Source organism: Gambusia affinis, linkage group LG10 (assembly GCF_019740435.1).
Source record: "Gambusia affinis linkage group LG10, SWU_Gaff_1.0, whole genome shotgun sequence".
In the NCBI taxonomy this organism is placed as follows: Eukaryota; Metazoa; Chordata; class Actinopteri; order Cyprinodontiformes; family Poeciliidae; genus Gambusia; species Gambusia affinis.
This window is the reverse complement of record NC_057877.1, coordinates 3,841,075-3,982,105: the sequence shown is the minus strand read 5'-3', so window position 1 is coordinate 3,982,105 and position 141,031 is coordinate 3,841,075. Positions and strand designations below refer to the sequence as shown.

Here is a 141,031-nt window from a genome sequence, read left to right as displayed (position 1 = left end):
CATTTTTCCTATCACAACTTTCTCTAATGTGTCTTTGGTCTATATTCTGCTAGAGAGAATAATTCTGAACATGTAATATTTGCTTTTTTTTTTTTTTTTAAAGGTGTATAATTTAAGATTTATCTGATCCACTAACAAGGTTAGTTATTTGTTAATGTAAAAAAAATAATTATTTCACATTGTGACAGATGTAAACACAGCTCTGGAGCTTTTTGCTTCTCATCGTGTTAAAATCTTTACTTTATTCAGATAATTTTTAATGCCGACAGTTCCTGCGTTTATCATAGTAAAGATGCATCGAAAAGGGTCAAACTCTCACTGTGGGCACTCTTTAGATCAGGGGTCACCAACCTTTGTGAGACTGAGAGCTACTTCACGGGTACAGAGCAACATGAAGGGCTGCTTATTTGATACAGCCAGATGTAAACATTCTTGGCTCGGCCTTTATAATAATTCATATATGTAAATATGATTACATGCTGCCTGATCATATTAATGTTAGTAATCAGTAAGGACAGCTATGGTTAGTTCCTATTATGTGATCCGACGTTCTTAGTTCAGAGTTTTAAGTTGGTGAGGTGGGGCACGCCAAAGCCTAAATCTGATTGGTCAGTTTGATTTTGTTTATTTCACGGGTTGGCATTTTTCTGTAAGCTAAACATGAACGAGTGGAGTTTGAACCTCCTGTAGTTCTAAGAGCCCGCCTGAGCTTTTTACAGTGTGTGGTTCTGGCGGGTCGCCGAGACACAACTGAAAACCTGACAAACACAGAGAGGCGCTACATGTAGGTGCAATGATGAGGCACAATTCAACACCAGGGAGGGTCACACAGCCAGTTTGGTTCAGGGTAATCCTCTCTACTTTTTCTACTGAGGCTGAAGGTTTAGTCTTTTTTTTAAATCTGTGGTAATGCAAGTTAACTCATGCAGACAGAATAATAAACTTTTTTTTGTGCCGTGGTTCTGTTTTGGACATGCAATGCTCTGTGACTTACTGCAGTGCGTAAGCTGCATGAGCAGTTTAAGAGAAGTTCAAACAAAAACAAAAACATCGTAAAGTACAGTAATTTCCAGGTTCAGCCAAAGTGCAGTGATGCTATATATCAGGCATTATCTGTTTTGCAGCTTTAGTAGACATTTTGCTCTTCAAAGGTGATTTTTGTGTGCTTAAGGTCTCTAGCTACACATACCTGTCATCCTGCAGGGGCTTGACATAACCAGCAGATAAGATGTTAAGTGAGAGTATGTTTGGGTCGATGACGGTCTCGTCGGCTTCCAGAGTGTTGCGTAAACGCCCTGACAAAGCACAAATGTATTTGTGAGAACGGTTCCTCCACATTCTTGATGAACTGCTTAAGGTTAAAGAAACCTGGAAGCTAAACTTACCCACAACTAGCTCTCGGACGTCGTTCCACTCTATGTCTCCAACAGACTCGTGCACGATGGTGACAGCTATTCTCCTCTGGAGGCCCTGGAGTAAAGCACAGAACGAAGGGATTCATGGTTTTGTTCAACAGGCCTTTGTTTCCTTTGAATATATGCAAGTATTTCTATTTTCTCGCGGTGCGACCACACCTGGTGCAGTAGGAATGTACCCTGGCATGGCAAGCCTCCTCTGTGGTCTACAACTGCAGGGATGTAACTTGGATAAACCAAAATTATAAACAAGAATTAGTGGACAATAAATCCTAGCCAAATATTTCTATTCCAAATATCTGCCAGACTCACTCTCCATTGGCCTCAAGCTCGCAGATCTCAAAGAACACCATCAGATCGTATCTACAGTGGCGGGGACCCGCCTGGGGACGCGCCATCGCCTTCAGCTTGGTGGCAGGCACTAAGTCGAAACATGTTTCAAAATGTTAAGTGAGAAAAAGCATGGTGAAGTGAGAACACACAGCTATAAGCTAGCCTACGAAGGAGAGAGAACGGGCAGATGAAAGGAAATACGGTGCAGCAAGAAAGTACAGTTTTAGAGCGAGAGAGAGCACCTTTTCTAGAAAAATATTCAGAAGCAACTTTATAGCTTTTACTTATAGCTCAATGCTAATAAATCCACTTGTAATAATGCTCTTTGGTCATTCCCAATGTGTTAAAGGCAAAGGGAATTAATTGGACCTTTCCCTTAACTTTTACCAAAAGAGCTGAATATTCAGACCGATTGGAAACGGACTGCGTCTCTCTAACTTAGTTAAACCTGAAAAACTCACTCAAAATAAGTTCACATGCACAAGTGTGTGCATTTATGTTCACATCACTTCACCCAAAAGTAAAATCCAGAGGAACCAGTTGCCATCAAAATTCAACTAATCAGGTGTAATCAGGAGGAAGCCAACACGTCTGTATTTTCAACAATTTCACATTGCTGTGAGATTTGAAATTCCACAGAGGAACTCCAGTTCTACTTTATATCTGAAAAGCAGAATATGCAATATCATAACCATGCCTCTACATAGTAAAGTGACAGTACTCTTAAGGGTAAAAGGCAGTACGATGAGGTTGAAGAGAAGCTTACATAAGGAAGTGCAAGGGTTCACCAAAGAGGCTAACAAACACACAGCACCAGAGAGCCAATCCAAATGCAGAATCCTAAAACAGGAACACTTTTAATATTTCAATTTACCAAAAATATTTATGTAATAGCAGAATTTATACAAACAATTAAATGTCATTAGAAAAAAAAACTATTACTGTAAAATTATTCCTGTTAATATGAGGGGGAAAAAAAAAAAAAAAAAAAAAAAAGGTTCCAGTTGCAGGATTCTGTTGGATCCGACAGCATGAACCAACCGGGTTTTTGAGCTTTAATAACTGAACAGATAGAGACGGGCGGGGCTGGCAGCTGAGCTCGCTCGTTTGCTTCCAGCAAGAAGGAAGCGGCCAAGCCAGCAGCGGACAGGGCGTGGCCCGACAGCGAGTCCACCAGTGCCCCATTGAACACTTCAGGGACCAGGTATCGGATCAGGTCCAGGGACTTCTCCCGATTGGACGAGTCGTCAGAGTCCACTGCTCACACCCAACAACATGAAGCTAAGATGACACGACTTGCAAACGAACGACATACAACAGATGCAAAAGCAACATAATATAACAAACAACTGACTAGCAACAACAGCTGGGAGTTTCGTACCTGGTTTGGAAAGAGGCATCACTTGTGGAAACTGCCTTTTGCATGCGTGAAGCGGACTGGATGGAACAATAAAGTCGCATGTAAATAGAAAATCAGACTCGCATTTTCTATACATCTGTATTTTCAAGGCAAGTTTTCAAACTTTTCCACCATTGCATTTGGAGATAAAACAACAAAAATGCACTAACAAATCAAGTTTCAATTCATTATATGACATCATTTATTACAGTTAGTAATAGTCTTGTTAGAGTATTCTAGGTAAACTAAAATAGAGAAAAATTTTAGGATTTGAAATGTCTCTCTCACACAACCTATCCACCTGACTGGTTCGAGGACAAAACACTGATTTCACAAAACAAATCCCACAATATAAATAATGTTTAATTAACATCTAAAATATAAGCCAACCTTTATTTCATCACACAGATCAGTAATGTCAATGTGCCATTAGAAATAAACAATACTCATAACATTGAAGAAACAATCCAAACAAATCATGTTCAGGGAAATGAATTCCCTGCTCAAATGAAATGCTTAAACAGAATATATAAATAATGTCACAAAAAAATCTCTAAAAAAAAATGTTGTCACTGCATTCTCTGGCATTTAACAAGTAGAATTAATTTGAATAATTCTAACTAATCTAAAACAAGAAAAGTTTGGTCGGATTCAACATTAGATGGTGATTTAAAAATATGTTTGCATCTTCGTATTTGGTGTTTAAAAATATCAAGCTTAAACTGCAAGTAATGTTTTTTGGATTTTATCTTCATTAAAAGTTAGATTGCACTTTATTACAAAACTGTGCAGTTTGAAGACCAAGCATTTTCAAGAACTTTGCCCAGAAAAGAAGCTCTTTCCAAGCACCTGTATGAACTCTGTGTGTACAACTTATTGGCCAGGCGTCTCACCTGATGACATCTTTACACAGAGGAAGGAAAGGTTGTCTCTGGTAGTGTCCAAACACCTCAAAGACGATCGGTTGAGTCTTTATGTAGTCCACAAAGGACTTGGTCACTTCAACAGCAATCTACACAAAACAAAAAACAAGCAATGTGCCATATGTGATTGTAATAAAACCAGAAAATAGTGTTAGTTCATGATTTGTCCCTTACATTCTGCACGTGGTAGAAGCCAAGAGGAGGCCCGTGGCCGGTGTTTTTCAGCGGCTCTGTAGAGAAGGCCTCATCGTGCCGATGGATGAAACTGAAAGAAAGATGGAAACAAGTGAAAAAGAAACAAAGGAGGAATAAAGACTAATTAGGGTATTTACTTTGGATGGACACTGACTTACTTAAACTGACAGAAGACGTCGGCATATTCAGCAGAAATGCTGGAGGCCTGCAGGACGGTCACCCTGAAGGTAAAAATGTTTCCGATTTTCAGGTGCTCCAAAGTCGCATCTAAAGCTGCATCCGGACCCGCCTTCGCTGGGTTCTCCAACTCGTCTGCTCCAGCTGATGTGAATAGAAAAAAAAATAAAAAATGGACATCGGCTTAAATTAAACTCTTTAGGTTTAGTTTAGATCCTCTGAAAGCTTTGGAAACAGCGGCTCCAGTATTCCTCTCATAAGCAAAGGAAAACATCACTCACAAGCACCCAGAGGAATGAGCTATCCATTCACTCATAAGACATGGTTACCCGCACATGTGTTGTTGTTGACCTCATCTGCTGACGGGCTCGTTTCAGCATTTTGGCCTTCCCCTTCCACGATCCGAAGCTCTTCCTGAGAAACCCCTGTGCGGCTCAGTCCAACTCCGACAGAGCACGACTCTGACTGGAACTGAACATGCGAGGTCCAAGACACAGCAGTCAGTGAGGACACAGCTTTTAAAAAGCATCACTGCTCTTTGTTCAAATGTCCCAATATTACTCATGTGAAGAGTAATAACTGGTTGTTCAACTGGTTGATTTTGTTTCTATTTAGGGTATTACAATAAAAGAGGGGTAAACACAAAGGCAGATTGTACTTTTTGGGGGGGAATACTGTGAAAGTCACGTATTGCTTTCCTTTCACTTCACCATTAGACATTAGTTTGTGTTGCTCTGTCACATGAAATCCCATTTACAGACATGCATCTGCAGCAGCAACAAGTGAATAAGGTCAAGGTTTGTGAATACTTATACAAGTCATTGAAATGTATCTAGGGCTGAAATTATTTATTTGATTCATCATGATTAGTCACTTATTGAAATAATTGTCAACTAATTTAGTATTCAATTAATCATTAACAAGAGTATACGATCTAAAAATTAAGCCAAAACTGTTCAAAAAACAAACATTTTGCATTTACGATCAAGAAATTCGTCTTTGTCTCTAAATATGTTCGACCCCAAATTCCTCAAGTTGCATAGTTTAAGCTTCACCTGGTTCAGATTCTATACAAAAAAAAAGGATTTGGGCTTTCTAATCGGTTAATCCAAAAAATAATTAACAGATATGTATTGCCAAGTCCAACAGAAAAAGCTTCATGAGTTTCTATTTAGTTTCCTTACACAGAAACTTTTCAGTCTCCTTTGAATAATTCATTGAGCATACTTCACCATTTGGCAAGTAGGATCAATTGGAATGCATGAGTGACTGAAATGAAGTTATTTTTTGTAAAGTGCCTTTAGAAGGCATTTGTTTTAAACTTGTGCTACATAAGTGAACTGAATTAAACTTTTCACATGTTGAGTTTAAAAGTACTTTTAGCTGCATATGCATTATTTGTTACAATTATGCATCTGCATCATTGTAGCAGATGCAAACAGAAAAATTTTTCTTATTTAAAAAAAATATATTTTAATGTATTTAATATGGATATTATGAAAAATATCTGATTAATCAATTAACCAGCAGAATAATTGTTACGTTAGCTAAACAATGGCATCATACATTGGATTTATTTCCTCCCTTACCTTCTCATACTGCTGATCCTCAAAAGAGATTTTGGCCGTGCCAGACTGTCTCACGCCGGAGCCGTAGTCGGGAGCTTCCTCATCGGCTGGAGGGAAACAGAGAGCACCTTCACTTCATTCCCTCCAGAAGTCGCACCCAGCGTGTCTTTTCAGCCGCTTCACGCCGACAGACGCGAGCGACGGCAACCCGGCGGGTCTGGGCCTTACCTGATATGGCCTGAACGGCCACGCGCAGGAAGCCCTTCACCTCTCCTTTCTCGCTGACGATGGCCACGCGGTGCACCAGAGGAACCGGGTACAGCAGGTTGCTCAGATAGACGAAAGCCCTGCGCAGTTAAAAGAAAAAAAAGGGGGGAAAAAAACAGGCAAAACATTAAAAACACAAGCAGACGTTTGATAGGAGAAAGAGACGGTTGACATTTAGTACATTTCCACCGGGCAGGACAACAGAACACAGAGCTGCGAAGCAACCAAACAGAAGCTGGGACTGCTCTTGCGATGGCCATGGTTGCCCTTTACTATTGCTGCATTAAGGGCGTTTCTTCCTTTATTAATAAGCCAATATGTTAAGACGGTTATGGCTTGCATGCAGTATTCCTGTTGCTTTTAATACGAATGAAGCCTTGGTGAGGCTTAGGAGCACGTTTGCAAGAGTAACTTTAGATTTGTAAATATATAGCAAATTTATGATCAGGAGTTTTGCACTCACTGCAGAAAGCAAGGGCTTCCCCTTGCTTTTTCTACAATTTTAGATTTAATTTTGTATATTTAAGAGAAGTCAAATGTAATCACAAAGCTAATTTATGATTTAAAATAAGATTTAAATACTCAGAGTTGACACTTAAGTCACTCTGCATTACAGTACCTTGATAAAAGTATTGATATCTTTGAACATTTTTATGTATTTTTGGGGGAATTTTATTGTGATAGGAAATTGTTGTGTTTAAAATTACATTGGTAAACAAAAAAACAAAAACATTTCCTTCCAGTTTACTATTAGTTCTGTCACATTAAATCTACTTAAACACAATTTGATTTCATTTTCTTTTTAGTTAGCTAAATAAAATGTGAAAAGGTTCAAGAGGTATGAATACTTTTGAAAGGCACCGCATGTCAAATAATTTACGGGTCAAATTCCTCAAGAGTATAAATGTTTTTAAAGGTTGTTTCAAAGTACAATATCAGATCTATGAGTTAAAGGTCAGATTTTCCACAAGCCAGAGGTTTGGGGGGTGCAGGGGTGGGTAGACACTTAGGGGTGGAGACTCATGACAAGATTGGTGAGGTGCAAATAAGGCATGCTCAGGACAAAAATAAATAAATAAACAAAAATGCTTTCCAGGTGTCGACTCAAAGGAATCAAAAGCAAATGGAACAGAACGCAACATGACTTGGCTTGAATAAAAACTGCCAACAGCTTGATAAATAATTTGCTACACCCAAAAAAACAAAAAAAAACAACGAATGACATCCAAAATCAAAGTGCACCTGGGCAAAAGTAAAAGTGGTGTTTTGTACAAAATATGAGTTCATCGTTCGATGTGTTCAAGTTAAAGTTGCCGAAAAGAAAAGGTCAAACTAAAAACGTGTGCTCTGGCATGCCTAAAAGAGACAGCTGCAGTAGAAACCAGCTCTTTCATCTTGAAATTTTGGAGTGTTTCTTGCTCATATAACGTGGCTCGCTCAAATTAATCACTTCCAACAGGAACAGAACAATTCGCTGTAGATCCCTTTGTAATGCTAATCAGATCAGTCCTTAATAATCCCCATGACTCAGCTTCTTCGGTAAGTCATTCACATTCATGCTTCTGGCACAAACCTCAGTGTTTTATTTAGCAGCACAGTGCTTCAAGGCGTCTGCTGGTTTTTACGCTTTTCACTCCAAAAATACAAAATCTTACCAAGTACATTTGGTCTCGTTTCTAGTGCAAATATCTTAGTACACTTGAAATAAGAAATATAATACCATCAGTTATTATAGAACTTCTTGCTGAATACTAAAATACTTCAGCAAGATAGAGGAGCTCATTTTAAGTCAATAATTCCTCAATATTGATGAAAATGTACTACTTCCACTGGGAGATTATTTTTCTTATAACATTGGAAAATGTCTTGCTATACGTGACTTTTTTCACATAACAGCTTGTAAGATGAACACACTTCAATTAGTCATTTGACAATATTCCCTCAACTAAAGTAACCTTGGTTTTAGTTTAAAAACCTGTTTCCAGAAGTATTAAAATATTTTATTTCACAAAGAAGCAACAAAGCAAAAAAAAAAAAAAGAAGATAATAAGAGCATAAAAATGTAGATGCATATAAAATATTGAAACCAGAAACTGTCTATTCAGGAGTAGCTTCATATGTTCAGTGTGAAGAGAGATTTGCAAATATTTCTGGTTCCAATTTCAGAAAGACTAGAACAATTAAAACTAAGACCAGAACATAATAATAATAACATAAAAAATATATTCAAAAGCTTGTTTACCTGTGAACGGTAAACAATCAGGAGGTGTTAAAAAAAGTGAGCAAAGAAAAACACCAGTCATGAAGCACTGAACTGCAAAAGCATAAAATCTTACCAAAATTTGCGGTCTAGTTTCTAGAGAAAAAGTCTTATTACACTTGAAATAAGACAAAAGTAATTTAAACGCCACTTTTCAGCAAGCTATAGTAGCTTGTTTAGAGTCAATAATTCCTTAGCATTGATGAAAAAGATTCTTGCTCTCAGAGTTCACTTATAACATAGGAAAATGTCTTGTTCAAATTAAATAATCTGCATATGAAACTAAAACGTTTTCATCAATTTTAAGAGCTTATGTACCAAGAATAAGCTCCTATAACTTACTCAAAAGTTATTAATAAGTTAGTTTTGTATTATTTCAAATACATTATAATATTTTAACTAGAAACAAAACAAAAATACTTGGTAAAATTTTGTGTTTTTGCAGTGTGATTGTTTTAAATGAGTCACCTCTATGTTGACATCAAAGATGCAGCTTGCCTCTCATACCTGGGGAGCGAAATTACAGCAAAATATGCAGACTAAGAGAAATTCAGATTGATGATTTGATGCTCCAATGTAAAACGCAAACTACCCATTAAACATCCTTATTGTGGATAAAGCTTTCTTAAATGTGCGCTTCATTTCTCACAATGCAAATCGGAGGAACAAAACCCAGTGTCTCAGTGTGAAAGAGCTAGTTTCCTCCGCCAGCATGCTCCTGAAACCTCACCAACCTTCCCACTACACTGAATAATGGAGAGCGGTCGTAAAAGGGGTCCAGGCCTTCGCTGGAGCCTCGGCAGAGCCCTCCAACATCATCATCATCATCATCATCATCCTCCTCTGGCCCGAGCTCGGAGCACGGGTCGTCCAAAAAGATATCATCATCCAGGTCGTCCAACTCCTCCAATTCCTCCTCCTCTCCTCGACCCTCCCTCTGCGAGTCAGCCAGCTCAGTAATTTCAGAGGTGGAAAGGGTCGGGGATGGAGTGGGGTCACTCATGCGCTCGCTCATGCACGTGTTGAAAATGGGATTTCTGGTGCAGCCAGAAACATGGGAACTAGGTTAGTAGAGTTAGATAGAAAGCACACATTGGAATACATATGGACAGGAGGGAACCTTTCCCAGATTGAGACTAAATGCTGAGACATAGAAGAGACATGGGAAAAGAGTTTCCCAGCAGTAAACTAAATAGGGGGCAAAGGACGTGTGTGTCTGCGTAGTAAGATTTTCTTGGGTTAGACCTTTTTTTTGTTTTCAAAGTGAAGGCCACGGTGAAGTTGCCCCGCCCCAGCCACACCCCCTTCATCAAATCAAACAAATTTGGTGTTAATCAGCTGTGCTACATTTTTACTGGTCTGTGCTTTTTTATTTTGAAAGTTTAAATGTTAAAAGTTCAACCAGCCACTCAACATTACCCAAATCAAATTGGTGTTCAATGTTAGTGGCATGTTTGAGGAGGAAAATTTTAGCAGCCCAAACATAACAAACGTAACATAATTGACTGCCACCAAATTTGCTTGATTTCAGAAATGTGGGAGGGGCTGGTTGACCTTCTATGATCTCCAGAAACTTTTATTAGCATCTTAAAACTGATACCAGCACGACAAAAATTTTTGCTGCACAAAAGGCAGCAAAAATATTTGACAGCAATTTTGTTTGGGCACGGAGGTGGGTTAATCTGGTTTTCAATCATTTATACAAAATCTAACATAATAGATTGAAATGTTATTTGTAGTGCTCATCTTTCTGATTGGCTGCCAGTCAGATTTACCAAGATGCTTTGCTCCACAAGCTAGCAAAGCAAGCGGAAAATGGAAACATTTCTGACAAGAAACCCTGAAGGAAGTGTCCAGCAGCCCTGCTGCGCAGAACAACTGCTGCAAAAAATGCTCAAGAAAACTCAGGGCCAACTAGAATCAGAAGGTATAAGACAGCATTTATGTAAGCAAATCAATAAAAGTGAGGGGGTGGGGGGAAACAATTCTAGACCATGATTTTACTTCAGGTATTTTGCAGTATTGTCTGCTGGTTTGAACCCAAAAGTTAACACTGCCTAGGAGGCCATGGCATGAAAAGGTCTTGAAACCCCCCTGTTAGACCATGAGCAAGAGATACAACTCAAAAATGCCATGTGGTACTCAAAATTAATTCCCGTTTATTACTTCATTGTTATTAATGACCAATAAAACATAAAAAATAAACGATACTGGTCAACTCAAACAGTAGACAGAATGACAGAAGCCATCCTTGTTCAGTGGTCTTAGTAAACAAACGTGGCCAACAATTGTTGCAACAAGATAATGAGAAACCCTGTCCTGTATCTCTTCCAGTATGAAGTGGATGATGTTTGGCGTTTACCTGCCAACCAAGCGGAACCATGGGAAGCGATCGTAGAAAGGGTCGCCTCTTGTCATGACACTTTCACTCTCCTCTGTGGTATTATTGGGTACATCAGCAGCACGGTCATACATCTCTCGCATGAGGTCAAGCCTTTGCCTGCAGGAAGAGGAAACGCAGAGTAAGGATGTTTTCACAGCTGATAGTCCGGTGGACTCAGTTCCATTGCGGATGAAACCTGCAACATTTGCAACAATTTCACTGTATTGTGTCAAATGAACCAATCCCTTTGAAAAGAAAAAAAAACTAGTTCCCCTCCTTGCCTGCGGTGGCGCTGCACCAAGAACCACTGAAGAAAATGACACAAAAACCTCTGAAGAACACACCGAGCACAACTTCCTTCTTAGCAAAATGTAAACAAAAATCGAGTGTTGTCAGATTTTAGTGGCACCCCACTAAAATCTTGTCTTTTGTTTTTGGTAGAAGACCACGAGCCATTTTTGCCTTCTAGTGCTATACCGGAATGTTTGTTTTTATCCAGTATGCCTTGCACTTTAGACTGCATCCACATATACATTCGAACCGCAAAGAGACCTGGGGTTTTTAGGTGGACCAAAGTTCACTTTTTTGGTTCGTGTCAGAGTTTGGTTGCGCATTCACACCTACGAATATAAACTGGACTTTCTAGGCAAACAAACTACAGTTCAACTAAAGTGAACAAATTAGGGCTGGTGTGAATGCACCCTAAGAAATAGATACTGAATAGATATTGAAGAGTAAAAAGTATGAAATTAATTTTACTACCTTTCATCAGTGGTGTAAGATAGTGTTTAGCCAGTGGCCGTTTTTTGTCATGTTGTGTTAATGTTGAAGTGGGTGAGGGAGTGGAGCAAGAAGTGAGAGGAAGAGAGACATAAGAACTGGGAGAGTGAATGCTTAAACAAAGGACCTGGGCTGGTTAGTAAATGGAGGTGAGAGAGAGAGTGGCAGCAAGGGGGGAGGAAGAGTACATCAAAAACTGGGAAAGGAATCCAACACTAAACAATAACATAAGAAACCTAATTAAACTAGAGTAACTAGGAAAGAACTGAACCAAAGAAAAACAGGAACATGATGATCTAATCAAAAATAAAAACAGAAATCAAATCAGAACTTAAGAACCCATGAGAAATTAAAAAAAAACCCAATACACTGGCAGGTTCATTTAGACAAAGACAGCCTACCTTAATTTTTCTAATGTCCAGAAGTGAGTTGCTCCATTCTTCTGATCTTGCACTTCCACAGCCACAATAGTACGAGGAAAATGTCTACTTTCTCTGTCTTCAGTCGCCTCTGGGGGCAACAGGTCAGGAGGAAGTGGGGAGTAGAGAGTGTCTGTGAGCAACACAAACTGGAACTGGACCTGCAGGGGAACAAGAAGCAGCCGTTAGGCAACAGACAGCATAGAGGTTATATCAGGGGTGTCAAGCTCCAGTCCTCAAGGGCCGCTGTCCTGCAGTTTTTAGATGTGCCACAGGTACAAAACACTGGAATGAAATGGCTTAATTACCTCCTCCTTGTGTAGACCAGTTCTCCAAAGCCTTGCTAATGACCTAATTATTCTATTCAGGTGTGGTGCAGCGGAGGCACATCTAAAAGTTGCAGGACAGCGGCCCTCGAGGACTGCAGTTTGACACCCCTGGGTTATATATTTAATGAGTCAAATTAACATGCTGCACCTTCTTTTTGAGTTCTACACTGATGGCATTGGCTTCTTTAAGAAAGATGGCATTTCCCCACAGCAGGTCACGCAGCGAGGTGAACTGGTAGCACCTCCACTTCCTGAAGCCCCACACAGCCAGCTCTCTCTCCTTCTCCGTCCACTGAACTGTTAATTCAGAAAAGAAAAAATAAAAGGGAACTCATGTGGTCAAGATGCATTAACGACAGAGAGACAACATTTGAACCCAGACATCATCTTCACCTTCCTCTTCTGGTTCCTCCTCTTCTTCAGGGGCTTCTGGGTAACAACGGTCCACCTGCTTCTGTAAAGCCTCAAGTTTGCTCTCATAATCCTACACAAAAAAATGATAATCAGTAAATTAAAGGACTAAAACAGATTGCAATGCATTAGCTCCAATACCTGACATCTTTGTGTAGTTATTGGTGTAGCCCTTTGTACAAACTATCAGTAGGAAACTAGAAAGTCCTCTGAACAAACTCTTGTAAAACTACAAAATGTGCCAGTTTCCCTACCAGTCTTTGCTGCTCTAGAAGATTGTTGACTTCTTCTCTTTCTTTGCGGTACTGATCCTCCAGCTCCTGAAGCCTGAGGACAGAAATAGATGCAGTCAAAACAGGTTGGATGGAGGCGACACACCAAACCAAACCGATGAAGCCTTCTATTTTTATACCAGTGCGTTAAAAAAAAAGAGGATGCAGTCATCTGTAATTAATCTGTAATCTGTAATAGTATTTTAAGCTTAGCAGCCCAAAAACTTATCACAAAGAAATAGCTATGCAAATAAGTTCCATCCCTTTATGACTGGCATCAGATTATGGTCTATACAGGATGAAAAGAATTAGTTTTTCAGGTAAATTCCCGTTTGCAAGATTTGAAAAGATCTGGGATAAAGAGAAAAATTAATTGAGGTAAAATGTCCAGAATTTTTGAGACTCTCTAGACAAGTTTTACTGTAATTTGAGTTATTTACAAGTCTTATATGTACACCACACCTTCTACTTTTCTATTTTTTCATGTTCAGTTATATTAAGAAAAGCTTGGAAAAAACAAAATAAGCTCATCAGCTCTAATACTTCAGTTTCCACCTTAGTGTTGTGAAAAAGTATCGATACTCATTGATGGTTTGATCACTTTACAACTGAAAAGCTCTATTTTAGAGAGATTTAATGTGACAAAACAAAGTATTGCATGATTGTGAAGTGGAAGGAGAATGATACATGGTTTTCATATTTGTTTGGAGACAATTATTCAGAGAAGCAGCCAAGAGGAACATGGTACTCTAGAGATCTACAGACTCTTCCGACAGGATAATTAAAGCAAAATGTGGTTTTACAAAAAACCATTTTGTTGAACCAGTTTTCAAATTTGTGATTGTGAATGGCTTAAAGAAACATTTTTTTCCCCTTTTAGGTCATAATCATGCACTACTCTGTGTTAGTCTATCACAAAGTAAGGTGAGAAAATCAGCAAAAGGTTCAATTTAAATAGGCGTATTTTCCATCCAAGCTGAGGTTTTTGGGGTTTTTTTTATACCTCTGTTCCATTTCTTGTTTCATGTCAATGCCCTGCTTCTCCAACAGCTCTCTCTGGGCAAAAGCCCAGTCAACAGGCTCTGCAGGGGTCTCAGCGCAGGGGGTCCGCTCCCTTTCAGCTCTAGCCTGCTCAGGGTGGTTGAACCGGAACACGTGGCTTTTCCCCAGGATGATGCGATTTCCTTTAAGGAACGGAAGCTCGTATCAGAAAAACCAAGTAAAATGACTCATGTTTGCACAAAGATGACATTAGGCGACTTGGTATTCTGACCTGACTTCAGAACTGTTGCTTCTGTCACTCTCTTTCCATTGACGTAAGTCTCGGCTCCTTCGCAGGGCTCTAGGACGACTGCTGCTTAGTAACAGAGAGAGATTTGATATTACAGCAGTAGTGATGATGGTTGAGCCCATTGCGCTAGAACCATCTGCTCACTTTCCCCTGATGGGCCAGCGCATCTCGTAAAGGTGCAGTGCTCATCCTGGATAAAATGGCCGCTGAGGACGATGTCTTGACGGCTGCTGGCGTCCAAACGGCCCACCCTAGAAAGCAACAGGATATATTCCAACTTCAACTTTTCAATACAATATAACACTTCCAGATGGGGAAAAAATATATACATTTGTGATCATCTGACCTGGTGATTCCCTCTTTAATGTAGTACAGCAGACACTCAGACATCAAAGGATCCTCATTGAGGTTCACCAAATGAGGCGTCTGACCAAGAAGAATGACTCATTTAGTGACAAGCAACCTTTGCTAGTGAAATAATTTAGCATCCGTGTGGAAGACGAATGGAAAAGCATCAATAGTGGTTAAACGCCATGCAGGAAATTCACTTCCCGCAGCATTTAAATGTGGGTGTTTACCGTTGAGTTGTATGTACATAGGAAGGCGAACGGTTCATAAATCACCGAAATGGGGACACAACCATTATATATTCCTCCATGTTTACGCCCATCCGTGCCGTCAATGCAGTGAGGAAGTGTTTGAAGTGTAATTAAGTAGATCAAGGAAACAAAAGTCTCATCTGACATGCCTACGCCACACTCCTCTTAAAGAGAACCTCACAGCACTCAGTGGAAAGACACACCACAGAGCGACAAACCTCGTTAGGGGAAAACAGACCAACTGTGTCTATAAACACAGGCTGGGGCTTTCTGGGGCAATCAGAGGGCTTCGGGGCAAATAAGCAAGCAATTTGTTGATTAATTTTATAGATAAATGTTTCATTTTAAAGACTGCTTGGAGACATGCAACATAATGCAATTGATTTTTACTTTATTGTTTTTTGTTTTTTTTTACCTTTTTAGGAGAGAACACACCAACGGTGCCGCCATCTTCTCGTATCGCCACACCCATTTCTGCCAGCAGGGCCTCTCTGTGGAGAAACAATGTTCTTGATAAACTTAAGAGGCAATTCACAGGTTTTTTTTTGCATGTACTTTTTGCTTTTGCATTTATGAACAACATGAGTGATAAGACACAACATATTTATGTTGAGGAGCAGCTTGGAGGAAAGATAGACTAGAAACATTATGTTTTCTCATTTTTAAGTTCCTTACTGTGGCGGTTCTTTCACGAGTGGCACCAATTATGGTTTTTAACATAGAAATAATGTTGACATTTCCTGAGATAAGGAAGCGAGTTGCATTAAATATATGCAGAGGGAAAATATTCAAAATCACTAAATCTTGCTTAGTGATTGTTTTTTGCCTGTCTAACTTAGAAGTAACCTTTCAGCAAGACATAAAAGCTTGTTTTGTTACTTATTCCTTGATACTGATAAAAAAAAAGTTCTAGTTAAAAGTAAAATAATCTACCCGTGGAAAGACATTTTTCCCCATGTTATAAGGCAAAAAAATCTTCCAGTGGAACTGCAAAATATACAAAATAATTGATGAAAATACCTTGTCATCAATATATTTTTATGAAGTCTGTAAATCCTTATATACAATTTCCACATTTATTTAGGTCATCAATTGTCTTCTGCTTTGTTGGCCACATTCTTACTATTGTAGACTTGTGATTGTTAGAGAATTTTCGGAATTATCATTTTGTTTTTACTTTAGGTGAAATTCAGTCTAATTAAAGTGTTCTCTTTCCTTATGTGTATTTTCTGACGTGGAGGTCAGGATGTCTGTTTATCTTCATGTGAGCAGTTGAGTAGTTTTCTAGTTGATTAGGTTACATGTTGATTAGGCTACACGTTTACAACCTCTGTTCTTTTTACGACCTCTGCCCCTTTGACTGTTTTGACTGTTTTTCTTTGACAATAAAACAGGAGCTCGCGTAAAAGGAAATCAGAACTCTCTTTGTAAACAGCTTGGAGAAGCTGCTTCAGAGATTTCTCCTTTTGCAAAAGCTTTGTCATAAAATTCATTTATGTTGTCTGTGATTCTTTATTTAGGTATATAGGAAAAAGTACCTATCATTTTGGTGCCGAAACCCGGGATCTCTCCTCCCCCGCTGCCAGGCAGAGGAAGACGCGCTGAATCCGTGCACGGCCAGAGTCAACTGGACCTGGAAAGAAAGACCCAGGAAGCAAATTCTTCGCTGGGCCAGCTACGCATGTCCGACTTTGTCTGCCAACGGCGGAGTGACGAGATCCGACTGGACAACCAGACAACTACAGAAACGTAGGTGAATTTTAAAACAAAAGGACGGCGGAGTCCTGCGAGATACAGTCGCTTAAGTTCCGTAACAAAAGGATGTCGGAGTCCTGCTAGAAGCTTAAATTCCGTAATAGGTTTGAGTCCTTGTCAAATATCAATTTGACTAAATGAAGGTTTGAGTCCTTGTCAACTTTTAGTTTGACTAAATGAAGGTTTGAGTCCTTGTCAAATACCAACTTGACTAAAGAAGTTATAAAAAGGGTTAGAGTCCCAGTTGACTGAGTTTCAACTAAAGGCAAAAGGAACGGCTTTTAGAGCCTCCTTATTTACAGGACACTCTTTAAGAGTAAGTCCTCGCGTAGATAGGAAGTTGTAATACTGTTTTGTTATTGCTGTGTTGATATTGGTGTTTTTGTCTGCTGCTTTGTTGATGTGTGTGTATGAAGGAGTGAATGGTGTTTCTCTCTCTGGGAGTAAAACTCTCTGCCTTCGGAATTAGGATCCAAAGTGAAAAACCGCTTGGAAGCTAGGCTCCAAGTAGAAGCCTGTTTTTCAGAAGGCACTGAGCGCTGATTTACAGCACTTTCTCTGAGAAAGCACAAAATACCAAAATTTTCAAGCTAAAATTGCAAGTGATTTAAATAATGGGAAAGTATAAAAAAGCACACATGAAGGAGAAAAGGCTTAAAGGGGATGGAAAGTTTATGTGTCAGATGGAGCCAGGAAACGTAATGTACCTGACTAAATGGAAGAGGAAGTACGGTATAGATGGCGTGTTGAAAGTTAAACACATGGTGTGTAGGTCTGAAATAAGCGCTAGGTTAAAAACTGGTACCAGACAACAGGAAATTATTGGTTATTGCTAGATCCTAATATAAATTTGAGATATCTCTTTTTAAATGTGCACAAGTTATTTAAAACAGGTTCCTGAAGACTAGAGTTTAAAATTAATTAAATTATAACATGACAAATAAAAAAAAATAAATAAATAAAAAAATTGGAAAATTCCTGAAGCTTCAGTAAAATATGATAAATAATTGGAGAAAAGAAAATGATTATGAGGACAGACTGAAAATTGGAGACTGATTAAATTTTGACTGACTACAAATCTGACTAATTGTTTTGTGTTTCTGTTTGTGTTACAATTCATGTTGCTGTGAAGGATTGTGTGTGATTGGAGGTATAAATACCACTTGGTATTTTATCTAATATAAAACAGTAGGATTTCGTAAAAGGGCAAATTATAGTCATCTGTCAGGAATTAAACAAAAAGGTGGTGAAGATGTGGACAACTTTCGCTTCACGATTTGAAAAGGAGTTATGACTTTCCTATAGAGGGAAGTTTAAGTGTAAATGAATTTTGACAGGTGCAAAAACAACTTGATGAGAAATTAAATGAAACAATAAAAAAAAAGGGAAAAACATTTCTTCTCAGAGAACAATGTTTTATACTGCATAGATTACTGGGTAGCATAACTACAAAAGGTTAAAACACCAACTTGGTGCTATGATCCTTTGGCTGTATGTCTGGAGGGGTCAGCGATCAGAGTTTGGTACCGACCTGGACTTTATCCAGCCTCATATCTCGCTTAAATTCCAAAATGAGAGGAGGGCTGCTCTCTGGCTTCACAGCTTCAGCATTAAGGATCAACAAACTTAAAGTAATTCACTGGTCTCTGATAAGATGTTCACTCAAACTAAGTTAATTAAATTAACTTACATTCTACATTTTAAAATCTAACATGGCAAAGAATATAAAGAGACTACGGGTTTAACATGTTTCATGTTTATATGTGTTCTAAATGATTTAGAATTCTAAAATATAAATAATGTTCGGTAATAAGTGGCTAAAACTATAAAATCAAAAGAGAGAAAAGATATACATGAGATATTTAGAAATAAAAAACACAAAAAGAAAGATAAACCCTCATTGACTCCTATTTGCTTCTTTCCTTTTCCTTTGTCTGAGCCTCGCTGCGGTGCGTCTGACCTCTGACCTCAACTCGAAGCTGTCCTGCAATGGATCAAATGAAGTCCCTCCCTCATCACCAGCTTCTGACAGCAATCAAGAAGACAAAGAAGAGTTCCATCACATCCAGACACTAAAATGCAACTGAACTCTTACAATCTCCGCTGATCTACTCCCTGATATCAGCGTGGAGAAGGAAAAGATAATGTGCTTCAGAGACGAAGACAACAAACTGAACTATTCAATGCTTGTTTCATTTGTGAAATGTTTGGACATTGACAGAGGGACAGTCTGGACAACTCAAGATCCAACACCAGAAACTGCAGAGTGAGTTAAAGGGGGAGGGAGGATTGCACCCCAGCGACGCCAGAACCAAGAGGAGGAGGGAGAAATGAGACAGAAAGGAGACATCAAAAGATAAGTGTATCACACACACAGCTGTTATACACTGCTATTGCAATGAAAACTTGCTTTCTTACTAACCCTTTTCACATATTATCTAGCCAGGAAAGAAAGTCTTAGAGGCTTTTATGTTCAATATTAGACAAATTCTCTCAGTTTGTCCCTGTTAACTCTGAATCCTGTACAGCAGGACCACTGCTAAGGATCCTCTTAGGGTCCACGAGCCATAGGTTGGGAAACCTAAAGGGAAAACTGCAATTACTAAAAGGAGGCCACTCCAATCGAGCAAGGTGATTGGGTCTACATAAAGGTCATCAAACGAAAGAACTGGGCGAGTCCACGGTGGGAAGGACCGTTCCAGGTGCTGATGACCACACCAACAGCTGTAACGATTGCTGAAAGACCCACATGGATTCATCTCAGTCACTGTAAGGTACAGAGAGTGTTAGACCCCTAAATCAGAGTGACGGGGAAGTCTGATTTACAAAGGGGTTCTGTCGTTTAGGACAGTTCGTCTCAAGGTCAGCAGAAGAATTCAACAGATCCTCACTCTGCTAGGCTGGGGGTCCTGACATCTCTGTATTCTGAGCAGAAATGGGGTCTCCACATGCCAGGTGGATCCTCTAATGTGTTGTGACTGCAGCATGTCAACTGTTTTGCAGAGGGAGTGGTCTCACTCTCAATAGGATAAGGAGAAGAGCAGACACAACCTCCCTCCAGTTTCATCCGCATGACTGTGGTGGAAACTGATGAATAGAACCGCTTATGAGGGACATGCTGTGAACTGCTACGTGTGTGCGCAGATGCCGGTTTCCATACATAACTCAGGTCTACGACCAGGTAACATTACTGACGACAAACAGATGTGTCTCTACGTTCTAAGCACCAGACCACGGCGTATCCCACCCCTAAGAGGAGACAGACCACGTGAGGAGGACTATTCAGTTGACCTCCGGATGGGAGAGGCTGTGCAAAGCCTCTTTCAATCTTTAAATTGTTCACTTGCAGATGATGTACTTCCTTTTTCGTCATCTCAACAAACTGTATGGAAAATACCAGAGATCATTTCGTTAGCAGGAGCTAAACCAGGATCTCTAGGGAACTGTGTTTATAATAATGGACATGTTGTTCTAGGGACGGTGCCCTGGAATTTGTGTAACAGAGTTTACACCTACTGCGAACCGACACAGGATTTCATCACCTGTACAGCATGCAGGGGTCAAGAGACGACTCCACACTGCAAAGTCTGGAAGGACAACCCAGACTGTGACAACTTGCTTCAGGAGAGGAGTTTCAACATCACGCATAAAACAAAGAGGAGACAGGAGACAACACTGTGTAGCGCCATAGTGCCAGGAGATTATGGCTCCCAAAGGCAGACTGGTACTTCATATGTGGAAATGAAGCATACATGTTCTTGCCGAAAAATTGGGGAGGACTGTGTGCTGTGGTTCCTTTGATCAACCCGATTGCATTCATCAGGAAAGCACAGAATGATCTACACACCCGCTCCAAATGAACAGTTATGACAGAGGTCAAAAAATGGGGAGGCCTCACAACACATACTGGAGTTCCATGGGAATTCTGGATTTGGAACGGTGGAGAAAAATTTATGCAAAGCCTTTTTCCGTGGGTTGGTCTGGGAGAGATTCGGGACCACGTTGAGATAAACAGGTACGGATTACTGCGACTAATCAACATCACATACCAGCTGGCCAATGGCACCATGAAAGAACTGGCTGAACTGAGAAACATGGTTATGCAAAATCGTGTTGTCCTGGACTTCCTCACTGCCCCTCAAGGAGGGGTCTGTAAAATCATTGGCCCAACGTGCTGTACTTATGTACCTGACGAAACAGGAACTGGAGGAACTATTTCTGACGCTCTATACGGGCTGGAAGATTCAAAGGCATCTTATGAGTCGACTGAAGATGACTTCTTCCAAGTTTCAGATGATTTTCTGAAAAATGATGAATTTCTGTAATCAATAAACAGATGATTTCATTTGCTGAATGACTCCTACACCGAAAATGTGAAAACAAGTGGTGTTTTGGATGAAAGAAAAACTGCATTTGATTTTTGCTGTTTCTTTTATTTTTCATTTATTACTTTATATTTCATTTATTCATTGTATTTTCTGTTTAGGTTAGAAAAAAAAAAAATCTTGCATTTATTGGTCTTTTTCTTCTTTTTCTTTTTTCTTTTCTATGCTTTTGCATAAAGTTTATACATGTCGTAAAATGATAAAAAGGGGGGAATGTTAGAGAATTTTCGGAATTATCATTTTGTTTTTACTTTAGGTGAAATTCAGTCTAATTAAAGTGTTCTCTTTCCTTATGTGTATTTTCTGACGTGGAGGTCAGGATGTCTGTTTATCTTCATGTGAGCAGTTGAGTAGTTTTCTAGTTGATTAGGTTACATGTTGATTAGGCTACACGTTTACAACCTCTGTTCTTTTTACGACCTCTGCCCCTTTGACTGTTTTGACTGTTTTTCTTTGACAATAAAACAGGAGCTCGCGTAAAAGGAAATCAGAACTCTCTTTGTAAACAGCTTGGAGAAGCTGCTTCAGAGATTTCTCCTTTTGCAAAAGCTTTGTCATAAAATTCATTTATGTTGTCTGTGATTCTTTATTTAGGTATATAGGAAAAAGTACCTATCAGTGATCAGGGGCCAAACAAAATTATTTCACAGTTTGAACTTGTCTAAGTGGTGCTACAACCATTTCTACTGGTTGCCTAAATAAACTCCCACCATCTTACCTTTCCATTCTAATGGCTTCTGTCCGGCGAAGCTTTTCTTCCCAGGTCTCGTTTAGTTCGGCAATTATTTTCTCCGTTTCCTGACATTTGAAAACAAAAAGGGGACAGTTAAGATGCATGTACATGTGAGAGGACTTCCGGGAACTCTATCATGGCCACAGCTTAAAAGGCGAGCTCCCCAACACAGATTTTTGCAAACCCAATTAATCTGATAATTTATCAACAAAAAGTCCAAAAATAACATTTTAAAAGGGGCATTTATCATGACTGGAGGGCAATACAGCAGAAAGTCTCAAAAATCCGTGTTAGACGACATAGGGGTCAATGGTAACAAAACATTAGCTTTGAAGTGTAACACTGGGGAAGAACCCGGATTGTGACAGAGGACGTGGCCTTGTAGCCAACTAGTAGATTTCTCAAATTATGTTTGATAACCTAGGGTCTCCCTACTAAAAGTACCCAGGTAGGTCTGGCTTTAAATGACAATACAGAAGTTGTGTACACAATACATTTTATTTATTTACAACATTAAAAATAGATTTATTCTATTTTAAGAAAAACCAATAAAGCCCAGCAATCTAGTAAAGAAGTTAGGAGGAATCTGAGATTTAAACATAACAAACCACGACAACCCAAATTAGTAGAATCACAAAAGTAACAAGGACGACAAGAAAACCTTAAATCCCAAATTACATATAGCTTTAAGAACTGCCCTAAAGAGCCGCCCTGAGTAAGTGCATCTATAAAAATGGGCTATCAAACTGTAGTTCTGGCACCATGAAGGGTTCTAAAGTGCTTATACTGAAGCCCTGGTTCCAAGGCGGAATAACCAAGCGGCAACACCATTCCGATCACCTAACAGAATACAAGCATAAACCTGAGAGCATTAAATACCAAGAACATGAGAGCATAACAGGCAACAGCAGCAATCGTAATTGGTCACATCTGCATTAAAGGTAGATTCGGACCGCTGTAGTGGCAATGCACCAAAATATAACCCAACCAAAGGTCAAACTCGCACCTCCGACTGTATGCAGCGACTGGTGTAGCAGCCGACGCCTGGAGAACCAACAGCTTGGGGTGCGCACCCGGCGCTCATATATACTAATGAGCCAGGCAACGTTGCAACCCCGCAGTGAAAGTGGAGGAACGGGGCATGGTGTGTTCATAGGCCCGACACGGGTGGGAATTTCCGGTCACTTCTGCAACAGCACTGTTTAATGAGTAAAACCACTCGGTTACAGAAGCTAGCTGATTCAGCTAAAGAAGCAACAGAGGACCCAGAGTTGAACGTAAAGACTCAAACCGCAGAGGTCCGTTCAAATTGAGCCATGGAAAACATGGAAACAATTCTGCAATTGACGCAAGTCAGGGTTTTCGAGACTTCCCTCAAGAAAACTCTGACACGCCAAGAAATTTAGGAGGAGATTAAAGTTGCCAACAGCCGGATTGATAACGCAGGGAAGCGGGTAGAAGAAGCGGAGGTGCGCTTGCAAGATACAATTGAGCTCCTGGAGCTACAGAAACAGTTCGAAACACGGCTTGTGGATCAGGGGGGAGAATGTTCGGATTCATGGACTAAAGGAGGGTGCAGAAGACGGCGCCGGATCGATGACGCAATTTATAGAAAACCCTTTGAAAGAGAAACTGGAGCTGCCGCCGACTTTTCCTTTCCAGATAGAAAGAGCTCATCAGGCTCTGCCGCCGCGTCCCTCCCCGCAATCACCACCGAGATCTATAGCGGTAAAGTTTATGAGCTTCATAGTGAAAGAAGAGACTTAAACAAGACTTAAACAAGGTCAAAGCGCAGACCCCACTCTTGGAAGTTCTTCTGTTTGTCACAAGTTCATCAGTGAACGTTCTAAAATTGTTTAGTTGTGTGTTCATTATTACTTTATCTGTAGCCTAAAGGTTCTTCAAGATGTAGAGAAGGTGGAAAATAAGGAGTTACATGGGTAAATGACAGCACAGAAAAATGTACTAAAGTTGGCCTCTTTTAATGTGAATGGGATCCTCAACCCAGTTAAAAGGTCTAGTATTAGGAAAATTTAGAAGGGAGGGAGTGAGAGTGGTACTGCTGCAGGAGACGCACCTGACACAGAAAGAACATGAGAAACTTAAGAGAAATGGTTTTAATCAACTATTTTACTCATCATATAGATCAGGCCATAAGAGAGGAGTGACATATGGATATCAGAGAGTTTCATATTTTAAAAGCTTTCAGAAACAATAGACAAAGAGGGGAGATACGTGCTGATTAAGGGGAGATTAGAAGGAGAACTGGTTACTATCCTGAACATGTTTAAAAAATCTCAAGAAATCAAAAGAATACAAATGGAGACAAACTGTATTTTGGAAGATGAGATTAAAAAAACACAACCTTTTGTACACAAAACAAAGATATTATGAAGGAGCAGGTAAATCAGCTAAATAGTAAGTGGTATCACTTACCACTTACAAGTGGTAAGTAATAATATTTTCAAAATCAGGGACTCCTCTAATTTGATCAAATATAAGACAGATTAGATTCAAAATTGTTTTGAAAATTATTATAAAAATTATATTCCCAAGCAGAAAATAATAATAATAGTCAAATGCATACTTTACTAGAATCTTTGAATTTACCAAGAATAACAGAAAATCAAAATCGTATATTAACAAAGGAGATTGCAGAAGAAGAAATAGACTCAGAAATTTAAAGACTGAAAACCAACAAGGCTCTGGGTTCAAATGGATACTCTTCTGAATTTTATAAACTGCTAAGAAAACCATTGATCCCCTTGTTAAAAAATACTTTCAATTGGGTATTTAAAGAGAGAGGAACGCCAAGGTCCTGGAGGGAAGCATTCATTGTGTTTATTCCAAAGGAAGGAAAGGATCAATTAAATTGTGCCAACTATAGACCAGTTAGTGTCCTAAATTTAGACTATAGGCTATTTACAGCAGTAAAGATGTCTAGAGGTAATTCTGCCGGACATAATCAATTTGGACCAAACAGGATTCATAAAGAAAAGACAGACAACGGATAATATTAGGCGCACATTGCTGGTAATGCAAAAAATTATTAAAACCAGAACAGAAGCTGTAATATTGGGATTGGAAGCGGAAAAGCTTTTGACTCTGTCAGGTGGAATTTCTTATTTAACATGGTAGAACAATTCGGTTTTAACAAAACATTTATCAAAACTATTCAATCATTATATTACCAACCCACAACTAGGATCAAAATTAATGGGAACCTTTCCAAAGCATTTGCATTACAGCGAGAATGCCGCCAAGGCTGTTTCATTAGCACACTGTTATTTGCAATATATTTGGAACCTTTAAGCCAATGGATAAAAGTGTATGGGTAGATTGGATAATATTGAGATTAGCGAAGTTGTTGCGTCCAATGCAGGTTCAGAATGTATGTGCAGCTTCTCTTGGATGATAAGTATGGAACATTTAAAAAAAATAAAAATAAAAAAACAAACAAAAAAAACTAGAGTCTGTATGTAAAAAGAAATTTCAATAAAAATGTGCAAATAATTTAAAAAAAATGCATCTACATGTGACGTAGCTACTGAACTGAATACCGGGCGCTCACCTTCAGCCGCTCGATGGCTTCCTCGCTGCCTGGGCTGAACATAATGCGGTCATGCAGACTGGCAATAGAGGCGGCGCGGCTGGACAAGGCTGAGAGGGATGGCGATGGGCTCATCCCCGTCATGGCATTGGTCACTGTGAAAAGATCACCTCTTTGATTCACAGCTTGGCCTACATCGTTATTGTTCGTGTAATCGGACATGTCTGTCAGCGCGGGGCACAAGGAGTGGTTAGGAGGTCCGTAACAGATGGTGGAGGAAAAAATAAAAATAAAAACAAAGATAGGAAGAAGAGAAGAGAGGGAGAGTAGAAATGGAAGAACACAACATGGCTTCAAACACGTGTAACTTACAGTATAATCTGAACAGTTTGTTTAAAAGCGATGGCAGCGGGAGGAGGAAGCTGCACAGGGAGCATGTCAACTTAAATAAAGCAGCAAAGAGCCAACCAGCCACAGAAAATGCATTGATTTATGAAGCTGTAAACAGTGTCTCATTGAAAATGAAGGAAATGTAGCCATTTTACAGTAACTGTGTTCAAATTCCTGGTTTGGGTAAGAACCCTTGATGCTTTTAGTAGGATAAAGATTTAGACAAACAGGATCCATTAAACATTTTTTTTTTCATATATAGAGGTGAGCAATATGGATAAAAAAATCATATCATGATAAGCTTTTCATATCGGTCGACTCGACATTGATAATTATCATTTCGTTTTTTGTTTAGAATATCTGGTGGCGCAACCTTTCCTGTTTGATCCACAATATCCTCTCCAGCTGCTGTTCTCATTCACTTCAAGGTCTTTTTTTTTTATCTTTAAGCATCTTTTATGTATGGTGGCTAAAAATGAAACTGCTAGTACAATAGATGATCAAAAGCAATCAAGAATTCAATAGATAATTCCCATTAAGCCCACATTCCTGGTTTTAAAAATTGTTTTTTATTGGTCTGAAGTAATTTTAAATGTCATGTTTTCATTAGTTACAACTAACAGAAATAACAGGCTTTCCATCTGTAATTAATGCGTATAATATGTTTCATTTACAGATGGGATTTTACATAATGTTCAAATGTATTGAATGGGTCTGTTAAGCTGAACAGAGCACAGCACAGATTTCTGCATTCTTTTACTTGGTTTTTAGTGTGACCACACTTTGGCCTCAACACCTTCATAGATAACAGGCTATGTATTTCAGAAATATACTGCATCCAGTTTTATTTCTGTCTTGTTAATATAATTGAAAGTAGGAATATATTTGCTGAATTGTAAATTTATTTGATTCATCAGGCAAAACAAGAGAAGATTATGTTACACTAATGTAACGGGACTTTTCTTAATCTTAGCTTTGTTGTGACTCATTAACACCTAGGATAAATTCAAGTATCAACTATGTAGCTGCTGCTACGGCAACAGAGTACAACAAATTGGCAAAGTGTATGACACCCATCCATCTGGAAAGGTTTATTCTGCCAAGATGCACCAGATAAAATTGTCTCTCCAGCCGATAAAGGGGGAGAGTTATGAAAGGGTATGAAAAAAATTATGTTCTCTGTGACTGAATCATCCTTTAGTGTTACTGCACATTTAATTGTCCCAGCTGCCAGGGGAAACAGATTAAATCAGACACAAACCCTGTCAGGAAAGTGGGAAACGTCACTTTTTATAGCATGGAAGTTAATGACTGGGATGAAATGTATCATACTGCTCTCCGTATGCTTTTTACACTGTATTGCTTTCCTTTTTAAATAATGAACCCTAAAATGTTGCCTGTTTAATGGCACATCTAGGAAGCCATAGGTAGGTTCTGTTTTTTGAACATCAGCCGCCTAAAGTTTTCAGAATTATCAACAAAGCCGCCTAGATAAACCAGACTGCTCAGTGGTGCTGCAGAGAACATCGACAAACTACTCATGCTGTTGCAGCAAGCGCCATAGCAAAAGCAACAGGAAAAATAAAATATAACAAAGCAAAATAAATAGGAGACACACGTTTCAAACCCTCTATGTCAGCACCAGTTGCTCGATAGGCTGGGTGAGGTTGAAACAGAAGTTAATAGAGAGACAGAAAAGAGGAAACCTTTAGATAGAATCTTCATACCAGTAAAAATAATAGCATGTCAATTTGTTATTTTTAAAAGTATCTAAAGCGTTTAAACCCCTTGACATTTTTTTTAAACATTTTATTCTGTTACAACCACAAACTTTGTTGTATTTTATTGTAATTGTGTACAATAGACCAACGCGTATATTAAACATATTCACTGTGAAGTGGAATAAAAGTAATATACGATTTTCAGTTTTGTTCTACAAATAAAAATCTGAAAAGTGTGGTATGGATTTTATTGTATTTTATAATACTTAGACCTGGTTTGATAAAAACCTTTTCATCAGAGTGCTTGAACTTCATTCAACCTTCCACCAACTCAGTTAAGAAAAGCATCCCCACAGCATGACGCTGCAACCACCATGTTTCACGGTCAGAGATGTGTATTTACGACGATGTGCAGTGTTATTTTTGTGGCAGACATTGCATTTTGCAGGATTTGAACACTTTGATCTCATCTGACCGAAACACCTTCCTCTCTGTTTGCTGTGTGCCTTACGAGCCTTCCAGCAAACTGAGCACAGAGCAGCTGTTTCCACCGAGATCAAATTACACACAGGTGAACGCTATTTGACAATTGATTAAGTCAGTTTCTACTTAAGCATATCAAAAGGTGTGTGAATGGAAAGTAACATATTTTTACTGCTACTTAATAATTTACAGCCCTAGAACTAAAAATTCTAATAAAATACAATGGATTTTGTGGTGGTAATGTATTAAATATGGACAAGTTGGTTGACCAGGCCTCACATATCCCACAGAATAGAAATTGTCATTCATGCTAAATAAAACTTTTACAACTTCAGTTTCATCATCATTTAAATAACACACTTGTACACGAATAGATGGCAGGCAGAATTTGATTTTGTAACTCACTCTCAATGATGTCACCCAGTCCCTGGGCATACAGGAGGTCTTTCAGACGGGACACTTCCTCTTTCAGCTCACGCACCAATCGGTTGTTTGGATCCTCGTTGATGACAGCGTTGCAGCGAATCTGTTTGGCACGGTCAGCATACCTGTGGATTTGAGAGAAAAAAACCCCGAAAAATAACAGAAGGTGCTGACACAAGAGGGAGGTAGAGAACAAACTCCTGATGTCTAAGACACTGCAGCCTGAAAGAGCTGCTACAACTTTTGATGTGTTTAATGTGATCCAGTCTCTGCCGTCTACCTGAGGGTGCTGAGGGTTTCATCGTAGTTGATGTCAGCTGGACTCAGAGCGGCAATCATCGCCGTTCGAGAATTTCCCCCTAGCAACGCGGAGAGAAAATATGTGCATCAGCATTCTCCAGCTTCAGTTTGAGTTTATTAATGACGGCAATTCAAAAGCACATTCTATGTACCCAAGTTCTCTCTCAGCAGCCAGGTTAAAACTGAGTCTCTATATGGAATGAAGCTTTCCACTTTCTTCTTCTTTTTATTCTGTGCAATGAAAAGAAGCAGAATTTTTCCTCCTTCAGAATGCAGGAGACAGATTTTTGAAAAAAATAGTTAAATTAAATGAGTTACCTTGTTTTGTCCAGAATCCTTAAAAGAATAGAGGCAGGAGAAAAAAACATATCTTAAAATCTTAAAATCTGCCTCGTCTTTGAAAATACACCAAACAGTCAATGTAATACTCACCACTTCTGCCAAAGCAGAAATAACTTTCCCCAATGTGGTTAAAGACTTGTTGATATTTGCTCCCTCCTGTCATTTTACAAAGCGATGTGATTTAATTCACTTTTTATAACATACATACAAAGTAAAATAAGGACTTCCTTAAAGCCGTTTCACCTTAAGCCTGGTTCCTTTGGCTCCTGTAGAGTCTGCTCTCTCACTGCCGGCCAGATCCACCAAGCTTATTTTGCTGACCTAGTGGAACAACATCAGTTAATATTCCAGCATATTTAATGTTGCACATTATCTGCCAATCAAAAAATATACAGCTATTAATAACCATTGCAGAGACTGGAATTAGATTAACCTTATGACCTGCAAGCCATCATTGATTTTTTCCATAAGATCAAGATTTCCCCCGGAGTCATCCATCACAGTTAGGAGAAGCAGAAGTGCTAAATAAATAGATTATTTCAGTCAGGATGTGATAATAATCTGCTACCTTTTCAGAGGTGTTGTTGGTCTCCGCATCGAAGCGCTTCTGAGTAAATATGATGTTAAAAACTGCGTGAGAGCGACTGCTGGTTTCATTCATGTTGGTGGCAGCCACAGTCCTACACAGAGAGCAGAGTTTAATCAATTCACAGAGTCCATGTCTGTTTACTAGAAGGTTCTACAGTAGCATGTTTGTAGCATGTACTAGGTATTTACTCAAAGTAATCTTAATTATGAAACCCATGGTGGGAACACTTCTGTTAATTCCCTAAAAGTGAAATTAGTTTTTCCTTTTATCATTTTAGCTAACTGAAAACATTTCACTTTCCCCAAGTAATTTTTTTCTGGATAAACTGTAAGGCACTCATGTTGAAGGTTTGGTAATCAGCTGTTAAGACTTCTTTTATATCCATACTCTTATTTTTAAGCGAGTGAAGATCATTTACTCAGCAGTTTCTTTCCTCTCCTCCCATTCTGTCTCTTTTTTCCCCCAGTAACTTTATTTCAAACAAGACGTATACAAGAACAAAATAAAACGTGGACAGTAGATATGAACAAAAACACAATATCTAATGGTATTATACAACATGTCATTTGAAATGTGAAAATTAAATCGGGTCTTCAAGGTAGTCTTTCAAGGGCAGATATTTGAATATAAATTAGTATTTTAGCATTAGCTTCTACTAAATACCATCTTGGTGTATTGCTTTAGCATTAGCAGGACTAACCTTTTAGCTAGCGGTGCCCACCACATTATAAAACAATGGTTAACCATTTATTGTGTGAGAGATAAAGACAGACAATATAATACTCATATAAAGAGGTAGAACTCCACTACATTGACATTAAATATTATTTTGATGCATTTACTGATGCAACTGATGCATTTCTTTTTCCATGATTCAGTAATTGTACAACATAGAACTTCATCATTTCTAAAACAATCAACAGCTTTAACTGAGTGACACCTGCTACAGAACATTTAACCAAATTTATGGTGTGTGTATAAGTATAAACATGTCTGAATTAGAGAAAGTTCTCAATATATTCACAAAATAATTTATGTATCCACTCAATTATTGCTTCTAAAAATCATTAAAAATATATGTTGTATGTATGTTGTGTTGATCTTGGAAAAATATTGTGAACTCATCATAATGGCCCATCACCTGGCTTTGTTGCCAGAGTCCATAAGATCCTGGATGTCGTTGTAAGAAGTGACAGCCAGTTTGGACAGGTCCTCAACGTACGGACCCATCAGAGGATGTTCTCTGACGCGGAGGTTCCCTTTGTTCTTAGGGTTCAGCAAGTCCCGCACTCGTTCACAGTAGATCTCCATGTAGCTGACCTGTTCAAATGCATATTTAGTTTGGATTAAGAGGCACCTTTGAGAACAGAAGCTCATTATCAGTGGCCTTCAAGTCTTACCTCCACAGAGTAGGACAGGCTGTTGTCTGTATTATCATTGATCTTCGTGAAAAGATCTTCACAAAGCTAGAAAAAGAGAAAGAAGGCATTCAATAAAAAATAAATTCAGAAAAAAGTTCCTTCAGTTAATCTGCACTGGTTACTGTGTCACTTTACCAGTGGGATGATTCCTTGCTGATCCTTGACATCCTGTTTTCCCATCATTGTGTAGGATTTGCCCGCGCCGGTCTGACCATATGCAAAGATGCAGACGTTGTATCCTTCGAAAGCATGAAGCAACATTTCCTCTCCGATGTCTTTGTACACGCGCATCTGGGAGGCATAATTGATATCCTCCGGCTGGGGAGTGAGATCAATATCTTGTAAATCAGACAACCCAACACAAAACAGCTCGCTCTAATGGAAATCTGTCTCCTTGTTGAGAGGTATAGTTGCAGAATGAGTTACCGATGTGTGCGACCAGTAGGAGTAATCAAAGTTGAAGCTCTTGTTGTCTTTGGCCTGCTTGGGGTTGATGATGGCTGAAAGACAGGACAAGAAACATAGGTCAGTCGAAAGGTGGGAGCTGTCTGAGTGAAACAGTACCTGAGCTGAATCAGTCAAGTTGTGCGGACAGACCAGGGAAGGCCTTAATTTGTTCCTATTACAGTGGTTAGGCATGGTGCTCAAACCAAGCAAATCCCTCAGGTCCAAACTTGAAACTAAATCTGCTGACAACTTTGGAAGTATACATCAAAACATTTTCTGAGACATAAGGGCCAGAATGGACTGAAATACACCAAGTGAGACATTATTGTGTGGTTTTACAATAATTCCAACATGAATGACAACTACAGTTTTCCATGGTTGGGTACAGGTTCAAGTTTATTTTTGGCTCCATATGTTACGATGAAGGCTTTTGTTTGGCTTTGAAAGGTTCTGGAAAGCTTGTTCTGAAGAGGAAGGGTGCGTGGCAGACAACTACTGCAATATTTTCTCTTCCTACTGATGTAACTTGACAGGATGGATTATTTTCAACGGTGCAGGATGTACACCTTAAAGGGAATGTATCAGGCAAACTCCACTTTTTAAGCCCTTCAATACATTTTGTTTTGTACTTGGAGATTTTGGGAGTGCAGAAAAGTTGAATTTAGTCTCTCCGCGTGCTTCATAGATGTCTTTGTTTGAGGCATATTTGTCAATATGTTTAGTTTTCTCCATTCCCTCTTACGTTTGTTTGAACTATTACAGCTAAACAAGGTCACGGATCTCTGGTGAACCAATTTTCCGAGTTCAAGGATGACTAGGCTGAAAGTGTAAAGACCAAAATGTTTGGCTGTTGGTTGCATTAACCCCATAATTCATTACACTATCCCCCAGCATCAGAACCTCTTCAAAGTGCCATGTCAAACTATTTTTTTTTTTTAATTCCCCCACATCCATGGGGAATCTCCTCTTTGTTTGAGCAAAGCTCTTTAAGGATGAGTGCTTCAGCAACCTCTGCCAGTATAAAGAAGGATTTTCTGAGACTTTGTCTGATTGAGGGGTCAGTTCCTTGTGTCTGTAGTAGCAATGGACACAGCTGTAAATGATGCTAAATTGACATCAAACTGTAACTGAGACATTAGTTTATATGTGCGTTGATATGAAGTCCTGGTATTGTTTTGCTAGCATCATTCCTTCTGCTTATGTTAGCACTGTGTCCTAGCTTTTAGCTCCTTAAGGGCATAAGCCTACTCTTTTTTGAACAGTATTGTATAAACAGATTAGCATTGTTTATACCATTTTTGCCTTGAATGCATATTCAAGTCAACGAATGTGCATTCAATCAAATTCATGGCTTTCATTGAATCATGATGAATGAACATGATTCAGTGGTCATGTGCAAAAAATACGCATGATCTAACTTGAAAACTATGTTGAGGTCTTGTTTACAAGATGCATTCATTCATATTGTGGTACCATTTTCTTGTTCAAACATGTAAGGCTGGACTCACAAGTCTTCTGTTGCAGACATCTTTAATCATTTTGAGAAGAATAGGTTTGTCTGCTTCTTGACGATCTGTGCTATCGAAAAATAAAAATAGCCAAACAGGGTGGAATGGAACGCTCTGCGAAACGGAGGGGGCAGGTGCGAAGTGTCTCAGTTGCATTTTGAGAGAGCGCACACCAAAACAAGTTGCTCTAAGACACACCTGAGAACAGCGGTATAAGAGGGGCCTGTGGAGCTACAATAACAAGAAATTCAGACCAAAGCACAACTGAATGCTTTTAACTCAAGCTGTGATGAATATTTGATTTAAAAGCAGAAGCAGAAATAAACAAAGAGGAATATATTCACTTCTTCCCTCCTTTATCAGCCAATACAGTCGTTGGGTACCATGGCGACAGAAAATTGACTGGTGGAGAGACATTACTGCTGGCAAAGGAATTACACTGACTTTTTTAAGCAACTCTCACTGCTGATTGGTTATCAAAAGATTTCACTTTGATTGTTTCCCTTGACTTATCCTCCACATAAAGAAAACAACTTTGGAGATATGAGTGATTAATTTGTTTATATAATGTAGCTGTAAAGACAATAAATTACTAGTTAGTAGTTGCAGCAAGTTAAATAACCATCTAGTTTAAACAGAGTAAAATTTATGCTGTATTTGCTGAAACCCATTAAAAATTGTAAGTATCAGACCACTTCAAAAAAATACAGAGAATCATTACTCACAGCAGAACTATCAGATTATATCTATCATCATATTTTCTAGGGCTCCACAATCTCAGAAATCTGATCAGAGACACTATCGTATCAGGTGGGGGCGTCAAGGAATGCATGTCACCTGAAATATTATTATTATATTATAATTGTGCTGCCTAATGCAACTCTATTTATTGTTCAGCTATTTTCACTATCTTCCGAAAATTTCTGCAGGTAACTCTGGTAGACAATTTCACAATTGAGTAGCAGAAATAAAATCACCCCCTATAAATATATCTAAGGTAAGAAGACATTTTGTTACAACGTGCCATTTTGGAGTACCTAAAATTTTGCTTGGCAGGTTTGCGCTCGGATCCTCCTTCTGCTGTTCAATAACGTGTCGCTCTCTCTAAGTTTTTGTTTGTTTGCATTCTAAAAAAAAAAGTCTCTTTGTCATTGCTAATGTCATTCTTCATTGCTAGGTGACTAAAATGTTGCTGTCATTTAATGTCTTCCTGTCTTCATTCTTTGTGTGCTCAAAGTCACAATCATCCATTTCATCCTCCATCTTTCCACTCATACATTGAACACAATTTGTGCAGCATTTCCATTCTGTTGGTATAGCAGATAATATCATGGCAAACATGTTTATATTGCAATTATTTTTGGCTTACAAAACACCATTATACACAGACCGACTGGCATTTCTGGGATAAATGATGATGAATCAGGTATACCAAGTTAAATTATGATGTCTCATCCAGTCATAACTGACCACTAACCTGATTTCACTCCAACACGACTGCTACTGCACCCTTTAATAAACAGCTTAAGGTTTAATAACTGTGCAACTGACTCAGTCTCAATGTGTCTCAGGAAAAGTATAAATGTGGTGTAAATATTGTAAAAATGCAAAATCTAGCCACGTATATGGGTCTAGATTGTAGTGCAAATATCAAAGCACACTTGAATCCTGCAAGTAACATTTCATCAAGATTTAGGAAGATTTAAGGAAATAATTTCTTGATATTGATGAAAAAAATGCTAGTTTTTTCATCAACATTGCCAGAGTATTTTACTCATAACTCGGTTCCTGACAAACATATTTTTTGTCCCCCTATTTTCTTAGCCCAACCAAAGGCAGCACATTTAATAAGGCGATATCGGCGATGAAAATACTTCCTCTGTGCTCCCAGAGCAGCAGATCACTTTCTCTACTAATGCAGATGTGGTCAATAAGAGAGAAAAAACCAGCAGCTAAGTACATTCTCCAGTACTCACCCTATGAATCACTACACAGTGCAACACCAGGCTATGAAATATGAGCCAGATTTCAGCCCCGTTCTTCACTATGACAAAAATTTATCAGAATATACAGATAAAAAAAACAATTTCTACATTTTTCTTTTGCCAAAAGTGTGACACCCTCATTACAGATCTGGCTACATTATTATATAAAAAACGTAGTTTTCATCAATTAATAATTCTAAATTGCCACGTCAATTATCATGTTCATGTTTGATATTGATGATATTGATATTGATGATTGTTCTAATCTGCATGAAAGTTGTTGTCTCATACATATTAAAGAAGAAGCAAAGAACACAAAATACTGTTTTCCAAATAAATAAATAAAGTGATGACACAAATCATGTCCACCAGGGGACACAGATCGCTTCAGCAAAGATTGGATCTTAAAAATAAACCACAGTCTGTCCAGGGTGAGTCTCTGCAGCAGGATATTCTCCTGATGCTGACTCATCCTAAATTTTGCTCTGATTCAGATAAAACGAGCCCCCTAGCTTTTCCATAGAAGGAGATGGGAACACCTTGCACTCTGATCAGGTGATTACTTTAGGGTGACTGAGAGGTTACTGGGAAACTCAGAAGCTAACCTAATCAAAATGCACTCAGTAGTTCAGCTCTGATAAAATCTCAACATCATTTGAACTCATAAAAGTTCAAATGAACTTTTATGAGTTGTGAACATGACCAACAGAACATGTTGGTCATGCTTCTGATTTTGTAATGGAATTGCTTCAAGAAAGCCTAAAAGACGCTCCTTTCATGAAACAGATCAGCTATAAGACAAAGTATGGCAGTATTAGCTTGTACTAAGGTGAATTTTAGTGGAATCCAATTTCCCCACTTTTCTCACATGAACAGAGATTTTATCTTTTGCAGGACACTGTAATGTAAATGCTTTTACTTCTAAATATCACTAAAGATTATAAACATATCAATTATGTCTGTCTGTTTAATAGGCATGCTAGGCAGGTGCACAGTGGATTTAGAAAGTTGAAATTTCTCATCACGGCTTAAACCCACTTGGTATATACAAACAGTAGTCAGCACACTTCAGCTAATCTGCTAATAGCAGAGCTAATTTTTTGTTCAGCATTTCTCCTCATTTTGAAATGTTGCCATTTTGGAGACTTTCAGCTGAATAAAATTTGACCTTTGTGTTGACATTTTGGTTCTCCGCTGTCTTTTTCTCTCCAATAAATTTATGTCAAACAAAAAAGATCCAGCAACAAAATAAAACACAAAACAGAGAAGAAGATACAAACATAAAAACAATGTATCAAGACAATAGAGAACATGTAAATGTTGTGAATGTCAAAATTAAATTGGTGCACCAGGGTTGTAGTGATTGAGGGCAGATACAATTTGAATTGCAGGTAGTGTTTTAGCAGTAGCTTCCACTAAATATAGTGTAGATGTGGTGCTTTAGGGTTAGAGGAACTAACATTTTAACTAGTAATGCCTGTCACTGTATTTAAAGGTATTAAACTATATAAGCTTACATGACTAAGTATTAGGTCATGAAAAGGTCAGACAGAAATATATATATATATTTTTTTTTTTTTAATTTATTTATCATTTTTAATGTTACAGGATATTTTTAAATGTTTAAATGGACTTCAGACTAAACTATACTGTGTTAATTGTATTTGATTATGTAAAAGATCATAACTTGATCAAATCAGGATATACCTCATCAAAAAAAGTATTAATTTCACTGCCGATTATTTCGTGCATTATCGACTAAAGTCATAGTTGCTTTTCATTCATGCTTTCAGCATCCTTCAGTGACATATTCAGTGTTTGTATTTGTCGCAGCTGCTGGGTTTTCATGTCATGGTGACTGAGTGACGCCGGTCAGGCTGTCACGGATGACCTGGCCCAGTCAACAGAAGAGTAAATGTGGCTGCGTCAGCAGGTCTGACACAGCGGAGACAAACGCACTGACTGAGAGTCACCGACATGCTGCACTTAGCAGCAGCAGCAGCAGCAGCTGTTTGCTGCTTTATGATGGGCTGCTGCCTGAATTATGATGTATGGTTAGAAGACACATGCAGAGTATGCTGTACTGTCAAAGAAATGCGGCGGGAAGAAAAACAAAAGAAAACCGTTGTGACTGCTGTACTATTATGTGTCAACACTTTTACAAACATTGAACTGTAATAATTTGATAGCATACTAAGAGCTTCAAGGGTACAGAGTCCATCGATGACATGCACTGCGAAAACACAACATCTTACCAAGTGTTTTTGGTTTAGATTCCAGTTCAAATATCTTCACACACTTGAAATAAGACAAAACTAACTTACAAGTAAGACAGGAGCTTGTCTTAAGTTAATAATTCTTTAATTTTGATGAGAAAGTACTAGTTCCATTCGTAGATTATTTTACTTACAAGACATTTTTTACATAAACATGGTAAAAAATTTCTTGTAAGTAAAATAATCTGCCAATGGAACTAGTACTTTTTAAAATCAATAATTAGGAATTATTGGCTTAAAACAAACTGCTATAACTTACTGAGAATTTACTTGCAAGTTAGTTTCATCTTATTTCAAATGTGCAAAGATATCTGAACTAGAAACTGAACCAAAAACACTTGGTAAGATTCAGTGTGTCGGATGTGGTTGAGAACAATATTTTTGACATTCAGCCGAGATCTGTTCACCAAGAGTTAGCGCTCTCTCTCGTCTTCCAAATACAGACACATTATTCCCCTGCGTCTCTGTCCCCTGCATCTTAATTAAGGTCGGCGTGGGAGGAAACATCTCACACAATACTGCTGCCATTTTCTCTCTTTGTGGGAATGGAGCTATTGTTCCACTCCTGAGTGTCAGCTAGAGAGCTCAGAAAAAAAAACAAAAAACAGACACAGACACAAATTCCAAGGCTCCTTCTTCCCTTCCCTTGTTTTGGCAAAGACTACGTGGGGACAAGGGGGCATTTATGCCCAGCCTCTGTATCCCCTCCAGACACTGCCACCAATGGGATTTCTCTTCATGACGTCAGCCTGCTCATAGCTTCCAGCCCACATCCAGAGCTATTGACTCTGTTTGGAAGGAAACAATCTGCTTTGCCCAAAGACTGGCAGTCCAACTATAAGCATCTTTGTGTGGCTGAACAACATGGAGTCCATTAGTAAGGGTGGCATAATGCTGAGTTCACTTTGATTTCTGCTCATGCCAATTAAACAAATTAAAACTAGAGATGGACTTCTTTGGAGTTTGGCATGCCAATTGTGATCAATTCCTATAGGATGTTTTATGCATCAAAGCATTTGTTCCTATCTTTCTTTTAAATCAAACTCAACAAGGCGCATCAGTATCAGGCCACAGACTGTCTAACTTTTTATGTTTAACAGGAGGTTTGCCTTCTGTACGCCATGTCAAAATGAAATGTGAAGCTAGCGCCTTCGGTTTTAATACATCATGACTTGTAAAATCTTTATGGTTATGTGCCAATTTATGAGCAAGTGGAATTATTGGCACCTTTCTGAGGTAAACATATTAAATGTAATTGGATCTGACAGTGGTTCACAATATGAAACTAACTTTTTAATCTACAAAAGCTGACTTCATCCTGCACTTTATAGACGTTTTGCTCACATATACAGATATGTATATAGATGTTTTTCTCACTCTGAAGATTTCCACCACTATATTGGAATCAAACAGTGCTTTGAGATGATTTAATCAGAAATGATGTTGTGTCTCACCTGACTTCTATTATGGCTCTGATCAACCTGAAGATTTGATTATAATATTTTATTCTGTGCAACTGATTCCTCCAGAAGTTTTCCTTCATTTTTATTTAGCCCAGGGAAAAAAGATATTTGATATTAAGAATCTCTTTTGCCTTCAAGACTGAACCAAAACCAGGTTTGTACATCAAGCTAGCTGTCGGCCAGCGTGAGGGAGACCTTCCTGGCCCAACACCAGCTGTGTGTTGAGATATTCCCCGTCAGCAGTATCAGAGATGGGAGTGTGGGAACAGCTTCTGCTGCCACAGTCTTTAAACAGCAGCCTGATTCTGGACCAAAGTAAGAAGTCCTCTTATCGGTTTTTCAAGCGATGTTCTGAAAAGGTGGAGACCATTCCTCCTTACTGCCCAAATGTAGAGTTTAAAATTATGCGTGGAAATCTTTCTGCTGAAATTTCAGGGAGTAACACATGGATAGAACCTTTAATAACATTAGACTTTATCGAGAAAACACTGGATATTTCCAAATCTATGGCTTGATCAAAATATATTTGTGGGATGACCTAGTTGTAATTTTTGATTCTATGAGAAGTTCCTGTAAAATCCAGAGCTCCAACTGAGCCTACAATGTTGTGAATCTCTAAATAATGTATAACCTATACATTTCATTATGCATTTAGGGATTCTTGAATTAAAACAAAAACAAATTACTACTTCAGATTGAATTTCATAAATTATGATTAAAATCAATTATATAAGAAATTTTAGTGCAGAAATGTAAGTGAAGTAGCTGGATCAAGTGCTAAAAGAGTGACTAAATCAGCATTATGTCCAAAGATATTGTTTTTATGCAATCCTGTAGCTAAAAACTTCCATTTTTACTGTCTTCTGTCTTCACTGCTGTAAAGACAGAAGAAGACAAATGAAACCGTGGAACCCATCATGTTACAAAGGCCTTTTTTAATGTTTGCTACGCCAAAACTGCAAACATAACCTCAAAGAAAAGCATCGAGGCCCAGAAAACGGCCGTACAGCCTGCTATCAAGTCATCCGTGTCATGAGGAGGGAGGAGGGAGATGACTAAATCAGGCCAAACAGTAAATATTTCAGGATGTCCAATCTATTATTGATGAACGGCTTTACCTTGCAGAGCAGACAACATATCAAGTATCTTTCCAGTCTCCTCATTCTGCTCTCCCTAAAGTCCCAGGAATGTGGAGCTCTGAACTACAAACAAATGCTATCAACACAAACCCAAAACATTTTATTTTTTAATTAATCAAAACTAATTTTAAATTCTACTTTTGTGATATTCTTACAGATTTTGTAACATCCACTGTACATTTCGCATCAGTGGCGGATTTGAGCAAAAGGATTACTTTGTCTGAAATAAGGAACATTTATTAAATCCTGCTTTTACCGTGGAAAGGTCTTCCTGTGATTACATGTCTGATTAAATCTGATGGAGATTAATCCACCTGAAGTGTGACGCTGAGGGATTAGTTTGGTAAACGCCGACCCGGCAGAAACGACTGCTGTCGTCGTATGAAACCAGAAACAGAAACATGACGTTTTATTTCTGGGGCTGAATAAAGTCAGACTTTAAATGCAACATAAATGCTCTGCTCATGTCGAGTCTTGGGAAAGACCATGCCTGTTTACCACGGATTAATGTCAGTCGCTCCTGATGGTGCGCAGAGTTAATTTCTCTTTGAGTAATCCCTTCACTAAGAAAGATCAGAGGTCAGCATGAAAAACAAAGCAGCTGGAGGAGCATGAACTCAAGTCCTCTGATTCATGAACTCAAACTTAGATTTCTACCCTGCTTCTGCTGTCTTCCATGTGTAAAGTGTTAAGACAATAAAAACAGACTGTACAGAGTATTATCAAGTACACACTGCCATTTATTTGTGACAGAAACTCTGTTGTCATTTTAGCGCCGATGTTTGGGTTGGGCTACTTACTGGTGGTGTTTCCAGACATTTGGATGATGCATTTGCTTTCTTTGTCCGTCTCTCTTGAGTTGAAGGGGCGGACCCGCACCGCCACCTTCACTGAGGCCCCTGCCATGGCAATGTCTTCTCAGCACCTCGGGGGGCCTTCTCTGGAACCCAGACGTGGGGCCTGCAGGTCTCTGAAAGGGAGGACAAAGTGCCTTTATTAAAATTGACCCTTTTCTATCCCCAACATGATTTACCCCATTAAACTTTTCTCAAAGGTTTTTCACATTACAACCACGAACCTTAATGCGTCTTATTGGGAAATTTAAAATTTAAAAAAGACAAAGAAGGGAATATGTATAAAGTAGAAAGGAGAGATAGTTTTCAAAATTCTTTTTAAAAACAAAAATTCTTAGCAGAGTGACGAGCAAGTCTTCAGCTCTACTACTTTTTGGTTTACTCGTTTTTTTTTTTTCTGTGATCTTCAATTTTCAAGTTAAGCCACAGATTTCCTATTGGATTGAGATGGAGTACTGGAACCTGACCAGAACTGGACGAAATGGCTGAAAAACATGTCACCGTGTAGACGTTTTATACCAGTCGATATTGATAACTATTGATTAGTTTTTACTTTTAAATATTTGAAATCCTGCCAAACTGGTGGCGTGACCTTTCCTGTTTTAGCCACAGTTTTCAGATCATGCCACGGTTGTTTACTTTTATGCGCCTGAAACCTGAAACCGGTGCTGAACAAGTTACTCGACAGGTTGTCGCTAGGTAACCAAAGGGGGAGGAAGTTGCTAGGTAACCAGAGAGTGAGTTAGTTGACATCGCTCACCTAGCTTAGCTCACTGTGAGAAGTTGGGAGGCTAAAGTATTTCCTCTGCCTACATCTCCCAGAATGCTGTGCGGTTCTGGATTGGAGGTCAGTGAATTTTCTATCAGATGTATTATCTATTGACATTGATCATGTCTCTTTCACAATGTATATTGAAGGTGTCTCCCTCTCCCTCGTGCTGCTTGCTCACCAAGTTCATTGAAATCTCCACAAAGCAGCTGGTTTGCACTGATTTAATTACCCACAGGTGGTGACTAATTATTAATCAATGATATCTGAAGGCGATTGGTTACAAAGGGATTCATTGAGCGATATCACAGTAAAGGAAGTCAGGATGATGCCACACCTTTTTGGATTTTTATTTGTGAACAAAATCTGAAAGCTTTGTGTTTCCACCCACTTTACAATATCTTCAACCTTTCATTGAAGATATAACATAACAATTTTACTAAAACTTATGTTACAAAACATAAGCGAGTAATGAGACAGAGGGGATTTTCATACCTTTGCAAAACGATGTTTACGGGACTTTTATGTCAAAACACACTCAACATTTGTTGTGCGAGTCATGTTGCACAGCTGTTTTTCCTTTTTCATATATAAAAAAATTAAAATAAAAGAGCATCCCAATATTTTGCAGTTGAGGTGACCAGGACAACGGAGGAAGGCAGGGACGCATGGCTGTAAAATAAATAAATAAAATAAATAAATAAATAAAGGTCATGCGCGGTCAGCTGCAGCTGAGAAAGATGGATAATAAAGCTAGCTGTAACAAACGAAATGCAGCAGCAGCTAAATGTCAGGATGTTTATCTGGATGACAATGGGACTGAAACAGACCAGAAATCTGGGAACTGGCGTCACTTCAGCAGGGCAGCTTCATGTCACGTTGTCTTACAGAAATAAAATAGAAAAAAAAACAAAAAACATAAAAATCAATTTGCTTCTGATCAGTCTGGGTGTGTTTTAGGAGCATGACTCATCGTCAAAGTGTAATCTATCAATGTTAATGTCAATTAAGAGACCAGTACTCTACATTCAGCAGTCACTGCTGCTCCCTAACCTTACAGACCGTCCTTCAGAAAGAGCATACTCATTCCTGTTGTTCGTTAATATTCATGGACCGAGGTAATTAATCTATTAGGATATGACTATGCACCCTCATTTTATGATCAAACTGTCTGTCATCATCACTGATTTATGTGTAACTGCTGTGTCATCCTTCATAAACGTGGCCCCAATTTATCAGAGGTGTTCGAGAAACCTGTACCAGCAAAAAGGCTTTTAAGGTTTAATCTTATTGTAGTGCAAACATGATGCTGCAGATGATAATGACACAAAAATATGAAAGATTAGCAGTGAATTAAAATTATTTTATTTTTTTGTTGTAATTTTCAGTTAAATTAAAATTCTTAATGGGGGCTATGGAATGAAATTAAACTTTTTACAATAAATTTTTTTCGAACATCTGTTATCACTCTTCATAAGGGGGTATGATGACCATAATCTCCTCGAAAAGCTCAGGACAATCAGCTGATGATGCAGCTCAACTGGGCGGCCACCATCTTTCTGGTGGCAGGTGCTGTAAAATACCCATACCCTTAAAATCTGTCTTAAATTATCACGTAGTAAGCTATTATTTTAGGAAAGAAGCCTCATAAAGTGGTGACGTTTGCCTCATATTTTGGCACCTTTTCAGAATGACATGCTGGTTTCAGGCCTGTGGGATAAAAGTAGCTAATATTTTCTGACGGTTCATTCAAAGAACAATAAAAATATAGCCGAATTATGGCGTCATTTCTAAAGTTGGAAAGTAACATTTACTTAAGACTTCAGCCAGTGACACTGCATTTATGTCAGCCACCCCTCCCTCGCATTTTAAATGTAACCCGTTTTATAATTTATACACGCAACAAAATAACATGACAGCGTGACCTGTGTAAATGTGTAGAGTATAATGTCACTCTGTTGCTGAAGGTTACCGTGTTTTCATTATTGACAGCTTTTCCACTGGCCGCGCCCTTATGCTCATTCACTCCCAAGAGATTTAACACCAAGTAAAGAAGGACAGTGTCATTCAAAATGTTTTACCAGAAGGTCATTGACAATGGATGACACACAAAAAAAGGAAAAACGGAGTCGCCTTACCTCCAAACAGCTCCCGGGAACAGACCGCGTTTGCCGTGCCTGTAGGTTTCACATCCAGACCCCGTGGATACCTCCACTTCCGCCGCTCTCCTCCAGGTCTGTCACCAGCCTCTCCTCCTCATGAAAACGGGATGGGGAGGAGGATGTCAGCGACGAAATCTGCCGACCAGAACACCTACCTCCTTCGCCCCGACTGGTCTTTTCCGCCCTAACTGGACTTTTCTTGAGGACTGAGGAGGGAAGGTGGCCCCCTTGGCCGCTGCTTTGGGAAGCGAAGCGGTCAAAATGGCTCTGTTGTCTCGGTGTCTTTGGTGAGGATGCTCGAGCTCCACTGAGCCGGTGACATCACCACTGGGGGGAGGTAGCAGCATCGATGCAGTACGGAGAAGGCAGGCAGGGGAGGAGGCGGTGGGCTGAATAGATAAAGATTAGGGCGTACATTAGGACCCCTTAAGGGCTATGGCAGAAAAAGAAAATATTCAAGCTGAGAAAGATGTTACTGTGCATTATATAAGGGAACATCCATACGATTTTTATATATATATATATATTTCAAAGTAGGGGCGGGAGGTTAAGAGAAAGCATTATATAAAACAAAAATGCACATGTGAATCTTAAATTAAAATATCATGGAATATAATCGAGTATAGTTATTTTAGTAATTCAAATGATAAATTAAAACGAATATTTTGAACAGATTCAGAACACACAGTGATTTTAAGCAAGCATAAGGCTACAGCCCAGAAGAACAACTCCTTTTTAACAGGCAGAGCCATTTAGCTGAACCAGACTCCAGAGGGCCAGACTATCTAACTTTTTGCTTAGTTTTTCCTGAATGGCTGATGCCAATCCAGTGACTATATGCTGGAGTAAGAAGCACCCACAACATACATACTCCATAGAAAAACAAAAGTGGACAAGATTTGAATTTAGGACCTATTTGTTTTGAGGCAACAGACTTAACCACAGTCCTAGGATCGCATTTCCGGCTTGTGCTGTAAGATCAATCCTGCTCATAACTGTCCATCACAAAACTAAATCTGTCCTTTTAAAGAAAAAAAAAATAGCATAATCTGGAAAACCAGTAAGTACTTTGAATGCAATCTCCATCTTAAATGGGAAGGATTCAAAACTGTTCTAATGAAGGCATGAGGGAGATAAATTCAAGTGAACAGAGCTGTAACTGGTAGGAGGAGGGAACTGAATGATCAGGTTTCAGTCAGTGTGAAACATGATGCAGTGTTATTTGTGACCTTGCTCTTTGCACTGATCAACCACTCTTATAGTCTCCAGCTCTCTGTCATAAATGCATTGTGTTTTTCTGTATAGCGTAGCGTCGCTCCTGGATGTTCTCTGGGTCCTCCCCTGAATCATTTGCAAACAAGATCATGAGAAGTTCTGACATAAACACCAAGGTCTGTCAACATCTTTATCCATAGAGGAATGAAAGGAGGTTTGAATAATAAGTCAAAAGAATACCGCTTTAAAAATTGGATTCAGGTGAGCTTAATCAGAGGATCGTGGAACAGCTGAGGCAGAGAGCAAAGAGGCAAATTGATGGAAGGACAAATTACTGGGGTGGCAAAGCCTGACACCAACAATAAATGAATGTGCTAAAATGCACAAACACAATAAATAAGTAAAAACACACGCACACGCACACACAGACACAAAGAATGAACATAGCAAACATGACGTAAGTAAACAAAAACACCTTTCCAGCAAGAATAAGAAACTAGAATCACAAGACCGATCAAAATACCAACACAAAATCTAAAACCCAACACAAGACATGCTACCTTTTCTAACTGCCCTTTAAATCTGCTCTATCATGACTAAATTTGGTGGCCTGGCACTCTGAATAATTGACTTCCTGACTGAGCTGTTGCCTTGATCCCGACTCGAAGGGCATGTTTTCTTAAAGAGATGCACTTGGAGTGTTTCTATCTGAGTGCGGACATAAAAATGACCACATGTGTCACTCATCATGGCAACCACGGATCAAAGTCCAGGTCTGATGAGAGCTGGTGACTCATACATGTCCTGTCAAAAGATTCTCCCACCTGAGCTGTGGATCTCTGCAGCTCTCCCAGAGCTCCCATGAGTCTTTGTTTTATTTGATCCTTTCCAAGCCTGTCAGTTTGTGATGCTGCTGTTTTTTCTCAGCCACATTCTCCAACAAATCTCTGAGACTTTCACAGATTTAAGAGTAAGCTGGATTTAAGAGTTTAAGTTACATACAGATAGATTTTATTTTTGAATGGTCAGTTTTTATTTTGGATGTGTAAAATATCTTCCCATTCCAGTGCGCAGTGTCCTGTACAAAATTAAAGTTCATTACTCGCATTGTGGTACCATTATTAATATATTTGTTGAAAATGGCTTCAGAAGGACAATATTATCATTTATGGCAGTCATTTCTGGGGACAATTTGTCATCCAGCAAAATCTGTTATCGTGACAGGCCTATTTTTTCAAACGTGAACTCGGGATTTTTACTGGAAGGACGGTCACCACACGACCACATCCTGACAGCTTTTTGTGAGAAAAGCGCCCTCTAGTGGTGGATTACAGACTCAAACCGAGGGGATTTGCTCTTTAATAAGCTCACAATAAAACTAGAATTTGTTATTGTGACTACTTTTACACTCAAACCCTGAAAGGGTGGCACGCTCACTCCCATTAGCTTTAGTTTATCGTAAACTGATAAATTTTTCAATAACTTTTCTAACATTGCAGCATATTTTCAGTTAAGAATTAGGTGCAGCTGTGTCTGATAAAGGCCTTTAAAGCAACGTGAAAACCTTTCTATAGCATATCAATGCTTGCGATACAAGAAGAGGCACAGAACAAAAAGCAGAGACGATTGTTTTTGACTATACTGATGGAGAACTGTTTATTTTTCCAGTTTAGTGACATTTAACTTTTAGCCTCAGTTTCAACAATGACAGAGAGAAAATATTCTGGTGACAGAGGTATCTGGTACAATGGGTAGATTACACTTTATTGATGTGAAAATTCACCTTGATGTGAAAATTCTTTTTTTTTTTTCAGAGAACAGACTGCTAGCACAGCAGCCTCCTCCATTTTTATTACACTTTACATCCATCACAGCCACGAGGGATGACAAGCCTTGTCTTAAGAGATCACGGTGATTTGAAAAACATAAAAATAAATTAAAAATTTTGTAAGATCACACCTACATGAAGTGAAAAGTTCCAACTAAATGATGTCTGTTATGAGTTAATATTGATTGGACAATAAACCGGAGTGCTTGTTCTCACGTAAACGGTTTAGAAAGTCTGAGAAAATTACTCGTGGATGTTGTTTTGTCTGACGCAAGAGGCTTGAATGAGCCACTCAAACTCTAACAAAGCTGTAGCAATGTTACAAAAACACCCTTTTCATTTTTTTTGCTATTAAACTGGTTGGTATTGTGAAGTAAGTCAAAGGCTTCTACCACTAAAACGATAATAAGATACGTCTGTAGTAACACAGGGTCAGGCTGACATTTAACAGCACCTTTCATTAGGCAGCTTTACAGTACCAAGTGTGTTATGTAAGAGTAACTTCATGTAGTTGCAGCAAAAAAAAAAAAAAACATGCTGGACTTCAGTATATAAAGCCACCGTCACCCAGCCATGCTATGCATAGTGCACAGGTAGAGTGCTCAACGTTTTGTTAGATACACCAGAGAACTGCAGTGTATTGATGTCATTTACAGGAAATGGAGGTCATCTGGTAACTTTGTTTAGGGCAAGGCTAAACCTCAAAGCCCAAGTCTGATAAACTAGAACACTCCACTTTAAGTCTAGTCCTCATTCCCTTCCTTCATTCTCATCTATAGGGTGTCACCAATTGCAGCTTGTTGGCCGCTCACTAATATTTAAAAAGCCTGACCTGCCAGTTCAGATATTTTTTTTTGTCTAAAAAGTTGCTAAATATCTCTGTCTACTTCATAAAATCCTCCCCGCAAAAAAAGAAAGAAAAAACAATCACACTTGAAAAAGATAACGTGTTTTTAACAAATCGTTCTGTACTAAGTAATCTGTTTAATTAGGGCAGAAGCAGAATTTAAGTCCCTTAAATGCACAAGCTAATGAGTAGAACTGCTACTGGACGGCAAATACGTAACGGTGAGAGAAACACTTAAAAGGAACAGCGAGGAGTGAATTGGATAAAACTCTGTATCAGATTAACTTCTGTGCATTCAGTCCAGAAACAAGCCTGAGGAGCGATACACTGGCTAAGCAGAAAAACTGAAGGCGGACACTCCAAATAAGGAGTGCCCGGTAGCAACTCCTTTACACAGCTAGCTTGCGCTGGTTAGACAGTTGTATTATTTACATCACACTTCACGATATATCGGAGGCCTTTTCCCACACTCTCCCTCTGTGGTTGTCGGCGGACATGACCCAACTGCGCACCAATAAAACTTTAGAGATTTCACGTGAGCTAGAACTACCCGCGTGCCATCACGAGCGCGACCGTCCATCCGCCGCTTTACAAAATGCACATAGATGGCACTTTATCATCAGACTTATTATTATTATTATTTTTTTATCAGCGATAACCGTTTTTGCCAATTGTGTCTTCAGTTCGTTTGAAATGAAAAGCACAGGGAGTGCTATTGAGACTTTGTGCGAAGTTTCTCCCGTCGTGGAGGAGTCACTGCGGCACCACCTCCTTCATGGAGGCCAGCGCCGAGTGGATGCGGACGTGAAGCCGGTTTTCGAAGTCGTAGCCTGTGAAATCCTCCTACGGAGAGACGGTGAAACAAAAAGTTATTCATTTTAGATAGTTTTTTTATTTTATCTGGGTTTATATATATATATATATATATATATATATATATATATATATATATATATATATATATATATATATATATATATATATATATATATATACTTATATATAAGTATATATATACTTATATATACTTATATATATAAGTACTCATTTTGGCTTTACCTTGGCTTGAAGTAGGAATGATCTCCCCTTTGCCACTGTCTGAATCCAACAGTGAAAATAATACGGTTATAACACAATGTCCACAGGTACACAGATGAACGTTTTTTTAATGCTACATGCAAAAAGTGCAGACCTCTGGTTTTGCGAGGAGTATGCAACCAAGCTCATAGACGGCGTACGGCTGGATGTAGGAGTTGATCTGTCGTCCGTACTCGTCCCTGATGGCTAGCTGGAATGACTGGATCACATGTGAAACGGAAAAAAAAAGGAAGCATAAGCACCATTTCCCGTTTAGATTAACTCCAAAATTATTCTCTGATCGGAGTAGAGTCCTACCTGAACAGCATCTCTGATGTTTCCTTGGCATTTCAGGATGGAACCGAGGAGGAGATGTTTCAGGCCCCTGCACGAAGGCTCGTCTACACTCTGCAGCACTGCAGTTAGAACACAGGAAATGATGGGACGTTTTAAAAAAGACATCGCTGTGCATTTAGGCTTGTTGAAAAATGCAATAAATCAATCAATTGCATGATAAATTAAAAGCTCAATAATTTCTTTTTGCATGATTCAGCAGGTTTCTCTTTTCTTTCTTTCCACCAACAAAAGAAAAACTGTTCAGTCTGGTGTTTTGGTCTCAACCAGCTTGTTTTTTTTTTCCTTTTTTTGGATGGACAATCTCGTTTACAGACTTCAAAATTCATTTGATTTGCTGTTTCTGTTGCTCTGCTTATTTATTTTGGACATTTAAAATGTCTGAAATTCTTATTAGAATGTAAAGTTTATTGATCTCTGAAAATGATCTCAAAACAACAATTTTATCGTTTATCGTGATAACTTCTGGGACAATTTAACATCCAGCAGAGTTTGTTATTGTGACAGGCCCACTGGCAGGATTCATGTCTGTAGAACTTTTTCCACATTTTGTCACATTACAACCACAAACTTTATTGCGTAAGGGTCAAACTCAGGGCGTGTGGGCCAAATCCAGCCTGCCCTAACTATTTCTGAAAAAGGACTTCAAGATAACAGTTGTGTATGTAAATATTATTTTCTCAGTGAAATCAAACAAATTTAGCTGTGATGCTAATTATTTCTAAAAACACACAAAAACACATGTATTTTCCTTCTATTTCACAATGATGCACTGTTTTGTGTTTGTTTATCACATAAAATCCCCCCCAAACCACACAGAATTTTCTGGGTCCTGTAACTCCTCCTTCCTCCCTCTCTCTGTAGGTTGGACTGACCTTGATTCATTATCTGCAGTTTGGTCGAGGAGCAGTTCTGCAGCGCTTTCCACAGATAGAGAACCTCGATCACCCCGAGGATGCACAGCTGCCTGGTGGGCGAGACTTTTCTCAGCCTGTCCGCCTGCAGAGAGCCGTAAAAACAAGAAGTTAAGCTCCTGCTACCAACCACCGATCGTTCTTTCAAAATAAGAATAGCATGTGTTTCTGACCCTTTTGACAGCAAACTGCTCTATCTGGTTGTTTTTCCTCTTGAACAGCTTCTGGACATCTTTGAAAACTCCGTTTGCTCCGTCCAGGTCCCCTGCAGCACCCTGACACACTGAAAGGAAACACAGTCGAACAGAAACAGTTCAAAAGACCCGGTCTGCAAAGAGTCCAAATAAGGAGCGGTAAGCTGTGTAAAGAAAAAAAATAAAAAATGAACGCGCAGGACGTTGGCGGTTTTCCAGTCTATAGTGGCTGTTAAAGTTCAGGTTTGTTTAAGTGACAGAAGCTAATATTTAAGTTCGGTTGTGAGGATTTTTGTTTTAGCTTAATTGCATAAATGTTGCCAGCATTCATCCGTCACCCACAGATATCTTTTGGCTGCAGAGTTTTGTGGAAAACGCAGTAGACAAATATAATACTCATTGCCTTTTCTGCGTCCACACAGACGCTCCACTGCAGGGTATCAAAACAGGGAGCTGTGCTGCCGTACAGTGATGCTGTGCTGGAATTATCTGATAATCCTGCAGCTCAAAATTTGCATTGCTGGAGGATATTTTAAATCTGTTTAATATTATTTGTATTTTCTCTTCTTTAAATGTTCCAAATAAACATTAACTTCTGTCATTGCAGCTATGCCTTCTGGTCACCACGGTGACATCTTTGCATGCCAGCTTGCACCAGCTTTTCAAAAGTGTTAAATGTAGCCGCGAAAACAGAACCTAGCGGTTTAGCAGGCGCACAATTGCGCCTCTGATTTTTCTGATGTTGCTGCGCAATCCCGCTTGTGTGTTGTTTATAGATCGGGTTCACTCAAGATAACAAATAGAGATGCACCGATTAGATATTAATATATGTATTGGTCCAGATATGGAAGAAAAAAATTCTAGATCAAGTATGAGCAACCATGTGGCTGATCCATAAGGGGAGATCATCAAAAAAAGTATAAAATCAGTTTTAAGCTGTAGAATAGCAGTTTTATTCCTGTAGGCAAAAACTTCCAAAATTTGATTAATTATTGTTTAAATATTGTTTTATTTTATTTTTTTAATATTGTCCTAATGAGGATACTGTATATGAGTCACTGTTTTGTGACTGTTTTTAAAGAATTTTTTTAAAAATATTTTAAAGTTTTGAGAACCGGGTTATTTTGAATCATGTTGTATTTATATTTATTATGTGCTGATGTAGTTTCCTGTTTGGCAAGAAAGCTGACTCACCTCACTGTAATCACATCTACCTAATGCTATAAATACAGTTGAGTAATTGATTGATTGATTGTTTGGTTGACAATTTTGTCAAATTCTGTTTTACATAATATTTACAATTCCTAATAGCACTGGTTCAGAAAGTTTATTTTATTTTTTACATGTTTGACCATGGTAGTCAACCTTTTGTTTTTGTCAGTTTCTTTATTATTTATTTTACATTGGCTGTTCTATTCCGAAAAGCACTGAACAAATTAAAGTTGAGTTGTTTTTACAAGTTCGACCAGGCTCATGAAGCTCCTGGTGTATTTAAGTGTGCTGTACTGGTGCAGAGTTATTAAATCAATTTGTAATTCAGTATTTTTATATCTGTGTTTAAAAAATAAAATGTTTTAAGTCAGTTCAGCACCGTTTTTCTGGATCGGATCGGTATTGGCCGACACTAAATCTCTAATAACCTTTAGTAGATCAGGCCTATAATGTTTCGTTGGAGGCTATCAGTCTTACCTCCGGTCAGGTAGGCGTAGTAGCACTGCGACCAGCGGGACTCGTTCTTCAATCGCTCAAATGCTCTGAAGGCATCTTCGAAATTCAGCTCTATCATGCTGCACCAACCTGACACAAAGAACAAGTGGAGGCAGTCAGACCGGCCCCTCAGCGGGCTGCGCACCAACGCTCACGGCTAACCGGGTGAGAAAACACGTACCAATCTCATAGAGACACACATGCTGGATCTCTCTTTGGTCTGATGCAAGGTCTAATGCATCATGGAAACAGGCCAAAGCACTGTTGATATGGCACTGGAGACAGAGGAGAGAGAGAGAGAGCACACATACTGACAGGTAAACACTAATTGTATCGGACACGGACTGTTACAGATGTGTTGGATGAAAGAGACGTCAGATCGGTGAGTTCACGAACCATGAAGCATGCATCACTGACTGTGAGTGACATGCCACTTTTTGTTTCCTTCTGGTCAAACCTGATTGGTGTGTGTGTGGTTCCAGATGGTTACCACTGACCCCAGGTCTGCCGTACGTACCTCCAGTCTTTGAACTCGTCCCTTGAAGAACATGAAGAGGGAAGAGTTGGGATAAACCACAGACTTTCTCTGCAGGATGGCTTTGGCCTCCAGCAGCCCGGCATGTGTGTCAGAACCCTCCAGGGCAAAGAAAGGCAGCACCACCGTGTGGTACCACAAGAGGGCCAACCTGAGCAACAGAACAAGACATTCAGATCAAATTATTCTGCTGATCCACTTCAACAATGATCAAATCTCTAATACACCCGAATGATTGTAGATTGTAGATTTCTTCTTGTTTTGCTTTTTCTTGGTTACAGTTGCATGTTTAAAATAATCAAAATGCAGTTTTCAAATAATATTACTTCCAAAGATGTCCAAGCCATCCTGAGTTTAGATGGAAAATAAAACAGCTTTCCTTGTTTAATCATACTTCTAATGGTTCAAAAGGATTTTCTGTGCTAGTTTTCACCGACTGAAGGTCAATCAACTTTATAACTGTACTCTTTGCAAAATGTGCTAAAGATGGAAAAACCGCTTCCTGTTACAGGAAAACGGTTTATCCGCTGTCATTGGCAAAACACTGAGTGATTGACAGCACTAAGACCCGCCTTCTGGCTCTGATTGGTTGTTTCTAGTTAGCACTAGGAGAACTGGGAGAAGGTCCAGAAGCTTCATTTTTTCATAAATGTCGTAAATAATGATTCTATACTGTCATAAATAGTAAAAAAAAAACAAACTGATTTTTGATTGGCCTAGTCAAAGTTTGGAATTAAATCTGACAAAAATCACATTAAAGTTGAATTACTTAAAAATTATTACGCTTTCATTTTTTCACACCAATTTTTTTTATACACTTGGCATTTTAGATGTACTCTTTGAACATTTTTAGATACATGGAGGTCTAAATGTGACATGTATGGTGGCTTTGTGGTGTGTATGTGTGTGTGCGTGGGTGTGTGTGTGTGTGTGTGTAGGTGTGTGTGTGTGTGTGGGTATGCGTGTGTGTGTGTGTGTGTGTGTGTGTGTGTGTGTGTGTGTGTGTGTGTGTGTGTGTGTGTGTGAAATTGAGGAGGTTCAACGGTGATCATGGGGGTGGGAGGTGGCATTTGCCCAAGGCAGCATTCATGTAAGAACAGCCACTGGAGTTGTGAACTCAGCAACCAAACAGGTAACTAATGAATATGAAATCCTTATTTTATATCCACTGTTTCTTTAAAACAACTATTCAGAGCAGCAAATGCCTTAAACATGTACAGTTGGTGTAACTAATTTAAAAACATCAACATTTCTCTCACTGTTTACAAATTGTTCTAAACTACATACATCACTTCTGCGGGTACAGACTTGGGTCGACTCACGTAGCCAGCGGCGCCTTCATGTCCTTACTCTCGCTCGCGTACATGAGGGAGGACAGGCCCTGGAGACGGTCTCCAGGGAAACCGAGCAGGTTGATGATCTTGAGCAGGTGTGGCGGCACCATGGAGATGCACAGGTGGAAGAGGCCGTAGCCGAAGCTGACGGAGCCCTTGAGCCGGTCCAGGGCTTCGGCTGTCACACCGTTCTCCACGTTGTGGTTGGCGTTGTCGGCTGAAAGCGACTCCTGGCTGCCGGAGGCCCCCTGCTGGCAGCTCTCCTGCAGCTGACTGATGTCACTGTGGCATTTGTTGTACATTTTCCATGCCTTACGGAGAATCCAGCCTCCTTTAATATAAGCTGTCGGTGAATGGCAAGGATGAGCAATGATCAAAATGCTCATGAAAAGAATGCTCAAAAATGCTGGGTTTGTTGCCTCAACCCAGTCATAAACCAGTACATTTTGCTTAAAATCCAATGAGGGAGTCAGTGAGTTTTGGGATCTTTTTAAAATGGTCTTGATAAATTGTTCTTTTGGCTTTTTACGGCCAAAATACTAAGGATCCACTTTTTTCACTTACGATCCAGATATCTGAAGTTTAGTATGAACAGATACTAATACAGAAAAATAGCTGAAATGATTTGAAACTTTTCTTTTTTAAAACATAGACATAAATGTACTGAATTAGAAATTTATTTGATAACTCTGCAGCAGCACAGCACAGCTAAAGGTGCTGCTTACATGTTTGATCAAACATGTAAAATAATTTGTCAATTTGTCCAGTCAGTGTAATTAGGAGGAGAACAACCAATATATAATAAATAATAAACTGACAAAAACAACAGACTGGCTACCTTAGTGAAACATGTAAAAATGAACTGCAGCAAACCTCCTTCCTGAAGGTTCAGAAAGTGCAATTACAATTTCTAAATATAATGTACAAAAAAATAAGTATAACGTAATTCAGAGCACAAAACATGGAATTAGACTGAATAGATGTGTCCTTACGGATCGGGTACATTGTCACCAATTCACGATTCAGAATGTTTATATATATATATATATATATAACAGGACCAATACAGATATTATGTGATCGTTGCATCCTCTGCATTTGTTGTCCTTAAAAATATTGAAGAAACAAGACAGAGAAACAATGAAAACATACTATTTTTGACTATTTGAGGTCACTGATATGCAATTATGTTGTAAATTGGTTTAATAAAATATCTATTTAAAGAAAAAGTATGTTCTGCCATTTTTAAAAGTCAAACCAATCCCTCAGAAATACCTTTTGATGTATGTTTCCACGTCTGAATGAATGCTAGCATTAGATTTACCAGATTTTAATACTAAAATCAAACTCCTTTTTAACGTTTAACTACTAAAGAAAGCTTGAAGTAACAGGAATCTGTATGGATTAGTCAACGCTTTTCAGAGTCTGCTCGTCCCGTGAGTTAAGTTTGGTTACCTGAGAGTTCCTGTTTGACGAATGACAGAACCGCTAGATACACTTGGCAGTCAGCAACAATGATCTGTCTCTGTAGGCGGTCCACCACAGCAACGCCTGACATTTGGGAGTCCATCTGTAACCCACACAGACAGGCCCACAAGTACAGTAAGCGGCGTCCACTTGAGATGCTGCCCATGAATGCTTTCTGAATAACCCTGAGGAGAACAGGCAGCCCTGTGGCTACTCGTCCAGTTTTAGATTGAGTTTCAGGGAAGTCCTAATTGAATTGGTTTGCTGGTTCGGCATGATCTCACTTGCGGTCTGGATGACTACACCTACTGCTGAGGATGTTAACGTCGTTATCTAAAATCTGTTCCTGGTGAAATGTTAGAAGATATAAGAAATATTAGAACCCAACTGAACGTCCAAATTGGTTTTATTCTTTTCTCCTGGCATTATTTCTGCTTTACTAGAGGTTCTAATATACGAAGCGTCCCGCTGGTGATTTACTGGACTGACACACCTCTTGTTAAAGGGGCCGTGTTACGCAAAATAACCTTTTTGATCTTTACGTCATGTTATAATGTTATTCCCTCATCAAAAACAGACCCGAAGAGTTGAATTGATTTTTCATGCAGGTTTGGGAAATCCTTTAATCTCCCGTGGCAACCATTCCAGTGTGCAAAACGCCTTGGGGGACATGAGCAATTAGCAAACACCTGGTGGAACTGTGCATCTGCTGTGCTCATTATAGGAGCTACTTCTCAGTGCATAGCTGGTAAAACTGCTTTTAAAGGGTTAACAGAGGAGCCATGTTGTGATGACTTCCAGAAGGCGGCGTTTCAGAAAGAGCAGGAGTTTCTTAAAGCGACAGAAGCCCAATTTCAAGCTATGAAATTACAAAGTCAAATTTGTTAGTCATACTTCCTATAATTGGCATTTTTATAACAACTGCAGGTAACATAGTCACTTGATTATGCTAGATCATGCTACAAAATAGCACTATCTTCCTGGAAAACACATAAGAACCCAGAACCAGAACTAAACGAGGAAAAGCAGCATTTAGCATCTATGCACCACAAATCTCGAACAAACTTCCAGAAAACTGTAAAACAGCTGAAACACTGACTTCCTTTAAATCTCAACTAAAAACCCACTTGTTTAGAGTTGTATTTGAAATGTAATCAATTGCAAATTATTGACAGAACCTGACTTAAGGTTGTGTTTTGATTTGTTGATGTTGCATTGTGTTTTTGTGTTTGATTTGATGTAAAGCACTTTGAAATGTGCTCTACAAATAAAATTTGATTGATTGATTGAATGATAAGACAGCCCCTTTAACATTTAGATACTCAGCAACCTAGATTAGTCTTAAGTTGATCCTTTACTAGTTTCTCCCGGTACTTACACTCTTCTTGATCTTGTTTCGAATCGTCTCTAACACTCCAGCACTGTCGCTCTCACAGAGTTTCTCAGTTGTCTTCAGATCATCACAGGCCATCTGCATCTTCTCCTCCTCGAATGTCATCATGGCGTTCTGCAGCGAAGCACGGGAAAAGTCCTCCAACTACTTAGGCTTTGTACATTCACAAGCCCTCAAGGCGTTGTGAAGCAGAATGTTAAATGGACTGAACTGAAACGATGCTTTTCTACCCTCAAATGTGCAAAGAACTTTCAAATTACAGCTTCCAACAGCTACAAAATACACATTGTTCACCATAAGAGTCAACTTCACTCTATGCAAACATACAAGTTATACATCCGTTTGAATTACATCACTATATCAATGTTTTGTTCTATTCCTCTGATGAGATTCATGCTTGATCTAGCATGCTAACCACAAAGGAGTCTTATGTAATAGAGTAACAAAAGGCTGCTTCAGCATAACCCTAAGTGGGGCAGAACAGTGACATCTGCACAGCTGTGTGTGGGGCAGGAACAAAGGACAAAACATGTCCTTAGCTGCAGAACAGACAAAATAGGCATCACTTTAAAGCCAGCCACAAAACACAGAAGTGACTAAATACAAACATTGCATGAATATACTATACTATAATATATGCCCAGCACTGAACAGCATGCAGGGTTTAATGTAGGGCTGATCAGAAAATGCAATAAATAAAACCATAATAATAAGGTCTGAAAATCATACAAGTTTTTCACAATTACAACCTCAATCTTATGGGGACAAAACTATGTTGTTCCCTCCATTCTGTTACATATATGTGAGTTTTATATGAAAAATGTTATTTATTCATATTTTTTAAAATTCATCCTGGTACATGGTTTATATATGCCATTTCAATATCATATACATCCAGTGAACACCAAAAGACTGTTCAAAATCAACCTACATTGTAATTTAAAATGTTTTGTAAAATAAAGTTCAACACAATTACAAAAATGTTTGTAAAAGAACCATGACGAAGACATGAACTTAAGATTCACTCACATTTTTGTTAATAGGGACTAAAATCCTTTGATTGTGTTCTGTTCTGATTCTTGAAATACGTTTTTAGCCAAATTCAATGATGAACGTTCAGTCACCGAATGCGCCCATGTGTTCAAGTAATTATTTGAACGAATGGAGGTGAATTTGAAATTCTAAACGAGAGAATCATCATCAGCGCAGACAGAGCGCCTGCGTGGCGTCGGATGTGATTAAGAACTGCCACTAATGGGTCATTGCTGTGACGTTAGAGTAGCACTTACCTTTAAAGTCTCAGGATATTTTGACAGGCCCAAATGACCTCATGGCAAACTGGGTTCGCTTTTGGTTAAATTATTATCAGGAGGCAAAGTTTAAATGATTGAATTTAAAAATTGTTAGTGAAGCGTTGCCCTCCCAAATACAGCCAGGTGCATTCATCAACCAGCGAAAGGAGATGACATCATCTCTGCCTTCATTTTATGATAGGGCCAACATGAGAGGATATGACAGAGTGTGAGTTGGAATGCGAGTGAGAGCATCACACCACATTAAGAATCATCTCCCTCATTCAACACTGACAGACGCAGGCTTTTGGTGATCTACTCTTCTTGCCGCAGCAGTGCATTTCTTCAGCTGAAGATGCATCCATTATGCTAATGGACAGGCAGGAAACAAAGGAAGATACCAGGAGTGACAACATGAGGCCTGCCTTTTGACAGACGACATTATCTCAGGTCTCACATCTAACATTAATTCTGAGGTCTTCTCCTCTAATACTTGTCACTGCCTTCATCTCTCTGCCATAGCGGTGTCTTCCTGATGCACAACTCACCAAAAAACTGACGAAGCTCGCTCCGAAGCTCATCAAAGGGCTGTGTGTCCTAAAGGAGGGAAAATAAGACATAGGGAAAATGGGTTACAAAATGTGGCAGAAAAAGTAAACTCAATTACAAGAAAGTCTTTTTTGTGTATTTTTTGATCTTTCAGTTATTTTTTGAGGTTTGTTTTCTGTTAGAAGACAGAAAACCAGGAGAAAAAAAAATACACAAAAACAGCTGCAGACTATGACTTTTCATGATGGCTCAAACAGAGCAAACTCCAAACAAGCCGTCATGACTGACTGCAGTCTGTCAGGCGAAGACAGGAATCCAAAGCAAGCTTCAATATGAAAGATTATGAGGTGTAAATGAAGTTCATGTTAATTTACCAACATGCAAATATGCAAATTAAAACTGATAGAGACACTTTGTCCGAGACATTTTTTCGGGCAAAACCAACCAAAATCTACAAACAGTGAAATGTAAAACAAAGAAAATACTTTTTCAGATGGATAAACAGCATATTTTTAATGTTCTATCTTAAAACTAACACTTAAATTGTTGGTCAGCTGTTTTCAGTAACTTCAGCAAGACTTTCAAGTTAATGTCCAGCAGAAGTCACGGTTTATGCCAGCTAGATGATAGCAAGCTAGACTTTGATTATTTCTAATCAATAATCAGTATGACCTAAATCCTAGCTGTGAATTAGCTCATATTTGGCATAAGCGAATAGAAAAAATTCTATTCAGTATACAGTTATATATCTAAGGTCTGATTAGTCCAAGTATTTAAAAAAACTGAACCATATTAGAAATAATCAAATAAAGCCTAGGTATCTAGCTAGCTAGCTGAAAGCTACATTATCTTAGCTAGCTAGCTAGCTAGCTAGATACTATTTTTTTCCTATGTTCCAGTATTTGGGTTCTCTTCATTGTAAGTTAACTCATATTTGGGTTCTGAATTGTTTTATTCAGTATAAATCTGTCTAGTTAAGGTCTGGTCAAGTATTAAAAAAACTGAACCACATAAGAAATGATCAAATGAAGCCCAGCTACCTCAACAAAATACCACAACAGCCATTTAACCTCTAGAACCCGACGGACCCACCGGTGGGTCCGTCGGGTTCTAGAGGTTAATTCAGGAGCTGTGAGTTAGAATCAGAATTTAACATCATTTCACTGAGAGGATGTGCAATACCGTAATGAAACCCCCAGGGCAATGCACCCTGGGTGATCAGCCATATCCCCAGTATAAAAGCCCAGAGCCGTCCCAAGGTTGTATGGGACTTGGGATACAACCTCCACTTGGGACGCCTCTTCCTGTTGCTAACATTGCGATCAGTGAGTGCGTTTTAAAACAGATTTGATGGTGTCGGAGAAAACCAGCCAGGTTTAAATGGCTGAGAAGATGAATAGCTCAGGTGTTATTTGCTTAGATGTGTTTGTGTTCAGGAACCATAAAGATTTATATTATAGAGTCAGATTGTAACCATGTTAACAGAACAATCAAACAGTGGACATTATTCTTCACCTTTTCACAGTAAACTTGGCGATTTCTTTAAATTATTATTATTATTATTATTATTATTATTAACATTATTATTAACATTAATCAATTCTAAAACCATCACATCAAGCTTAATAGTATTCTAGATCTCAAAAAACAAATAGAAAACTTTTATGACTATAAGTCAAAATTCAAGCAGTAATGGGAGTCGCCTGATGGTTTGAAGCTGCTCAGGTCGCTTATGCCTTAGGCCAGCTCATGTCTAACAACGACAGACTTAAAGGAACACACCCACATTTTGTTTCATTTCAAGTGATCATGTTTTCTACAGGACACCTTGTTCTCTACCACCCAAACGTGTCCACTCCCACCCCACCCCCCATCCCACCTGTTGGGTCTGTAAAGAAAGGCTTTACCTGTATCTCTTGAAAAGCTCGTCGCTCTCTTTGAATCCATTGTTGAGCAGCATGTTGATGCCTTGCAGAGCCATCTCGGCATCATCTATGTGCTCTGCCTTCTCCTCCACCTTCTGCTGCTGCTGCTGCTGCTGGGACTGCTCGGGACCCGCCATCATTTATTCTACAGCGCAGTGGCTGCTGGACTGGTCGAGTGCAATGGAAATAACAAATATAAACAATAACAAAAATACGACCTCTCGGAGACAAACTCGCATCGGTTTCTGACGGCAGATGTAAGGGGGCAGCCTTAAACAGGGACGCGCATCTGGTCGGATGCTTTTTTTTTTTTTCTTAAAAAAAAAAAGAGATTGCGCCCCTCGGAAGGCCTCCGATGCCCGGCCTGAAATCAGACGGGCTCCGGTCGGCCCGATGCTTCCAGCAGCTGCTGCCCGCTCAGAGGGAACGCTCTCCGTCGCTCGTCACCGCATCTGTCCAGCCAGCCATCCGCGCAGCTTTCCTTCAGCTGATCGTGTCCGCCCGCAACCATCTGAGACGTTACATAACGAGGATGCTGCGAGGCTTCGCAACAGCCAGGACCCACGCAGCTGAACGCACTGCTCCCCAAACGGGCTGGCGTCACAACGCACGGCGGCTCGCCGGGAGGAAGGATGGAGGGAGCAGGCGCCCGGCCGCGCCCAGGTCTACATCCTGATGACACAGAGCCTGCTGGGGCTAATGAGGATTTATGAACACAGTGCATTCTGATGCTTACGGTACTTATTATGAGCCTCAGTGTCACTGAATGATGATAGAATGACGTACAAAATGTATAGGAAGGAAAGGTTAGTGTGAACCTGATTCCTAAAATAATGGCCTAAAACATTTTTTTACCACCATTATTTTTTTTTCTTTTTTTGCCTAAATTATCTTTTGGCTACAAGATTTTATTTTATTTTTTTTTGGAAAAAGTGATTTTTCAGAAATCACTTTTTAGATTTTTCTGTATAATGGCAGATATTTACTCTCATATCGTCCAAAAAATGTGGCCCCAGAATTTATGTTCATTCTGAAACATCTTGGCAGACCTACATCATGCAGTCGTATTGTTGTTGTTTTTTTTTTGTTAGTTTGTTTATTTGATTTTCAAGAGAGAAGAGTCTTTATAATGGCAATACCGTTAAAACACAATCACTCCTTTTCTAATTGTTCTATTAGAAACTTTAACAATTACCATAGCTGAAGTCTGCATAGGGGAAACTGCTTAAAACAAGAGAGCCAAGAGGCCAGAAAGCACAAAATTAAAAAAAATATTACTTTAACTGAACTTTGTTGAAGACTGAATAACTTTAGTTCTCGTTTAAAAGAAATGACCTATGAAACATTATTATTCATCTGTGGGGTATTTTTGCCCTGTTGTACATGTGATTCAGCAGGCTGCACTGGTAAAAAAAAAAAAAAAAGTCAACACATGCTTTATCCTTTGCCCTGTACAGCAGGAGGCGGTGCCTCCGCTCTGAGCCACTGACATGCTGAGATTATATCTGGATTGCAACAGAAAAGAGCTCAGAAACTCTCTCTGTGCTCTTTAACTCTCAGTAAAAAACAGGAAATGGAGCTCGGATCAGCGGTTAGTGCTGTCAGGAGCAACAGAGTGCTGCTTGGCAATGAAGTGAGTCCAGCTGTCATAATAATTAAAGATGGTCAAATCCACCAAATACTCTCTAGCGGCAACTTTACTGAGGATGTTGGCACTGAGGTAAGTTGGCGGTTGCTCTCCCCTGTCTGTTAGGTTAAAAATGCCTCTGAGGGTTTTAGTACCCCTGGATTTACCCCCGCATGCCTGACGTTGTGGGTGTGACTGCAGGTGCTGGATGTGGGGGACAGCGTGGTGATGCCAGGAGTCGTAGACTGCCACGTTCACGTGAACGAGCCGGGCCGCACCTCGTGGGAGGGCTTCTGGACAGCCACCAGGGCCGCCGCAGCGGGAGGAGTGACCACCGTCGTGGACATGCCCTTGTAAGTTGAAGTATCCAGGCCACTTGGTGCAGGTGCCCAGGGCGGCATTAGGAAGGGGGGCGCACACCCAACGAGGTCACGTTGTAGGCTGCGTTGGTTGATTTGGTCTCTTTAAAAAAAAGGAACAGATTTGATGGAGTGCCATGTTAAGAGAGCGTTTGGTTACAACCCCTCCAGAAACAGCGTCCCTCCAACCACAACGCTCAGAAACTTTGAAGAGAAGCTGCAGGAGGCGACGGGGAAGTGCTTCGTGGACGTAGCCTTCTGGGGCGGAGTTGTTCCTGGAAATCAGGTACCAACCAAATGAAATAAAAGAAAAGGAGTGTCCTATGTGGGGGTTTTTTTGCACCAAAACATGAAAGTATTTTGTCTCCTCACAGCGTGAACTTCGGCCTATGATCAAGGCAGGCGTTGCTGGCTTCAAGTGTTTCCTCATCCACAGCGGTGTTGATGAGTTTCCCCATGTGGCTGAATTTGACCTCCACACGGCCATGAAGCAGCTCCAGGGAACAGGAAGCGTCCTGCTGGTGAATTACTGGATTTGACCACATGACATGCATCTTGTTAAAGGGACAGTATTGTGTAAAAATCAACTTGTTTGAGCTTTACGTCCTGTAATAATGTTATTCCCCTTCCTGTGCAAAATGATTGGAGGGACCTAGCCCCGCCTTCCAGGACGAAACTCCTCCTCAGAGCCGCAGTTTCCAAGCTTCTGTCTCACAGAGCAGCCCTCCACCGCAAATCCCTCACTCAGCTCCTTCAGACTAGCCATCAGCAATTAGCAAACACCTGGTGGCACTGCACATCAGCTGATGTGAGCTACTTCTCAGTGAAACGTTGGTAAAATCATTGCTAAAGTGTTAATAGAGGAGTCATGTTGTGATCACTTGCTGAGTTTCAGAAAGAGCAAGCATTTTTAAAGAGACAGATTTCAAGGTGAGAAATTATAGTCAAATTTCTATTTATAGCATTGTTTTTTAAACAATTAAAGGTAAAATAGTTACTTGATTGTGCTATAAAATGACACCATGTGCCTGGAAAATACATAATACTGCCCCTTTAAGAGACCTCCTGGTGATTGGTGACAAACTGAAAACCATTTTGTTTTGTCTCTTCCAGTTTCACGCAGAGATGGATGTTCAGCCCACAACGGGGAACAACGCTGATGGTAATCATTTAAATCCTATGAAATTTTTGACTTTCTTCCCCCCTTTGTCTTTTACCACTATAGATTTTATACTAAAATAAAAAATAAAAAAAAGTAAGCTGTTCTCAGGATAAAGACTGAAATGTTTTAGTGCCTTAATTTAGAATAACTTGAGATGCTGATGTTACAAAAACTAAACTATACACAGTCTGGGTTGAATAAAGATAACGTAAAAAAGTGAACAGTAGAATTTTCTGTAATTTTAGTGAAATTGTTTATTAAAGCTATATTTTATAACCAACCCTCCCAGAGTCAGACCCTTGCCAGTACGACACCTTTCTGCGGTCCCGGCCCGATGTCATGGAGGTAGAAGCTATTCGGACCGTTGCAGAACTCTGTCTGCAGTATCGGTGAGAGAAGTTAATGCGTCTCCCCTCCAAACATACTTTGAACTTTTCCACATTTGACCAAAAGCTTATGCGAAACACTGACACAGTAGTAAGTGATTCTGATTTGGTAGAAAAAATTGTAAATAAGGATGAAAAAAAATTGCAGCCATCAAAAACTGAGGAAATGAGACTTTTTTACCCTGAGGTTGAACATGATGTTATGGTGAAGCTTTCCTTCCACAGGGACATGAGGGTCAGGGGTTAGCATTCGGACGATCAGTTTCTGGTTCTGCTGTGTGCAATGAATTTGATAATAAACTACATTTACAATGAATTAAAGTGTAAGGGGTGGCTCTATATGTTCCCTTTATGTCAGCACGGGGGATTCCTCTGTCGAAGATTTGGTCGTTGCTGCAGCAGCAATGACCTTTCTGTGTTTCAGGGTGCGATGCCACATTGTTCACTTGTCATCTGCAAAGGCCCTTAAGCTGATCCAGAAAGCTCGGCAAGCCGGGGCCCCCCTAACGGTGGAGACCACCCATCATTACCTCAACCTGTGTGCAGAAACCATTCCTGCGGGAGCCACGCAGTTTAAGTGCTGCCCTCCCATTCGAGGCTCTGCGAACCAGGTAGACGGACTCATCGTTTTGCAGATCCAAAGGTTTTGTTCAATGGACACAATACAAAGAAACATGATTTGCATAATACTGTCATCGGGCCCCTTCAGGAGCAGTTGTGGTCTGCGCTGAAAACTGGACAGATTGACATGGTGGTGTCTGACCACTCCCCCTGCACACCCGACCTTAAGAAACTGGAGAGCGGGGACTTCACGCAGGCGTGGGGAGGGATTTCATCGTTACAATTTGGTACATTTCTCAAACTGTCCGGAGGACCTCCAGAGTGCTTCACACTACATTCATTCATTCGCCCACACATTCACAGGCTGATGGTGGCGAGCTACTGGGTAGGAACCACCGACTGCAGGACAAACTCCTTCTACCAAAACTTATGCAATTATTTCCCCTTAAATAGCTCACATATCCAAATTTTACATTCATTTTATATCCATGGGGAATAGCATCTAATCCAGTCTATAAATGTTATTAACATTGATGAGAATTAGTCCAAATCTACTTGCAGAGGCTTTTGGTCCAGTTTCTGTTGTATCCAAAGTTAAATCTGAGTGTATTCAGTGTCTGTTTGATGGATCTTGAAAAGAATAAATGTCTGCCAACATGTCTGAAATGAATTCCAGATCCTTATCCCTATAAGGATATAAACTCTGATTGTAAAAGTAAGTTTGAATGTTCAATTAGTAAAAGATCACATAAATATGACTTATCTCCATAAAATACTGATTCACAGACACAATACAGGCCTTGAATCACTGGTACTACAGTGTTTTACCACAAACACTCCACTATGGCAGTAATGCACAGTGGTGGAGGGCCGATGGTGTAGACTTAACTATAGAAACTAAAGACAATATATCAATACCAATATCTCATACCCATGATCAACAATGGTGGCATATGAGTGATTATTCAGGCTAGCTGTGCAGTCATATTGTCCATGCTCCTTGTGGTCACTAAGTTGACCTAGAACATCTCTGTCTACTGAAATATCATAGAGAAAAACGTCAGGCTGTCTACCAAATAGCTCCACAGAAACTGGAAATATTACGGAACAGAAAACCCCAAATCCAGCAGCCACTCTGTCTGAAATACATGAAAATAGAGACTCCATGTGTTGCAATAGCCTAGTCAAAGTCCAAACTTTAACCTAATTGATTTGAAATCGCTAACAGGACTTGAGATCGTTTTTATTTACAAATTTAAATGAGAGTAAAAATACAAGCACTTAAGCCTATCCGAGCTGATAGAGCTCTTTCCGGTTTAAAATCATGAGTAACTTATTTGTTTTTTCACACACCGCTTTTGCATTTTGGTAAAGTTTTTTTTTTTTTTTTGAGTCATAAAGAAATACTTTAATAGATCATGATTTATTGTTGATCTGTGATTTTATAAACCTGAATTTCTACATTGACTTACTTCCTGTCATTAATCGTCAACATTCCTATTTTGGTAGATTAGACCTGCTCTGTTCCATCACTACAGCTTCTGGATTATGGTTCAAATGAGACAACACCAAACTGGCAAATGAGTCTCAAGCTTCTACCAATCATTTACTTTTCTGTCGCAATGGTCAAAGTCTGGCAGTGGGAGCCAAGCAGACAGTCAGTTACAGTGTTTAAAAATTACCACCAGGAAGCAGAGAAAGAGTTTCTTGTCCCTATTTTTCAGGTTTGCCTCTGTTCTGGACTTCAGCCAGTAAGAGAGACTTTCAGCTGGCTGATGTGGTGAGGCTCCTCAGCAGAAACACAGCCCATCTGAGCAGTCTGGGCAACCTGAAGGGCAGTCTGGCCCCTGGCTTTGATGCCGACTTGGTCATTTGGGATCCAGAGACAGGCTTTCAGGTCAGTGTGAAGTATTCACACAGTTAAAGGGGCAGTATTATATAAAATCAACTTTTTAAAAAAATAAAAAAATCTTTACATCATGTTTTAATGTTATTTCATCATCAAAAGCATATGTGAGGGTTGCTTTGAATCTTTCATGCATGTTTGAGAAATCCTTTAATCTCCGTGGCAACCATTCAGCTGTGCAAAATGCCTGAGTGGACCTAGCTCCGCCTTCAAGGCACAGCTCCTCTTCAGAGCTACAGGTTCCAAGATTCTGTCTCACAGAGCGACCCTCCCCCACTCAGCTCCTTCAGACTAGCCAGTAGCAATTAGCAAACACCTGGTAGAACCACGAATCTGTTGAGCTCATTATAGGAGCTCCTTCTCAGCGCAACGCTGGTCAAAAATGTTGTTAAAGGGTTAATAGAGGAGCTGTGTTGTGAAGACGTCCTGAAGGCGGAGTTTCAGAAAGAGCAGGAGATTTTAAAGAGACAGAGGCCCAATTTAATCCGTTAAATTACAAAGTCAAATTTCTTCTAAGTCATATTTAATCTATATAGCATTTTTTGAACAACTGAAGTCAACATAGTTACTTGATTGTGCTGTAATATGGCAGTGTGGCCCTGTGTCATACACAGCTCCTTTAAAGCTATTGTCAAGGCTGGATTTGTGCTTCATGTTTGTTTTCACTTCACAGATCGAAGAAGCAAGCATTCACCACAAAAACAAGGTAACTAAAGTCTGTAAGGAACTAAAGTCTGAAAAACAAATTGCCAGGATTGGTCTGTTTACACAAGTGACTGACTGTGTGTGTATGCGTGCGCGTGTGTTTGTGTATTTGTGCAGATGACCCCGTACCTCGGCTCCACGCTGCAGGGAGTGGTGCGTGCGACGGTCCTGAGGGGCCGGTTGGTGTACAGAGACGGCAGCTTCTGCCCTGAACCTCTGGGAAAGCATCTCCTCATCCCCCAGAGGACGGGTCAAGCACAACTGTAGCAAACACAGACAATGGAAACTCAGTCCATTTGGAATATTGGGGATTTAATTGGTCTGACCCTAAATGTGTGTTCTTTTTATCTTCTCTAAAGAGCACATAGGTAAAAGTTACTATATGAGCTAACAGCTTTTATTTGAAAATTGACTTTAAACAACATGATCTAAAGTTAAAGAGGATAGACAGTACAACAACCTCTGGAAATCCCATTTCAGTTCAGCACGGTCAAGTTTAGAATCACATTCAATGAAGAACAGTTCAGTTTTCATGTCTGTGGCAAAATTTGACTCAGTACAGAGCTTTATATGAGCTTTTGACATCAACAGTAAGCAGAGTGTCTGCTTTGTTGACTTCATGGACTTCTGCTTCTCTTCCCATTATACTTTTAGAAACTACATTACCTTTTTTTAAAAAAAAATATTTTTGCAGGTCTGATACAACATTCTAATTCTAAATGCAGAAAATCTTCAGAATTACGAGAAATAAAGGCTTGAAAACACCAGCCTGTGTAGTTCATTTAATGTGACGTGTTCACTTCATGACGGAGATCCTGAAAGAAACTTTTTAATCATTTTCTAATATGACTGTAGAACAAATTCTTAAATATAAGTTAAAGCTTGATTTTTTTCCCCCAAAGCTTTGCAATACTAGTTAAAGGATCTCACACAGGAACATTCTGCATCAAGGAATGAGACGACATTGTCACGTATAGTGAGGTTGAAACAGGAGTTTGGGAACCGCCTGGTGATTTAACTACAAGAGTGCAAAGTTACAGCGAGGCATAAAGGCAACCAGAAACAGAACCAGGTAGAAACCACCACCAGGGAACAATGAAAACCAGGGAGCTTAAACACAGAGCTGTGATGAGTGACAAGGGCACCAGGTTCTCATTCATGGTCTCATTCATCCAGGCTGGCAGGATGCCCTGAAAAATCACAAACATTCCTAGTAGGTTGGATTGGTCTTTATTATTATATAATAATAAAAAAAAAACCTTGTCTGGTCAAAACTGTATTCTGGGTAACTAGAGTCACTTATGTTGTAGTTTTCAAACAATAATTTGGTAAAAAGAAAAAAAGAAAAAGCATTTTAAATGAGGAGTACAGGAAATAAACAGTTAATTTTGAAATCCTGTAAGCCTAGTAGCTAATTATTAAACAGCAGCATGTCTGGTGACGTCCTTATCACCGGGAATAGGAAGGTACATGTTGTCAGAGCTGGGTACACACTCACAGTTGACAGAAGATGAAAGGGGTAGATACTGGGACAGACGTTTGACCCGAGGACTTCACTGGTCAGACGGAGGGGTGTGTCTGGCTGAAGGAATACTTCACCTCCGTCCCTTACGTCTCTTTCATCTGTTTTGCTGTGCTTGTCTTGCTGTGAAGTCATGTCGCCGGTCTCCGTGCCTCCACCACAATGCCTGAAGAAACGAATGGTTGTTCCTCACCGTTACATGTTTGGACCAGGACCTTCCAATGTACCTCGACGGATTCTGGAAGCCGGAGCCAAGCCGGTCATTGGACACATGCACCCGGAGATATTTGAGGTAAGTCAGAGAGTTTCAACCACCATCATGTTGTCTATGCAGGGGAAGACCAACACACAGCCCTGGACTCCTGGATTGCATTCTATGTAGCTCCGTCTATCAAGACTGACAGACGGATGGCTTTCCTGATCTTGAATTTATGAACCACCCCAACTTTTGCTAACCCTCCTATTTTGACCTTGGATTCAAGGCAATGTGTTTCAGTTGGACCCTCAATGAACAAAGGCAAAATATTCAAATTTTACCTACAGAAGTTTAATTTTAATTGCAGATCATGAGCGACATCAAGAGTGGAATCCAATACCTGTTCCAAACACAGAACAGGACAACTTTTGCCGTGAGCGGCACTGGACACACTGCAATGGAGTGTGCCATCTTCAATACGGTGGAGTCTGGGGAAACCGTGCTGGTAGCGGTCAATGGTATCTGGGGAGAGCGGGCAGCCGATGTGGGGGAGAGGGTTGGTAAGTCACTGAAAAGCTCCCTGATAAAAATAAAGACATTTTATATTTGCATTGGCAGACATATATCTAAATTTGGGGATAAAGCCTATTGCCTTGGAATATACTCAGAACCATGCTCTGTTAGTCTGGTACATCATGGGGCTTAGCAAAGCTTAGATTCCTACTCTAAGCTTTGCTTCGTAAAAAAGATCTGGACTCTTGGTTATGAAATTATTGCTTGCTGTAGGTGTGGACTGTTAAAAGTTTTAAATGATTGGATCTGATTTTACCCAATAACTAACGTTTGATTGTGACATAGGTAATACGGCACCTTAACTGTGAAGGAAGCTACGCTATGAAGCTTACCAGAAATCGCATGCACTGTAAAAAAAAACCCACGAGGGCGTGCTGCGGTGGTGTAGGGGATAGCTAGGAGGCCTTGAGTCCTCGATGCGGCCTTCGTGGGTTCAATTCCCGGACCCAGTGATATTTGCCACATGTCTTTCCCCCTTTCCTGTCAGCCTACTTTCATATAAGAGACACTAGAGTCCACAAAAAAGACCCCCTGGAGAGGAGAAAAATACCCATGAGGAGCAGGGTCACAACATCTTTGCCAACAATGAAATGTCTTAAACATTTCTTTTGCTCCGACTTTAATAACTCAATATTTGTAGGTGTGGCCAACAAGGCCTGAATGACTTTGTTCACTTCCTCTGGCGTTGTTGCCAAACTTCAACTGTAGGCAAACTACAAGTTCAAAAAACGCATAGAAACTCAAAATCATTGTTCACAACTCCTCCTCGTTTTTGCTGATTGGCCAGGATCCAATACCTCCTGAGAAATCCAGATCAGTGGGACAAATCCCAGCTGGAGTATTGAAGGGGGATGACAGTCAAGATGGATTGTGTGGGTTTCACTTTGGTTCACACTTCATTACTCCAAACATTTGGTCATTCTGCTCAAAACAAAGAAAATGTGGAACAGTTTAAAAACACATACATGTTTGAATGCGCCTCCATCCAACAGGTGCAAAAGTAAAAACCATTGTGGCGCCCCCTGGTGGCTACTTGACCAATGCAGAGATTGAGAAGGTATTGCCACACATCACTGTAGTGATCAGACTGAACAAAGCAAAACTCTCCTCCTGCTACAACTAATGCGGTTATTGTATGATCTCATCGCAGGCTTTATCAGAACACAGACCGGTTCTGTTCTTCCTCGCGCATGGCGAGTCTTCCACAGGAGTCCTGCATCCTTTAGACGGCATTGGCGACTTGTGCCATAAGTAAGACCTGGTGCTCCAGCATGTTCTCAATGTAGGACATGAGGTGATTTCAGATGTCTGCTGATTTGTTTCCCCAGGTATAACTGCCTTTTCCTTGTTGATTCTGTGGCGTCGATAGGAGGCACTCCTCTCTGCATGGACCAGCAAGGTTTAGAGCTCATTATGTCTTCCATGTAGATCAAATGAACTCTTGGATTAATTTGTTTGGTGTGACATAATGATCTTTACAGCAAATCAAAGAGGTCTTTGCCAATGATTGTATATGCAGGGATCGACATTTTGTATACCGGCTCGCAAAAGGTTCTGAATGCCCCTCCTGGTACAGCACCCATTTCATTCAGCGAGAGGGCATGGTGAGAATATGTTTTGTGTACTGCATATGCAAACGTGCAATGGAAGAACGTGTATTGAAAGGAGGAAAATTGTTCACAGCCAAAAAGTATTCAGTCGCACAACAAAACCTGTGTCGTTCTTCCTGGATTTGAGTTGGCTTTCTAACTACTGGGGATGCGATGACAAGCCAGCAAGAATGTAAGACACCTACGACTGAAGATGACGCAAGAGAAAATACCACTTTGCGAAGTTCTGTCCTCTTTCTGTCTTCTCAACAGATACCACCACACAGCGCCAGTCACCGCCCTTTACTCCCTGAGGGAGAGCCTGGCTGTGCTTGCTGATGAGGTGGGGCATGAGTTGGAATCAGCTCAGTAATCACTCATAAATCTTCTGTCATTCTTTTTTACAAAAAAAGCCAACAATAGGTCAAAATTTTTGCCAGGTTACTAGCGCTTCGTCCTGATACAGTTAGGGACAAAGTTCTGTCTCACAGAGTCCCAGGATGAATTTTACAGCGCCTCATCAAACTACTAACACTTTCTGAACTGATTTATTTACATTTTGTCTTGTAACAACCAGATTATTCAGTGGATTTTATTTGAATGTTATGTCATAAACCAACAAAAAGCAAGGAAGAGTTGTGAAAGGTTAGGGAAAGGATGCTGCGCTTTCAACATTTACACAAATGCGGTGTGCACTTGAGTCGATGCTTTGTAGACAGTGTGCTCCTGGGCAAGGCATTTAAACCCAGGTTGTCAGTGGTCAGCATAACTATGAAAGTGCATAGTGGTAATTGGAGTGGCCAATTACCAGTCCTTCTACAGGTACAAGTATTTTGCATTCTACTATTCACTGAAATTTCTGCCAAGTCTTTTTACATGATATTGATTGGAAACTGTCTACAGAACAAGTTTTAGATCTTGCCACAGAATCACAATAATTGGTCAAAGTTTGTTATTGACAGTAATGTAAAGTACGTAGAGGTATTATTGTTGACAGTTTGTCATTGTGCAAGTTACGTGGTCTGGACTTTGACTGGGTCATTGTAACACTTGACTGCTTAATGTCATCCTTTCCATTGTAGCTTTTGCTCTTATGTTTAGTGTTTCATTGAAGTTTGTGGTTGAACTACTAAAAAAATTTAAAAAAAAACCTTGAAAAATGCACAGTTACAATGTTATTTGGTGTCCTGAGATATGGTGACGCAATTCTTTTTTTCACATGAACGCTGATATTTATCGTCTTTTTAACGGCTTTTCACGTAAGGGTCTGGAGAAATCCTGGGACAGACATCAGAAGGTGGCAGAGTATTTCCACGCTGGCCTGGAGAGCCTGGGTCTCAAACTTTTTGTCAAAGAAAAGGTGAGGCAGCGACGCGGTCATAAAACACGAGGCCATCGACGGCTCTGGGTTAACTCACGAACCGTTTGTTACAGCATGCAAGACTTCCCACAGTCACCACAATCGTCGCTCCTCATGGATACGACTGGAAAGAGATCACAGCCTACATCATGAAAACACACAGTTTAGAGATTTCTGGAGGATTGGGGCCGTCGGTTGGTTTGGTATGAGAAACTGGCACGTTCTGTCACATGCAGCCTGGTTGTGTTCGTGTGAATTAAGTGTGCTGGTGTTGTTCCCCGTCCTCTCAGGTGTTGCGTGTGGGATTGATGGGATGCAACAGCAGTAGAGTGAACGTTGACATGGTGCTGGCAGCACTTAAAGATGCCCTGAAACACTGCCACCGGAGCAAAGTGTAAGAATGATGGCAGCGAGTTTTACTGTAACTCAAAAAATAAATGTGGAAAAGAAACATTGTCCCCTTTTGCGTCTGTACGTGTTGCAGTAATCTGTCATTTATGGCAGAATTGTTTTGTTTGAAACATTGTAATTTCTATTTTAAGTAAATTTATGAAAATCTGTTTGCGTTTTAAAAATGTGTGAGAGAGAAAACTTATTTTATTTAAGTTAATCTATAATGCAGATTTTAAAACTGCAACATTGACCAAAATGCTCAAGAGACATTTTTAAAAAATGACTGCAAATCAAATTTTATTTACCGGTATGTACAATTTAAATCTGGACTGGTCCATAAAATACAACACAACCAATAAGACATAAGTCCAATTTGTATTCAGAGTAGAATAAGCAGGAATTCCACTGTAAATTGAGTGACTTAGTTTGACATCAAATAGAAACCTGCAGAGCATGCATTACTTCAATTCTAGAAGTAAGACTGTTTGGATGGGGACCAAAGCAGAATTATATTTGGGGGCCCACTTGAAGTTTAAAAGACCAGATGTCAGCCACCGTAGCATCACCAACATCTTTTTGATCGCCATCTTTGCTGCTTTGCACAGATTGTGTTTAACAGAACATGTTTAGTTAATAGTGAGTCAACACAGAATTTCTTAAAAACCCTGGATGACAGAATGTGACTAGCTACTTTACAATATCTAAACGAATAAATAAAAGTACCAGAGATAAAGAAGCGTAAACCACTGGATTAACATTTCCGACAATAAGCACAGGCCGTATAATAATCATAAATCACAACAGCAGCATTTAACTTTAACTGTGATACCAGTGAAACTTTTGAGATTTTTCTTTGTTAAATTCCTTCTTTTAAAGAATTTGCAAATTCTTTAAAATATTGAGTATAATTTAATTTGAATAACTTGGAAAACATTGGCGATCGTTTAAAAGTAAGCTCAGGTTCTTAGTGAATCTGAGTTTTAATTTAAAGTTTGTAAGGCTGTTTCTGCTATTAAAAAGCATTCTTGGGCGCCCCCTGCTGGCTTCAAATATAAAACTCATTTTGGTTTAGGGGCCGCATACAGCTTAATCTGATCTCAAGGGGCCCACACAAGTAAACTCATTGCAAGATCAAGTAGAACTAATAAAAGTGGACTTGTTATTGATTTTTATACGAATTTCACTTTTACAAAATATATTATGAATAATCTCAGAGTTTTAAAGAAAAGTATGTGCAATTTTAGCAATAATTTTACTCAGTTAAATGTTTATCTAAGAGTATTATGTATAAGAACTGATCACAGTGATTATACAATATTGCAAAATCTTTATTCACAGTTTTTGGAACTTAAAAACACTGTCCTGCATGACAAAATACATCAAACAGATAAAAAATTAAGAAATGATGTGAAATCAATTTTCCACATCAGGGAAGCAATTTGAACAAATTCTCTGGCTTCACACATTTGAAATCTTAAGTGGCAGCTGTTTTAAACAGACATTTGATTAAGATACATTTGTCACCTTTCTTGTTGATGCACAAATAGAAAAACTTACATACATAACATATATTGCATCCATGAGAAATATTTTACGCAACAAAACTCTTGTTGTAAATCTGTTACTGACTACCACTAACTTTAACAGAATTAATTCAGCAAATACTCAAAGCCGTAATTTTTAATAGTGCAACATTGACAGTATCATTCCATAGGATTTAGTTTTACTCAGTATTTGCCCCTGAAGCTTGGCATCTTTTAGTCTGGACAAGTACGTCGATATCAGGCATCATGTCCAGCCAATTTTAGAGTCTCATTTAAGAGCTTATGTGTGAGCTTTGAGCGCAGCTTTGTTTTATTTATATTCATTAGCAAGAACGTTTGCTCACAAAAGTAGGTAGACCCAAACATGGACAACATTTTTGCAGCCAGTGCTGTCAATTTAGGATATCCTGACAGGAGACACTTGTAAAATGTGTCCAAGCCAACTGATGCAAATTTGTCCTTCAATTCCACGTCACACTGCAAAATCAATGATTTCAAGTTGCACATCAATGGGCACATCAGAAGCTCTGACTGTGAATTGTGAGCGAAAAACTGAGAATTCTGTCTTGAGTTCGCTAAATACCTGAAAATTGTTTCTCAAACTCAACTCAGCAACCTTGAAATCGTGTCTTTGCACACATCTCTCAGACAGGGAAAATGAGGAGGGTCCCCGCTCACCAGCTGAGTCTCTCATAAGACAGCTTTCACTTGAATGCACATATGCTTGGATAAAAATTGTAACAGTCTTATAACAGGTGTGTGCGCAGCAAGCGTTAACCGTGATGTGAAACGGTACAGGGATACGATTTCAAGGTTGCTGAGTGAGTTTGAGAAACGATTTCCACACGGGTTTTCCGTGAACAAATAAGAAGTCGTCAATTTTTCTTGAAAAATCCGACACTCTGTGTCTACCTTTCTCTATTTTGACAGACATTTCGTTGATGCTATGCTATTAGTTCTGATGCAGTGTTGCATCATGTTGTCTAAATAAAACACAACGCCCCTCGTGGACAATATAGGATCTGCAGATTTTCAATTAAACTAAGTACATGTTTTTTTCAATAATCATTGTTGTATAATGATAATGCATTTAGCCACCGGGCCGGTTCAGGCCCGCGGGCCGTAGGTTTGACACCCCTGCTCGAGCTCGAAATACAACTTTAAAGGTATGCATTTAGTTTAGCTGATAATGCAAAAGAAGCATTGTCATTACCAAGTGTTCAGTAACAAAATCAACCACAGCACTCAACACTGCTCTCCCCTCCAGGACGGGCGGCCCATAGACATAATACAGTTCTTATATTATGTCTATGAGCCCGCCACTCCAGATGGTGGCAGTGAAACAAATAAAACGTCAGAAAAAAAGACGTCTTTCCTGTCTGTTAGTACATGGCGGGTAAATCGTGAGAGAGCAGCTGTTATTTTACAAAGAAACACAGGCTGACGAACTTCACCACGTCCCCGACAACCGGTCGACAGAGTAATGGCGTCTAAAAGAGGCGCTCTCATTGTCCTGGAGGGGGTGGACAGAGCCGGGAAGACGACACAGTGCAAGAAGCTGGTTCAGGCGCTGCAGCAGAGCGGCCGACCGGCGGAGATGATGAGGTTTCCCGGTGAGGAGTTTTAGCATCTTGAGCCTTCAACAGCAGCCTTAGCTACCCTGACCTTCTCTCGTCAGAGATGGTACCGCTCCTCGAGTTTTACGTGAACTTGGTTGTGTTTCTGCAGACAGGAGCACAACCATTGGGCAGCTTATCAGCGCCTACCTGGAGAAGAAGAGTGACCTGGAGGACCACACGGTGCACCTCCTGTTCTCTGCGAACCGCTGGGAGCTGGTGTAAGGCTAGTGCTTGTGTTGGACTTTACTGCGGTGCTGCTGGTAACACTCTTGGGGATGGACAACAGTTAAAACTGACCCAAATAATAAACACCGTGAAACGGTCGTTTTATTTGTAATAATAAGCCATTTTATGACGGACCGGGCACTTTTTCATCACTGTCAGCATAGATAACTTTATTATATCTTCCCTCAACACAGTCGCTATTGCTGCGTTCCAGTAGAAGTCGGGATTTAAAAAGAGCAACTCCGATATAGACATTATTAGTAGTACTTTTGACTAAGATAATTTCAAGATTTACTTTCCATAAGTAAATCTCTGAATGAACTTATGGAAATGTAAGGATTTCCATAAGCAAATGAAGTTTGCTTATGGAAATTTCCGGATTTCCATAAGTAAATACGTTTAGAGTTGCAGGCACTACATTTAATACAAATTTTAGACACACTCTTGCATGTGTCTTTTAAAAGAAACATGTTTGCATAATTCCACCACAGTTTACTACTGTTGCCATACTGAATCGTGTTTCAATGTGGCCAGTCAACTTGGCCTTACAAGTTGTTACCGGGAGAAGTCGGAGTTGCTCTCAGTTCCCCTGTAATTTGACTTTGGACAGTGCATTAGTTGATTCTTCTGACTGGGAAGTTGGTATTTCCTGGTTCTGACCACAACTGGAACGCAACCTACTAGTTTATTGTCACACACTGGTATTCTAGTTTATTGTCACACACTGGTATTCACGGAGAATGCCAGCAAGGCTGCAGGAAATAGGTGATGCATTGTTTGTTTTATCAGGACTATGTGGACCCTGATGGAGAATACAACCCGATTTTATTCCCTATTCTTTTATTAAAAATTCTGTCCTTTTCTTTTGTTTAATGCTAATATCATTCATTCCCTCTCTTTCATTTCTTCTAGTCTCTGAAACTTGAGTCTGGGAAAATGTAGATTTTTGACATCAACCATAATAAATGACCCTACACTTGCACTATTCCGTTTAAAAAAATAACTTTCACTATTAGTTTCTGTTGTGAACTGTTAAGCTTTAACCTATAGAGGAAAATATTCCTCATATGTTTTCACATATCTATGTATATGTAACAGTTGTGACGAATCTTACATTAAACACACAGACCTGTAATGAAGAAGAAGCTGGATCAGGGCATCACTCTGGTGGTGGACCGATACGCCTTCTCCGGAGCCGCCTTCACCAGCGCCAAGCCGGTCAGTGCTCTCTGAAAACCCACAATCTATCTGCTGGTGTCTCCATGTGTCTGAAGAGCAGCGGCCGGGGTCATTGTCGTCCACAGGGCTTCTGCCTGGACTGGTGCAAACGACCCGACGTGGGCCTGCCCAAGCCCGACCTGGTCATGTTCCTGCAACTGAACCCGGCCGAGGCGGCGCTTCGAGGTCAGTTCGGCAACGAACGGTACGAAACAAGCGCTTTCCAGAAATCGGTGCAGGAGAGGTTTGAGCAGCTCATGAAGGATCCGTCGGTCAACTGGAAGGTATGGAGATCATTCGCTGTTCTTGGGTTCGATCGCTCTGTTGTTGAATGTGGAGATATAACTAAAGAAAAATAATTCACATACTCTCTCTGTTTTTTTTTTTGTTTTTTTTTTAGGTCATTGATGCCTCCCAGAATGTTGAAGAAGTTCACGCCGACATCAGAACACACAGCCTCAACGCCATCAATGAAACCCAGAACATGCCTCTCGGGGAGCTGTGGAAGTGAGCCGAAGCAGGTCACGAAGAAACCATGGCAACTGACTGATAAGACAGCATATGAGGGCCATTGTAGAGAAAGTTTCTATAAAAAAAAAAAAAAAAATCAATTTTTCTGGAAAATAAAGTCTAAAATTTTTAGATTCGTCTCAGAAACCTAGAAATTTCAAAAGTGGAAAATATTTCCACTTTAGACACTCAGAAAATTTTCAAAACAGGAACATTTTTGACTGTTTAACTGTTTTCTAGAAATTAGATTTTTTACTTTTTCATCTCAGAAATTCTTGAAGTTTCTGAGAAGCTTTTTTTTTGGCCATACATTTACTCTTTAAAAAAAAATTATATATATATATTTATATATATATATATATACACAACGACCCTAATACGCCCTCTTATAATAACTTCTTTGCACACCAGACACTTTCCCTCTTAGCAACATGAGAGATGTAATATAACTTTTTCTTGTAAAACCAGAAAGAGATAAACAGTTGTGATTTATTTTTAGTCCTCTTACATGTCTCTGGCTCCATCACTTGCCTGCATGTTGTTTTGATTAAATAAATAATTTTCAAACAAACTAGCGTATGCTCTAGACTTGGCAAGGATACGTTTGCGTCAGCTGCTAACACAAGTCGCCTTTCTGAATTTGGTTTCATTACAAGCTTGTTACAGACTTCAGATATTAGTGGACAAACTGCGGAAGCCGTAGGCGTCATGAGCCACTGTGGGTCTACTCCACATAAAACCATGATGGTGGCTTTTTTTTTTGTTTTGTTCTTTTACTTAGGGACTCGGGGAAAGGCACCAGATTCACTTCAGCATAAACATCGAAAGTGTTAAGACTCGAATGGAAACACACGTATGTGAGAGATGTGCATACAGAATTGATCCTGAGCTCCTGCTACAGCTGCCACCGGCCCGTCTGGACGTCCGGAGGCTGATGAGAAGGAACGCTGCGTCGACTGCCCACAGACTGCACCACTGGAGCTGGACCGGCTCAACGGGTCTCTTAATAAATGTTCGTCTCCCTCCCTTCCCCCACCCATGCCCTCCTCCCCTCGGGGATTTCTCTTCTGGATCCAGAGAAGAGACCGGAATCTTCTGCCTACTGTTCATAACAGTAAAATAATTGTTCGTTGCGTTCCCTACAGGGACAAGATTTCAAACTCCTCGTCCTCCGAATCAAAGAACCGCTCCAGCCTGTCCGAGTCCGAGAAATCTGTGAAAGGAATTTCAGAAAAGAATGAAATACATAATTTACGGTATTTAAAAATGTATCTATATACATAAAGGAATAGAATACAGTTGACTCACCAGGAGTAAGGTTAAAGGTGTCGACGCTGACCATGTGGACGGGCTGGCTGTCTACTAACTCAAACATGGGAAGGCCTCCTTTCTTGCAGGACAACTGGAAGCAATGTCACACAGATGCATCTCAATAAATGGCAAAAATCTAAAAAATTTATGTTTTGGTAAGGTTTATGAGTTATAATCTTAATCTTTGGGCTTTTTATTTGTTATAAGCCACATATATATATATATATATATATATATATTTGTAAATGTCATATTTGCTAAAATTTAACACTTTGAGTGGAGTAGCTTTTCAACAAATAAGCAATTTCAATAAAGTGCATTCTTCTCTACAGTAAGTTTGAAGAAATATAACCCAAAATCTTGCTTTATGAAACAGAGGAATGAGACATACCCTGCGTATGCGCATACACCAGTCGTCAAAATCATCCTCCGTTTTGCAGAAGAAACCCTAAAAACAGGAAAAATTGTTAGTTCCACTCCACATGGAGAGTCTCCTCGTGGCTGAAGATACTAACGCTCCCCCTGCAGTTCCTAGCTGAAGATGCTAACGCTCCCCCTGCAGTTCCTAGCTGAAGATGCTAACGCTCCCCCTGCAGTTCCTAGCTGAAGATGCTAACGCTCCCCCTGCAGTTCCTAGCTGAAGATGCTAACGCTCCCCCTGCGGTCTTACCGCCGCGATGGACGGGTCCAGCTCACAGATGTGCATGCGGCAGGGCGGGTGCTGACAGTGGTACGTGTCATCAGGGACCTGGCCGTCGTCGCACGGCTCCACGGCGGGCTGCGTGGTGTGTGGGTCTAAATAGATGAGCTCCTCCCCTGGAGACAAAGAGACGAGTTCACATCCAAAATGGCCTCTTGAGAAACGGTTTGGAAAAGACGGAAAAATAAATAAATAAAATGTGATGAGTATGAGCTGCTTTTTATTATTGTTATTACAGCTGTGAGAGTTTATTGTACAAACATGAGATCAGACATACCGACATAACCAATGAAGTAATGGGCACTGTTGGGTTTCCCCCCAATAACACCCAGCGACTGAGGCAGCATGAAGCATTGCTGTGAAGAAGACAACAGGGTTGGTCTCACCCCGACTATAGGTGAATTTACCTCAGTGTTTAGCATTGCACTTTTTAAGGAGACTGGAATTCAAAAATCTGAAAGGGTTTCACTCATTTACCAGCTACTAAAAATATATTTAAACTATGTGAATACTTTTTAGGGCAAGAACCTTTCATTCAGGCAGTTTATTGTAAAGCATGCAAGAGTGATTGACAGCGCTAAGACCAGCCTCCTAACTCTGATTGGTTGTTTCTAGTTAGCACCGTGAGAAGGAGCTTGATCTTTTCATAGATTATTTCTTATACCATGCAAAATCATCTGCATTTTCTTTTTCCTGCCACACCTGTAATATAACGGGGAGTACAACTCCTGGCTGTGGAGGTTTCTAACCTTGAGAGTTTCAATGTAGGCCTCATTGATGTCACTCAGGCCCAGCCTGAGAGGGATGAGCAAGACCAGCGGCCTCCACAGAGCCGTCTCCTCCTCAGCCAGGGCACACGCTCCCTCCAGGCAGCCGTTCACCTCCCCCTCTCCTGCCGCTTCACCTGCTAGGTCCAGCCACGGCATGCAAAGACGCTCTGCAGGGAAGATGACAGAAAAAAGACAGAATTCCTCAAATTACATGCTCACTGTACTGCATTCTCAACTCAGAATTAGGCTTTACACAGAAAACAAAATGGAGATCGTCGAGAATGATATGAGCGACAAAGTGAGATTTGGTATAAATATATTGTTTTCATCGCATTTAAAGGTTTTACTCTCCATTAAATACATCCCAAACTGGCTGCCCTTCTGTGTAAACAATCTAAGCAAAGTCCACCGTATTTAAACTGGAGTGCTATTTAAAGAGCCTCCACTGATGAAACACAGAGCTGCAACACACACACACACACACACACACACACACACCCACACAGCTGCACTCACTGATCTCCTCGATGATCACAGTGTTGTCCATCGCCACGTGTACAACTAATCTGCTCCACGTATCAAACACAGCCAGCTTCCTGTAAGAAAAATTAGAGTTTCCAAACTTTGAGCTCCCATTTAACAATGTTGTTATGTCATTCTGTGGCTTTTTGTGTTTTCTTCTTGCACTTGAGCTTGGGAATAAAATAAAGAAACATATAACATTTTTGTAAGAGTGAAGTGAAAATTGCACATTTTTTATGGTACTAATTGTGCAACTGACTAAGAGATATTATCAGATTCTTACTTAAGTTGAAGAGATTATCGTTTAACTCCTTTTAACGCACGTTACTTTGTATGGGTTGGCAAGAGAAGGGAGCCAGTGGCGGAGACCAACGTTGTCCAGGCAACCAGCGATAAAATTACACTTACCCATGATGGACGCAAAAAACAAGCTAGCTACATAGCAGGAGTATATTAGCGGCTAGTTAGTCACTGAACTAGGCCTGTTACAAAACAAATTTTACTGGATGATAAACGGTTCCAGAAATTATTGTCAGAAACAATAATGCTGTCTTGAAACCACTTTCAAGTAATAATATTGGCATATTAATACAAGTCCACCCTTTCAACAACTAGAAACTACATTTTGTACAGAACTCTGAACACTGGAACTGGAAGACATTTAAAAGATAAAAAACAACAAATAAAAAAGAACGGAAAAAAACACACACGCATAAAAAGACACGAATAAAATAGATCATGAAGTCTTTGTAAACAAAATTGCACCTCAAAAAGAATTAATCATCAGAATGGGAATTATGGAGCTCATTTCAACTTATCATGTGATTCTTTATTGCGACAGTGAAGATATCTGCGCATGATTCTAACTTTTGCCTAACAGAAAAGTCACATGAGCAAAAAAAAAAGACAGAAAATATGAGATTGAACCGTTCTGCCATGACAACATTTAAGACGTGTGATTGACATATGGAAGGTCAACTTACCATTTGTTTTTATAACGAATTCAAGACACTTTAAGGACTTAATTTTAGATATATGAATCTAACACCTTCTAAGGACCCCCTGATAAAGACAGGTACCAGTACTCACTTCAGAACCTGGGCGACCGTGTTAGGCCCATACCACTGTCCAATGGGCTTCCCCTCTCCGACACCCATCTGGGCTGCAGCATTCAGGAACAAGGAAAATGATTTGATGAACGCATTCTCGATCTTGTCGGAGGCGTCCGGCCATCGCCACTCACCGATTTGATGGATGGAATAATAGCTGTCTTTTTTGTCGATGAAGGCGTTGAGAATACTGATGTACTCTTCTCTTTGTTTCTGCTCTCTGGCCCATCTCCAGTCTGAAAACAAAAACACCAGTTATCACGTCTCCCTCCCAGCAAGCTCTGCTTGGTACAGTCTTACCAGTCTTATTATTTATTTTACGTTATATTTGAACTTAAAAACGTCACTTAATGAATCATCTGAAAGACAGTTTGTTGCCGTCTATTTTTTACACGTTTGATCAAGAGAGTCAACCTGTTGTTCAGTTTATTATTTTACATTGACTTTTATGCTCATAATTGCACAGACTGAACAAATTAAAGTTGTTTTTACATGTTTGACCAAACTTGTGAAGCTATTGGCGCATTTAGAAGTGCTGTATTGGTGCAGAGTTATCAAATTAATTTGTAACTTAGAACATTTAATGTTTTCCAAAAAAAAGAAAAAAGAAGAAATAACATTTTAAATCAAGTCAGCACTGTTCTTCTGTATTTTATCGGTTTCGGCTGATACTGAACATCAGATATCAGTATCGGATATGGATCGGTGCGTCCCTACACAACAATACACTCTGCTTCCTACTTTCTGTGTGACAATTGTGCCTCACCTCTGCCTAAATGTCTGCACATCAAGGCCTCTCCGAGAATCATCTGGCCGCACCGCAACATGCATCCCCATCCCGTGTCCGACGTTGGCCCGGTGCCTCCTGGAACACAGTCGCCCTCTAGTAGTCAGAAGAAGCATAACTGAGTGGAGATGGAGTTCAACATTCAGCCAACTCACCGATGGGCGGGAAGTTTTTTCTGTACGTGAACCACAGCCGTGACGTGACGTCGGACAGAATGTCGTCTTTCTCTACATTCGAAAAACATAAATAAATACACACTTGCTGGTCTGATTTTAGTGACAGACAAATGATAGGAGGAGCAAACTGCGGACAAAGTTCCACCTGTAAGCGCATTGTATTCTTTCCCCAAGATCCACACGGGCTCCGAGGTCTCGGGAAAATCTTCAAACTCTCCAAAGCGAAGTGTGTCGTATGTCAATGTAGCTACAAACAAACAAGCAAACAAAAAGAAGACGGTTATAATGAAACCGTTAATGTGCTGCATTAGGCTGCTGGACGATAGGAGGCAGGAAGTTAAATGGTGTGTCCATTAGCTTGCCTGATCAGAACCCTGGTAACTTCCAGGATGTTTATTTTTATACAGTAAGCTTTAAGTTAAAAAAACAAAACAAAAACATCTACATCTTTGAATTAATAGGGCTTACATTAAATATGCAGCAACAAACCAGGATGTAGTCCACTGTCAGACTCTCACAATTAATTTCAAATTGAAAACATGTCAGAGTCTAAAGTCAAACACGTTTCTGTATATTGATTTAGCTCCACTTCGCTGATCCAACTGAGGGAGTAAATTCATTAATATGGCTTCATAATTCATGTTTCCATTAATACTAATGACAACAAATGTGAATAGTACATTTAAAATTAGTTTGAAGGTCAAAACCAATCCACAAAAGATAAAAAATTACATACAAGTTGAAGCATATCTGACTTAGTGGACATGTCTACCATTATCTGTGTTTGCAGACTTATCTCAACCTGGAGTGGGCCAAAAGGTCAAAGTTGACTTTGAGTTGGTAGGTCTGACTTAAAGCTACCAACTAGAGGTTTCTTTAAAGTCAAACTGGATTTAGTTTTCATCACCTATTAAACATGTAAAAAAAAAAAAAATAAATAAATAAATGTCTTCATTTTGCTGTTTTGTAAGTTAGTATTTGAAAATGATCAAACCTGACCTCTCAAATGCAAGCTTCCATCAACACATGACTCCTGTGACATCAAGTAAGGCCAACAACCTGATGGATTTCAAATTTCCTGTGTTTTTTTTTTTCACTTTTATTTGAATATCTTAATCCAATTCTTCCTTCGATCATAGAGATACACCGATCCAATATTAATATCTGCATCAGTCCTGATGTGACGTAATGCTTTATTTATTTTACATTACATTCAGAATTCCTCATTACATTTTCTAAACCATTTGAAAAAAAAGGTTTGTTGTAGTTTATTTTTACATGTTTGATCAAGGTAGTCAACATGTTGTTCTTGTCATTTTCACGTTCATTATTATTTATTTTCCATTGGTTGTTCTTCTCCTAATCGTACCGAGTGAACAAATTAAAGTTGTTTTTACATGTTTGACCAAACTTGTGAAACTATTGGTGTAATGTACTGGTTAAGATTTATCAAACCCATTTATCCATCAGTACACTTATGTCTGTGTTTTTTTTTTTTTAAATCATTGAAAATCATTTCAGCTGTTTTTCTGTATCAGATCAGTATCAGGCTGATCCTAAGCATCAGATATCGGTATCGGAAGTGGACAGAAATGGATTGGTGCCCTCCTAGTTAATTTAAAAAATAAAAATCTAAGTTGTGTGATGGATTTTGAGGACATTTAGCGAAGATTTCCCAGATACCGTTAGGAAAGTGATCACCATGCTGACAGGCTCGTGATGAGCCAACAAAGTCATGTCCACCATGCAGTACAGTGTACACCAGGGTACATATATTATACTATATTATATATTGTGAATCAGGTCATTTCAAGCAGAATCGGGCTCTTAAATACAGAAACCAACTGAATGAAAGAGGAAATCAAATCACCTCTAAGATGAGTCATTGGGGGCAAACTCTGCCTTAAACATGTAAGGTGGGATTCAAAGGACACCTTCATTCTTTAAAATCTATGTTATAAACTATGAAAACCTGCTTATCTGCCACAAAGCTTATTGCTGCCTTTCGCGCGATGTCATCAAACTGAAAACTGAGCAGAATTGGCTGGATTCTACAGCAGACTGAAAAAAATCTGTGTATTTCATGAAACCACAGAGGAAAACCATACCTCATCACCCAACCGCACTTTTTTAATGTCAGTGTACATTAAAGAGTACAAACTAGCCATGACTGAACAGTATCTTCAAAGAGGAGACTAAATTTGGTAGCATAGTTTATTAAAAATAAATCATAGCTGTTGACTTGGAAATAAACTCCCATAAAGTTTTGAAGGTGTTTGTGTGTAAAGAACGCGTTATGGAGGTAAAGCAGCTCTATTGGTGGGAGATTCGAGGCTGTCAGCGGTCACAAGAGGAGGAAATGAAACTAGGAGTCAGACTAGCCTTTAGCATTTTTTCTGCTAATTGTAACAAAATACCTGCTGAGACGTTGTCGCATTAACTGAGATGCTCGCCTTGGGCGTAACACGGTGTCTACGTAAGCGGCCAAACAAAAGAAAGTAGAGTAACTTATTAAGAAGGAAACTTTACAACAACACATGACATTGCTACAGTTGACAACAAGGAGTCGTGACTAGAGTTTATAAAGCGACGCAGCAAGCTGTCAACGCGAAGATTTACAGCCAATTTACCAGTGATAGTAGGCTAACGTGAGTTAGCTTTAGTCATCACTTTAGCTGGCTAACGTCACCGAGGCTACAAAGCATTACAGCTCGGCTAGCTTTCCCAGTAATGACATGGCAAAAAGAGAAATATATCCACGTTTATGATGATAATATCGAGAGTACATCTAATGCTAATACGGGCTGTTAGTGAAACAAAAATAACACTAATTTTCTATAAAATATTGCCTACCTGCATCCATCCCGACGATCTTCACCCTATCTTGTTTGTTGTTCTCTGCACTCAGACTTGCTGGACCAATGGGAGGAAAGTACCACTGCGGAATTCCAAAGGAGGCGGGACACTTTCCCCAGCATCCAATAAAAAGCGTCAAGGGCAAATCAGCGTTCTCTGCTGAACACATTGGGGCGTTTAGGGGGAAAAAAGTGGGCGATCGCCCTCTAACGGCCTGAATGTGTAAGTTCAGTCACGGACTCAAGTATGAAGTAAAGAAGTTATTCGTGTGTCATCTGAATGTTGTAACAGTAGCCAACTCTGTGGGAGTCAAGCTGCTAAGATAAATAGACTTTTCCGTCCACAAAAAAGTTATTTTATTGGTCGTTTTCCATAACAATGCTTTTACATGATTAGAAAAGAATATTTTAATGGAATTTTAAGTTGTAGGAAATTAGGACAGGCAGGAAGATGTCTGTTGGCCTAAAGCCCAATGAATTATGATTAAATTGTGAAAACGTTTGTTTTAGGAACAACAAACGCCTCAGAATGTTTTCTTTTTTTCTTTTACTGCATAGCTTTAAAGCGCTCACACTCATTCTTAAGAGAAATTTAGAAACAAATTAACATGCGGCACATATTTTTAGCCTGTGGGAGGAAGCCGGATTACCAGGAGAAAACCCACACAGGGAGGAGAACCTACAAACTCAATGCAGAAAGTCTCCAAGTGGAGATTCGTACCCAAGACCCTGACGGCAATAACAACCATGCTGGTGTATTGCCCAGTGGAGTAGAGTGATAGAGAAATTGAAAATAAAGCTTTTAGCAATGGCAGTGAAAATAACTGTAACCAAATGTTGACAAACACCGTAAAAAAAAAATAATTAAATTGAGAAATTGCATACTTCTCACATTAAAGGAAATATTTCATGGTTTAGGTCAGTTTCCATTTCTTAATGGCAGAATATTACAAGAGATTTCTTACCTGACATGCTCTGAGATTACTATAAACAAAAACAAAACTGATAGGCCAATTCACATCCACGTTAATTAGAGAAACACCTGTGGATGTATCACAGATACCTCGAACTCACTGAGAAATTTGAAAAACTCTGGATCTCTGCAAGTCTGGTGCATCCTGAGCTACATTTTCTAGACAATGTGGGTAAAACAACTATCTACAAGCAAAAAATGTCATTAGAATATCCAAATATTGCAATAATATGGAAGGAGATGAGCGTGATCATGTCTAAAATTTGTGCATCAACCACAGATCTGAAGCTAAAACCAGCTTCTGAAGAGAAATACCTTCTACATCTTTAAAACAGAGCAAACTGATCAGAGGAAAATAGCTGTGTATAAACATTAAAGACAAGTATTAATACAAAATTGTAGTTATTTTTGCATAGTGAAGAGTAAGAAAAATTTGAAATATCCTCATTTCTACATTAAACTGCAGAGAAAAAAAGTCATTTGCAACAAATGTAAAAACTAATTTTATACCATTTATTGCCATTTACAGTTCTGACAAACATTTATTTAATAGGTTGCTTAATGCTACACACAGGAGTGAAATTATTCATGGAATAAAATCTATTTACAGACTGCATGTGTATCATCACTTAACAGCTCTTTTTACAGTGCAGTAACAATAGTGGTAACCATAGAGACGGAGGGAAACCTGCTCGGAAACACCTCACTAGGAACTCATCTTTAATCTTTTTTAAATAATTTCTTTGTTCTTTGATTAATAAAAACAAAAACAAATGAAAAGCAGCAGAAAAATAAGAGCCGTGAGAAAGTAATGTAAAATTTTCAATGTGAGTCAGTGCGTTGCAAAAGTATTGAACCTCCTTGGAATTTCTAACATCTGCTAACCTTACGGTATTTTACTGGGATTACAAGTGGTAGACAAACCCAACGTCATTGATGTTTTTGAAATGGAAGGAAATTTACACATGCTTCATTAACAAAAAAAAAAAAAGTGCTTTGCATTTGTATTCCACCCACTTTTCAAATTCAATCAGTTGCCTTCAAATTTCACCTAATTAGCAAATAGAGCCCACCTTCTGTGTAATTTAATCTCGGCATAAACTCAGCTGACGGCCTCTGATAGAGAGCATTAGTGAAAAAGTATTAAGGAAAACAGCGGCCAAGAATAAAGGTAGCCATTTAAAACATAAACGATATCTGGTTTTGGTGTATCCCCTAAAATGTAAGTAAAATAATTTACACTGCGTTGTTGTGACATAAATAAAATGTGACTCTTAACGGGTTTGAATACTTTTGCAAGGAACTCTTTAGTTTACCTTTGTACTTTGTGGCAAAATAGATTTTTGAACTGCTTTCCCTCAAAATCCTTTCAATGTTTTGAACTTGAAATAATAATCTTCTCCACACTTTTGTTCAAATAAATAAACGTCGTGGTTATTCATGATGTGAAGCATTTACCCTTAATTACCACAAGGTGGCATGCAAGTCCCCCATACAGGAATACATACAGTGCAGCAGCTTGAGAAAGAAACAGTTTTTTCTAAAAAAAATAAAAATAAAAATAGAGTCCCAAAGTGTGATTGTGTAAACTCAATTTAAAAAGCGTGCCCTAACACAAGCAGCGGTAACAATAAATAGACAGGAGACCAGCGGCCAGTCGGCCGAGGCTCAGTGCAAAACAGTGTAAACGTTGGTCCAACAGGCTGGAGGCTCTCGTGGGGCTGGCGGAGTCTTTCACTTCTCTCTGAGAAGGTACAACACCACGGCCTTCAGGTAATGTCCGAACGCAAAGGCAGCAGACGCCAACCAGTGGGGGTACAGGGTGGGGCCGGTGTTCACCACGCACTTCGTGACGTCCGCCTGTAGGGAGACAGAGATCTTAAGAGACGTTTTGGAGGAAGACGTGGACTGAGGCAGGCGGCACAGACAGGATTCACATCAAACACCAGCGAGGAGCATCAGCCGGCTCTGTCAGGATGAAAATAATTTAGAACGAACAAGACGCTGACTTGAAGCAAAATTGTTGCAAAGCTCTGGAAAACTATTCACCCGACATTAGAACCATGAACTTCAGTTTGTTTACTGGAAATTTGCATGTTAGACAACATGACAAGCTTTTCCATGTCATGTCCTTCCAGCCCCACTCCCTACCCCCTAAGAGCATTAACCTCTGACCCAACTTGCAATACCTACATGTAATGCTAAAAAGAAATGCAAACAAGAAACATCAAGGTTTTTAAACAAACTATTCAATAATACATTCACTTAGCATAAAGGCTGCCTCATACTGTCTGATTTTAGATGCCCGAGTTCTGTGGCAAAAAATTGTATTATCAGATAATATCTTATGACTTTACTACCAGAAAATACAACTTTTCATCACAATCCCCTCTTTTTATTATAAGAAAATGTCATATTTTATACTAACATCAATTTTTAATTGATTCCCGCGGTTTTTATGGCTATGGAGCTGATGTACGGTTCCTTTGGTCTTTGTCTTGTCAGAAACTTTTCCATTCCTTGCTGGCTATGCTAGATCGAGGTGCAAAGCAGCTTGATAAATTTGACTGGCAGCCAATCAGAAAATGAGCATCAGAAATAGTTTAGATCTATTATTTTAAATTAGATTTTATAAAAAAGAAGGATTGAAGAAAAAAACAAAAATCATGATGAAAAATGCAAGATTTACAAAAATGAGGGGATTCAGGTTTTTTAATTATTATTTTTGCATTTTTATCCCCCTCATCTTCCCTCCAACGTCTTGAAGCCACCACAGCGCCCCCTGGCGGCCTCCACTTTGAAAAACAGCATGAGACCAAAACAAAGAAAGGGAATGATGCTGTTTGTTCACTAATGTTCTCTTACAAAACTCTGAGACGACAAATGTGTGCCACATTCCACACTTTTCTCTCTTTTTAATGACTTTTCAGTAATGCCCTTCCTAATGTTGGTCTATCACATAATATCTTAATGTCAAAATGTGGAAAAAGTTAAATTCTTACATCTGCTCTGCCAAGGCAGCTTACATAACTAGCTTGACAGAGGGTGACATACCCCAGGCAGCACAGCGCAGCATCAGCCCTGACACTAAACACGTCTCCCTCCGCCTGCCCGCCTCTCTGTGGAAAACTTTTGGGGTCTGGTCTGGCGCTCCGCTCAAAAACACGTCGCTCCCTCTTTTGAGCTTGTGAGGTCAGAGGCACAATACGGCGCTCATCATTTTGTCACACTCCACTTCTCCTGAAAACACCGCAGGCATGCGAGCCGTGGTTCTGAGCAAACAGCCGCCTTTCCAGCAAAAGCAGACAGAGGCACGTTGTCGGTCGCTCTTCGTCCACCGTGTCCAACTGTTGCTAGAACACTGAAACAAACAGGACTATTCCCTCTACCTTATGTTTATCTTAAGAAGGAACTTCTTGTGAATCCACTTTCCCATGAATCAAGATGTACGATGCAAAAGCTAAGATTTATATTTATATCTTTCATTTCCTCTGTCACTTTGTCTGTGTACAGTTTAGCCACAGTTTAAATATTCATAGGTTTTGATCAATCAGCTGCAGATGTTAGGTCATGACAATGAGAATACCCAGAAGCAGCGGAGGAAAGACGAGGTTGGCGGCAGAATGGTTCCATATGGAAACAACATTAAATCAGAATGTAACCAGCAAAACAAAGCTGCTGGTGGTTCAGGACATCCAGGAGATCAGAGTATTAGATCAAATAGAAATTGCTCAACACTAGCAACAGGTGGGTGGGAGTGCAACTGCAAGCACTTTGAGCTGTAGACCTTTTGGGGAATGGCCTTGTGGCAAAAGACCAACAGACAAACCACTTCTTTCCTAAGAAAGACATGAAAGGACAAACACAGACGGGTAGCAGAAGACTGGTGCAAAGTTCTCTGGTACATATAAAAAACAGTCAAAGGAACAGAAAGATCTACAGTATGCAGCCTACATCAGGGTACACTTCCAATAATGAAGGATAGGATCAGAAGTCTTCAGAAAAGAATTTTCTTTCTAAATTCCCGGCATATTTTGGTGATGAACCACACATTGTGTCGAGCTTAAAACAATCCAGATTGCCAAAGACCTTAAGATTAAACATTTTGGATGAGGTGGGTCTGGCTTCGGACCAGAACTTGATCATTGTCAGGTCAGTACAGACAGTAAACACAGCATACCTGGCGCAAATACAGCAAGACTCTTTGGTGTACAAACCATGATGAAGACACAATCTGTCAGGGCTCCTGATGTTAAGCCTGAACAGATTAAATAATTAACCACTTAATATTTTGAATTCTGGTCAATTTTTACTCAGAAATCAGTGTTGACAGATCAAAGCTCTACTAAATTGTGATCGGTGCGTCTCTTGAAATGGGTGAGTGTTTTTCTTACCCATCCTCCTCTTTTCTTCAACCAGGGGGTCAGACTCTTGCGGACAAACTCCCCCATGCAGTCCACGATGGTGTGAACCATGGCTGGATGACCATGGCGCACACAGTCCACTGCCAGGGCTCCCGCCACGGCGTACAAGGAAACCACCTTCCCCCACGTCACTCCTGAGTTGCACACACACCCACACGCACACGCCCACACACACACACACACACACACACACACACGAGTTAGAGCTCAGAGCAAACTGCACTGAATGATCCCTTGAAGATCCACACTCTAATGTGCAAACATGTTGAGTGATGGCGGCCATTTAAGGGTGGAAACTGAAACACGACGTAACAGCTTGAGGGTTCGGCTGAAAGCTAACAGGGGAAGGTAGGGGTCTTTTTGTGGTTTCCCCGCTGTGGTAGAGAGGCAAAAGCATCCTAACAAAGAAATTAATGACAGCATGCGGACAGAAAGTCTCGCTACATTAGACAGCAGATCCTTTTACCAGAGCGGCGTTCACTGTCAAATGGCGCCACGCCATTTACAGTCAAAGCTTCAGACTATTTCTGTGGTGTTTATATATCCAAGACAGCCAAACGGAGCCACAGCTCTATCCACAGTCTGTCCCTGCTGTCTCCAAAAGCTCCTAAAACCAGATCGAGTTTCTCTTTATTGGTGGGATCTGGACTTTCTAACACTGGTTGACATCTGGAGAGTTTCTTCAAAACTCTCCAGAGTTGATTTTTAATATTGTTTTTCAAGCTAACAGATACTGTTGTGCCTCACTTGTGAGGCACAACGTCTTATTTAACGTGACAGATCATATTTACGTTTCACAATATCTTTTTTTTCTTCCCTTTTGCAATAAATTTTTTGTGTGTGTTGCAGACTTTTACTGAAGTGGTTGTCTTCTACACGTCTTTATCAGTTCCTCACATCTTTGTGGGAGAATTTCGACCTGAACTTCCTTTAAACGTTGCTTCAGTTTATTGAGGTTTGTGGGCATTTCTTCCTGTGCAGCTCTCTTAAGTTCTCAGTACAACATTGCTGACATTGTTCATTAGCTGCTGTGTTTGGGACTATTATCATTCTGCTGGAGGACACAGTTTAGGCTAAGCTTAAGCTAAAAGACAAACAACCTCACATTTGACTCTAGAAAACCTAGATGGGAATCATCAACTCAGTTGTTGTAAAGGTGCACAGATCATGTGGCTGCGAGACGAGCCGTCTTGTTCCATAGCTTGGTTTGAGTTGTTTGTAACAAAACTGCATTATGGTTTCTGCATTGTGGCAAAAATATCTTCATACTGATCTGGTCTGTCAAAATGGCCTAAGTTCTGGTGTTGTGTTCCTTTCAGAAAGAAAATAACTTCTCTAACATTACTACTGATGTCTTTCCTGCTTGGGAGTTTAGCAATTTATGGGTTTAAAAGGAGTTTGTGCGACACATGATCATCTCTAATCTCGAATGCTAAAAATGTGGATCGGATCAACACAAGAGTACTTGTGTGCTAAAAAAAACAACAATTTTTAAAAACTTTATTACAAAAGTTTGGAGAATCTGTTTCCCGCCCAACAATAAACATGAAATATGAACAAATAAAGGTATTATTCTGTAGGAAAGGAACATGTAAATCATTGTACATCCAAAACATCAAAAGGTTTTCACATTTTCCTTGTTTAAAAGGAAGTCATCCAGTTTACTTCTTTACTTTAGACTCCATTGAAGAAAACTGAATAATTTAGTGTATTCTCAGCTATAAAAACATGATTCCTAATATAGACAGAAACGGTTTTACTCTGCGTTCTAGTTGTATTTGGAAGTGGGAAATTCGGACTGGGAAGTCGGAAAAAAATCAACTGGAACCAGGAGCAACTCTAACTGCTCCCAGTTACGACTTGTAAAATGGACTTCGTCTTTCAATATGGCCGCTCCCAGCATCAACAGTATTAAACTTTGGTGGAAACATGTTTATATATTGCATATGTAACAGTGCATTTAAAATCAATGTTACATGTAGCACCTGTGATTCTAAATTCAACAAATTAAAAGTCGTGTTTGGTTACTGAAAGTAAAGCTTAAAATGATGTATGTTAGAGATACTGCTAACAATGTTTAGCAGTATCTAAACGTCAACATGGCGTTTTATAGTCGCCATGTTGACTATAAAACGCAGTTTTATAGTCAAGATGGTTAGCTCCGAGTTCCCACTTCACTGGAACGCAGCGCTGCAGAGCAAGTACGCATTTGGCAGCTCCTCTAGCTAGCTCCTCATGTACTTCAGCGTGGCGCTTACCAGCTAAATGCTAACGCTTACAAGTGGCACCATTTCATTTGTTTATTTCATTGATTTCTTTATGGTCCAGATCAATGAGAGTGAAGCTAATACTGAAAATGGCTTTTTAGGGTCAAAACATCGAGGAAGGGTGCTTATAGCGGTGCAGATATCTCTGAGTCAAGCTCACAGGATACAGACAGGAACTAAGAGGGAGGGATTTGGCAAGTTTCATGAAGGATTCCCCCCCTCACCGCTCCCAGATAGTCTAACTGTTTTTTTTTTTATCTCTGCTCAACAAAGCGCAGCGTGACGTTTGAGACCAAACTCTCGCGGATGAGGCATTTGCGGTCATGATCTCCAGCTGCTCAGGACTTCCTCTCGACACAGTGACTCGTCTGAGCCCATTTGCTGCACGTTCACTGTGCGTTTATGGAAGGACTGGGCCATCAATAATGCACTGAATGGAATTCGATAATCACTTTTCCTAACCATTAGAGCATTCTTGAATAAATACAGCTAATCTCAAATTGGACCAGACTAACCTGATCCAGTCCAGATAACCTTTGCAGCTCATCTCTTTGTTATACTCCCGGAGGAAAAGAAGCCAGCTGAGACTCATGCCTGAGCTTCTGGAGTGGGGTCCAAACTGTCTGTAACAATCACAGCGTCTGACAGCGTTTTACCCTAATATGGGCCGAAGGTTTTCCACTAAAATTCCTTTCCTGGCAGGGGATAAAAGAGAGAGAGAGGGAGGGCCGGGTCGCCAAAATTCCTCTAAATAACAGGGAATCCTGGGTTCAGATGGAAAGTAATGCTCCAGCTTTCAAGTGGGTTTTGTTTTACTCAGTGAAAGTTGTGAATTCGTTTTACAACTACTCAAAAATACACAATAAGAGAAGCAGAAAGAGTTCCCCATTTGCTTGGTATCTTCATTGTGTTTGCCTGAAACTCTGAGCTTCCTCCTTCCAAAAGGATCTTCTCGAAATAGAGTGACATTTCTTCACCATTACTGCTTTGAGACCCGCCTGCAGGCGAATTTCAGTGCGACTTATTGCGATTTTGTGACAAGCGAACACAAAATGATGTACAATAGAGAGGCGGACGTGAAAAAAGATGCATGGTTTGAAAAATGTGGCATGGCTCCATATTCATCCACCCAAAGTGAAAACTTTGTAGAACCAGCTGTGTTCTATATTCACACCTGCAGATATGTTAAACAGATCTTATAGCTTAATTTGAACTTTTATTTTTTAGGGATGCACTGATTCAATAATTTGGGCCGATATCAGTGTCCGATACCAATACAGCTGTTATGGCCGATAACCAATATCGACCATAAATACATTCACAAATATGAACACGGTCATTAATATTAAACCAGTTTTACTGATCGGACCAATACTAGTCTGTTTAAAAAATAACTAAAATCTGCCGATACCGATATGTCATGCATCCCTATTTATTTTTTGCTCATTATTTTTTTGCTAAATAACTATCGGAGTCAAACTGCATGGAGAGCTGGTCATCAGTATTAAAGTCATACTGCCATTTCTCAATTGAATTTTAGGGTTGGAAGTAGGACATCCTAACAAGACATAATCCTTTGGCTCCACAATTATGCACTACTTTAAGTTGGTCTATTGTATAAAATCCCAGTAAAACTCACTGTGCGGCAAAAGGAAGACCCACCTGTTGAGAAGACGTCCGCAGCGACAGCCATGAAGGCGTCGGACACCACGCCCTCCACCGCCACAGTGATGTTCAGCTGCTTGGCCACGTTGCGGTAAACGTTGGGACGGAGGTACTCCAACTCGTCACCTGGTCGGAACAGAGCAACCGGAATTCAGTCGGTCCATCCTCTCACCGCCTAACACACAGGTAAGGTTGGATTTCACAACATATGTAGATTAGTTTTTAAAACGTTCACTAAAGCAAAGAAACTACTGGAGCTGAACAACTAGCATGAGCAAATGCAATGGTGGTCAAGTGGCTTTTGATATATATCCATATATATAAATAAATTCTGCAGCATTTGAGTTGCGGCTCTAATGGCTATTGCTAAAACCTTCCAATCTGTTTTTTGTGGGAATATTTGTGGTTTGTAATATGAGGGAAAGTGAAACTGTGCTAAAAAATTTTTAATGGATTTCTTTTTTTTGGTCCCAGTTTCAATACCCTTTTTTTCAGTTTTGAAACCTCTTTCAGTTTAATTTTTTCCTTTTGAACAAACTTTATGAGCCCAATTTAGCTCCGTAGAAATGACTCTGTCACAGACCCGCGTCACCGATCTGTTTGATTTTTATACCAACTCAGTTTGGTATAAAACGTAGCCATTGCTGTTTGTCCTGACCCTCTTCGCGAACAGCATCATTTTATTGATGCCAAATTTTCCTGAAGTCGATGGGATTTCTTCACCTCACAGAAAACAAATGAACACCATTACAGGAGGAATTTAGCTAAAAACAGGTGAATAAAGTGGAAAAACACATCAGTCATCCAGTCTACCTGCTTAAAAGGCAGATTCAGGTGAAGGACTGACTCTAAGACATCACAGCAGCTTCAGGATGAGTCACCTGGACCGTCTGAATGATCAGGTGGGCAGTGGTCACAGAGCATGTGAACGACCACGGAAGGATGCCGGGACGCAGCTCGGTTAATTATCGACTTTAAAACGCGGCGAATCCATGTGGATTTTCTTGCCATGTATCGGTTCACCGTGTTACTTATCCTGCTGAGAGGCCGAGATTACAGGTTTACTGTGAACATCAGAGTACCGCTCTGATGTTCACAGATCATCTCCAACGTTTATACTATAAGCAGAAAAGTGAAGATTTTTAAAGAAGGTTGAAGTTTTCTATCAAAATCTGAGTGCAAGTTCCCAGCACTAAACATAACACACATGCAAACACACACGCAAACACACACGCAAACACACACGCAAACACACACGCAAACACACACACACGACCGCGCACACACGACTTCAAGTGAATTTCCTGTACTCAAACGGAGGTGGAGTCATAACCACAAAACGTAAAGCAATACCTTAACAACCTGGTCTACCGTGTTTTCTTTCTGCATTGGGAAATTACTTCTGAAGAGAAAGGATTTCATAATCCCGTACGTCAAGAGAGAGATTTCCCTGAAGGGGTTTCACTGGAAACTCAACGAGTTCCTTCCAGGCCTCTGAAATGCGACTCGAACACAAACTGGATTCCACTTGACCTTATTCACCAGACCTGCCTACGTCGACGTCGGCTTTTTTTGTTCATTCTTTGAAAAGGGGAACACAACATGAACGATTAGTATTAAAAAAGAAACTACCAAACATTGTAATCTGCGTTTTGTCTCCATTATCTAACTAATAAAAATGTGGGATATGTTACCCGATGCTCAAAATAACTCATCTAATTGTCATCTAAATAGACAGGCTTCACCATCGTCTCTTTCACTAACAGAGATAATAAGCTTTAAACATTCCCAATCCAAGAAATGACAGTTGAAAAGACGCAGATCAGTGTACAGGTCTAAGGCAGGAAAAAAAAAACCATCACCAGCAACCAAGATGCAGCTTTAATCCACTGGAATATATTCACATCCAAACCATGCCTGGTGCTGTGTGGCTGAGTTGAGGCTCATAGATCCCCTCCACATTCCCTCTTATTGAACTACAGTCAAATAAAGGTCAGAAACAACCATTTTTAAAAGATCTACTTATTCATCTGTGGCAATTTTTAGCTTTAATTAACTTAAACTGGATTTCATTTTAGAACAATTAGTGTAAATTTAGGGGAATTCATTACAAGTCCCTGGTCTTGTGACTTTTGTCTCTCTGGTCCAAAAGTGTCCGTGGTGAAAACATGTGAGCTCCACCTGGCGCCTCCAGCAACCCAACAAACCATCGGTGTGGAGGGGGAAAGCGTTTTGTTTTGTTTTTTGGCAGGTGAGATGAGGTCAGACAGAGGACCAATCAGGGAGCTCGAATTTTACACCGGTGAGGACATAAATGATTTGTTGCCTTTATTCATTAATCCAGGCAACATTTCTTATCTCTGCACATCAGAAAACTGAATCCTATTCTACCTCGGAGCTCCTCCTGCTGTGTTTCAGTCAGCCTTTTCTTATGTCACATCTTTGGAACAAATTGCCAAACGCAAGGATCTCTGGAAATATGGCGAAACAGAAGCTCCTCCAATCGGGTTTGTTCACACAAGGCAGGCTAAAAATAATTAAGCTTTTGTGCGTTTAGGTGTGGTTGTTCTATTTGACTATTTGTATTCAAAGTCGTGTTTTGGATTGCTGCATGATGAATTTTAATATTAATGTTTCGGAAAGAAGCATTTGTAGCTTGAGCCTGATACTCATTCAGTGATTAATTTGTGTTGTACATTGTTAAATGTTTTTAAAAATAAATCAACACATGGAGTAAGGGGTGGAGCTAAGGAGAATGGCCTCATAACTATTACTGAAGGAGGAGATTTTTTTTTTTTTAGGTAAATATCTCAGACAAATGTAAATGTTCTGTCAGGTAGCATGTGTTACATTCAAATATAACTTTAAAGTGGCAGTTGTTCATTATTCTTTGAAGACGTTCTGGCTTCTGGTGAATTAAAACAACCTATTTGCTAATAAATAGGCAAAGCATTATCAAAGAATAAAATCCTTTAGATTTATTTATATTTTACTAGTGAGGCACATTTGGCACGATATTTTTATTCTTTCTTATAGTGTGCTGCTGACATTAACATATAATAATAACTGCATAAACATGACAATATACATTTATGGAAGGACACGATATACAAACACGGGATTCAGCTTTGTTGGCTATCTTTTCTTCTAATCCCTCTTTTCCAGACAACTGAGATTAGATTTAATCTTTTTCCTCTTGCTTTTTCTTCCACACCTCTTTTTAGAGTTTTAATATACTTTTCTTCCAGAATGAAAGATTGTTGTGAAAAGTTTTCCTAAGCAACTCGGTAACTCCCCCCCACCACACACCTTTAATTTTTATAGCATAAGTGCAATGTACCATGTTAATTCCAGTTCCATCAGCTGGATTTCTGGAGAGGATCCCAGAAGGATCCCGACCCAAACTCGCATGACTGACTCACCCAGCCACTGAACCACCAGGGAGACCTCCGCCAGCTTTCCTCCCGACGCCGCCACTCCCTGCTCAGGTCTGGACCAGCCGATCCCGGCGTGGTTCAGCCTGGAGTGGATGTAGTCCCTGCACAGCGCTTTAGCCTGGGACACCAGCTCCTTGTCGGTGGGCGACCGGTCGAACACCTCGGCCGCAAACACGGAGGAGCGCCGCAGCATCTCCATGTACCCGAGAATCGCAGCAGCCGCAGCCGCTCCCTGCGCGGCTTCACCAGATCGACGTCCCCCCCGCTCTCAACCTCCACCGCACCGCGGTTCTCCTGCTGCTATTATCTGATACAGACTTGCGGAGATTATCCTGCAGAACAAACACACGGATTAGGTTGTGGGTTGATAGCCTGGATAAAGCTCAGAGCTACAGTCCCAGCCAATCAAAGTTTACAGAGGGGATAATAAATGATCAAGAGCTGGAAAAAGAAAGAAACAGCAGGAAAAAGTTCCGAATGAATCAATGAAGGTGTTTTAATATTAAAACAAGCTGCACTTGCCTAAAAATAAAAACATAAAAAACGGAGTCCAACGATGTTATGCAAAGAATAATGAGAAATAATTTTTTAAAAATCTCGTAACGGAGCAGAGTAGTGAATCTAATAACGGAGTTTTTGTTTTTGTTGTTTTTAAGCTGGGGGAGCTGGAGTCAGTCTGAGACAAAAAAAGAAAAAAAAATGCTCCCCTGTTCGCAGACTGACGGGCTTTCCTTCTAAGGGCACTTATTGTAGAGTCCAAAGGCGGAGATAAGCAGCAACTATAAGCCCCGCCCATCGGCACCTCCACACACGCACACACACTCTCAGAAAAAATCTTTAATCATTAACAAGCTTTATGACAGGTGGAGGCCACACTGATTGTTAGTTTCCCTTTTTGCTTAATAAGAGGTAAAGCTTCTGCTTACCTGATTATGGCCTCTAATGAATTTTCTCCTCCATTTTGTTGCATAGTGGTTTTTTCAGAATCCTCGACTGCATGGGTTGCAAAACGTGTCAATCTCACGTTGCCGTTTCTGGAGCTCCACCTGGGTCCGTATCACAACAGTTAGCCACTTTATCCCAGTTTTATTGGATTTCACATGAAGCGCTGTATCTTATCTTCACTGACCTAATTATCCAAGTGCCAAGACTTAGCTGACTAACGATTTCTGGCTGCAGCATGCCTTATAAACTTAACTGTTAAACTGAAGCCCCTAAATTTGAGTAAAAAGTTAATATACAATTCAAGTAAGCAAAGGCATTGTCACAAACAAATGTGCACATCTGAAGTCGGACCACCGAACAAGACCCAACTAATGAGGTTTCGTGCGGCCTCCTCGTTTGGAAGGAAAACACGCTCCAGTCTGGCCGCGATTACATCCACACCCTCTTCACGCCCCAGCAGAAACCTGTTGGAGCAGATCTCCCTGGCAGCCAGGCAGGCAGCTCTGGTGCTTCTGGGGGAAAGCCACTTCCTCCTGCTAGCCGCTGTCAGGACATGCCAGAGGAATGCCCTGCTTTGTTTACGAGTGGCTGACATCAGTTGCGTAGCAGCCCTGACAATCCTGGAGAGGCAAAGTTCAACCGTAACTGGAAGATTATTCACAGAAGAATATTATACAGCAGTGAAGGGTCTCTAAAAAGGGTACATGACCCCCCGGCTCCCCGCTACTATGTAATAAAATTAGACCTCTATGAACCATCTGAAAACATTACCCAGCATGCATTATGACATTCATCTTGTAACTGAAAAGCAAGTAACTACAGGAGGGAACTACAATCTAGAGCGAATGTTGTGGAACTGGCTTCTGGACTTGTGCTAATCCTGATGCTAATGTTAGCAGAAAAGTTACGAATCAAAGGGATTCAACTTATCTGTCAAGTTCCACAGTATTGTACTGAATACAGACCGCGCCATAGCAAAGGTAGTCACCAAAGTTCAACTTGACATTTCTCAAAAAAAAAAAAAAAAATCATAAGAGGTGATGCTGAAACGTCTTCAAGATGCTGAGAGCATCACTGACGGAGCTGCAAGAGAATCCAACTGGTTGCGTTCTGCATGTGGCTAACGCAATTCAGAAATATTCTGTCCCAATGCTACAAGGGTGATTGACAGCACTAAGACCCTCCTCCAGGCTCTGATTGGTTGTTTTTCTTCAGGAAGCAATGGTGATTCAGGGAGGAGGTGGTTCAGAGATGATCTGTCTCATAACATACAGACACAACATGGTAATTGTTTTAGCAAATATGTAAGAAAACATTTTTAAAAAAATAAGTTACATACTGCAGCTTTAAGACAAAAAAAAAACAAAGAACAAAAAAAATCAACTCAAGAATCAGTCAAATTCAGTTTTATTTGTTACGTTTTCAGTGGAATAACATGAAGTCTACACGAGGGCATTCAGAAACACGGCTGACGACAATAAATAGGTGAGACATAGGTGTTGGTTACCTGGGCAACAGGTTCATACACATGCAGAAATGGGTAGCGGGCAGGAGATGGCCTCTGTCACATTCTTCTGAGGCCCCAGAGGCGGAGGTGTAAGAGTACATGGATAGTACCTCCCCTCCTCACACACACACAAACACACACTCACATACACACAGAGGGTATAAAGATTCCAGTCTTCACAGAAAATATATAAACCAAACAATACCATTATTCCTCTTACCAAACTAAATCAGCTGTTCAGTCAGTCATACCTCATCAACTCCTGTTTATCTAAAACAGCTTGATAAGAGGAGCTCAACATGTTCTTCTGCTTCATTAGAGGGAAAACCTTCACACTTAGATAACTCTGCTCAGTATGCTGCTGAGATGTTATCCCTATGTAAACTAAAACAGGATAGATTTCATTAGTCGATAGCTGGGAGAGAAATATAGCACCAAATTGACAATAATGCAGCTTAATCTGAGGCATAAAGCAGAACATCTACCCTGTAAACAACTGAAACTCTGTTATTCTGTTAAGAAACAGACACACTGAATCCATCCTCCTATTTCCAGCAATATTAGTTGCACAGTCTGAGTCAGCAGAGCAGCAACCTCCAAACCTCTCGTCCCCGACGACCAACTGTTCGACATGACTGTGACTTTCTCAACCACGTCTCGGCTCACCCTGAAATACAACGCAGGGCACATCCCAGCTGTACCTTCATGTCCCACATGCCGCGCTTCATCCGCATCCCAAACATGTACCAAGTGAAGCTTCAGTCGTCATGCGTGATGACCTTTTCAAAAGCGGAAAACTTAAGCCCTTTAAAATGTGGCTGGTCCCATAAAACTGGATTTACTTTCAGTTTGTGTAAAAAAAAAAATCAAACTGGGTACTACACATGCAAAAAAAAAGGGGGGAGGGTCACAAAAATAGATCATAATGTACACACCTCCCTTTCATTATATCCCTTATACTGAGATGTTTGTTATTATTTATATACCTAAAAGGAAAACAAAAATGCACACATTTTAGAAAGAAGCTGAAAACATAAACACGCAATCTGGCAGTATCTTTCAGTCTCCAGTTGTTATTCTTCAAAAACCAAACTTAGAAATAACAAATGTGATTTTTCCCAGAGGCCCAGCCTCAGGATGCATAATGCTTCATTTAGCTTCCATTGATCTCCACAGCACCACCTTTAGGTATGAGCAGGCTCATCCGGCCCGTGGTGCTCGCCGCACTCTTGATCACCTCCATCCATCTGGAAAAACAAAGACAAACAAACAAACAAAAAAGGAACACAGACATATTTCATTTATACTACTACTGAAGTTGGGAAAACAGTGCAAAAGTATTCACATCCATTTAGTCTCGGAAGGTTTAAACGACTCAAGGTTATGAGTTTTTAAGACAATTATGAATGAAATTTAAGCAATTTTGCATCAACAAAACGTAGAGGCAAGATTTCTTTTGCACAGAATGCACCTAGCATCGTACAGATTTGCTATGGCAAAGACTAATGTCATCCAGCCAATTGCTGATAAATTAACTTACCCATGATAGTCGCTAAAAAGTTAGCTATGTAACTAGCAAGGGTTTATTAGCAGCTATATGGAGGTAGCCTCAACCGCCTGAAGTCACAAAACAAAGCTGTCTCCATGTGACTCAAACTTTTACTGATAGGAAAGTTTAACGAGAAAAATAAACTATAAGATTAAATAGTCCAGTCTTTGGGCGCAGAATGAATGAATGAATTTAAGACATCTTAAGGCCTTAATTTTAGATGCATGGATTTAAGACTTTTTGAGGATATGCAGATACCCCAATTTAACTGGGAGTTTTCAACCCAGATGTTTTCTTAGGCTTCTTTGTTTTGATTTGTCATAAAATACAAGCAAAAGGCGTTATTGTTGTGGTTGTAACTGTAAATATGTCTGATGTAAAAGAACCAGGCGACGAACCTCTCAAAGGTGTACTCGCTCTCAGCTCTGAAGAAGTAAACGTGCGACTTGAACTGCAGCTTGAAGACGTACTCCTTGTGAATGCTGTCCGACTCGTCGGGGGTGCTGACCGTGTAGCCGAGCAGCGGCAGGCTGGCCAGGGGGAAGTCGTCCTGCGGCAAAGATAAAAGCAGTTTTTTTGTTGTTTTTTTTTATTTGTTTGTCTGGTTTCATGTTCCTGGAGCAGCACATGGAGAATCGGCGGACGTTCCGCCCCACCTGGTGGGTCTTGTAGAAGAACAAGCAGAAGTTGGTGAAGACGACCCAGAGTTTCTGCCAGCCGTTGCTGTTCTTAAACTTCCTCAGCAGGTAGCCTGACAGCTGGTTCTAACACACAGAGAAACAGAAGGATGTTCAAACGCTGGCAGATGGATTTGTGGCTTAAAATACATTTACAGATCTGTGTCTCTTAGGGTGATGAACGGGTTTTACTGCATGCTGTGACTTTTAAATGAAGAAATGATTTAGGAACATGAGTCGCCATGGTGATGTTTGCTTCATGCACATGAAAAACAACCAGACCTTAACCTTGTTTTTAAATCTCTAATGAGTTGCCTTGAAAAAAAATCTTTTATTTTCTGGAAAGTAAACTTCACATGAACTGAATGGTTTCATTTTATAATCTACTTGTAAAATCAGGAACTTAGTTATTCAAAATGTGCTAAAATAGAATAAAGGAGATCTGTAAACATTTCCCAAAAGAAATGTGAATATTTATTTAAGAAATTTTCATGATCCAGTCTCCAGGGTTTTAAGATGCAAAACCTACAGCTCCCTCCACCATAAACTGGAACCCTTAATAAAGATTTATATAAAACAATATAAATTAACAGTTGCTATGGAGACCTGGTGAGCTCCAATTTGCCAACTTTTGGGGCGTTTTAATTATTGCTCTGACTGTAGATATTGGCATGTCCCGGTGATTAGCTGCTTTCTTTAAGACATTTACCGATTTATGAAAATCTGCTCTGTTACAATGATATGTGCTCTTGTTTGTCCCATTTTGAAGAGCGATAAAGAAAAAAGACCATGTAATCCATTTGACCGGGTCAAATAGATTACAAATTAAAAGCTTCCAAACACAAATCAACCTAAAACGGTGAAGCAAACATTACAAGACATCTCTTTGTTTCATTTGTGGTGATTTTGTAAAAGAAAATAGAAATAAAATTCTTCTTTTCCAAATTGAATAATTAGTTTTCTGCATTTTTGTCTGTACTACAATAAGAAATAAGTCTTTTTTTTCAGAGTTGATCTAAGATTAATCTTTGATAGATGTGGCAAAACTATATACATTTAAAAAAACTCATTATTTAATTTTATTTTAATTGACTTAAACACTTTTTGATACTGATGGAATTTTTTTTCAAATTAAAGGTTTTCCCTATTTCTACTCAAAGAGTTTGCAGGTTGTTCTTTTCTAATTTCCTTCCCATTTTACAGTCGATTTCATGTGATTTTTTTTTTGCCAGGTTACTGTCCTATTAAAGCTCCTGGTTCTGGTACCTGATTCATTCGCAGGTAATCAGTGAGAGAGAGGTTCTGGTTTCTGTACCAGCAAACATGCGTGATGGTGTTTGGTCTTTGTCCCTGACCGAGGAGATAGCGAGGAGGAAGCTCCGGCGACACGGCCGGAGAGCCGAAGACTGGAAGTGTGAGAGAGAGAAAGAGAAGAAAGGGTGCAGGGAAAAGGTTTAGCGTGTTAGTTAAGATAAGGAAGTCGGGAGGAAATGCGAGTCAGGGAAAGTCCAGATCTGTGGAGCGAAAACTCGTCAGACGATGTTTTCTGGCATGCACGATAATGAAGGGGAGCAGAAGACGACACGTCTGTTAGGATAGAGGGAGGATCCAGGAAGACGGGGGGAGAGGAGGGGGACGCTACAAAAATAAAAAAAATTAAAATGCTTTAAAGAAAGGATGAAAGACTCAGATCCAGATGGAAGACGCTGCTCCTTCCACAGGTCCAGTGAGGAAGTGTGTGTGTGAAACGGTGTGTGTTTTAGTGTGTCTGCGTTCCAGGAGGAGGGGTACCTCCACGGCCAGGCTGTGATCAGACATAGACACACTGGTGTTGCGGTGCCAGCACACATGCATGGTTGTGTTGGCACGGTGATGCGTCTGCTTGTCGAGGGAAGTGCGGGAGGAGTTCATGTCGTCCTCCGACTCCTGCTCCAGAGAAACCTCATCAGATGATCCTGAGGAGGAAGAGGAGGAGGGCGGGGAGGAGGGAAGCATAGCAGGAAGTTGTGTGGAGGAGAGGGGGATTTACTTCTGACTTACTTGCGTTTTCGATTTAATAAACGGACAAAAAAAAAAGAAGTGAAAAACCCTATTCAAAAGAGAACAAGAGGCTTTAGGTGGGGACGTGGAGCCGGTGAGGTCGTTGGGAAGCCTTACTGTTGGAGTGATCGTTGAGGCCGGTGCTGAGGAAGACGCCAGATTTCTCCTGAGACTTCTTAGCCAGGTCGATGGCCATATTCAGATCCTCGATCCATTTCCCCATCTCCACCTTAGAGCTGATATCACAAACAAACAAAAACGAACATCATGGGATGGCTATTAGGCAAAAAGAAAGACAAAACAAAAAGAGTCTGGGTCAGAGTGTAGAAGAAAGAAAATAGACCAGCTTTCAGTGATGTGCACAAATGCTGACGAGTAAGAAAAATGGATTAACTGAACCATCATGAGTAAAGAGATTAATTCACCAACGGAGTAGTCTTTAATTGTTTCTTGGGTTCCTGCCAACTTCCTTGTTCCTTGTTAATATCATCCGACAAACAAAATAATCAGCATGTCTTCACTGGAGCACAGACTGAGCATTCAAACAATTCAGATTTCTGTCTGCTTCAGATTCTGTGAAAGTTTGAGCTACTTTTACTAAATACAAAAAAAAAAGAAGTGTATTAACACCACAGAGCAAATTCATAACAGAAACAAGAACAGGGTTGTATGGAATCACATTTCTGAACTTTAGTTTGAGCTTAAGCAAAAATGTTACTGATCTAACTTCCTGTTTTTAAACCGGTCTTATTTGAATAAATTAAGGTCTTATGCTGAAGGGACTTTTGAAGGAAGGTTTTTTTTTTGTAAGATTCAGGAGAAAATTTAGCAAAGTTAAAGTTTCCTTCCAACGTATTTTCAAATTGAAATAGTTCTCAGGCTCTTATTGGCTCACCTGGCAGCCACCACGATGGTCCTCTGAGCAGAGTAAATGGTGAAGCAGTGCGGCACTGACCATTCGTTCTCACTTTCCTCAACCTGGGGGAGAACATTCGCAAAGAAACAAAAGTTCAATGGATTAAGCAGTGACTACCTTCTATTATTGTGAGGGATTTAGCATGAGTGAAAACAGGATGGTGGGGAAACAAGACAAAAGTCTGATAGTAACACGGAGCAGCAGAATCCATCATCAGGATGTGATGTTTGTGTATTAAGTTTTTTTGTTGAGTTAACTTCTTTTATTAAACCTCAATTAAAATCATAAGAAGAAGCACAAAACACACATAAACAACAACTTTTGTTTTTATTTCTGTACAAAGTGAAATACTGATCATTAAAATGTTGCAGTGGTTTTGAAACTGTTCATTCGTGTGTTCATGTGACTGGACTGACATATCTTAGCATGATCTTTTCCCCATCGTTTTATGAGTTGACGTAACTATTTGTGTATTTACTCTCCAAATAAACCCATAAACGTAGTAAACAGGTAATAAGCAACAATGTCATTTCAAACAAATAAAAGGATCAATGAAGTGACTAAATAAAAAACAAATATCTAAACTGCCCAGGTTACAGATGTACATAAACACAAAAACAGGAAGGTAAAGATCACTGCTATGTTCTAATTAGCAATCCCCACACAATGGAACTTCAACTTGTTTTAAAGGGGCAGTAAAATGTATTTTCCAAACACATAGTGCCATTTTATAGCACAATTGTGTAACTATGTTGCCTTCATAATTATAAAAATGCCAATTATATGACTATAAAGAAATTTTACTTTGTAATTTAGCCCCATGAAATTGGACCTCTGTGTCTTAAAAAAAAAAAAAAAACTTGCTATTCTTAAACTCCACCTTGAGGAAGTCTTCACAACATGGCTCCTCTATGAACTGTTTAACAACATTTTTACCAGTGTTGCTCTGAGAAGTGGCTCAGATAATGAAATCAGGAGACACACAGTTCCACCTGGTGTTTGCTAATTGTTGCTGGCTAGTCTGAAGGAGCTGAATTGGGGAGTTGTGTGGGAGGGCTCCTCTATGAGGCAGAAACTCAGCTTAAAAACTGTGGTGCCATCTCCACCCAGGCATTTTGCACAGATGAATGGTTTCTGTTACAACTGGTTCAAGGTCATAACAGATACGGGAGACCATGCAGTGGTTAAAGTGCAGAAAATGAATATTTATTAACAAACACTGCAATGGATTGTTAAAGTCAGTGTCAGTGGTGCAATGCAAATCCTTGGATGTGTTGTATGAGTGCATATGAAAGTGTTGAGGTGCAAAAAACAAACACAAACTCAAATGTGCATGAGGAAGGGAGCTGAGGCCTGACAGCAGAGTACCACAAGAGGCAGAGTGGACGCCGAAGGTGGAGACGGCCAGGTTTAAATATTCTGTGCTCCAAATGAACAGATCAGCAGCACCTGTAAAGGGGAGGAGTCCAGCCCATAAGGCCCGGGGCTGTTACAGTTGTCATGGGAGATTAAAGGATTTCTCAAATGTGCACAAAATTATCCAGGCAACACTCCAGGCATGTTTATGATGAGGGAATAGCATTATATGATGTAAAACACAGAAAAGTTAATTTTACATAATACTGCCCCTTTAAGTTGATGCATAAACTTAAAGAATTTGACACTGGTGTGTCTGCAGCCATCTGCTAAATATGCTTTTTATTTAGTCTACATGGGGGAAGAAGGGCTGGTCTGGGCGTCTATGCTGGCAGAGCTCACTTACCGGTGCATCCAGCACTATGAGCTGCAGCCAGGAGTGAAACAGAAACATGCAGAGTTAGGAGAGCCACACTCCTCCGGTTTGGAGGTCTGTCCTAAAACCCTAGTGCTAACTCAAATGCCATCAGGAGATGTCCTCCGCAGACTGGCGCCTGTGTGTGTGTGGGTGCGTGTGTGTGTGTGTGTGTTGTGTGTGCATTAAGGTAAAGGCAGAAAAAGTTGAGAGTTTTGTCTTCCAGACTCACAATCATGCTGTGAAGTGGCAGCTGTCCATGCACTTTGAACTGATTGGTTGCCGTGACACCTTTGCTGGTGTAGAGGAGCATGTCTGAGAACTGAAAAGAAAATACCCGAGCATTAACAGCTGATTGTCGGCTCGATTAGCAAGCTGAAGGAGGAGTCAGTTCTGGACCCACCAGGAAGAACATTCTCTGCTGCAGTCCCTTCTTGGTGAGTTTGTACAGGCAGCCCTCTCGGATGAACTCCTGCAAACAGAGAGGCAGACAGAGGACATCTTTGTTTTTCTCTTTGTTTCTGTTGGTGTCTCTGCTCCCCCTGCCATCTGCTCGGCGTCAGTGCGCTCACCCGGCCCGGAGCCGTTAGGTTCTCGATCCCGATCAGGTCTCTCTGCAGCTCCGTCAGCTTCTGGAAGTTCTCCAGCCGGATGAGACTGCTCCGGAGCTGGGTGGCTATGTCCGCTACTTCCTTCAACGCTTCTGCAAGGGAAGAGGGAGAATATCAAAACATGCCACGCACTGCGCCATCGAGGAGTTTCGATTACGTTTCACAGACGGTGCTTCCAAACACAATACTCATAAAATTAAACTTGATAAATGTTTTTTTTTTTGTTAGGACTAATAAAGTTTTTAAAAATCAATTCCTGTGTGGTCTGAGACTGTGGAAAAGAAAGCTTTTCACACCGTCACAAAAACAGATGTAGCATAGTTGGTATGTATTGTGCAAATACATACCAAACGTCACTCTGCCTTTTCAAATTGATTCTCCTTAAGAGTTCCCAGTCACTTATACATTTGCAGTTCCTTTTTTTTAGAATCCAATTTTAAGAAAATACTTGTTCTTAACAAATATCACTGAAGTCAAAGTTGTGCTGCTTTCCCCCAGTTTGGACACTTTATCTTAAGGGTCCACAAGTATTGTTCTTTTGTTTTTTTTTCTCTCCCATTGATGTTGCAGTTTGTTTGCTCGTTAAATTTATTTGCTTTGTACAAAAACTAAAAAACAAATAAATGAGGAAAAAAAAAAAGACTGTATAGTTTTTAAGAAGTAACATTTACACTTAACAGTTTATTGTACTTATTTTATGGAAACTGCTAAAATGTACTAGTAATGCAAAAAAAATATATGTAGAAAAATTATGTTTTATGAAATTTGAAAGTCTCTTTAGTATCTTGCGGCTTTTTGTCGAAAAGACCCGGATTAGCTGTACTTCCTTTCAAACCGGAGCGTCTTGTTAAATGGACCCGCGGTCTACAGGGTGATGAGATGTGGAACATTTACCTTTACAGTCTTCATAATCACGGTGAGCAGGAGAGTAGTGCTTGCAGAGTCTCTCCAGGATGAGCTTGTAGTGCATGAGGCGCTGGATGGGTTTGAGCAGGAACGTGTTCAGCGGCAGGTAGCAAACCTTCTGCAGCTCAAACTCTTTGTAGACCGTCTCCAGCTTCTTTATCCTCTTGGAGGCTTTCTCTAGCTCCGTTAGCACCTCGTCGTGCTTCTGCAGGTAGCTGGTGAATTCCTTAGGGCAGAATCGTTAATGGAACAATGTGTCTGATAATCATCTGAGGGACCGGAGTCGGTATTTTAAAAGATAAAAGGTACCTGTACCTTAAGAGCACACATGTTCTTCAGCATCACGTCACCGATCCTCTGGTAGTCACCTTTGACGTGAGCGTTCGACCGCCCCTCCCTGTCCAAACAAAGGCAGGTTTAATCGTCATCGCCATGTCGACAGGCAGGAGTCGCTGATGAACTGCGGAAACGGAGCGATGGAGACGTACCAGAGAGCCAGCCTCTGGTCTAACTCCTTCAGGAATCCTCGGTGGAACTCGTAGATGGGGTCGATGTTGGAGAAGAGGAGCGTCATGAGGCCCTCGGGCATGGCGTTTTCTTTGATCACAGCGCTACGGAACCACTGCGACAAACAACCCGCTGTTACACAGAAGACACTGAAGATATGCAACATTTTTTAAAGAAAAACAAATCACTAAAAATGTTGACCGATTCTTGAAAAATTCTTTTGATTAATACTATGTTGAATAGTTGTGTTTTATGCTCTATGAATAGCTACTGAGCACGGTGGTGGCAGCATGCTTCTGTGGATTTACTTAGCCGCCAGTCGTGCTGACGCTTTGCACGAAGAAGGCAGAATATTGAAAGAAAGAGGAATCCTTACAAATCCTGAAACTCACAACAATCCCAAACACAAATCAGAATCATTTCTGTTCTGATATAAAGAAAATATTGAGTATCTTTCCAAAACCTTGTTGATAGAAGCAGAAAGTTTGTGATTTATCCAAATTAGTGTGGGTGTGTGTATCATGTGCTAATTTGGATGAAAATCAACAACAGATTTGAATTTGTGCACCTCGTTTCTAAAACTGACAGAAGTTATTTATTGTGTTATCATTTCATCCTGAATAAAGAAAAGACCAAATATTTACTTAACAGCCCAACGTGATACTGACATTCATACCAATACTGAACGAATGCAAAACATGAACTCTGCCACAAAACAAAATTATTGTCTCGTTTTGTTCTCCAACTCACCACGGTGATGACCTCGAGGTCTTTCAAGTACGTTCGCTCTGTGGTCAGAATCTCTTTGGCAATGAAGTAGGCCTTGTCGGTGGGATACCGCTGGAGGAAGAAAGGCGGCTTCATTGTAAAAAGACAACAAACAAAACTGATCCCAAGGAAGGAAGTGCAAAGAGTAAGTCAACAACATCCCTTCCTTTAATTAAAAACCTGAGGAATACAGTGCCTTGCAAGAGGATTGATGCAGAGAGGAACTTAAGCTTTTTGGCTTACATGTAAAATACCGAACACACCGTCCACAGGGTGAAACACGGTATTGGCAGAATCATGCTGAGGGCAGACAGGGTGATACTATAAGATAACCTGTTCTGTGCAACAACCCTAAACATACAACCATTGCTACAATGGAATAGTCTAGATCAAACACATTTATGTGTTAGAGTGACCTAGTCAAAGTCCAGATTTTGAATCAACAGGACAATGTTGACTCAAGAATATAGTCAGAATATCCAATCTGACTCAGGTTGGGCTGCTTAATAAAAAATAAATAAAAAAATTGACAGAAATGCATCCCTAAAGTCCTGCAGCCGCAACCATCAACGACCCATCGACTCATGCAAGTGCACACCACACTTTTGAGATTTTTATTTATTATAAATGTAAAACCATGTTTTAAATTCTTTCAGCACTTGGTTATTTAAATCTTTGACTAGAATTAAGAAGGGTCCTTTGAATATGTGACACTTGCAACAGAGATGTTTTGTTTCCTTTTTCTCATTTTCTTTTGTCCAAATATATGTTCCCTCCTTTCTTTAATGTTCTCCTTATGGAGATTGTGGGAGGGGATTTTATAGGCTACAATATAGAGGCACACCAATAATTTGGCCTCAATTTTCTTAATTTTGGGAGATTGGTGATCAATCAATTCTTACACATTTTGATGTGTAAGAATTCACATCAATACATTTACTATATCTAACTCAACAAAGATCTAAAAATTAACCAGTGTTCTCTTGAGGGAGGTTTGACTGTTAGCTCCACCCACCAGGTCATGGATGGACATTTGTAGTTACAAACAGTCACCCCACTGTTGCCAACTCAGCAACTTTCTTACTATATTTAGCAACATTTCAGACAAAAAGAAAATGAAAGAAAAAAAGCCGGTATTGCCCAAAATTGGAATTGGTGGGTGAGGCTCTTTAAAGATGAGCAGTCAGTGATCGGCCAGAAAACTGCAATCGGTGCGTCGGTACTACAGTAAAATGTCTGTTGTGTATCTTTACATGTTGGTGTCCAAAAATGTAAACAATTGAATCGGGGAAGAAGAAGAAGAAGAAGAAAAAAAATCACATTCAATCCCAATAGAGACAAAAAATAATTTTTTGTTTGAATACTTTTACAGGGCACTATACGAGAATCGGCTTTAAATGTTTGAAGTTTTGAGGCAGGTGGGGGGCGGGGGGTTTGGAAGGGTGGCATGCAAGCAGTGTACCTTCCTCCTGCCCTCCTCCTCCTCCTCTAGCCTGGCAGTGCTGCCCACCTCACTCAGGATGGGGCTCTGCAGGGGAGACGGGGCCTGGCTGGGCAGGCTGAGGGTCGACATTTGGAAGGAAGGCGACAGGCTGAGGGGACCCTTGGAGGTGAGGGGCGAGAGCTGAGGATTGTCCATTACTGAATCTACGAACGGAAGAGGGAGAGTCAAATTAAAAAATGGCAAAAAATAAATAAATAAATAAATAAATAATTCGGTGGTTTGTTTTTTCAGGTGTCCCAGGTGAAGGGAATGTGGTGATAAAGGTACAAACAGGATCTTCTTAAATGGCGATGGGTCTTAATCTGTGAATGCAGAGGAACTAATCCCATATATTAGACTGTATTTTGTCACATAAGGAACACTAAGCCCTCACTTAACCTTCTTCGTTCTTTCTTTTGTTTCTGTGAAAACACAGCTGAACATTACAAACAAATCGCAAGTCTAATCTCACACACACACACACACGCACACACAAACACTGGCAGCGCATGAAAGAATAGCTGCAAATCAGACTGCAGTAAGTATGGGTTCCCACACTTGTTAAATCCTGGTCGTAAGTTTTCCAAATCCCTCTAAAACAAAAAGAAAGAAGACTAAACGTTAAACAAGCCTGCCTCCTTGCACTGCTTCTGTTCGCTTCTCTACACAGCAGATTCAGCAGACAAAACCCGACCCATCCCATTCTAACAACGGAGTCACCACAGCTGCTCTTCCACTTAGAAAATGCAGGGGTGGAGGGAAAACTGACGAGAGGGGGGAAAAAAAAAACAAAAAAAACAAAAAACACGGGACTCGCTATTCAACCCGGAAATAATTGCCCGAATGAAAATTATCAGGAATGTGGCTTCTCTGCAGGGTAAATAGGTTGTTTATGGTGGCTGTGGAGCAGCCCACAGGGAGCGACAGAGAGGAGGGGGAGGACAACGCATATCAGACACGTCAGAAAGACAGACGGGGGGGAGGGGTTGGTGTGGAATGACTTGGCATGAGGCCTGCCTAAACAACGAGCGCGCGCGCACACACACACACACACACACACACACGCACACACACAGCTGGAATTGGGTTGAGGAATCTTGTGTACGACCCCCCCCCTCCAACTGCATGTGGTTTGCTGCATCAAATAAAAAACAGGGAAAACTACTGTTTGTATAAGTTTGTTGAGGCGTTCTTTTTCAGGAAATAAAATACGAACTTTGTTCAGAAGTGGGACGGCCCAAAAAAAACTCAGGATATTTCAGAGATATTTCAGAGGATATTTCGTTTGAACACTATCAGCAAAGAAGCACCTTGGGTCTCCACATTAAGAGGTAAATTATTTCTCCGTGACCCCGATGAATAAACTCTAAATGTCTAAAATTACAAACAAATGAGGCAGAAATCCCTGCCGTGACTTCAGTCTGATTTACAAAAAAAAAAAAAGAATTTTAAGTCTGACATTCATGGTACCCAAAAGTGATTCCTTTATTCTTGAGAATAAAACATACAAACATTAAGTACATGTTGGTGATGATTAAGCTAAAATACACACAGGATTAGGTGATGATTACTTGGTGGCTACGAGTAGTTAGCTTGTTATTATTGCCATCAGCTCAGTGTAAAATTGGGTTAAAGTAGGGACAAAAATATCATATTATGGCAAAAATGGTGAATGAAATGGAAAAAAAAACAAAACACACACCCAAAAAAGACAAACCCTTTCATCAGGTCAAAACAAAGTTTAGTAAAGCTAAAAAAAAGAAAAAAAGATCTGGAGCTGAGCACACGTCTTACTGCAGAGGTTGGAAATGCCGTCCAAGAAAATGACAATGAGAACAGATGAGCAATTAGAGGTTTGAATTAAAGAAACTATCTTGAGCTTTGGATCCCATTTAGCACATTGTGATTGGTTGGAATTGTTTCACATTAATCATACACCTGAGTTAAAGACACACTGCGTGGAAGTGCTTTAAGGCACCGTGGTGCGAAGGCTGCAGAAAGGGAGGCTCAGAAAGACTTAACGAAAACAGAAATAAAATATAAGTCACTATGGAAGAACATCAGTTTTGCAATCAAGTCTTTCTGATTTGAACTGTGCAAAACAGATTATTATGCCAATACAGAATCAAAGACCGATTTGCCTTTGTTACTGGATTAGAGTCCAGAAGACTGATAAGAGAAAGATGCACGTTACTCCTTTAGTGGCTGAAAACCTTTGGTCGAATACTTGCGCTTCAAATGTTTCTAGAAAAAGTAATACATATGTCCAGTTAATGTGCAAAACACTGCTTCCTGTCAATAACCTGAATATTTAGTTGTTAAATTGAGAATAACCTGTTTTATTAAATATGGTAAAGCATCCTTGAAGCTAGAGGTTAAAGAGAAATGTTTTTTTTTTTTAAAACAACTTTGTTCTAAAAATACAGGACTAAAGTACCAAAAGGGGTTTCCTACATTATGAAAAATCTTAATATCACATCTTCTTCAGTCTTGCTTTTATTAACTATCTAGCAAAATGCTATTAAGAGTTAAAAAATGATACATTCATCTTATATAAAGTGGTATTAGCATTTTACATCATGGCTCAACAGCACAAGGTTTACATTCTATTATTTATCTGAACATGAAGCTCTATGGTTAAATCATGATGCTGCTGAGAAATAACACAGCAGGTGTAAACACCATTTCAACCAGCAGGGGTCAGTAATGGACAGAAGTGAAACTAAAAACACTGTGGCATGATTTGCCTTGTTTTTTAAATAAAGGAGGCACTAAAAAAAGATTTAAATAAATCACAAAAGGTTTCACTTTTACTCTCAGTCTAGATGTTCAATTACAGGTAAAAGATAAAAAAGGGCTATCGAAGGAAGTCGATTTTTCAAAGGTCATAGAAGAACCCAGCAAATGGTTTATTACAAGAAAAGCTAATTTCTTTTTGTCGATCATAATTATATTAAATTAATGTTAAGATCTACAAATTTATGTCTGATAATGGAATTAAAGTTTGAATGGAAAGTAGTTTTCAAATACTGTGTTCAGCAAAGGATGTGGAGCGATAAGTAAGCTAATTTCTGCTTTATTGCTAATTTTTGTAGGTCAAAAATATGTAAAAAAAAAAAAATCTTTTAAAAAGTAACAATGTAAGATAGCAGACTAGACTCCCTCTTTTTTCTTGTAAATAAACCACATATAATGTAGAATGAAGCAAAAAACATTCAAAAAGAGTAATTTTGTTTAAAAAATGCCACCAATGGCTTACTCTGGGAAAATAAACTGTTCCATCTGCTATTGCTTACATTGACTTACTTCTTAAAAAAAAAAAAGAAGGTGATCTATATGTTGCTCTTTATATTACTCTTATAAGCAAAAACTTCTCCTGTAACTGCACCGCAACAGTTTAAAGGCTTAAGTGCTGTAAGGGTTTACATTTTAATCTGTGGGGATCCGGAGGGGTCTGTCAGTCCCAGGGTCTGCAGGTTGTGGCATTGGAGCAGGAAGCCCTCTATCCCACTACTTCCTGTTAGAGGGTTGCTATAAAACAGGTCCTGCTCAGGGGGAAGGTTGCCGTCGGAGCCCCAGTCGGAGTCCGAGTCGGAACTGCCGTTCCCGGATCCCTCGGTGGCGGTGGGGGGGTAGCTGAGCTGCTCGAGCTGCTCCACCAGGTCACTGAACTGCATGGCGGAGCTGCTCTCAGAGCGGACAGAGTATGCCGGGAAGTTGACCATTGAACTGGCCTCTGACTGGATGCCAGAGCCCGGCAGGCGCACTGAGGAGGAGTCCGGGACCCCGTACCCCACTGACATGGACTCCCCGGCAGAGCTGAGCCCCAGGTTGTCCAGCGAGCTACACTCAGAGCGGTTGTTTACCAACGAGCTGGTCTCAGAATGCCCCACGAGGCTGTCTGGAAAAGCATGGAGATTCCCATTCAAGTCCTCGATTCCAACACTAAAAAGCAGATTTTTGCTGATGTCAGACCCCTCCATAAAATCTAACCGGTCTACTTTATTCTCATCAAGCCCAAAGGAATAGGCCTCTGCCCCACCTCCGTAAAAAGAGATTTCAGCGGGATCATCATCAATGAACTCCTCTGACACATGCAGAGGCGAGCCGGCCATCGAGGACATGGCTTTCTGCTTCGTCCTCAACAGTTCTGCCTCGAAGGCCTCAGGTGTAAGAGGCCCCTTCAGTGTCCCCCTCCTCCCTTCGAGCGAGCATCCCATTCCCCATCTCCTGCCTTGCTCACTATTCTCATTGTCGTTTCTGGAGGGCAGCGATAGGGATGTGCTGCCGTCTAAACACACAAACACGGGGCTGCAGTGTCCTGCTGCCTGGTTGCTAGGGGCACCTTGAAGAGTGAAGTGCGACGGGGGAACGGCCTTGACGAAGTCTTCCTTCGGAGGGCTGGGGGGTCTGGCTGCTCCCGCCGGGGACTGCGGCGGCTGTTGCGCTGCTGGAGACGGGCTGAGTGCAGAGAAAGGTTGGAGCTGAGGTTGTAGCTCAGTTCGCGGAAAGATCCGGGTCATGTGTGCAGGGAGGAAGGACTCGGCGGTGGAGGAAAGGGAGCAAGGGGCTCTGGGACTGTCACTGAACGACAAGGTCTGGAAACAAAGGCAGAACAAACGGACAAGACCAGGGCCAAAGAACATACAGGATGAAGGCCACAAAAGGAAGAAAAATACATATTTTGATTAGTTTATTCATTCTGACACAAATGCTGATTGTTTCTAGCTGCATTTCCATTAATGGTAAAATTGCGCAAATTAAAATTGCAAAAATTATTTTGCTTAATGGAAGCACATCAATTTCAAAAAAAGCTTGTGTTTTTTTGATCAAATGTTTTTGCGATCGGATGAGATGAGGTGGTCATGTCAACATTTTTTTGCACATCACAAGTTATGTGATCAACAGCCGGATGTAACATCTAGCAAAAAGGGCGAAGAAGACAACAGGAAGTGGTATTAGGACGATGGTTCGTTTCTTTGGAATATGTGCATCTGGCTCCACCAGAGCTCTCACAGCATCGCACAATCCATAAAAAGTTGTCATTTTAACATGTTCGATCTATAACAATTACAATTAAAATTCCCCAAAACGCCGCACACATAGCTGCTCCCAGACATAGGAGGTTGTCACTCCAGTGGCTGAATAAGACCCCAACCTTTCCTCTGATTGGCTGATAGATGGCTGAATGGCTGAATTATGACTTTTTCTCATGTAACTGCTTACATTTGTCACTGCCATGATTTTGAATGACTTATTGAGTAAAGAAGCTTTTTCATGTGTGATTTTAAATCAATTTCTTATTTAATCAAAACACTAATTGCTCAAATAGTTATTTTTTATTTATTTATTTTTTACATTTGCAGAATATAGACAAAGATTTGCGCACATTTATAATGGAAACACAGCTACTGCCACATGGTTTTCCTAGTCGTTTTGTTTACCTGTTTTGGCATGTCAGAGGTAAAGGAGCGAGCAGACATTCTTACTTTGCTGTTCTTCCTAAACAAAAACAGACCTCACTGTCAGAATAATTCATTGTTACTAATACGGAAAACAAATTATATAACCGACGGTGTCCAGTTTGGGTCAAATGTTTACACACTCATCACAGGCATGAACAACACCAAGTTTCGGGTTTTATTGATTTAGTTTACTCTAACTTTGGTGTCCAAACTTTTTCCCTTATGATCTCAGAATTGCCACGTAGTTCGCAATAATTCATTTTTGGTTATTTGGTTTTATTGGTCAACAGTAAACAAAACCTTCAATATTTTAATGAAAAAAAAATTTAATAAATTTATCTGGGAATCATGTGAAACGTAAAACAAAAATATTATTACTCTTTGGCCAATAAAAATAACAGAATGTACGATACTGTCACTTCATAGAAACCCTTGCTGTATTTACAGAATGGGTACGGCAAAGTCTGAGTAAAGGTTGCTGATTGAAAAATGTATAACAATTTGTCAGTCTCCATCAAATTCCTGCACCAGTCGCCAAATTTGTACCATTCTTGAATATGTATCATTCTAAGGCCAGCACTTAGGATGCACATGCTCCAAGTTATGCAAACACTCCCATTAATGTTTGGTAAATGTGCTTCATAGCGCTTTTTTTAGTCATGGTAGCAAAATGCTGCTGCCACCATAATGCTTTAAAATTTGTATGCTCAAAAGCCTCTCTTTGGTACCTCCAAACATTCTTTTTCTTCTTCTTGTGTCCAAAGAGATCAAACTGTACCCCATCCAATCATAAGCTCTTCTCTAAATATTCATTTGGCTTCTTTCAGCACTTGGCTGAGAATTTCAGTCAAAGCTATTTAGTTGTCACACATTAAAAACTGGTTTTAGGATGGATAAAGGGAATGAGCATAAACCTTCTGGAATAACCCTCACAAAGCCACAACCTCAATCCAGTTGAAAATTTATGGACTTTAGCTCAAAGCTCGGCCTGTTCCAGAAAACCGACCGGGTTTAAAGTTCCACCTTTTCTGCCAGGAACAGTGGTCAAATATCCTGACATAAGTGTGCCAAAACCTTGTCGTCAGCTTTAAAAAAGCTTGTGGTTAAAGTACAACATTCGATGGGACATTTAGCCAAATAGTCACCAGGATATTTGACCCCTGTATGTACAATTGTTGTAATTGTTGCTGCTCTCTTGGCCAAGATTCCTTTGGAATCTCAATGGTTGTTTTTTTCCCCCCGTCCATTTAAAATAACAGTTATAAATAAATAATTCTCACCCTGAAAAATAAATGACATCAAATAATTGATCATTTGTGCACAACCTGAAACTTTTAAGACATAACTGAAGTCGTGTGTTGTATATTCATTCCACACTGAGAGAAGAATCATTTAAATAAGCATCAAAGGACCCAAATTACTGAAGTTTGTGCCCATGATGTATGTATGTAAACTTGTCACCTGGACTGTCCTGCACATATACGCCTATTCAGACAAACACACCTCTGATAAGGGGTTCTCTTTGCTCCGTTCTCCCGAACATACTCCACAAGCTGTTTCTGGGTCCTTCCACTGACAGAGAGAATTTTAGATTAAAGACTAAATCCAAAGAAATAACATGATAAAATGCTTGACTGTACGACAAAGGTCAAAAGTCCGAATGAACGGACTTTGAAGAGTTCCTACCTGTATCTGAAGGAGGAACCTCGTGTAAAGAGGATTGCTTTGGTTTTGGGTTCCGGTTGATCAAACAAACGGAAGAACGAATGGTACTCCACACAGATCTTCCAGAAGTTTTTACACTGGTCACGACTGGCCATCATAAACTCAAGAATGTCTTGATGCGGCCCCTGAAATAAAGGTTAAAAAGAAACACTGACCTGGTCACCTTTACACTGACTGTAAAATCTGAGATTAAACTGAAGCCCGTGAAAGCTTACATGGACTTCTTGGTGGAGTTTTATGAGGAAGCGTTTTCTCTTAAAGCTCAGTTTGCGAATCTTGGACCAGTTAAAGGTGTTTATTTTCGTGTTGCCCTAGGTTACAAAATAACGTCAGAAAAGACAAACAGAAAAGTAAACCAAATGATGACAGAGTGAAGTCATGGTGGCTGCGATCAAAGCAGTAATCACCTGAAAGACCTGAAGGCCCATATGAGCAACAGTCAGATTGATCTTGGTGCCTTCTCGGTCAGCTGCTGGGTGAAAGCGGACACCGTACATTTCCAGTTTACGAGCAATCTCCAGAATCTGGAAATCTGATTCAGCAGGAGTCTGGCCACTGGTTAAAAAAAATTATTACATAAAAATAAAAAATAGGTACATAAACAAAAACATTCATGGCATGTTCGCTTCATACAGGGTAATATTGAGCCGTGATATGTGGAGTCCTTGTCGGATTAATTCTAAGAGCCCTTTTTATTTAATTAAACTATACAACAAAACAGCACAAAAATGTATCCAAACAATTTCATTTGTGGTCAAAAATACTTTAACTTGGTGAAAAAAAACACTCTCTGTTTAAAACACTGCTGCTACCAATATTGATTTAGTTAAAATTCTAGCACTATTTGCAATAAATATAATACAGAGTAAAAATTGCCAAATGAACTATACAGATCACTCTTAATGTTTTCTTCTAATTTAACCACATAGTACCAAAATAAAACACGTCATGATTTGTAGACGTCTTCAAGCTTTACAAATGTAACGGGCACAAATAAAAGTAGGCGATTACAAACAAACAGCGTGTTAGAAACATATCCATCCCATCATTACTCCATTCTAATTTTGTTCATCCTTTAAGCATGAAATCTCCTTAGAGCCCTCCCCTGCCCCACTGGCCTTATGGCTAATAGACTAACCGGAGCAAAGGATTAAAGCAGGGAACTCTCTGCTAGCGCTACCACTCTGGCAACCAAAGTAAGAGATTAGCAAAAGTCTTTAGAGAACACTTAAGTCTTTAGGGCTTTTTTCAACCTGGGTGTTGAAAAAAAAAAAGCCTCTGTTGGCTATAAGGTAGCACTGTGCTCCTTTGGAGACTGGCTGTGGGAAAAATGCTGTAAACGGTTTCTGCTAAACTCTAAACCGACAGACATGGGTGAGGAGGACTTGTTGTGTCTGAGTATGAAGAACACAGACACGGTTTTCACCAAGCCCAAACTGCGTGGAAGCCATGGGGCATCATTTATCACTTCAACACAAAACAACTTGTGTTGGATGAAAACCGAAAAGTCAGAGTTTACCTTCCGTAAATCATAATTAGATAACAGAATGAGCTCAAAATAGCAACATGATTTGGGATGATGATCCCATTAAGGCTAAGAATAGGAGGGGGCGAAGCAAGCACTGGCAGGTCTGCTAAGGCTTCACTTTTAAACAACGCTAAGCTACAGTTCTTTAAAGTATTATAGTTGAACCTTTGAAAGAAAAATGTTCACAGAAAGGTGATAATTAGCAAAACTATGAAGGTTGGGGAACAAAAAGCCTGTAGTTCACTTTGCCGCAGACATGCAGCTCATGTCTGCTGAAATGGGTGACAGAGCCAGTTCTTGTTCTAGTTAAACTGAGGAATCGGCTGAGTAATGGTTTGATTTTGCACAGCCAGGCGGTGACTACAGATCCTGCCCCCAAAAAGGAGGATCATTTGTAGAAATGTTCAATAACCACACAGTGACTTGCAAAGTTAATATCCCTTGAGTTTTTTTAAATGTTATCAACCACCAACTTCAGGCTATTTTGGGAGGGCTTTATATGAAACACAAACTCAAAGTACTGCTTTGGTAAAAGGTCTTGGGAAGTGAAAGGAAAATTAAGCATGCCTTGATAAACCTATACATCTAAAATTCTGAAAAGTGGGGCATGCAAACCTTTTTATTCTGAGCCCAGATAAAATGCATTTCCCTTGTACTGCCTTGAGAATATCGTTATTGAATCTACTGCAGGTATAAATGCAGCTTTTTTGAAGGCCTTGGAGGTTTGGTAGAGAACATTACATTGGTCTTTGTGAACAGCATCACAAAGACCAAAGAACACATCAGATAGGTTAGAGGGGGAAAAACAGGAAGGTGTCAAGAAATAAGATTCCAGGCTTCAAATATCCACGATTAACAATAGCTCCTCAACATTAACCCAGTAGGTGAATACTGAATGAAAGCCACACTATTATGGTCAGGGGAAAGATCAATCTGTCAGGAGCAAAGCTTTAAATAGAGATTTAAATTATATTAAAATCACGAGGTGAAGGTAAATCACATTAAGTCTTGCTAGCTGTAAAAAACCAGAGCAACAGCCCAGACATGGCTGCTAACACTAACCCTCTAGACTCTAGAGTAAACACCAAAACCTGACAATATTATTTTTACTTTAAGTGGTTCCAAGGATTTGTAGCTGATTTGGGTTGGAGTCAAATATTTCAAGGGATGTTTGGCTTCAGATCAGATATAAAGGAACAGGGGTTGAAACTTACAGGTGCCTGTGGTGGAACTCCATAATTCTCTCTTGCACTTTGTCTTGATAAGGCAATAGTTTGTTTGCTCTCAGGAACTCCCTGTCTGCAGCGTCATCATGGTCTCCGATCTCCGCTGTCGGTTTACACAAGAGCAAACATCAGATTCTGTCTGCATAATTGGAGGAAACGTAAACTCTCTTCGGAACAGAATTATATAAAGGCCACATGAGATTATTGTCATTTTACAATGTGCAATGAGGAAGTCCTTCATCTCAGTTCTGAAATTCAGCGATCATTACGAGGCAGTTATTGAGTATTGCTGTGTGTTTTTGATGTTAAGGCAGTAGAATTAAACATACACTGAACAATGTGTGAGGCCAGCAGCGCTCCAGTATTTTCTGTACAGATCAACCTGCCCTCCATCAGATCTCTCTTCATCTGCAGGGAGAATAAATACCTGTGGGAGGAAACAAGAGCCCAAAATTACTCATAACACTTGCAGATTTGTAGATTTGAAATACTTTTTAACTGAACTGAGAAGATGCTATGAAATATTTCAAACCTAAGTGATGTAACTATTTGGCAGCACAAGCGTAATAAAATTTTTATTTATTTCTCTAATGGTTATTGAGAGATTTTTGAAAAGAAAACCAAAACCCTCAAAGATTGTGAAGCTTATGAAGACAGGAGCCAAAACAAAAACCAAGATAAAATTTCACTTCACTGACCTGGTGTACTCTTCTTGCAGTTGACCGGGGTCAGGGGGAAAGAACTTCACAGAAAGTCGGAACAGCGTATTCGCTGGTCCTGGAAAGCAATAACAGAAATATTGAATTCCTCTCTACCAGGTGGATTTACAGCCAGTTTGATGCTACTTACTTTTGACTTGTCTTGCAATGGGCTTTGTCGGTTCCAGCCATACCTAGAGGGAGACAAAGTTTTAGCTTTTCAAGCTCCAATTTTGACCAATTGTTACAACAAAACTCAATGCAGGTCTTCTAGTATAAAGTGACAGCTCTATAAGCAACTGTCTACTTTTCTTGGGACAGAATTTACAGTTCCAACTAAAAAAAACAACCCCCCCCCCATCTCTGCCTCATTGTAGCTCAGCTCCTCTGTTAAAGCTGTGGCTGATTGATGAAGGAATGTGCAACAAGAAACCAGCATTGAGAAACATTTCTACTCAGAAAGAACTGTTGTAATCCGTTTATGTACACATTTCTGCATCTGTCATTGATCTAAATATACTGAAGCACATCTTCATGCAGTAAATCAGTTAACCAAACCTCTTTCCAGCAGGCTGATGAATATCATGTCCTTGTTTATCATCCAAATGAAGTGAGATCAATAGAAAAATAAGACCAGCTCATGCAGACTTTAACTGTGAAAGTCTTTGAGCACAATTTTAAAAGAAGTTACACACACTTGACTGTTTGAGATGCACGGCCAGTGAATCCATTAGAGAAAAACAGTATTGTTTCAAAATGTGAGTTATGGGTTGGATTGTGGCCCCCATGTTGGTTTATTAAAAAAAACCTCCAAGGTGGTATTACATTCCAGTCGTGTTTCTGGAAAGACAAAAACAGCAGAAACTCTGACGGGCGAGTCGAGCCAGACAGGTTTCGCCTCATTTCTGCCGAGTGGTAAGGCATGTGTCCGAACTCCAGTTTATGGTCCGGCTTATTCAGGAGAGCATTTCCACCGCCAGTGGGACTCTCACTGAGCAGGCGGCGTTAAACCCAAACACTGTACTCAATTGTAGGTACTACTGCCCTATAGACCTACAACTGAAGCGTGCCCAGAAATGTTGCGACACGTGTTGGTTTTTTGGGCCACTTTAATCATGGAGACATAATTCAAACACATTGGTTGGAAACATTTCTGAATATCTATTTAAAATTCCTACTGCTGAGTCTGAATTTAAGTTTCAACTTTCAGTGGGCTAATCTAACATTTTGCATCCATTTACCAAGAAAGACCTCAATAAAATACATTGATGTTTGCAATTGTAACGTGACAGAATATTAAAAGGTATATAAATAGCTTTGCAAAGCACTGTAAAAAAATGTGCGCTTCAAATCAAAAGTGAAAGATATTATTGCGGAGTACGTACCCAATTCATTTGCATGTTCTGAAACTCGACGCCAAAGTAATCACTTTCAATGAGGTTACCCCTGTGGAAAACCTCAGAGAGGAGGTTCTGTCCAGGAAGTTTTGGCTGAAAGAGAAGAAAGAAAACAGACTGAGGCATTCCTTTCATCTATATGCCAACAACGTTTTCTAATACCCTCCTGTGACGCATCTTCAACTAGCACTAAAAGCAACATAGAGAGCATTGGCTTCAGTCAAAAAATATATATATATTTAGATGGGACACAACTGATCCCCAGAGATCCTTGGAGAAAGGCCAATGTAGCTGTAGCTGAGCGCTGGGTAGGTTCTGTCTTTTGAGCAGAAAATACTTGCCATCTGCAAACAATTCTCTTCACTGTGTTTTATGAGTTTGTTATGCTCCATCTGTTGAGTCAAATAGCCTCCTTGATGCTGACAATAAGCTGGTAAAATAATTTATTAAAAAAAAATAAATAAAAAAAGGTGTTGCACTGCTGCCTCGCCCTGAGCTGAGGGGAGAACAAATCTCAGGCAGAAAATCTGCAGAGGTTTACCTTCTCAGCGCTCTGGGATTTCTTTTCACTAAACGAAGAACTAATTACTATGTACTAAGAGCATATTGCAGTTGAGGTTTGGAAACCTAGGCTGTGACTTTTTGAGAAAATTATAGCCTAAACATCTGGTAGTAATGTAAAATAGTATTTTTAAAAGCCTTATAAAAAGAACTGCACTGCATCGGCTAAAGTAAGGCATTACAGCTCAACGGCCGCCAAAAGTTCAACTGGAGACGCTCTTTTCGTTACTTTGATAGAGTCACGTGTTCTGCATTCAGGCAACCTATAAATCGCAGGTGAAATCTACAAAAAGCACCATCAGCAAGTGTGGAAATCTGCTGTAAAAGGCTTCTAGTGCGTACAGTTGGAGTCTGATTACCACTGAACTAAAGTGGGGAACAAAAGCATGTGTGTTGGAATACTTTGGTCTGCCTTTGAGGAGAAGCCAAACACACATTCTAGACGACGTCAGTAAGTATGCTGAATGAAAACAGTGGGCAAATGTGAGGAATTCAGGCAAAATGTGTCACTTTGACTTTAAGTTGTAGATTCAGCATAACAAACACTGAGCTCTCAGCAGATGGACTTCTTTATTAATGGGTTTATCAAGAACAAATTCTTCACTGACATTAGATGTAACTAACGTGGATCTCTTGTTGTTAGCAGTGTTTAATTGATTCTATAATAATCTGGTAGAATGAGGTTGAAAACATTTGAAAAGCTTCAGTTTAGTACAGTAACTTCTCCAGCAACCACACATGTACTTTAAATACAAAAAGTACATGTGTTTTTGAGTTTTACAAGAGTCTGGTTTGACTCTTTTATACGCAAGAGTCAAACCAGAGAGATGGGGCTGGTTAGAGGTGAAGTGTTCACTAAAGTAACATTCGTAACAAAGTTCATCATAATTGCTTTTGTTCTCAGATGTCTCTTCTGTGCAAAACTCAAAGGTGCAGTACGTAACTTTGATTAAAGAATATGTTTTTACAAATCTGTTGAAACTATCATTATGTTGTGACAGTATGGTATGAGAGAGAAAAAATTAATAAATAAAAAAGAGCTCCTCTACCTTCTCCCAGTGCTTACTAGAAACAACCAATTAGAGCCAGGATGAGAACTTAGCGCTGTCAATGATCCCTCTATGTGGCACTGCTCATCCCCCACTTCTTCACGCTACAGCTAGCATAGTCTGCTGTGAATGCTCAAGCTAGTTAGCATAGCCACTGATGATGGCGGATAAACATTTTTTTCTGGAACAGTCAGTTGTTTCTCTGCCATTAGCACATTTAGCAGCGAGTCCATGAATTGATTGACAGCGCCAAGACCCACTGTCTCTGATTGGTTGTTTTTGATTAGGCGCAGTGCATTGATGGTAATAGTTGCTCAGGGAAGAAGTGGAGTAGGTAATTTTTTTACAGGTTATGGGTCTCATAACATACTATCCCAACAATGTGACAGTTTTAGCAAATATGTAAAAAAAAAAAAAAAAAAAAAAAATTTCATAAACATTACATACTGCACCTTTATCCCTGAGGAGTGTTTAAATTCAAACCTCAACAATCTAGTAGAACAACATGTGAGATGACATTTTCACAGATGTGAAACAGAACTAAAGGAACATGTGGTTCCAGAACAGCATAATAAATAGAGACATGAATCTGCTGATTTTCAGCTTCATCAGCTCTGACTGGTGACAGGCTGGTCAGAAACTCAAAGAACAACCTTTTTCTGATCGAGTGATACCACCACGCTACCAGGTTCCACTAACACTGTTCCATATGGATGCTGTTATTGAGGGAAGCTTTTTAAAGCGAGGTGCTTAAAAATGAAGTCAGAGGAGGTACACTGATGATGAGGGGATGATAAGAGAAAATTGTATTTTCGTTGCATGTTGAGGCATGTTTGCAGCTCAATCAGCTTGCGAGAGAGCAGATCATTCAGCTGATAACAGGTTGCCGTCTGATAAACAACTTTAACTGCATAACTGAATTTAGAAGCTTGGAAATCACCTTTTGCATCTCCTTACAATAATGGGACAGAAATGATGGTTCTTCAAGATCATTCCTGAAGTTTTACATCTTTCACCTCACAGCAACACTGGAATGTTTTAGCAAACTTTCCACACTACCTTTATTGGGATGTACAGATTTAGTAATCGTCAGTTATTCAATGTATTTGATCATCAACACTGCTACCAACTCAACTCTAATCAAAATGTCAAAAGTCAATTTGTTTTCTTTCACATTGCTTTTTTTTCCTTTTCAGATGTTACATTTATTGTATTTGAAGATCAAATTACTTTGGTTTAAGATGTGCAACCTTAATTTGAATTTAAACTTAACCTCAATTTACCAAGCCAGCAAAGTGTGGGGTGTGCCCAGTGCCATTGGAAGGGGGGTGGGGGGGCATGTGAAGTGGTATGGATGAATGAAAAAAGAAAAAAAAAAAAACAGTTACACAAAGTGTTTCATTGCAAAGACGGTTTGTAGTGTGTTTTGTTGCAACCTGAAGTGTGACATAAACTTCAGTGGAGTTTGAAAACAAAATATGTGTGACGGTTTATGTCTGGTTGAACGATGTGTGTGCCCAGTTTTTCTTTTTTGGAGGGGATTTTATCTATAGAGGGGCCCAGAAAATCTTAGAGGACTACTGGGGGGGCCCAGAAAAAAACCTTTGGAACCACTGGTCTAGTCCATATCTCTTGACGCCTCCTCTAATGAAATCAAAAATCACTGTAAACACAAGCAAAGGACAGCTTCACATTCCATCAAACATCAACATTTAAGATATCCTGAGGAATGCACACATGATGTCATCTCTTGATAGTGAGATCCTGATAAGTCGTCAGCAGTCCGAAATTTGCTGGTCGGTTGCATACTTTCAGAGAACAAACAAGAAGATCCACATTGGTTATTTTCACCTTGACCTTTTATACAAAAGGACCTTAGCAATGAGCCAAACGCTAGTGTAAGTCTACTTATTGGCTTTCAGAGTTTCATTCTGATAAAACCCAACTTATTCATTTTACGTCAGCAGAAAATTTTTAATAATTCAGTTTACTCCACTTTTGTCCAATCTTGGTAACAACGGTCTATTGTGGCACACCCTGCAAAGACAGCGAGCAGCTCCAGGCTAGCAGCAGAACAAAGATCACTCCACACGAGAAGAAAAAGTGAAAATGTGCATCAAAAAAAGGTCCTATTGTGCCAAAACAAGCCTACAAAGACATGACAAGCTATGAAAACTAGACATAGCAGGTGATGAGTCAACAGTATTCTGGAATGAGCGGCAAAGCTCCAAAGCAGCAGAGCACAAAGGCACTTTAACCCAAAGAAACAACTATTGTAATCTTTCAGGATAATGGCTGCATTAGCCAGGAAACAAAAAATAAAGATTTTTCAAAGAGACAAAGAAATTTACAAGCACATGGAAAAATAAATTATTCTGGTTAATGGAAACTAAAAATTAGCTTTATGGCCATCTAGATTAACTACAAATGTTAAGTAAAAAACTTAATCATCTATTATTTTGTATAGCCATGAAACACCTATAGAAGTAGCCTTTTTTATTGGGAAACAAAAAATTCAGTGCTTTGGCGAACTGAGAGGAAGCTGGAGGGCATGAGTTGTGGAGGTGGGGGGCGGCGTGCCACAAGCAGCGCTCCGTTATATTCCCCAATGCAAACACAGCTGTAGTACAGGGCTGGTTGGAGAAACACCAAGGAACATCTTTTTAAAACAGTTTAATCTCACTGGCAATATCTTAGCATTACACAACATCTTCATTATAGTCACCAAACAATGAAATACTTTAATGAATACCAAACAAAGGTATGAAATATACTGCCAAGCAGGGTTTTTCCCAGTGTATTGTAAGCATGGCGGGCCACCAGGCTTTACTTGATCCCCCCCACCAGGCTAAATGTAGCTTGTTTATGACAGCAAAGACTGATTAAATTAGGTTTTTAGCTGAAGCATTGAACTGAGCACGAAGGAGTGTGCACCAATTACACTGTCCATGCACCAGCGTGTTGGCATTACGATGCTTTTCTCAAATCACGATGAATGCTCATGCACCCCTAATGTTTTTTAACTTAACATTTTTCCAACACAAAAACATGGTGGACTGCCTTGGTTTCCCCATCATCAGACATAGCAGGTTTTCTGGGGGAAACTCTGCCAGATACTTCTAAGAAGATATTTAAAGATAAAAAAAAATTGTATGATCATAAGTAGTAGTTATTTAGCCTATTTTCCTAAATCAGCCTTGAGGACCAGGGTTGGGAAACACTGTCCTAAATAATTGACTAACCTAGACCAAAAAACGTCTTTGTTTGCTGTGTAAAAAAAGTTGACAGTTCATCCGGAATGAAGTAGGGTTTGTTTTTTTTTCTTTTCAACCAATCTGGTTTTGAGAGCACTAAAGCTTTCCAGACACCAGTTGTGTTTCCACTGCCACAAAAGAAAAAGACTTTCTCATCCCAGCAACATCTCTGAGTTAGACCAGCAGGATGAAACATTCATTAGGAACGACACATGGGCTCATTGTGCCAGCACTGGATAAAAATGATGTGAGCACCTCCTGAAATAGATTCAATAATGACTTGGTTCATTTACAATATAACAATAATTTAATTACTATTTTTGATATTATCCACTACAGGATTCAAGTACATGATTGTGTGACATAATTCTAAGTCAAACTTCGCTTAAATCTGCCAGGATTTTCTGATACTGCCACAAGTGAGTCAGAAAATTAGTGGGTTGCTTTTGAAAAGTTCAAACAGCATCTAAAGCTCAGACACACCGGCGGTATAAGAGTTAGCTCATGTGTTGTTCACACCCAGCTTGTGGTACATGGACCACAGCCTCATCGTGTCAACAGGTCACCTAATCAAGCTTCGAAAGCAGAAGGGATTAATGGCAAGCAGATGTTTCTCTGAGAGACAAATCTTTCTCTGGGTGTGTTAGCGGAGCGACGTGCCATTTGGTGCTGCTGGGGAAATACAAGGAAGAGTTTGAACATCAGCACTCTGCAGGGGGGGGAGGAGGAGGGACAGAGTTTCTCATGCATGGAAAAAATTAACAGAAAGGCAACAGGTGAACAGCAGATCTTGCCTAACCCAGTTCAAATCCAGGTCTTGGGTGTGCCTTGTGCGACAGGTTCAGCACGGTTTCATCCCAGATTCTCCCACTGGCAGCAGGGGTGTGTTGGGGCTTGCACTTAGCACTGTGGGACAAACACCGTTTTTTTGTTGTTGTTTTTTTTTCAGCTTAGCTCTGCCATCGCTCTCTCTCTCCGTCTCCCTCGATATACACTTTAAAGCTCTGCACACCAGTGGCCACAAGTATGTGAAGTGAATTTCAAGGGCCTTTAGCTGCTTTTCTCAACCAAAGTCAAGCTTCATTCTAATGAGTCACTGCTGGGGGTGCTTTTCAGAGAGAGCTGGCCACAGAACACACCTGAGGACAGCTGCCTTCAGGCTGCATTTGTTGGCACATAAACAGTATTTGCTGATAGTCAGGATCAGGTTGTTTGCAGGTGACCTTCGACTCACGTTTCCAACTCAAACCATTTCAACATTCTTAAGCCTGGCGCTATAAAACGGTGTTACACATCAGGGTCATTGTGAAATTCTGGATGGGGTGGGGACTGAATTGTCATTTGTGGAGAGAGAGAGTGTGTGTGTGTGTGTGTGTATGCGTGTGTGGCCTTGCAACTTTCTAAAGACAAATTTAAGCCAAATTCCATACTTCAGTGTTATCTGACATCATTCACCTATTGGGGGGTTGATGTGGAGCCTGTCATCTTTATTAGCTACTTTAACTAGCCTCTGAGGTCAGTTGGTGAGTAGGTGTGAAGTAGGAAACTGATACTAGCTGCCCTGCTTTGTGCTCAACAGAAGTGCTGGTTGAATAACGCTGATTTAATTTATGTTAGCACACATTTTGCATCATGTTTGATCTCATAACATACAGTGCAGGTTTGTGTAGTAGCTGTTTTTAAATGTTTGCAAAACTTTTTTCCATTAAATAAGAAACAATTAAAATCACATGTGAATATGTTTGTTCACACAATAAGTCATAAGAACATGCACTGCCATCATCCTCCTACCACTTCCTGTTGAATTCTTCTTCATGGTTTGTGCTGGTTGTTGATTATGTGACTTGTGGGATGCAAAAAGTGTTTCCATTGCAGTTTTGCGAAATAAGACTATTTTAAAAATACTACTTGATCCTTGTGCAAAAGCTTTCTATCAAAAAACGAATGTTTTTGGCATGTTTTGATTAAGGGAATTTATTTTTGAAATATCAAGATGCACAATAATATTGTCAATGGAAATGACAATTTCATTGTGCAAACTGACATGGCACAGAATCGGCAATGTTTAGGAAACCACCAATCAGCAGCCTGAAAAAAACAAGTTCACATGTCTCTGTAGTAAATGCTGGTCCCTCCACACCTTCTGTGTTTCCCTTGGCTTGATCCCAAACTAAAAGCGAGTCTTCTTGCTCCAACACCTTCCACACTGAATAGTTTTGTTGCAGCTGTAACATGTAAGCTCCAAGGTATCGGTCGCATACTGATTGGAATAAGATTTGACTTTGTGGCTGAACAGTTTGTGGGTCAGGGTTGGTCAAGGTGAGAAAGAACCAGACTTCTGCAACAGACGCAAGTTATTTTTACGATTACTTCATGCAGATTCTGTTCATATCTTTCATGTAAAAATTCAAACTGCCTGAGGTTCACCCTTCCAGAACAACAAATTCTGAGCCTCATCAAACAATATAAAACAGAAAAGCTCAAAAGGAAAGAAAGCTCGAGAACAAGAAGGAAAGAAACCACTAAAAAAAGATAAAGAAAGCTCAAAAGAAGAAGGAAGGAAAAAGAAAGCTCAAAGGTAAGGAAAAAATGATGGCTACAACAATAATGGACTGAAGGAAGACACAAGGAAGGAAGAAAATGGAAAAAAGGAATAACACAAGGACAGGAGACAACAAAACAAGAAATAGAAGGAAGAGTGCAAGGAAGTGTACAAGTAGGGAATGAATAAAGGAAGGATAGAAATAGGGAGCAAAAGAAGGAAGGATACAAAATTTGTTTTAGTCAGTGGAAAGTAGTGACATCAAATTCTACACTCATCCATACCAGCAAGGAGCGCCTTATGATAAAACTTTAAAAGACGACCCTCCATGTGTTGTTCTTCACACTGTGGTTTTATGACTACTTTCTGGACAGAGAACACAGAAAGAAAATAGCAAAAAAATAAATAAATAATCAAACAGCAGCAACACAATGGACTTGAATCACACAAATATCATCGTGTTGCTCTGACAGAAGAAACCAAATGTGAAGTCGACATCAACAAAGAGGCTGAAATTCCTGGGACAAACTTTCAGCAAGGCTGCACTGCTGTGAGCCCCATCCCCCACGTTCTCTTTCTGAACATGAGACACTGCCCCTCACTTCTGCTCCCCTTTCTTCCTACCTACTTTGTTTTTTGCCGTTTACGTGCTTGTTTGCCAACATTAAAGCCATGCCTATTCCCTCCCCTCCGCTGTGCATTTTCACACTGCTAGGTTTTACAACCCACAACCCCCTTGGCTATTTTCTTTACGCAAGTTTTTGAGCTAGAAGTTAAGGCCAGAGAAGGGGCTGGTTGTGCTGGATAAAAGGAGCCTGTGTTTCCTTGCCCTGATGGGCCTTCCTCCACTGTCCAGAAACCACAAGGCTGAGCTTTCTCCTGCGCTGGCCGTGGGAGGAGCTTGTGAACAGGAGCTATGCAAGCACATGTCTGCTGACGATGCCAGGTAACTGTAGTAAAGGTTAACAGATCGCAGAGCAATGCTCTCTTATCTGATTTTGGTCTACTTTGTGCGTCACTGTCACAAATATTCTGTCATACAACATATTTCTATCACAAACAATAACAAAATACAAAGGAAAGAGCACAGGAAAGTTTGCTTTCTGTGAATTATTGAGCAAACTTCCATTAAACAGTGGACTTATAATAGCTGAACACTAATGCAGAATCAAGGGCACTATGGCAGCTTGAGCAATAAAACTTCTTAAATTAGTGAATTAGTTATTTAGTGAAGCATTGTATAAATGTACATAACTCCTAAGTGTAACAGTCCAACATTCCTCAAAGTATCTCCATGATGATGGTGGAAGAGGAATATCGACGTTGCACTCTGAGCACATTTACATATAAAACACAGCAACAAACTTGTGTTTACGTCAATGAGAACTGATATCGGCACATCGCATGTAGAATGTCAGGGCCTTTATACTAGCAGGTCGTGCTTTGTTTTCAACATGTTAATCACACACTTGAACTGGTTTTGTTGGCTTTAAGCATCACATTATTGTGAAGTGGACAAACAAATGGTTGCACTCAATTTCATTTATCAAAGTAAAGGAAGCTGACGAAAGCATGACAAAATGGAAGCAAGTTTGAATAATTTGGCATGCAGCTGCATCCTCTTCTACCAAATAAAAGCAATGCTGTGCAGTCTTTCAGTGGAGAGATAACTACTACTCTCCCACCAACCCACGGCTCCTCAGTGAATGAACAGACATATGAGGCAGCGTGGATGAACAACAGAGCCTCTCAGAGAGCCATCTTGTTCTTGCCAAACTGCAGTCTGCTTGACAACAAGACTGCCGTCATTCCCCGTTTTGCAGCTATGTATTTCTGTCTGCACCATGTGCAGAGTTCTCATCAGGCCAAATTCAAAAACAGTTCCAGCACAAAAACAAGAAGGGTTGAAACGAGTAATCGCGACCAATCGATTCTTGAAATAACTGTCAACTAATTTATTAGTTCATTAATAATCAACTTAAGTATGCAGATTCAAAAAAGTGAATTACTGAAAGAACACCACACTGAAAGCAATATCTCTTAATTGTGCAAAAAAAATTAAAAAAAACACTTTGTGTTCAACATAAAAAACCTGTCTATAAATATGTTTTATGCAAAACTCCTCAAATGACATAGATTTAGCTTCACCCGATTCAAATTCTATTAAAAAAAATCTCTTTTTAAGCACCTTTTGCTATCCATTCATTAAAAGGTTAATCCAAAAACTAATCAACAGACTAGCCCAACACTGAAGTTAAATCAAGAAGAAAGAGCTGAGCTTTTCAAATCTTGATAGAAGTATTTTTTTCTCTGTAGATGAATCCTTTGCTAGAAACGATTAAGTGTACACTAAAGGAATGCTACATTGTTGCAATAAAACGTTTATTTTCTTATTAATTAGAAAAAGAATTGAGTTATTTGTATCTTTCTATGCATTTCTAATGTTGTATAAAAAAAGGCTTCCATGAAAAATCTGCAGAATGTGCCAATTTTTTTCTTATCCACTTAATAAATAACTAAAGTAAACATTAGTTCCAGCCCTCAAAACAAAACAAAAAAGTCATCAATAGATTGTTTTCATGTTGACTGAACATCATGCCAAGCTGTTCTCTAATAAATCAAACTTAAATCTGTCACAGTCCATTAGCATCTGACTTGGCAGTAACACATGGCGGATGAGATTATAAAACGTCCGTCTCAGCGGTGCTCCCAAACTGCATCTGCTGGAACGGTTATTGTTGTGGCTACAGGAGGATTTAGGACACCTGGAGAGAGGAACAAATATTCCATCTAAAAACACATTTAGCAGCCGCCAAACTCAGCATTTGCTCTTCCCCGTAAATCAGGCACCAAATTGAATATTTAATCCTTGTGGCTGACTCCAGTTTGATAGTATCCTCCTCACGGCAGGAAACGACAGGAAACAAGTGCTGATATAGTGGCTTCCTTATTACTTCCTATTTGTCTACTGAATTACCCAGGCTGCAAATTGGAGAGTTACAACAGGAAAGCAAAGGAACGTTGTTTAAGTCTGGGCACACCAACAAATAAAGCTGGTGTACAGACTAGTCTTGGGTTAGAAGGAAAAAAAGAAAAAAAAAAAAAGAACAGAAAGAAAGGAAAGGACACCCTATTCCACTTCGCCACCAACTTCTAGATGTGAAGCAGAAATTAAAGCCAAGAAACCAAAAAGTGCCCTGGAAAGGGACACAAAGCTGGAAGCAATAAGAGGCCTTAAGGGAAGGGGATTTTAGCACCAAAGCCATGTGGCAGCTGTCACCGACCCAAAGCCACAGGCAAGCAGGGTAACGAAGACATGCAGCCTGCTGTGGAACAAACAGCAGGCTTATCTCAGAGTAAATAAAACAGGACGAGGGGATTGCAACGGTGACCCCGTTGCTGACAACTGCTGATACTCACGTCTATGATGAAGAGCTCCTGGGAGTCGTCCAGTCCCTGCACACGGATCTGGAGGCCCAGCCCGTGGCTTTTGCTCCCGCCAACCATGTTGCCACTGAGGCTTTGGCCGGGCTCCAGCGTGCTGATACCGGCGTTGAACTGGGCTCCCAGCCTTGTGCCGGGGGTCTGTAGAACCCGATACGAACCCTCTATTTCCCCCATGATTCCTCTGGGCCGCTAACCCCTGTAGATCACAGGAAAAAAAGTTATTGCAAATCATGAAAACAAAAAGCAGGATAAAACTTTCTTTTCAAAGGAGACTTCAGATGAAATGCTGAACGTTTGGATTTGGCTCGTAGTGAAGACAAGCTATAGTCTTTCACAGTTTGGACACATGAGCCGCATTTGTAGGCACTTAACAGAACTATTTTGTCCCTTTGCAGTCGTGGATGTTCAGCTCCCGACTTTCAAGGTAAGTAAAAGAACTGTCTGCCACAGAGTCTACTCCAAGAAATGTAATTATGTCAGGTCACTTGGACTTCCTTTTGTTTTAATCAGAGATCCTAATCTTTCATTGTGGAAGCAGGTATCTCCCTCTCTCTGTAGTTTTGGCTGATTTCTGACTTCTAGCGATACATATAGATGTCTCCCAACAGGAAGACGTTGCAAATCTGCTTGGACAGCCAATGATTAAGTTATTTTCTATGATCAACTTCACGGAACTTGTTTCAAGAAACTTTTCGACTGACCGAACTCATCTCCTTTAGTGCATTTAAATTTAAACAGTTCTTGAAGCAGGTCCGATGACATGTACCAGTTTTTACAGCAAATGTTCATGTTCTCCAGCCCAACATAATATTATTAATGACGTCATTGTGGCTCATCAAATAGACCAAGTCTGGATAAGAAAAATGGCCATTCTACTGCAGATGTCAACATTCTTGTGATTCTCCACATGGTTCTTTGGAAGTTTTTAAGCTTAGCATTGATGCAAATTCTTAGCATCAGAACGCTGGGTCCAAACCGACGGGCACACTTTGGCAGGCCCCAGTTAAATTTCTTCAGGAATTTTCTAGTTTTCAGATATTATTATGTTTTCAATATATTATTGAAGCAAGTATCAATGAACACACTTTTAATATGAGTGCATTTCCGATTTTATTTAACGCAATAACTAATATCGATATTTATTTAAACAAATTATTGAGTACTTTTAGCCCTTGCTACCAAAACAAGCATGGGAACCAAAATAAATGGAAAAGGGGTAAACATGACACGATTACACTACATGTGAGATTTGAGCATGTTTACGACTACTTTTCACTGGAGTTAGCGAAAGTATTTAGCAACAAGGACAAATAAACTGAGTAGTTTAGGTAAGTATACACAAAATGGAAATAAGCAGAGATTAAATGACAACGCCTTGGTACTAAATGGGACTAAGAATAAGCGAAATGACCCGAAGCCAACACACATCTGAGACGGTCGCAAAGAGACGTGGATGTGGTGCAGGAGGTTGAAGCTCTGCAGAAACCACTGCCAGAAAAAGAAAAAGAAACTTCGGCGTGCAGCATTAAAGACGGTGAGTGTGCGTGGTTTATTTTCAATGTTTATTTTGAGTGTTGGACCCAACTAGGTCAGGAAGATACAAATGTTGCTGCTAAATTGTGAAACGGAGGAATTACAACAAATGGCGCAGAAGACGCCAAGAAAATGCACGAGCTCTGTTTTTCCATTTTTTTAATTCGTTTTGAAAGAAGTTTGATACACTTCAATACAACAACACCGAAAGAGTGAGGACGCGAAGTTAAAACTTGAAGTTTACGGTTACGGCTACCTATCCTAAATAAAAAAAAATCACACGTGATAAAAAAAAGTATAAACGGCGGTATTGAACTTACCGTATCTTGCTGGAATTGATACAAAACGTTAAAACTTCGCAACACCGAGAAGGACACCGCTCCAGTCCATGGTCGGCGTCGCCTAAACCAGTGTGGACTCACACTCCTCTGTCATTGGCTGAAACCGTCCCGTTCGTCCTGTCATTGGCTTAGATGTGGCCGAGGGTTTGTGGGCTGTGGGACGAAGATTTACCTTCCTTCCCTTTAAATAGCTTGCATGGATGGAGAAGAGAAGAAATATGTCATAGGGAAAAACACTTTGTGTTTTCTTCTAGGGCCTAAAAGAAACTTTCGAAATGTTTATGGCGGTGGCTTGGCTTTCTTACCGGAGCGGTCAACCCTGATAGAAAATAAAATGGTTGTTCTTCTGTGTACTTTGAACGCTGAGATTTCACGCACAAGATGAAATCTCCCAATCCTCAAGTTTGTGTTAGTTTGATATAAATCATTCTGTATAAAGGTGTATTTATCTATCAGTAATGTTCAGTTAGGCTGTGTCTCGTTTAACCAAAGTCTAACGTCTTCTAGTAGCTTTCAGGTGAAGAAAGAAAGAAAGAAAAGATTAACATCTGAGAGTAAGGCAAAGGTGTTTCTCACATTGTAATAGAGCTCCCCCTACTGGCCTTTTTAAAACAAATACATGTTTTAGCGTTTATTCCATAAGTTAAATTTAATACATTTGCAGCAATCTAGTGTGTGCAAGCAAAAGCGTTTTTTTATTTTAGTATACGTATAAATTAGATTTCTTTAATTAGATAGCCATACAAACTTTATCTCTAAAATAAGACTTAAAACTGTTCTTTTACATTTACAGCACTTCTAGCCTGAGCAGACTTTGCTCATGCCTCACGCTAAACATAATTTGAATTCAATCTAGACAAATCTACATGTGCTATGTTACGTGCCATGGAAGACATTCAGAGTATAAATGTTATATTAACAGAGTCCTTAATTATTTTTGCTACCTTGTTCTGGTTGGGGAAAGTTTTTTGTTGTACAGATCAGTGAGAATGAGCTCAATATTTGTGACGGCAGACTATTCTCTGTGCAGAAATGTGAAGCACCATTTGATACTCTTAAATCTCTGATACTTTTCACATAAAAAGTCTTATTTACCTCCTGACCACCGAACAAACATCTTTGTCATGTTTGAATAACATTTTTAAAGTTTGTGGTTTATTTTTCACCTTGATCCATGTTCCTGTTGGAAGTAGTCATATAAATAACACTTTTGATTGATTTATTGATTGATTATGTCACAAAGAGATTAACTTTACACTTTTGAATATGCTATAACATCTCTACCTGTAAGCAATAAAATAGAATAAAATAAAAACAAATATAAAAATTGAAGAGTGAGCCTGGTCTATGCATGTTATGGGTCATTTATTTTGCTTTCATGGGCAGAAACAGATGAGGAAAGCTGTTCATTTGATAGAATTTTACTTTCATCAAAAAACAAACAAACAAACAAAAAAAAATATATATATATATATATAATATATATATATATATATACTGTATATATATATATATATATATATATATATATAGATATATATATATATATAGCTTAGGAATGTAATTTTCTGCGACAGACTGGCGACCTGTCCAGGGTGTACCCCGCCTCTTGCCCGGGACGCAGCTGGAGATAGGCACCAGCAACCCTCCCGACCCCATTAGGGACAAAGGGTGTAAGAAAATGAATGGATGGATGGATGGATGTAATTTTCCAAAGCTATTCTAAGACCATTATATGTTGTGAATGTGACGCAAGGAGGTGCTGTTTCCTCTGAAGACCTTGACTTTTCTCAAACTGAAATGTGAAAAAGCATCAGGTTTGTTTGATTTGTTTTTCTGTGTTCACAGCTGATTCTGGTTTTTGTAAATACTATCCACCTTCGGCATGTGAAGTATTAAAATGGTCTACAGATGAATGCAGTGTTGATAGATGGCTGTTGTTCGAAAATAGATTATGTTCCTTTTTTCCCCTCCTCAGCGATATGTAACTGTGTCTCTTTGGTTTATAAAATCCATAGCTTCTCAGATCTCTCAATATGAGTGTTAGTTTTCCAGTTCAGGGGACAGTCAATGTCTAGAGGAGAAACAGCGCCCCCTAAAGCCACAATGCATGATGGTCGGAGAAATAGTTTGTGGAATGATAAACACAGACCCATTCAACAAATTAGAAAAATATTGAAAAGTCAATTTATTTTAGTCTTTCCATCATCAAGTGAAACATGCTATAATGTCTAATTAGACAGAAACAGCTGTTTTAGTGCCTGTGTTTCTCTTAGTTATGATGATTTTCTGCTAACTGCTAATGAAAATACAACATTTAATATTAGAGAATTACATCAGGCCAATATAAACAGTATTTTTAAAAACACATACCTGCACAAAGGTTGTTATTTTCGAAGGGTACATATAATCTGACAAATGAGACTCATTGGGGCGTAAATTCTAATGTATTGAACATGTCTGTATGTGGTCCATTCTAAACCTTTAACATTATGGTGTTATCTTAAATTCTGCAACGTCCTTGCAACATCTCATAAATAAATTAGCATTTAAAATACCTTTTTCAGTTAAAAAAACCTTTTCTAAACTTTGAAATGCAATTATAATTTGTGCTTTTGTTTCCTCTCATCTTTATTATAGCAACAGTCTTCTTCTGTGTTTGAATGAGAATTACCTCAACCATCTCCAGTCACTACAGAGCGCTGTAGCAAACCTGACACACAAAGGAGACAGCACAATACTCCTTTTTTTTTCTCTCTACATTAAGTGTTGGTATATTTTAGAATTTATTTTCAAATTTTAGACCTTTTCTAGAGCTCTGCTTGGTCAAGCCCCAGCTTATGTTTCAAACGTTTTAGAACCCTAAGGTTCTTCTGGCAGTCTGAGATCTTCTGGTCAAAGACTGTTAATGCTTCCAGTAAGATGGGGGATTAACGCTTTGGAGCGCTGACCCCTCGGGTTGTGGAATAAGTTGCTTCCATCTCTGTGCCGTGTTGATTCTGAAACGGCTGAAGACCCATTTATTCAGCCTGACTTTTAACTAGTTGAAAGCCAGTTAAAAGCTTTAAAATATATTTTTTTTCCTGTATAATAAAAAATTTGTTTAGTCTTCTGTGCTTTTATTTTGTTCCTGATTTTATAGTAAAACACTTTGTGGTCTTTCAACCTGTGACAGGTGCTGTAATATATTTATTTACTAAGCATGTCTAACAGAGTTTTCATTTATACATCTTAATTGGGCTACAGAATTCAGTCCAATTACATATACTTTGATAACCAAAATAATAGATTTAACATAATAAATATTATTGTTGTGGCGCTCGTATGTCTATTTATTCAATTAATTAGAACCAAAAAGGGTTTTGAAATAAAATCTTATTGATTATCTTATCTTATTGATTTTGTAAATATTTACAGTTTTTGATTGTATATAATGATATGATTAATATATATGATTAAATAAAGATGATTGTTTATGATTATGTACATGATCAATTAAAGATCCTGCAATTGGCGCGCTTAATCTTTTTAAGTGTGTTCTAGTTCTGATATCTAACATTTTTGATGCCAAAAACCTGTTGCTTTTTTATATTTGAAATATGAAAATAAAATGTAATCAAATGCAACTTATCTGTTTGCGTCTATAAAACAAAACAAAACAATGGATCGCCTTTGATTTTCACATTTTGTCATTTTAAATAAAAATCAAATAATTATTATTTTTTTAAATTCATGGTTTCTTATGAAAAAAATAATAATTAAAATTGCAGACCGTTTCCAACAAAAG

The 141,031-nt window shown here is 39.7% G+C and overlaps 8 protein-coding genes across 30 annotated transcripts in view; 3 read left to right on the top strand and 5 right to left on the bottom strand.

The window, feature by feature from the left end:
* The window catches only part of kif1aa (kinesin family member 1Aa), a 54,278-nt gene extending 10,254 nt beyond the window's left edge, over positions 1–44,024 (bottom strand). For 3 of the 15 annotated variants that reach the window (XM_044128626.1, XM_044128627.1, XM_044128628.1), the window contains exons 1-37: positions 43,693–44,017; positions 40,732–40,901; positions 31,540–31,613; positions 31,249–31,431; positions 31,093–31,158; positions 30,834–31,012; positions 29,672–29,783; positions 29,347–29,424; positions 29,194–29,259; positions 29,080–29,097; positions 28,914–28,992; positions 28,742–28,820; positions 28,444–28,586; positions 27,453–27,491; positions 25,466–25,668; positions 21,880–21,959; positions 15,437–15,512; positions 14,769–14,848; positions 14,567–14,673; positions 14,405–14,485; positions 14,135–14,315; positions 13,114–13,186; positions 12,842–12,932; positions 12,597–12,745; positions 12,102–12,280; positions 10,900–11,037; positions 6,239–6,357; positions 6,032–6,117; positions 4,772–4,913; positions 4,424–4,586; positions 4,245–4,335; positions 4,041–4,159; positions 3,130–3,185; positions 1,728–1,836; positions 1,575–1,641; positions 1,386–1,470; positions 1,190–1,295 (exon numbers count right to left, since the gene is read on the bottom strand). In XM_044128626.1, the coding sequence (XP_043984561.1) occupies positions 1,190–1,295; positions 1,386–1,470; positions 1,575–1,641; positions 1,728–1,836; positions 3,130–3,185; positions 4,041–4,159; positions 4,245–4,335; positions 4,424–4,586; positions 4,772–4,913; positions 6,032–6,117; positions 6,239–6,357; positions 10,900–11,037; positions 12,102–12,280; positions 12,597–12,745; positions 12,842–12,932; positions 13,114–13,186; positions 14,135–14,315; positions 14,405–14,485; positions 14,567–14,673; positions 14,769–14,848; positions 15,437–15,512; positions 21,880–21,959; positions 25,466–25,668; positions 27,453–27,491; positions 28,444–28,586; positions 28,742–28,820; positions 28,914–28,992; positions 29,080–29,097; positions 29,194–29,259; positions 29,347–29,424; positions 29,672–29,783; positions 30,834–31,012; positions 31,093–31,158; positions 31,249–31,431; positions 31,540–31,613; positions 40,732–40,837 (3,803 nt within the window). In that variant the 5' untranslated portion in view covers positions 40,838–40,901; positions 43,693–44,017. Of the gene's footprint in view, positions 1–1,189; positions 1,471–1,574; positions 1,642–1,727; positions 1,837–3,129; positions 3,186–4,040; positions 4,160–4,244; positions 4,336–4,423; positions 4,587–4,771; positions 4,914–6,031; positions 6,118–6,238; positions 6,358–9,271; positions 9,575–10,899; positions 11,038–12,101; positions 12,281–12,596; positions 12,746–12,841; positions 12,933–13,113; positions 13,187–14,134; positions 14,316–14,404; positions 14,486–14,566; positions 14,674–14,768; positions 14,849–15,436; positions 15,513–21,879; positions 21,960–25,465; positions 25,669–27,452; positions 27,492–28,443; positions 28,587–28,741; positions 28,821–28,913; positions 28,993–29,079; positions 29,098–29,193; positions 29,260–29,346; positions 29,425–29,671; positions 29,784–30,833; positions 31,013–31,092; positions 31,159–31,248; positions 31,432–31,539; positions 31,614–40,731; positions 40,902–43,692 lie in introns of all 15 variants that reach the window. The other 12 variants (XM_044128632.1, XM_044128631.1, XM_044128633.1 and 9 more) reach the window with 8 other exon arrangements.
* A 2,535-nt stretch (positions 44,025–46,559) lies between these two features.
* On the bottom strand, positions 46,560–60,881 carry LOC122838179 (tetratricopeptide repeat protein 39C-like). The gene is made up of 14 exons (XM_044128610.1): positions 60,330–60,881; positions 58,422–58,470; positions 56,567–56,695; positions 55,177–55,291; positions 53,710–54,064; positions 52,370–52,538; positions 52,034–52,127; positions 51,835–51,942; positions 50,125–50,234; positions 49,913–50,036; positions 49,002–49,099; positions 48,799–48,903; positions 48,666–48,704; positions 46,560–48,449 (listed from the first exon to the last, which is right to left on the bottom strand). The coding sequence occupies exons 1-14, from the start codon at positions 60,485–60,487 to the stop codon at positions 48,360–48,362; spliced, it is 1,743 nt and encodes a 580-aa protein (XP_043984545.1). The 5' UTR covers positions 60,488–60,881; the 3' UTR covers positions 46,560–48,359.
* On the top strand, positions 50,281–67,817 carry zgc:103559 (Allantoinase, mitochondrial). 3 transcript variants are annotated; one of them, XM_044128613.1, is made up of 12 exons: positions 50,281–50,304; positions 61,908–62,067; positions 62,176–62,327; positions 62,505–62,619; positions 62,708–62,854; positions 63,447–63,495; positions 63,785–63,884; positions 64,306–64,492; positions 64,591–64,729; positions 66,167–66,339; positions 67,022–67,054; positions 67,171–67,817. In XM_044128613.1, the coding sequence occupies exons 2-12, from the start codon at positions 61,921–61,923 to the stop codon at positions 67,318–67,320; spliced, it is 1,392 nt and encodes a 463-aa protein (XP_043984548.1). In that variant the 5' UTR covers positions 50,281–50,304; positions 61,908–61,920; the 3' UTR covers positions 67,321–67,817. The 3 variants fall into 3 exon arrangements, with proteins under 3 accessions (XP_043984548.1, XP_043984547.1, XP_043984546.1); XM_044128612.1 differs by lacking the exon at positions 50,281–50,304 and adding an exon at positions 60,954–61,084; XM_044128611.1 differs by lacking the exon at positions 50,281–50,304 and adding an exon at positions 61,110–61,153.
* Positions 67,818–68,361: 544 nt separating this feature from the next.
* agxta (alanine--glyoxylate and serine--pyruvate aminotransferase a) lies at positions 68,362–72,853 on the top strand. Its single transcript, XM_044128614.1, has 11 exons — positions 68,362–68,867; positions 69,139–69,331; positions 70,337–70,401; positions 70,495–70,595; positions 70,673–70,743; positions 70,864–70,948; positions 71,028–71,126; positions 71,207–71,276; positions 72,198–72,293; positions 72,368–72,496; positions 72,584–72,853. Exons 1-11 carry the CDS (start codon positions 68,709–68,711, stop codon positions 72,689–72,691), a joined length of 1,176 nt encoding a protein of 391 aa, XP_043984549.1. The 5' UTR covers positions 68,362–68,708; the 3' UTR covers positions 72,692–72,853.
* A 2,709-nt stretch (positions 72,854–75,562) lies between these two features.
* dtymk (deoxythymidylate kinase (thymidylate kinase)) lies at positions 75,563–77,934 on the top strand. Its single transcript, XM_044128616.1, has 5 exons — positions 75,563–75,843; positions 75,959–76,067; positions 77,202–77,292; positions 77,379–77,576; positions 77,693–77,934. Exons 1-5 carry the CDS (start codon positions 75,714–75,716, stop codon positions 77,801–77,803), a joined length of 639 nt encoding a protein of 212 aa, XP_043984551.1. The 5' UTR covers positions 75,563–75,713; the 3' UTR covers positions 77,804–77,934.
* A 337-nt stretch (positions 77,935–78,271) lies between these two features.
* On the bottom strand, positions 78,272–86,134 carry atg4b (autophagy related 4B, cysteine peptidase). The gene is made up of 13 exons (XM_044128615.1): positions 86,031–86,134; positions 83,323–83,424; positions 83,157–83,228; positions 82,981–83,079; positions 82,349–82,450; positions 82,195–82,267; positions 81,100–81,179; positions 80,563–80,750; positions 80,091–80,169; positions 79,784–79,929; positions 79,505–79,561; positions 79,111–79,204; positions 78,272–79,015 (listed from the first exon to the last, which is right to left on the bottom strand). The coding sequence occupies exons 1-13, from the start codon at positions 86,038–86,040 to the stop codon at positions 78,942–78,944; spliced, it is 1,176 nt and encodes a 391-aa protein (XP_043984550.1). The 5' UTR covers positions 86,041–86,134; the 3' UTR covers positions 78,272–78,941.
* Positions 86,135–87,497: 1,363 nt separating this feature from the next.
* boka (BCL2 family apoptosis regulator BOK a) lies at positions 87,498–100,460 on the bottom strand. Of its 5 annotated transcripts, none has more exons than XM_044128604.1 (6): positions 99,928–100,460; positions 99,725–99,844; positions 98,784–99,130; positions 95,359–95,487; positions 91,400–91,563; positions 87,498–88,865 (listed from the first exon to the last, which is right to left on the bottom strand). In XM_044128604.1, the coding sequence occupies exons 3-6, from the start codon at positions 98,995–98,997 to the stop codon at positions 88,740–88,742; spliced, it is 633 nt and encodes a 210-aa protein (XP_043984539.1). In that variant the 5' UTR covers positions 98,998–99,130; positions 99,725–99,844; positions 99,928–100,460; the 3' UTR covers positions 87,498–88,739. The 5 variants fall into 5 exon arrangements, with proteins under 5 accessions (XP_043984539.1, XP_043984541.1, XP_043984542.1 ...); XM_044128606.1 differs by having other exon boundaries at positions 99,725–100,012; positions 100,113–100,460; XM_044128607.1 differs by having other exon boundaries at positions 100,113–100,460.
* Positions 100,461–101,133: 673 nt separating this feature from the next.
* Positions 101,134–137,413, bottom strand: farp2 (FERM, RhoGEF and pleckstrin domain protein 2). Of its 3 annotated transcripts, none has more exons than XM_044128601.1 (27): positions 137,224–137,413; positions 135,344–135,566; positions 124,506–124,610; positions 123,272–123,314; positions 123,121–123,199; positions 122,752–122,849; positions 122,411–122,525; positions 120,076–120,223; positions 119,884–119,979; positions 119,630–119,793; positions 119,447–119,515; positions 117,923–117,980; positions 116,824–117,076; positions 112,458–112,642; positions 110,978–111,067; positions 110,209–110,342; positions 110,036–110,117; positions 109,709–109,946; positions 108,776–108,906; positions 108,607–108,675; positions 108,436–108,525; positions 106,412–106,494; positions 105,634–105,752; positions 104,743–104,882; positions 103,456–103,563; positions 103,198–103,349; positions 101,134–102,497 (listed from the first exon to the last, which is right to left on the bottom strand). In XM_044128601.1, the coding sequence occupies exons 2-27, from the start codon at positions 135,542–135,544 to the stop codon at positions 102,404–102,406; spliced, it is 3,144 nt and encodes a 1,047-aa protein (XP_043984536.1). In that variant the 5' UTR covers positions 135,545–135,566; positions 137,224–137,413; the 3' UTR covers positions 101,134–102,403. The 3 variants fall into 3 exon arrangements, with proteins under 3 accessions (XP_043984536.1, XP_043984535.1, XP_043984537.1); XM_044128600.1 differs by lacking the exon at positions 104,743–104,882 and adding an exon at positions 105,268–105,431 and having other exon boundaries at positions 137,224–137,412; XM_044128602.1 differs by lacking the exon at positions 104,743–104,882 and adding an exon at positions 105,268–105,431 and having other exon boundaries at positions 112,506–112,642; positions 137,224–137,412.
* Between the last annotated feature and the right edge of the window lie 3,618 nt (positions 137,414–141,031).

Coding starts and splice junctions, on each gene's coding strand:
- farp2 (XM_044128600.1), bottom strand. CDS start 135,544: ATGGGGGAAATAGAGGGTTCGTATCGGGTTCTACAGACCCCCGGCACA. Junction 122,526..122,751: donor GGCCTCACACATTGTTCAGT/GTATGTTTAATT, acceptor GTAAACCGACAG/CGGAGATCGGAGACCATGAT. Junction 103,564..105,267: donor ATCACAGCCTGGCCGTGGAG/GTACCCCTCCTC, acceptor TCTGTGTGTTAG/AACCAGCTGTCAGGCTACCT.
- boka (XM_044128604.1), bottom strand. CDS start 98,997: ATGGAGATGCTGCGGCGCTCCTCCGTGTTTGCGGCCGAGGTGTTCGAC. Junction 91,564..95,358: donor TGCGGACGTCTTCTCAACAG/GTGGGTCTTCCT, acceptor TGTGCAACTCAG/GAGTGACGTGGGGGAAGGTG. Junction 88,866..91,399: donor TGAAGAAAAGAGGAGGATGG/GTAAGAAAAACA, acceptor GTCTCCCTACAG/GCGGACGTCACGAAGTGCGT.
- dtymk (XM_044128616.1), top strand. CDS start 75,714: ATGGCGTCTAAAAGAGGCGCTCTCATTGTCCTGGAGGGGGTGGACAGA. Junction 77,293..77,378: donor CCTTCACCAGCGCCAAGCCG/GTCAGTGCTCTC, acceptor TGTCGTCCACAG/GGCTTCTGCCTGGACTGGTG. Junction 77,577..77,692: donor ATCCGTCGGTCAACTGGAAG/GTATGGAGATCA, acceptor TTTTTTTTTTAG/GTCATTGATGCCTCCCAGAA.
- agxta (XM_044128614.1), top strand. CDS start 68,709: ATGTCGCCGGTCTCCGTGCCTCCACCACAATGCCTGAAGAAACGAATG. Junction 68,868..69,138: donor TGCACCCGGAGATATTTGAG/GTAAGTCAGAGA, acceptor TTTTAATTGCAG/ATCATGAGCGACATCAAGAG. Junction 69,332..70,336: donor CGATGTGGGGGAGAGGGTTG/GTAAGTCACTGA, acceptor TCCATCCAACAG/GTGCAAAAGTAAAAACCATT.
- atg4b (XM_044128615.1), bottom strand. Junction 80,170..80,562: donor CCTACATTGAAACTCTCAAG/GTTAGAAACCTC, acceptor TCTTCTTCACAG/CAATGCTTCATGCTGCCTCA. Junction 79,930..80,090: donor TTACTTCATTGGTTATGTCG/GTATGTCTGATC, acceptor CTTTGTCTCCAG/GGGAGGAGCTCATCTATTTA.
- LOC122838179 (XM_044128610.1), bottom strand. CDS start 60,487: ATGATGGCGGGTCCCGAGCAGTCCCAGCAGCAGCAGCAGCAGCAGAAG. Junction 52,539..53,709: donor ATGAAGGCGCCGCTGGCTAC/GTGAGTCGACCC, acceptor TCTGTTGCTCAG/GTTGGCCCTCTTGTGGTACC. Junction 49,100..49,912: donor ACTGCAGATAATGAATCAAG/GTCAGTCCAACC, acceptor TTCTAACTGCAG/TGCTGCAGAGTGTAGACGAG.
- zgc:103559 (XM_044128611.1), top strand. CDS start 61,125: ATGACGTACAAAATGTATAGGAAGGAAAG. Junction 62,068..62,175: donor CTGAGGATGTTGGCACTGAG/GTAAGTTGGCGG, acceptor GTGTGACTGCAG/GTGCTGGATGTGGGGGACAG. Junction 64,493..64,590: donor TTCGAGGCTCTGCGAACCAG/GTAGACGGACTC, acceptor GGGCCCCTTCAG/GAGCAGTTGTGGTCTGCGCT.